Source organism: Desmodus rotundus, chromosome 7, assembly GCF_022682495.2.
Source record: "Desmodus rotundus isolate HL8 chromosome 7, HLdesRot8A.1, whole genome shotgun sequence".
In the NCBI taxonomy this organism is placed as follows: Eukaryota; Metazoa; Chordata; class Mammalia; order Chiroptera; family Phyllostomidae; genus Desmodus; species Desmodus rotundus.
In genome coordinates, this window is record NC_071393.1 from 3,301,988 (window position 1) to 3,440,425 (window position 138,438).

The 138,438-nt window shown below is 54.0% G+C and overlaps 6 protein-coding genes and 1 long non-coding RNA gene across 11 annotated transcripts; 4 read left to right on the forward strand and 3 right to left on the reverse strand.

Moving 5' to 3' along the window:
- The first annotated feature begins 9,858 nt into the window (after positions 1-9,858).
- VPS37B (VPS37B subunit of ESCRT-I) lies at positions 9,859-31,506 on the forward strand. The gene is made up of 4 exons (XM_024566875.3): positions 9,859-10,040; positions 27,689-27,860; positions 28,874-28,956; positions 29,531-31,506. The coding sequence occupies exons 1-4, from the start codon at positions 9,930-9,932 to the stop codon at positions 30,011-30,013; spliced, it is 849 nt and encodes a 282-aa protein (XP_024422643.2). The 5' UTR covers positions 9,859-9,929; the 3' UTR covers positions 30,014-31,506.
- Positions 31,507-35,655: 4,149 nt separating this feature from the next.
- HIP1R (huntingtin interacting protein 1 related) lies at positions 35,656-62,212 on the reverse strand. 2 transcript variants are annotated; one of them, XM_053928438.1, is made up of 32 exons: positions 62,031-62,212; positions 49,641-49,704; positions 49,051-49,193; positions 48,754-48,810; positions 47,562-47,642; positions 46,400-46,476; positions 46,065-46,126; positions 44,349-44,489; positions 43,673-43,730; positions 43,509-43,584; positions 43,229-43,369; positions 43,058-43,119; positions 42,728-42,800; positions 42,431-42,614; positions 42,247-42,335; positions 42,048-42,164; positions 41,865-41,966; positions 41,449-41,643; positions 40,371-40,518; positions 40,176-40,262; positions 39,770-39,877; positions 39,484-39,620; positions 39,107-39,217; positions 38,866-38,924; positions 38,509-38,539; positions 38,354-38,416; positions 37,958-38,058; positions 37,731-37,836; positions 37,499-37,622; positions 37,364-37,425; positions 37,038-37,244; positions 35,656-36,758 (listed from the first exon to the last, which is right to left on the reverse strand). In XM_053928438.1, the coding sequence occupies exons 1-32, from the start codon at positions 62,121-62,123 to the stop codon at positions 36,711-36,713; spliced, it is 3,207 nt and encodes a 1,068-aa protein (XP_053784413.1). In that variant the 5' UTR covers positions 62,124-62,212; the 3' UTR covers positions 35,656-36,710. The 2 variants fall into 2 exon arrangements, 1 of the variants encoding a protein (XP_053784413.1); XR_008427342.2 differs by lacking the exons at positions 35,656-36,758; positions 37,038-37,244 and having other exon boundaries at positions 37,411-37,425; positions 37,944-38,058.
- A 4,956-nt stretch (positions 62,213-67,168) lies between these two features.
- On the reverse strand, positions 67,169-91,772 carry CCDC62 (coiled-coil domain containing 62). Of its 3 annotated transcripts, none has more exons than XM_045200545.2 (13): positions 91,584-91,772; positions 89,398-89,590; positions 87,382-87,548; positions 85,724-85,825; positions 84,079-84,250; positions 82,130-82,231; positions 80,151-80,239; positions 79,720-79,835; positions 76,754-77,479; positions 74,578-74,725; positions 72,131-72,256; positions 68,540-68,628; positions 67,169-67,737 (listed from the first exon to the last, which is right to left on the reverse strand). In XM_045200545.2, exons 1-12 carry the CDS (start codon positions 91,617-91,619, stop codon positions 68,581-68,583), a joined length of 2,025 nt encoding a protein of 674 aa, XP_045056480.2. In that variant the 5' UTR covers positions 91,620-91,772; the 3' UTR covers positions 67,169-67,737; positions 68,540-68,580. The 3 variants fall into 3 exon arrangements, 1 of the variants encoding a protein (XP_045056480.2); XR_008427416.1 differs by lacking the exons at positions 67,169-67,737; positions 68,540-68,628 and adding exons at positions 72,500-72,572; positions 73,306-73,661 and having other exon boundaries at positions 72,146-72,256; XR_008427417.1 differs by lacking the exons at positions 67,169-67,737; positions 74,578-74,725 and having other exon boundaries at positions 68,549-68,628.
- A 3,103-nt stretch (positions 91,773-94,875) lies between these two features.
- DENR (density regulated re-initiation and release factor) lies at positions 94,876-106,123 on the reverse strand. Of its 2 annotated transcripts, none has more exons than XM_024567130.3 (8): positions 105,967-106,123; positions 105,128-105,242; positions 101,332-101,351; positions 100,329-100,413; positions 98,514-98,597; positions 96,239-96,355; positions 95,277-95,416; positions 94,876-95,169 (listed from the first exon to the last, which is right to left on the reverse strand). In XM_024567130.3, the coding sequence occupies exons 2-8, from the start codon at positions 105,231-105,233 to the stop codon at positions 95,125-95,127; spliced, it is 597 nt and encodes a 198-aa protein (XP_024422898.1). In that variant the 5' UTR covers positions 105,234-105,242; positions 105,967-106,123; the 3' UTR covers positions 94,876-95,124. The 2 variants fall into 2 exon arrangements, with proteins under 2 accessions (XP_024422898.1, XP_024422900.1); XM_024567132.3 differs by having other exon boundaries at positions 105,953-106,092.
- LOC123480374 (uncharacterized) lies at positions 105,249-109,267 on the forward strand. Its single transcript, XR_006656353.2, has 3 exons — positions 105,249-105,605; positions 106,623-106,700; positions 108,029-109,267. It is a non-coding gene; the product is annotated as an uncharacterized lncRNA (long non-coding RNA).
- Positions 109,268-119,507: 10,240 nt separating this feature from the next.
- On the forward strand, positions 119,508-121,066 carry HCAR1 (hydroxycarboxylic acid receptor 1). Its single transcript, XM_024567181.3, has one exon. It carries the CDS (start codon positions 119,875-119,877, stop codon positions 120,901-120,903), a length of 1,029 nt encoding a protein of 342 aa, XP_024422949.2. The 5' UTR covers positions 119,508-119,874; the 3' UTR covers positions 120,904-121,066.
- Positions 121,067-131,002: 9,936 nt separating this feature from the next.
- On the forward strand, positions 131,003-133,170 carry HCAR2 (hydroxycarboxylic acid receptor 2). Its single transcript, XM_024566670.3, is given in 2 exon segments — positions 131,003-132,175; positions 132,178-133,170. Coding segments are annotated over 2 exon segments (1,221 nt in total). The 5' UTR covers positions 131,003-131,098; the 3' UTR covers positions 132,322-133,170.
- The last annotated feature ends 5,268 nt before the right edge of the window (positions 133,171-138,438 follow it).

The window sequence follows — 138,438 nt, forward strand, 5'->3', positions numbered from 1 at the left end:
ACAGCACTCCAGATTTAGTGCCCGATTAGCACCTTCTGCCGAGAAGAATCTTTATTTAAAAAAAATAACTGCATGGAATTAAAAAGAAAAGCCCACTCAAACTGTGTCCAGGGCTAGGAGAGGAAAGGTCGCCTTGTGCCTCTGGGAGTGTGCGGGGTCAGGGCACGTTGGGAAGAGCCGCATCAGGAAACAGGTGACTTGTCTTCTTTAGGGACTTGATGTCACAGCGACAGATTCTGGGCAAGTGGGACAGATCGCGTGTGCGGGGGAGGGTGCGGGGAGGGTGGACGGGAACACAGTCGCCTGACTGCGCTTTGAAAAGAATCCTGGGAAGGGGACGCGGGAGGCTGCTAAAGATGACTTTTCTTTTTCCCTTTCTTTGCTGTTTGAACTTGGTTTTATACCATTTTATGACCGTTTAAGTTGAATTTATTGGGGGTGACTTTGGTCAATAGAATTATGTAGGCTTCAGGGGTACGATTCTATACTATGTCGTCTGTGTGTTGACAGGCCCATGTCTGGGCCTTTCTAAAAACTAAAGTGCGAGGGGAGTAGAGCTCCCCCCTCCCCGGGAGGGGCCGTGCCTAGTGACCCCTCCCAAAGAGGACGGTAGGGAGTGTGGGGGGAGAGAGTCATCCCACAGCGGAGACACCTGGCAGACACATCTCAGGTGATCCAGGTCAGCGTTGATGGTGACAAATCATGACGATAGTGCATACCTCTGACAGGAGGGGACGAGAATGGCACTTTGCCTCGGTGGCCTCCCCCACCTCACACCCCCGCCCCAAACCCACAGCCCCGGTCTGGTCCTGAGAAAAACACCAGACAAATCCCAGTAGAGGACAACCTACAACGTCCCTGAGCGGGGTCCTCCTCAACTCCGTTGAAACCAAGGGAAGCCTGGGAAATGGCCACAGCCGAGAGGAGCCGAAGGAGACGTGACAACCGAAGGTGACGTGGTGTCCTGGACAGGATCCTGGGACAGAGAAAGGACATTAGGGGGGAAACGAAGGAAATCCAAACAAAGTATAAACTTCAGTTAATAAGGAAGTATCACATTGGCTCCTTCACTGTGGCAAATGTGCCTCTTGTAAGGCACACTGGATGGGGGGCGGTAAGTGGGAACTTTCTGAATGATCTTGTTGATTTTTCTGTAAATCTAAAATAGGCCTACAAAATAAAATTGATTAAAAATTAAAAAGTGGCTCAATTTTGAGAAAATTAGCCCACGTATATGCTCACAGAGGTACGCAAAGATGTGTACACAGATGGTTCATCGCTCCATTCCTTCTGGACAGCCGGAGACCTAACCCCCCCCCCCCCCGGGAACAGGCCCCTTGGAATACTACACAGCCGTGAAAAAGAATGCCTTGTGGCGGCAAGTACTGAACAGCCAGCCGGAGGCGGAATAGTAAGCCCCTACCTATGCTAAGTGGAAAGTCACATACATATGTGCGTGTTTATACAGACCTCAAAAAATTCTACACAGAAACAAAACTGTCCATTGTGGTTGCCTCTGGAATACGAGATCGATTGGATTCGTTTGTAACATTTCAGCTTACGTCTTTACCATTGGGACAGTTTTTTACGGCAAATATTTTTAAGTGTTTGTTCATTTGTGTATTGTGTCGTAAAAGAGGCAAGATTTTCCAAAAGGGATAGGGAATCATATCACCCAGTTAAGAAATGAGAGCTGCACCCTGGCTGGTGTGGTTCAGTGGATTGAGCTCCGGACTGTGAAGGAAAGGGTCGCCGGTTCGATTCCCAGTCAGGGTACATGCCTGGGTTGCAGGCCAGGTCCCCAATAGGGGGTGCATGAGAGGCAACCACACATTGACGTTTCTCTCCCTCTGTTTCTCCCTCCCTTCCCCTCTCTCAAAAATAAATAAATGTAATTTAAAAAAAAGAAATGAGAGATGCAAATTACTCCTAGAACTAAAAAAAAGAAAGAAAGAAAAAACGAAACCCTATGTGTCTTTTTAAAGTACCACCTTGAGGAAGTTTCGGTTTCTCCCTCGAGAGCTTGTAAGCGCGGTGCCTGGAACTCGCATCTCTAGTTTTGCCTACGAGCAAGTCGACTCAGATGTCACCGCTGCTGCGCCCCTGCGAGGTTTTTCAAACCGTGTCAGGGCTGGAGGTAAAGTTTAGAGCTGAATTTGTTTTGTGGTGCGTGAACTTCACGTCCTTGAAGTTGTCAGGCTTATTGCAAATGTGTGGCAGCACAGAGCAGACTGTTCTTGCTGCCGGGTCAGGGCACAGCAGGCCGACATATGGAAGGGTCACTTCCGGAAGCCTCTTCTGGCGGTGAAAACCAGGTTCTGGGATTCACACGCGTTCGGGGTCCTCTCGAGGGACCGTCTGTGAGAGTCCTCTTCAGGGACTCGGAAGTGAAGTGATCTTACAGATGATCGTCCCTGACCAACGGGAGACAAAAATAGCTTCCTTACCTCTTGTTTTCATTGGCCAATTTGGTGCAAAACAGAACTGGCTTGGGTGAGAGATAGGAAGAGCGAAGCAAACATTTAAGAAACTCTCTCTCTCTCTCTTTTTAAAGGTTTTATTTATTTTTCAACAGAGGGGAAGAGAGACAGAAAGAGAGGGAGAGAAACATTAATGTGCGGTTGCCTCTCGCACACCCCCTACGGGGGTCCTGGCCCACAACCCAGGCATGTGCCCTGAGTGGGAATCGAACCAGAGACCCTTTGGTTCACAGACTGGTGCTCAATCCACTGAGCCACACCAGCCAGGGCAGAAACTCTCTCCTTAAAATAATTCATGAGAGGAGAATTTTAGCGACATTGAGGTAGGGGGTTTGGAGGACACCAGGCCGTGACAACTTGTATTCCTCTGTGCCGTGGTATGTCAACCCACAAGCTTTTACTCACTGTGGGTTTACTCAGTACATAAACTTGGGGTTTAAGAAGTTTATTTTGGGGGGCGACCGTTTTGATCTTTGCACTAACATCCAATAAAATTTTTCCTGAGGTCACCAGCAGCTGCTAAAATGAATCTACATCAATTTTCTTTCTTTCATTTTCGTTCAAACAAATACAAAACCAAAAAGTCTTAATCCACAAGCGTTGTTGTAACCTTAACTCAAATCGCAAAAAAAAAAAAAAAAAAAAGTGTATTACGGTTCTGTCCACCAACAACGTGAAGATTTTGTCTCTCTGCCTTTTGTTGACGCACAAACCTGACTCGTCCATGGTTACAATCACAGTACAGACAGTATTTTGCCTTTGCACCTGAATAGGAACTCGGACAGGTGTTTGCATTCTGCTTCATGGTCTTTGTTTCTCATTGTAATTTATTGGAAAACATACTGGGGATCAGATTTGCCACAGTTTACTTAACCATTCCCCTAACCTTGGTACCTAAATAATAAAGGGTTCTCTGCAGGTGCTGCCTCAGTGGCGTTGCTGCTGACCGACCGAAACACACCCAGACTTAGCCACTTGACAACAAATACTCAGGATCTGGAGTAGTTGCTGAGAGTTGGGAGCCAGGAGCAGGCGAGCTGAGCCGTTGTGGCCCTGGGTCTTGTCAGAGGCTGACTGGGGACGGTGGCCCGAGGGGCGTGGCCCCTGACCCTGCACACTTCTTCGCAGGCTGCTTGGCAGTCCGCACCAGGAGACAGCTGGGTCCCCCCACAGCATGTCCTATGAGAGAGGGGACGTGAACAACTGAGCCTAACCCAGGGCGCGGGTGGGGCGCCATCACTTTCACCTGGGACAACGGGAGAGAGGGCCACTCCAGGGCGTGACTGCCCCGGCCGGGCCACCACGGACCCTTCTGCGTCCTAGTCCTTCCTCCATCGTTCTCAAATCCTTCATCTTTCATTTATTGCACGAAGACCTTTTCATTGCAGGAAAAATTGGCCACAACCTTTATAGACCAAGACATTCAAACTCTACTCATCCACCACTCCCTTCACATCTTACTTCCCGGGTTGTAGGGATGAAGAAAAGTTAGCTTTACAGGTAGAAATTGGTTTCTGGAGCTTCTCAGACATCCTGCGTTGGACTGTACTGACAGGGAAACGAGGTGCTGCACATCTTTCAAAGCTGACCTTTTTTTGGCACTAGGGACACTAATGAAAAGAAAGTAAGGACCAGGATGGCTATCGTTTAAAAAACTAAACAAAACAGAAAACAAGAAGTTCGGCGTGGACGTGGAGAAGCGAAAACGCTTGCACGCGGCCGGTGGGAATGTGAAATGGTGGGACCGCCGTGTGGGACAGCCCGGCAGTTCCTCGAAAAGTCAAAGATACCCGCCCTAGTCGGGTGGTTTGGGGGTTTGGAGCATTGTCCCCGGCGCCGAAAAGTTTCGGGGCACACACCTGGGTTGCAGGTTCATTCCCCAGTCTGGGTGCTTACAAGAGGCAACTGATTGATGTTCCTCTCTCACATTGATGTTTCTCTCTCTCAAATCAATAAACATATCCCCAGGTGAGGATTAAAAAATAAGTTAAAGGTATCATGTAACCCAGCAATTCCACCTCTGGATCTGTCTGCAGAAGAATGGAAAGCAGGGACGCAAACAGATGCTTGCAGACCGGTGTTCACAGCACTGCGGCTCACCGCGGCCAAAGGAAGGAGACAGGCCACCCGACCATCGGCAGATGAAGAGATGAATGGCCTGTGGGCCTTGCGAGGGACTCGCACTTGGCCTTGAAAGGGAGGAAATCCTGACACGGGCTCAGCGTGGATGAACCTTGAAGACAGTGAGGTGGAATGAGCCAGTCACAAAGGGACAGGTACCATAGGATCCCCTTTGTGTGAGGTCACCAGGGTAGTCAAGTTCATAGAGCCCGGAAGTAGCAAGGGGGTCACCAGGCCTGGGGGAGGGGACAGGGAAGTTACTGGTCACCTAGCGCAGAGTCTCAGTTCTGGAGGCGGCTGGTGGCAACAGCACGGGTTCGTCCTCGGTGCGGCCCAGCCGTGCCCTTACGACGGCTTCAATGCAAGCGTGACGTTATGTGTGTTTTATCACAACAACACCGCAACATCCACAACGATGGTACCGCTTCGGAGAGGGATTTGGCAATGTCCAGTCAGGCTGAAGACGTGAGCGCCTTGCCCGCCAGCTGCCGGAGAAAGGGTTGTGTATAAAACGGAATAGTGTGTGGTTATGGGAAGAGACTGTTTCCAACTACACGAACCAGCAAGGACGCGTTCCGGAAACATAATGTTGGCCCCAAAACGCAAATAGCAGAAAGATGTCTGTATGTATCATTTTTATGAGGTTTATAGATGTATTAAGTTTCTGGACCGGCGCAGCGACAGAAGGATGCATGGGGCTTCCACCGTGCTGTGATGGTTACTCCCTAACCCAGCAGAGTACTTGCTATATTCTCTCTCTCTCCTTTTTTCCTTTTCTTTGTATGACTGAAGTAATTTATTAACCCCCCCCCCAACGAGAATAAAACATTTACAAAAATCCAAAACAGCCAAACCTCAAACCAAAATAGCCAAGCTTCCCACACTTTCCACCTTTGTAACACACCAAAATCGTACCAACCTTAAAAATCATTTTTAAAATGCTGCTCTCTATTTTTATATCTTCTCTCACAAACCAAAGCAGGCGCTGCGTCTAAAATGATTTTTTTCCCCTTGTTGATGACTGGTGCTTAGGTAATGTGGGGCATTTAGACACTAGCAGATGACAGTGACAAGGCTGGTGACACCAGGCTGTGTGTCCGGCGAGGGGCAGGGCTGTTCCACCTGCCGCCCTGGGGAGCCGCCCCTCCCTGGCGCACCCGCAGTGGGTGCAGCCTGAGCCACAGAGACCTCGTCATCGGGTCGCACGTTTCCTCCCAGCTCCTCAGACTGGAAAGCATTTATGAATAATCCTAGTACCTTGCATCAGAAGGGAAGAATTCCAGTCTCAAGGCTAGCAGATCTGAAGGCTCAGCTGTGTGAAGGTTATGTCCTTTTTTTTTTTTTTTTTTTGAAGGGTACTTTCCAAATAGTTCCCGGGGTTGTGTAACAGGAGGCTCCTTACTGGGGTAACAAGGCCTCCATTGAGAGAGAGGCCCTGGCACGTACACATGGCGCGCTCCATTTACCAGGGCAAAGCCCGAGTTAGCCCCCAAATGTTCCAGGCAGCGGTAGGTGTGCAGAGAAACTCAAACACACGATCCGTCAACCAGAAAAAAGGGGGCAAATGTACACGTCTACCTGCGCATTAAACTGATAGGTTTGACACCAGTGCAAGGATTTTCTGTTTCTTTTCTATTTTCAACCACTTGTAAGAGCGACAAGAAGTTTGAGGGCGGCAGGAAAGAGGATTTTTTTCTGCGGTTTGCCCTGTTTGACTAAGGAAGTGGTGTGTGACTCGGATAGGTCGGCGGCAGAAAGCACATTTGAGAAGAGCCGTAAAAGAACTGGGCAGGGCTGAGCCGTGAAGGGCCTCGCTGGAACGCGGCAGTCGCACACAGGTGTGCCATCGAGAAGCCGGCTTGTTCTTGGTGGGTGTTCTCGGCTAAGTCGCCTGGCCCCTCTCCATTCTGGAGTGTTCCGACTCCTAACCTCATCCTCACCTTCTGTGGGGATTGTGAGGAATTTCTGGACATCCTCAGCCTCATAGGTGAGAATTTTCTGGAAACACAGCTACTATTTCCAAGTTGGCAGGTCCATTTTTTTCCTGGAGAGAAAAGAAAAAAAAAAGTAACTGAACTAGTATCTTGACCATAAATTTGACTTTCTACTCCCCCTTCCTCTTTTTTGCGGCCTTCCTTCTTCAAAACCACCTTTTTTTTTTTTTAATTGATTTTTAGAGAGACAGAGAGAGAAACATCAATTTGTTGTTCCACTCATCTATGCATTCACTGGTTGATTCTCGTAGGTGCCCTGACCAGGGATCAAACCCACAACCTTGGTGTCTCGCGATAACACTCTAACCCACTGAGCTATCCGGCCAGGCCTCAAAGCCACCTTTTGGGATCCCCTGTAACAAGGTCAAAGGAAGAAAACTATTGAATGCAACGGAAACTTTTACTTGCACATAGCACAGCATGCCTCGTCTAAACTTCCTCACTTTTCGACAAATGCATGCCCTTAGTCACGAGAGGCTAGGAGGAGAGAGCAGGGCAGGCCAGTCCGACGCGTGGATGGACAACGCGGACCTCGCGTCCCACAGACGGCGAAGCAGCAGCAGCAGCAGCAGCGCCCTCACACACATAGTGCCTCAGGCAGCCAATGAGAACGCCTGAAAGCCTGTACTGTGTTCGGCGCCGAGTTAGGCGACCAGCTCGCTGTGGCACAATGCCGGCATGGTGGGCGCCAGCCAGGGAGCCAGACCTGCCAGCTACTCGGTTTTGGAAACAAACAAACAAAAACAAACTTCCTCTCCCCAGGACCTCAGTTTCTTTCTGTGCAAAATTAGGGGGCTGTAGTGTTGGATCTCAGACTTAGGTTTCTTTCAACTAAGGTGGCAGATTCCAAAGCAGGATGAGTCCCCAGGCTCCTGGAGACTTCCAGAGAGAGGGGAAGACCGAGCCATCGCACCCTGTACGCGGTCACTTCTGAAAGGGCACAGGTTGGCCATCTGGATGTCCGGGCGCCTTCCTCTGCATGGGTGCAAAGGGACCGCGTGCATGGGTCCCTGCTCATGGCGACTTAGCCATCCTGGTCCCCTGCCCAGTCCTTGGATGTACCAAGCTTGTCCTTTGCTGCTCTGGCTGCCTCTGGCCTCCCACAGGAATGGTGGCTGTCTCCTCCGTGCTGGTCCATTAGCTCTGCTTAGAAGCCACCTTCTCTGAGAGGGCCATCTTTTACTCTCTGAAAGAAAGACTTCCCTCTTAGCCTCTTTTAAAAAAGAAAAATGTTATTTATTTATTTTTAGAGAGCGAGGACGGGAGGGAGAGAACACATGGAGGTCAGAGAGAAACATCAATAGGTTGCCCCTCACATGTCTCCAACGGGGACTGGCTGCAACCCAGGAATGTACCCTGCCCGGGAATCGAACCTGCTGAAGCAGGGTGCAGCCAAGAGGAGGGCCCCAAGAAGGGATTTGTAATGGGGTCCAGGACTCAGGGTATCCAGGAAATATTAGAAAAATGTATGTAGGATGTCTTCACCCCCACAGGCCTGAGCCAAGGGGGATGGGACACATGGAACAGGGCCATTCAGAGCTGTTTTGGGTAGCAAGAGCTTTGCAGCTAACCCCTGGCACAGTCATTTAACATATCTATAACCTTTAACTGGTTTCATGGATGTGTTAAGTAGCTGTGGCCATGCTTTGAGCCAGGGGGATGGGACCAAATTCCACCCAGGATGGGACTGGGAAGTAACTCCCCCTGGTTACAGGGCCTGCGTGAGAGCGTGGAGATGATTGGCTCCATGCCATGGGGCCACATCTGCCCAGACTTACTATGGCAGTCCAGTAAAGCTGGAAGAATACAGGGATGCTGGCAGGTGTAGCTGACTGTAGGAGGAGTCAGAGATGGGGCTGCAAAGGAAGATGGGCACTGGGATTTAAACCTAGGCCCGGCAGCCATAGAAGAAAGAGACCATGCGGCTCCAAAGTAGTAGGGAGGACCACAAGGTTTTGGGGGAGAAGGAAGAGACCACGCGGCTTAGGCAGCAGGAGAGACTTTGCAGCCATAGAAAAGGGGAGAGAGGACTCTTGCTGGTGGGCCATGAGAAGGTGCCGCATGGTTTTGGATTAACTGGAGATTGCAGCAGCCACACAGCTGATGGTGCCGGGAGCTTGAATCACGGACTTCTACTTCTTTCCCTGAGACACGGTACCCCGGACTGGGCACAGGGAGAGGGAAGGACTGTGCATCTGTGGGTATTCTAAAGGACTTTAGTATCTTATTGAAGACATTAGGCCATTACTCTAAGTTTGTGTAACTTTTAAATAAACAATTCCTTTCCTTTTGACCAGTCTCTGGCATTGAGAGACGTCTTTCCTCTGGCGGCGGGCATTGCGAACCTAGCAGGTGGGCGTGGGGGAAGGAACCTCCAGAGACAGAAAGGGGGATCCTTTCTGTAGTAATTTATCGTGAAGGAACCACCTCCTGCCTCCCTCTTGCTCTGTAACACTGCGACCTTTCGGCCTTTAGCTTTGAGGGATGACACTCAACCCACTGAACCCCACAGGTCAGGGCTTCCCTCTTGTCCTCTTATTTCAGCGTTCAGCTCCTTCCTTGGCCTCTCCCAACTTATAGCCATTTTACTTGTTTGCTTCCCGGTTGGACTGTTAGCTCCCAGAGCAGGCGTCCTTTCTCTCTGATGCGGAACCATGGACTCCAGGCGTGTCCAAGACACAGCCCGCCGGCCCGCCCACAGTCCGACGGCTGCACCCAGCCCAGGGTGGCCATGAATGTGGCCCAACACAAAATCGTAAACTTACTTAAAATATTATGAGTTTCTTTTTGTGATTACGGGTCGCAATGTATTTATTGTGTGACCCAGAGCCACCCCTGGAACCCAAACCTAGTCCACACATTGGTCTCCATGAACACTTGCTGAGCAAAAGCCTTGGCAGCCCCACGATTCCGAGAAGCCATGAGGTCCCCTCTGTGGGCTTCGATAGGCTGCAGTGGTAACTTCCTTCCCTCCGCCCCTTTCTCTGGATCTTTGAGTATCTTTTCCTTGAAGAAAAGGCTCCTATGACATCATGGCGTGCGCCCCGGGGGCAGTGACATCATCACCGCTGCTCGCTACGTCAAAGCTCGTCCCCCGGTCCCTTTCCCTTCCCTTACGAGCCCCCAACCTTCGCAGAGACAACCCAGAGACACCCACGTCCCCCCAGGTGGAGGGCCTGCTCCGCCCCCGCCCGGCCGGCGATGACGTCACGCCCCAGGGCTGGCGTCACGTGTCCCCCCTGCCGGGGGCGGGCTTTGAGGGCGGCTCTTCCGGTCGGCGGAGCCTGGCGGCTAGAGCAACGGTGGCGGCGGTGGCGGCGGCCGAGGCGCGGGGATGGCGGGCGCCGGAGGCGAAGCCCGGTTCGCGGGGCTGTCGCTGGTGCAGCTCAACGACCTGCTGGAGGACGAGGGGCAGCTGGCGGAGATGGTGCAGAAGATGGAGGAGGTGAGGCGGCGGGCCGCGCCGGGTGTGTGGGGCCGCGAGGGCGTCGGGGGTGAGGGACCCGGACGCGGGCCGAGCGGGGAGGAGCGCCCTTAGACGGAGCTGGGGGCCGAGGGGGACTGTGGTCGAGGATTAGGGGTGGCAGACCGGACTGCGGGCCCCGAAGGCTAGGTCTGGGCAGAGATTTGGGGGGCCGAGGGGGAAGGTGGAGGGATACATGGAGACTGGGGGGGATTTGGGGGTCTGAGATTAGGATTTGAGGGGCTGAGTGAACTAGCTGGACGTGAACTTCAGGAGAGCATTTTGAGGGTGCCTGGGTGGTTGGGGGGCCGAGTGTCTCTAGCTGAGGCTGGCATGCAGTTTTGAGATGGGCTTTGGGGTTGGGCGGGGGTCTCGGGGGTGGGGAGGCCTCGTTCAGACTCAGCCAGTGCGACACGGGAGGGGTCTGCGTAGCTGAGCGATCCTCGGGATCAGAGGCGCCCCCTGGGGTTGACTTCATTTGGAAATGGACCTAACAGAGTTATCCCAGGGGTGTGGGTGGGCTTAAGGGGGGTGGAAGGACCCCTTTCTCCGGAAGAGCTGCCTTCCGCTCCTTGAAAGAAGGGAATGCCAGTGCCTGGCAATGCTGGCAGAGGGTGGCTTTGCCTTAAGGTGTCTTACTCCACCCCCTACCCAGCAGATTTCCTGGAGCTGACAGCCCACCCCCACCTCTTTGACGGCAGAGGGTTCCTCCCTTCCCCGGGGGTTGCTCTCCTGGTGACGGACCTGACCCTGAGCTTCCTACTCCCCTCCTCCCAGCCTCTTGAACTCTTTCTCTGAACCACCGACCCTGTGGGTCTGGGACTTGGCCAAGCAGGTGGACCCAGGCTGACCCCTGCGCTCTGGCCCGTCCACCACTCCTCCTCCTTTGTCTCTGAAGTCTGAGACTTCCCACGCCTACCGGGCTGAGCCAGCCTCTCACCCAGAAGCCCGTGGCGGGGGGATGAGGGGGGCGTGAAAGGGGGGACTTTTGGCTTTCTTTCCGAAGAGGGATTGTTCAGCCTGAGCCAGCCCCCTTCAGAGGGGCTTGTCTGGAGGTTGCACATTCAAAATCCCTGGAAAACCCTCAACAGATCATTGTCCAGGGCTACAGAGAGGCCAGTGTAGTAAGATGGTATCAGTCTTTCCATTAATACACCCCTTGTATTCGCTGGCTTGTAACTTGGCGCATAGAACGTGGCTCCGAGATGCAGTTTACCCCATTATGGTCTCCATGTGGCACTTTGCATTTCGGAGAATAATACGTGACAAAATCCATCTTTCTCGACTGAATGAGAGTTCCATGTCGCCAAAGAAAGAAAATCTTTGCTTAGTTTCTCTGCCTGGCAGTTGCCAGGAGACCCTTTGTTGATTGTCGGCAGGCACGCTGCTGGTGTAATCATGAAATGCTGGGTGTACTTTTCCCTTGTGAGACACAGCACTGAGGTTCTGCCGGTGGAACATTAATAGAAATAAACTGCCTTTGGGTGGAAGGAAGACTGGAGTCGAGCAGTTCCGCCGACAGGCTGTGAGGGGCCTCCCTGATTCCTTCTGCCTACGGAACTGGAGATTACTATGTAAAGGGAAAGGCAAATTAATCTAGCAGGACTTCTGCTTACTGTGGTTTGGTTGTTTTTTTTTTTTTTTAATAAAGGTGACCTTCATACCAGAGTATCCTGTACAAATACTGGGGACTGGCTGAACTCCACTCGACCAGACCACAGAGTTCACGTCCATGCTCAGCAGTAGTTTGTTCTCCAGGGTGTAGTGCTTTTAAGTGAAACCAGGAAACAGCGCAAAGACCAGAATACCTTAGCCAGTCAGCTCGCCCAGCCACCATCACACTCCGCGAACCCTGTCGCCCTGGTCCCGTGCAGCGAACGGGTGTAGCGTGAATAACCGGCATTGCCGGCCACGGCCATTCGCTCAGCGGCTGACGTTAACTGTGCTGGTTTATTCGGGGGAGGTTGCGAGACAGAAGAAAATACTTTGTGAACCGGCCACACTCAGCCGCAGGGAACGATCATGTGTGGTGGGAAAGGACAGGCTGTGGAATCACGCTGTCCCTCCCCCCTGGCCTTGGCCGCGTCCCAGCTGTGTGATTGCGGGAGGTGCTGGGCCTCTCCAGTGGCTGCTGAAGGATAATGGGATCAGTCCCCCCACCCCCCCCCCACCCCCCACCCCCCCGCAGCTGATGTGTGGGTGGCGGCAGACGGTGCATGCACACGGCAGAGTCGGTGCTCGGCAGCACGGTCCTGTCGTTCTAGAGAGTGCTGACGCGCACACCAGATCTTCCTGACAGGCTGACAGGGTCTCATTTGCAGAAGTCTGAGGACATTTTTACATGCCACCGGCCTAAGGAACGTTTTCCCTTTCTGTGGTCAAAAGGGTCTGGTGTCCCAGTAGCTCTCAGACGAGAGGTGCACGGAACAGGCCTTTTGCAGCGCAGTCTCTTAGCCTGAACCGGAGGCTTTTCTTTTTAATTGGCAGAAGGCTGTGTTTCAAATTGCAGAGTAGGGCTTCTCCAGGCCTGAGGGGCTATTTTGTGGCGACTGGAAAGTGTGGCTGGGCTGCGAAGGCATTCACCGTGGGGTTTAAATGCAGCGGGCACTGTGCTGTGTTAATTGCAGCTCGCACGCTCCAGAGCTGCCCGGGCACCGAAGTCTCGGTGGGGCTGTGGCCACGCTCCTGCGCCCGGCCCGCGCCTTCGCCCCCTCTGCTCCTTCTGTCCGTCCTGCAGCGAGTCTCTGGGGTCTCAGGGCGGCTTTTCTTGTTGCCGTGGGCTGGTGTTTCATACGCACACGTTTTTATTTTTATTTAAAGTTATTTTTCCATGCCGGTGGAATGCGCCGGTCTCTCTCGGTCCACATGAACCCCGATGGACTTGCAGAGCGCTCCCTTAAAAGGAACTGTCGCTTAGGGGGTTGGGCAGCTACACAGCCCATGGGGTCACTTCCCCCCCTGTGCTTTTGGGGAGATGCTGATTGGTTGGTGCTAAGGATTCAAATTCAGGACCTCTGTTCCCATGGCAAGTGAGAACGCCCCCATGCCAGGACACCGAGGGCCTGAAACACAGACTGTGTTGTGGAAAATAAAGAGTCTGCTCTGGAAGGAGCTGTCCCCTCCCTTGGCGTGTTGTGGGGAGCGGGTAGGGGAGGGGGGGCAGCTGCCAGGCTGCCGTGGGACTGACTCAGCAAGGCTTACTGGGAAGGACCGGCCTTGCTGCGCTCGGGGTGCAGGAACTGAGATTCACACGCTGCCCGCGTGTGCGGCCGGCGTTTGTTCCTGCTCACGTCATGCGGCTCCAGCTGTTGTGTTCCCTCCTTCTCCTCTGTGAACCTGTTACTGTAACTCGAGAAAAAAATGCCTGTGCCTGGGATTTTTCTGGAATTTGATTTTTATCTGATTTTATTTAATTTTTTTTACTTTTAATCTGCACCTGAGGATATGTTTATTGATTTTAGAGAGAGAGGGGAAAACGGGGGGGGGGCATCAATGTATCGATGTGAGAGAGAAACACGGATCGGTTACCTTCCATAATCACCCTGACTGGGGATTGAACCCGCAACCTAGGTATGTGCCCTGACCCGGGATCGAACCCGCAACCCTTTGGTGTACAAGGCGATGCTTCAACCAACTGAGCCACCCAGACAGGCTGATTTTCTCTTTTTTTAAAGGAGGCATCACGAGTGTTGTGTAATCTTATTTCAGTTCTTTAAACTCTGTGCTTCAGTTCCTTCACTGTAAAGGGGGGATAGCAGCCCCGCTTGCCTCCTGGGGTTCTCGCGAGGCCAAATGGGGTCTCGGAGAAGACGGCCCCGGCACGGAGGAAGCCCTCAGTAGAGGCTAGCGCCCTTTCTTCAGTGAGAGTTTTCAGAATTGTGAGACCGGCATCGTACAAATGCGATCATTTGCACAATGGCTCTCTCCTTCCTTTGCACTGGTTACAAGTACGGGGTGGGCGGCAGAGGACAGAACTGACTTCTGACGCTAGCAGTGGGGCTAGTCAGTCTCTCCAGGGGCAACTTCCTCGTTGAAAATAAAGGGGGTAATAAGCAGTAACGGACGTCAGAGGGCTGTTGCGAGGATTCACTAAGTCCCTGGGATGCTTCACTCGGTTCTGCGGCACCGGGTGGGCCCTCAGCAGGTCTTTGTGTCCCGCTAGCGTTGCTAGGACAGAGAGGTGTGGTGTCTTTGCTGCTGTTTCAGGAAGGTTTCGTGTCCCTTCCATGGCTCCAAGGCGCTGGCTCTGCCAGGCTCGTAAGAGACAGAAAGTGGACCAGGCACAGCCCCGTGCTGCCGTGGGGAGGAAGCCCACCACAGAGACAGCTGCCACGGGAGAGTGAGCGCCGGGCCCCGTTTGGGAAGGTGCAGAGAGGTCTGGGCTGGATCCCCGTGCGGAGGGCCCAGCCCGGAGAACGAGCTCGCTTCAGCCTGCGCCCCCGCCCCCAGGACTGGGTGTTTCTTTCTCTGGGCACAACGGTGACCCACAAGAACGGAGGGTCCGGAGGAGGGGACACTGTGGGTGCAGGAATGGAACAGGAAAGCACAGGGCAGGGTTTATGACTGGTGAGCACCGTCTCCTTTTGCCAGATCAGATGTGCTTGGGGGGGGGTGACAGGAAGTGAGGCCGGCAGGGGCAGAGTGCCAGGCTGTGGGCTCGTGGCTGTGAAGCAGCAGAGCGCTTTAGGGGGATGAGCTGGGCAGCAGCGTGGGCTGGGCGAGCATGGGGAGGGTCAAGCAGGCCAGGCTGGAGGTGGGACGGACATGCAGGTGAGAAGGGAGGAGGAGTTGAACTCAGGTCTGGAGAGGAGATACAGGCCAGCTATGTGCTCCTGTCTCCATGTCCTTGTGGAGCTGTCCCCTCCCTGCCTACCGCAGGGACCTTGGTGGCTTCGCCTCCCTGGGCTCGCCCCACCTCCTCTGTCACTGACACATGACCCCTTAGCCTCTTTGCGTGACTCTTCCATGGCGCTCGGTACACACCGTGTAAGTCCTCTACTTCCCGAGGCCCCGCCTAGCCCCGGACAGGTTTATCTCTGTCCTCCACGCAGCCCGCAGCCTGGCCCACAGGATGTGCCCCGGAGTGCGTGCAGACAGCTGGGCTTCAAGTGGAAGTGTGTGAGAGAGGGGGCCAGAGGGGCGGGAGGCAGGAGAGAGGCTGAGACCATGCTGGCCCGACTGTGAGGGACAAGCAGGGCAGTTACGTGGCACCATCGGGTGGGCAGTTGGAATTGCGTTTCGGAGCTGAGGGTGCCGAATTTGGGGGCCAGCTTCCTTCAAGTGATCACTGCAGTCAGGGAGAAAGGTCACTGAGCATAATGATGGGTGGGGGGTGGGGAGAGGGGCCTCAAAGGCGGGAAACCAGTGCACTGACCTCGCGTGGACAGCGGGCGTCCTGGGTTCGCGCTCGTGCTGGATGTGGCTGTGCGGAGGAGGGACCTGGGGCAGTCTGTGCTGTGTGCCCCTCGGCCACCCTGCAGCGTGGCTGGGCACTCGGGCCAGCTCGGCTGCTGGTGGCGTGTCTGGCAGTGCTGGGTGCAGGATGGTTGTACAGGGGTGACGGCAGGCGTGCGGGCTGTTTGTAAGGGCCGTGTGTCGGACGCTGTTCACACGTGCCACGGGTGGCCCCTTTCCTTCCTCGGCTCTGCGGGTGTTTCGGATCCCGTCATCGTTCCGGAACACTGTCTCCCCTGACGGTACGAAGACAGTGAGGCTCTCTGGAGTTTCTTCATCGGCAAGAGTGACCGTGGCCGGGTAGAGGCAGCTTGGCTGTGACCGGGTCACGTCGCATTCCGTCCGTCAGAAGCAGCTCAGGAAAGCGTTTCTCACGGAATTGTGGGGAGCGCTCACTCCTGTGCCAGAGAGTTGATGGGAAAAGCAGATGCTGGCGTAGGCTGTGTGACTACCCACAGCGGCCTATAGTTAACTTTCCTATCGAGTCAGGTCTTCTCTCGTCACCCAGGTTGGTGAAGGGCACCTGGAGGTGGCATTCATGTCCATGGCCAGCGCTGGGTGGCGGAGGGACAGAGCCACCAGAAAGCACTTCCCGGAATGTGCCTGCTGGAGGCCGGGGCGCCTCTTCGCTCACTCAGCCTTCAGGCCTCACCTCGAGGATGTGGGATGTGAGACCACTGAGCCATGTAGTTTCCACTGACGGGGCAGGGACCCGGGACGGTGTCTGCGTGACACAGTGAGGCAGGTGCACCCTGGGGGGCAGGGAGACTGCAGGGCGTGCTTCCCAGAGGAGATGACTCAGGAGCTGGGATTCAGAGGGCGACCACGCAGGTGAGGAGGGAGAGGGCTTCGAGGGGAGTGCGCTGCAGGGGCCAGGGCAGGGCAGGGCATGGCGGGGGGACAGGCTGGAGAGGCAGGCAGGGAGCAGGTGGCCTCGTGCCTCCAGCAGGAGCCTGGGCTTGGTGGGCCGGTCAGGGGGTCACTGGAGGATTCTGAGCTAGGGGTGCAGTTTATGTAGACGGCTCGGGCAACCAGTGGGAGGATGAGCAGGGGGATGAGACCAGAAGGCCGGTGGGTTGGTTGCCAGGCTGAAACTATTGATGAGAAGAGCTGCGGGTTGCTGCCTTGAATGGCTCACGCTGGGCCCGGCGTACAGCCGGTCTTGCTTTGCCACTGTTCAGATAACACTCGGTCACGTGGCTTATCTGTCCGTGCAGGTTTTTAAAGGCTGTGGGAGGAACTAGCAGAGCAGGGCTGTCAAACTCATTTTCACCGGGGGGCCACGTCAGCCTCGCGGTTGCCTGCAAAGGGCTGAACGTAACTAGGACTGTACAAGCGTAACTGCTCCTTAACGGTGAAGCGAGAGCTCGGCGCTGCTGCCGGGTAGAAACAAGGTGGGGGGCCGGATTCGGCCCGCGGGCCTTGAGTTCGCCACCTGTGTAGTAGAGCCAGTAACACCACCAAGAAAGAAATGCCAGGACGAGGGGAGAGAAAAGTTATAAACAGCTGCACAGCCCTGGCTGGTGCGGCTCAGTGGATTGAGCACAGGCCTGTGAACCAAAAGGTTGCTGGTTTGATTCCCAGTCAGGGCACAGGCCTGGGTTGCGGGCCAGGTCCCCAGTAAGGAGTGCACAAGAGGCAACCACACGTTGATGTTTCTCTCTCTTTCTTTCTCCCTTCTCCTCTCTTTAAAAGTAAATAAATAAACGCTAAAAAAAAGGCTGCACAAAAAAATGGAAGGTCACCTAGTCAGACTCGTGGTCAGGATAGGACAGGGTTGCTGGGACACTGGACACAGCTGACCCTGCTGCGGTGCCAGCTTCCTCATCTTTAGAATGGGAGCGTTGCGGGCCCTGGCTGAGCGGCGCAATGGGTTACAGCGGCGTCCCAACACACCCGGGTCGCGGGTTCGATCCTTGGTCCTGGCACATACAAGAGTCAACCAATGAATGCGTAGATAAGTGGGACAACAGATCGATGTTTCTCTCTCTCCCCCGCTTCCCCCTCCCCTCTCTGTCTCTAAAATCAATAAATAAAAATTAAAAAATGAATGGGAGTATTGTGATAGCATCCTTGATTTGAGTTGTTGCGCAGATGAGATAGGAAATGTCTGTGAGCTGTCGGCCCGGTGCGCGGCTGTGTTGAGTGGTCGGGCTGCTGCGGGCGACCCCTCGGAGCCCTGACTCCGTGGGCGTGAGCGTGGTCACAGTAACAGGTCTGCATGAGATGAGTTTGGGAAACCAGCGGTGAGGTGAGAGGCTTTCATTTTCTCTTGTGTGGTATGGTTCGCGCTGCCAGGGTGTGTGGGGAAGGTCCCCAGAGGGGTGCGGGGCACGGTTGCCCCGGAACCCCTAGGACCAGGTCCCATGGGGCACCCTCTGTTCGACACGCGCCTCTTTGGGGGATACATGGGCCCACCTGCCCCCATAGCCCGAGGGAGCGGCGCTGTCGCCGCAGTTCCTGGATCTTCGCCGTGACACCTCTGATGAAGACGATGGACATGTACGCAGCATTTTCTCTTTCTGATCCCAGCTGATCAAACCTTTAAAAATAAGTTTTTTTACATTTATCATAGAAAAAATTTCAACGCAGAAAACCGTAGAGGAAAAGGAGTAACGTCCCATGCGGGACCACCACCCAGAGGTAGCTGTGAACACACACTTCGAGGGTCTCTTCCCGCCCCCGCCCGAGTCGCCCCATGCCTGCGCTCCCCGCTGGTTTCCCGGTGCTCTCGGGCGCGTGCTCCTCCCGAGTGTTCTTTCCTGGCGGCTTTCACGGTCACGTGGTACTTCGCCAGGTGGCCAGGTGATTCATCTGACCGTCCCCTTACAATTGGGTATTCAGCTGCTTTTTTTTTCTTTTATAAATTATATTGCAATTAACATTGTTGAATGTAAATCAGTTAAAGTATCAACATTTCATTTTTTTGAAAATGATTAAGTCTCAAGTGTCCAGCCACTTCTTTTAGTTAGAACATTTAGTTTCCTACATCAGATCGTGACTAGATGGGGTTTTCGTTTATGACATTTTAGTAGAGTAGCTGGTTTTATTTTGATTAATCCCTTTCTTTAGCCACAGACTTAAAACATTCCATGATCGAAATAGCATTTTCTCACATTGAATAGGAGATGAATCATCTTAGTCACGTGAGAGTGATTTTATCTGTAAAATGAATTCTTGAGTCAGGTGTTGGAAACTTCACACCATGGTGCATTTTAGATGTAAAAGCGAAATTGTCGGGAGATGCAGTCTTGAAGATTAACCCAGGCTCCGTCCGTTTGTCCGTCCGTCCGGCTAGGCGTCTTCTGTTTGCACCTGTGTAGGGCCTATCCCGGAACATTGCGGAGCGTTCCCTATAAACTGAAGTTAAAAGGCGGTGGAGAAAAGGGAGACACCCTAAGCTCTTGCTAACGAATCAACGCTTTGGGCGATGGTCCTGGCCAGAAACTACTACTAAGAAAAGCAGAGTTCTGAACTGCTGTCTCCACGAGGCGGCTCCCTTTGATGGGGGTGGGGGTGGGGGTGGGGGAGGGGGCGGGGTTTTAAATTGCAGCCGCAGCTGTGCCCTGGCTTCCCTGCACTTCCCTGACTCGGCAGGGCATCGGCCCTGCTGTCCCTTTCGTGGAACACAACATTGGCCCCTGCCCGTGACCGTGACCGGACCCGGGCATTTCTGCCCCCACGGGACAGCTGTCTCGCTGCCCAGAGGCAGATGTGTTTGCTCCCAGACCTGGTTGGTCTGGTTTTATTGCAACAGTAATGAGATGATTTCATTAAATATGGTGTGTGGCAACCACTGAACCCTGAATGCAGAGAGGGAAGAGCATGAGCCCCGGGCTCTGGAACAAGTCACTTGCCAGTGATTCGCCAGAAGACAACTTGCTAGTGTATTAGGGGTGGACTCGCTTGGGGGCGCTGGCGAGTCCCATGAGGATTCTGCTCCCCTTGCTTGTCCAGTGTCTCCCAGTTCTCCACGTGAAGGGATGGGGTCTGGGGACTTGGACTAGTGGGCGCTTTCTCCAAGGGAAGACCTTCGCCTCGATGAGAAAGCAGGCAGACTTGCTGCTTCAAGCGAACTGCTCTGCCAACTCACAGCTCTGGTAGCCTCGTGGGGGCGCTCGAGGGCTGCCCTGGCTCACCTGCCGAGACGGGGATTCTATAGGACGGGGGCCACGTCACGTGAGAGGAGCCCCTCACTTTTAGGAGGTTAGGGACAGAGGCAGTTCCCACTGCGATCAGCTTGGCCATCCCATCCGGCCTTCTGCTGCTCCTCCCCCCAGAGGCCCAGGTCTCAGGAGGCCAGTGCCTCTGTCCCCGTAGTGCCTGCAGCGCAGGAGTGATCAGAACCGTCCCGCCCGTTGCTTCTCTTCATTAGTGGCACCCCTGGCTGCATAATGGGCTGGCCCAAACGTTCGCTTGCCTTTTTCCACATGATGGCTCCAGGAGTGCTTAGTTGTCTTCAACTTCGTCGAAAACAGTTTTGTTAGACTGTATTGTGACAGCTGTCATATCAGTGTGCACTTAAAGAACTTACCAAAATTGGTGAATTTTTGTGCAGCCGTTTTAACATTAAAGGTGGGAGAGGATGTGCAGCATTTCCAGCATATTACGCTTTATTATTTCAAGAAAGGTAAAAATGCAACTGAAACACAAAGATCTGTGCGTTGCACGGAGAAGGAGCCGGGACTGACCGATCGAGTCAGAAGTGGTGCTCCCCGGGCAGCCAGTCCCGTCCCACCCGCATGGGGGTCTCTGTGTCCTCAGTGGAAGCCAGCAGTTCTCCGCAAGCTGACAGGCTCGCTCTGTGGAGCAGGCTGCTCTGGTGGGAGGCCGGCGGAGCAGCCGGTCAGTTTCCGTTCCCGGGATGGCCTCACGCAGCCCACGAGAAGGCGGTGTTGCGGGGCAGCTCCGTCCTGTTCTGCAGCGCCTTCACTGAGTGGTGTTTCCAGGCCTGTAATTTTGTTAACGTGTTAGCAGCCCAGCTCTGCAGCTGGGAAGGTTTTCTTCACTCAAGGAACACGTGGAGGGAAGTAAGCACGTCGGCTGTGCTTGCAGCTCCCGCGGCTGCGGCTCGTCTGGCCCCGGGCCCTCCTTGGAGACCACGGGGGACTGTGTGATCGCCGGAGGGGTCTGTCTGTTCACTGAGCGGAGCGTGAACACTAAAGGCCAAACTCTGGTTGCACATGACCTCGGAGAACTCAACCCTGCAATCGTGGGTGAGCTAGAGCGGGCTGAGGGTGACCTGCCAGGCTCTTTGTCACCTAATCCGTGCGCCTGCTGCGCTCACCCTCCTAATGCAGCCGAGTCACCCTGTCCCCCGGCAGGGAAGTGCAGAAGCCAAGGTTTGTTTCATCCTTCGTCCTTGTGTTTCAGGTCACTTCCCTTCAGTCTATTCTAGAGGTCAGCAGCGGCATCAGAAGGGCCCAGTGTTTCGAGAAGGGCCTGGTTGGGGACTGTCAGCCCGGGGTGTCTGCCGCTCACCGCTGGGGTCCCCTCTGGCCATGGACAACTTGAGCGTCAGAAAAATGAGTGGCTGCAACTGGTTGACACCCATGAAAAATAAAAACCCACTCCTAGTGATGCCCCGAAGCTCGCTGGCCTTTGCTGGAGGTTGCCTGAGCCTGGGTTAACGGGAGGGGGCGGGGTCACAGGGTTATCCTGCCCCTCCTGCGGGAGCGACTTCCGGGGCTCTTTATAGGAGGAGGGCTCCAGCCCACACGTGCGGAGGGTGGAGTGAAAGGGCTGTTTGTTTCAGCGAGTGTGATTGTGGCTTTGTAGTTGGAATGATAGTCCTCACCCACTAAAGATATGTGTTAGAGTTTTCAAGGCAGAAGCGGGATGGTCAGACATTTCCTTTAAAATACTCTTTGGAGTGGGCGGTGCAGACAGGCAGCCTGTGACCCCGGGGAGAAGGGGTCCGGGGACTCGTTCTCCCCCGTGTGCTTTGCTGTGGGTTTGAAATGCGCTCAGTTAAAAGGTGAGTAGTAGACAGAGGTGAAGTGCGAGTAGCCTGGGTTGCACGCAGTGGGGAGTGGCTTTTCTGGTGTGATCTTTGGCATAAGCCCTTAGGGACGCAGTGTCCTCGCATACCGTCGTGGCCCTGGAGACTCTCCCACTCTTGTGACTCGGGCGGTCTCCTGAGCCTCCCTAAGATTGCGCTTCCTTTTTCCTGAGTGAAGTGGGGAAAGCGTGTCCCACTCCCAGCGAGGATGAGAGGGAGGTAATGCGGGAGGAAAGGGGGGCAGAGCCGAGCATGCAGTAGGCGCTCAATAACCGCAGGCAGAGCCTGCCACGGTGGGGGCGTTTTCCCACCCCCAGGGCCTCGTCTTACCTCACTCTATTTTCACACCTGTTCTGATCTTCCCATTTTCTCTTCGGGGCCTTTTATTTGTAGGGCCGATGCAGTCTGTGGGGGGGGAGGGCTGCAGTGCCGAGTGGGCACCACCCGGGCAGGCGGCCCTGCAGGTCCTGGCGGCTGCCTCCCCAGGGCTGCGCACGTCGAGGCACATCCACGTGTTTCCTGGACGAACGAGCTGTGTTGCGTCTGTGAGGGGCTTTGGTCGAGGTTCTGCAGTCAGCGGTTCTGTGAACAGGTGTGCATTCCCATGGCTTCCAGGCCGCCCTCATCCATCTAGGTGCCCTCTCCCCTCCTGCTGTTCTGTCGGGGTTGGGGGTGGGGGGCGTCTGTTTGGAGCCAGCTCTTGTCCAGCGAGTCTCCACGTGTGTGCCACGCTCCCCCGCAGTCGTGGGGGGCTTGCTTTCCGGCAGTCACTGGCGTCATCTCAGTTTTCCCCTTTCCGGGTCACTTCCAAGCCACTGGGCGGAGTAGGAATGCAGATAGTGTCCGGCCAACGGCTGGGGTTCGCAGTAATGAGCGCTCGTCTTTGATGTTACCGTGTAACAGTTTAGGGTAAACATTTAAAGAAGATAACCTTCAGCCCTGACCTGTGTGGCTGGGTGGGTTGGGCGGCATCCTGCAAAGGGAAAGGTCGCAGGGTTGATTCCCGGTCAGGGCATGTGCCTGGGTTGCGAGCCAGGTCCCCTTTCTTTCGCACATCGATATTTGTCTCCCCCTTCCCCCCCGTAAGTAAGTAAATAAAATCTCTGAAAAGAAGACACCCTTCAGAGCAGTCTAGCAGAGCGTCAGCAGTGAACAGGCAGGGTCCCCATCCCTGCAGACCAAGACGGGCAGCATTCAGCGAGGCACCTGCATCGTCCGCGGCTCTGTGCTGGGTTCTGGGCCCTGGGAGTGAAGGAGCCCCAGCTCTTCCGAGGGGAGGGTGTGAGCTCACGTGGAGAGCCACTCTGGTCATGGCGCTCAGGCCCCGCGGGGACCAGAGGCGAGTCCCGAGGGCCTTCGTCCCAAGAAGATGCGGTGCAGACCCCCGGGGTGCAGGCCTGGCCTCTGCCTTGTGTTTCTGACCTCTGGACCTGAGGGATGGTTGAGCAGGGATGGCAGATCGAGAGAGGGAGAGGGGCCTGCTGGGTGGGGCAGTCTGGCCACCTTCAGCCACCCATAGGGAGGGCTCCCTGAGAGCCCCAGTCTCTGAGTCCAGCTGGAACCAGCAGGCCCGGCCTGTTGGAATGGTCGGCTCATTGCAGCCAGTTGGCCACGGACTCCTGGGGCTGCCACGCCAAACAGCCCCACATTTGGTGGCTGAAAACGAGACGCTTTTCTCTCACCCTTCTGGGGGTCAGAGGTCCGACACCAGGGCGTCCATGCTCCCTCCCAAGGCTCCCTGGGGAGCGTGCCCCTGCCTCTGGCGGCTGCGGGACCCTGGCCCCCTTGGCTCCGGGCCACATCACTGCAGCCTCTGCCTCCGTCTCCACGCGTTCCCCCTGCGTCTCCGTTCTTCCCTGGGCATCGCTAACGAGGACACTCGTTACCAACTCTGGGCCATCAGGGAATCCAGGAGGATCTCCTGACCTCCAGGCCCTCGACTGATCCCATCTGCAAAGACCCCATTTCTACACCCGGTCGCACTCCCAGGTTTCGGGGACACGACTGTGGACACATCTTTCCGGGGACCTCCACTCAGCCCACTGCAGGCACCCGTCGCCCCAGAGGTGAAACCCCACCGACAGGGTGTGGCCGACTCGCCGTGATGCTCTCTCCTTTGCCTCCGGCCACTTCTCTGTCTCCACTGCCTACCGTCCCCGAGATGGCATGCACGAGGCCTCTACACACTGCCCCCAGCTTTTAAATTTTATGTTTATTGATTTGAGAGAGAAACATCGATTTCTTGTTCCACGTATCGATGCATTCGTTGGTGGATTCTTGCATGTGCCCTGACTGGGGATTGAACCTGCAACCTTGGCCTGTCGGGACTGAGCTCCAGACAACAGAGCTGCCTGGCCAGGGCGGGGCCGTGTGGTGTGAGTTCTGCCTCAGGGATGCTGGGCCCCTCGTCGCAGGGCAAGGCTGTGGGCAGCGCCAGGTGGGGTTGTGGGGGTGGGGAGGCCCCTCCCTGTGCTGTCATTTCAGGCACCGCAGCCCAGCTTCCCAGGATGCAGTGGGTTCTGAGTGTCTAAAGGGTGAGTTTCCGTTTATTTATCGAAATCCACTGAGGCCTCAACAGTGTCGTTTACTGTGACAAGGATATTGCAGAGGGGGAGCGAGGCACCGCTCTGGGCACTTTTTCATAAAAAGGGTTCAGCTCGCACATGCGGCTGATCCGCCTGCCGGAGTGTCGAGGAAGGCACCACCCTAATTAGGGCTGAAGGGGCCCTCCAGGCTCCAGTCCCGGCCTCGGGCGTCTGGTTGGGAAAACCCCCTGCAGGCCTCCCTGTCCGGTCCCCAAGGGTCTCATCTGCAACCATTGCGTTTGTCACTCGGTGGGTGTATCTGTTTTCCATCTGAGCCCCTCTACTTTCCGCCTCACTCCCCCAACCCAGGCAAGTAACACAGACCTGGCTTGTGCGTTGAGGTGGAAAGAGCATTCTGCCTGACGTTGGTGAGCATCCCGAGTGAGGGGGGGCTCCCGACATTCCTGCCTGGAGGCGTCTGGGTAAAAGACCTGTTTTCTTTTCTGAAACAAAGGCAGCGTATTTCCCTGCAGCCTCTGCAGCCTCTGCCCTCTGGCACTACTAATACCTAACGGGTTGTTTTAATTAAAAAGGAGACTTTTTTTGTAAGTCTGTACGTGCTTGTTACAATGAATCAGGCAACTCTGCATGAGCAGGGAGAGGAAAGCGAGAAGGTCGCTCGTTCCGAGGTCTCGCTGCTGCCTTTGGGAGCTCCTCGGGCAGCCCTGGCCTGGGCAGAGGCGGCTCTCCGCGCCAGGGCTGCTGTGAGTGCTGCCTTCCCGCCTCTCGTTTTTCTTCCATCCGGAGCAGAAAGGGCAACAAGAGAAACTGCGCACATTGATAAAAACGTGTCCTCACCGCAGAGAGGTTATTTCCTGAGAAGATCGTCTCTGGTTAGGAAGGATCGTGAGAACATCAAACGCTGTTCGCAGTTTCAGATGCGTCTGTGGGCTCCTCGCCGTGGCTCCCGAGACAACAGCGGCCTTGTCACGCCGTCTCAGGCCCTCCCTGCCGGTCTGTCACAGACGTGGGGGCTGGAGTGGCCAGTCCGAGGGTGGTGGGGGTTGGACCATGCGTCTTCTGGAGCGGCTGCCACTCGGGCCTTGCTGAGCTCTGTGTGCACTGTGCAGATGCCGGGCCGGGCCGACGGTCCCCAGGTCAGCCCGGGCCTCAGAGGTCAGGACAGGACGAGCTCGAGTCCACTTGCGCTGCCTCTGAGCCTGCTTGAGGGCTGGAGTGCCCCGTCCCTCCCAGCCCCCCACCCCCCACAGGTGGTGGCCGCTCCGCACGTGCTCGCTGGACGAAGCTTGGCTGAGTCTGAGCAGGGGTTCGGGTGCCAGAGCCCGCGTCCTGATGGTGGCCTTGGCCGCCTGCCCCTGCCTGTCCCTCAGACGAGCCCAGAGGCTGGAAGGGGGCTCGTGGGCGGAGTGCTCGCTCAGAGCAGAGAGGCTGGGGCGGTGGTAGGCCCATGTGCAGCCATGAGCCGTCTCCGGGGAGGCCCTATGTGCTCTCCCCCGGGTCCCCGGAAGGTGGCCACGCTCACGGCCACAAGGTAGGCGCTCGGACGCTCAGGACGGGGGACAGCAGGATGTCCTGTCACTGCGAGCATCCTTCAGGTCGCCCTCTCAGAGCCCCGTCCCTGCCGCAGCCACCAGTCCACCTCCATCTCTGTTCTGTCACCTCCAGGCTGCGGGCCCAGGATGGCCTGTGGTCCGGCAGCAGGCTCTCCTTGCTCGGCTCTCCTTGCTCGGCTCCCTGCCCGTTGCCGCTGGTGCCCACAGTCTGCTCGTCGTCGTGGCTGAGTGGTGTTCGCCGTGTGGAGGTGGCACGCTTTGGCCCTGCATTCGCCTGCTGAGGACACTTCCCGTGTCTGCTCTGAGCTTTGGCGATGGTGGGCAAGGCTGCGGGAGTGCCGCGGTGCAGGCTGGGCGCACGCTGTTTCGTGGCCCTGGGTGGATGCCCCGGATGAGGTTTCTGGATCAGTGGCAGTTGCGTGTTTGAGTTATAGAAATCGCTGAGCTGTTTCCCGGAGCGGCTGCAGAGTGCGTTACTTATTTTTGCTTGTTTGGTCTTTGAAGCGCTCAGCCGAGGACGGGAAGGCCCCAGGACACCACACGTGGTGGTCCAGTGCTGCGGGGTTGGGGCAGAGAGCCCGCTGGGGCCCTGCTGAAACTCGTGCACAGGCCTGTCCAGCCCCAGTTCTCCTTGCGGCGGCAGCGAGCCATGAGAGCCTTTCTCCGGCATGATTCCAGGTGCTGAGCTGGAGGCTTCGTGCTCTCCCTGTGATGTGAACTTCGTTCCAGCCGAGCCCTCAGGGCCTGGGGCCTGTTCACCTGTGTGGACACGTGTGTGTCCGGGTCCACGGGCCTCACCTCTGTTCTCCTACCCCACTAAGCCGGCATGCGCATGTGCACACTCGGTGAGGGTGTGAGGGTGCCAGGAGCCAGGCAGGAGCCTCCGGTGGGCGAGGCTTGAGGTGGAGATAGAGGCAGTGCGGCCAGGGCTCCCCTCTGACTGTGGAGAGGGAGGAAGTAGCCGGGCAGTGGGCTGCGGGGCGTCAAGGGTCTGCAGGGGGGCACGCGATGACTGGCACGGTGTTGAAGAGGGGACCTGAAGGGAAACCCAGGCAAGAGTGGGGACCCTGAGCTGCTGAACTTCAGGCCCAGCAAACGAGGTTACAGTAGGCGGGCTGTCCCGGGGAAGGTGGTCAGCCACGAGTGGAGAGGGCGCGAGTAGCAGGGGACCATGGGCTTGCGTGCTGCTTTCTTGTTCCAGTGCCCTCCCGGCCCAGCGTGACCACCTTGCACCCCCCTCACCCCGAGGGCCAGGCAGGTGGGCCTCTCTGGCTCCCAAGTGACCCTCGCTGCTGGGAGGGCAGAATGAAACCCCTATGGGGCAGATAAGCCCCCTCCCCCAGCTTAGGGTTAGGCCCTGGGTGGACAGTGGCCACGGGAGAGGGCAGAGCAGGCTCACTGTGCCCTGATCGCCTCCGCTGGTCCCCAGGCTTCTCGCTGGTCTCTAGGCCTGAGGACCGTTAAGCCTGAATTGACGTCATGCCACCTAATCCCCTCTGGGACAGGTGACTTTTTAACTTCCCCTGGAGCAGCAGAAACTGGCTGTGAAAAAACAGCGTGAAATCCATACAGCTGTTTACTCTTGTGCGTGGTAAGGAATTCTGGTCCCAGTGTAGCCACTGAAGTGAACTTGTCACAAGACAAACTCACTGGAAAGGAAGTGGCTTTGCTCTTTAAGAACCAGAAGTACGCCCTGGCTGGTGTGGCTCAGTGGATTGAGCACAGGCTTGAGAACCAAAGGGTCTCTGGTTCAGTTCCCAGTCGGAGCACCTGCCTGTGTTGCCAGCTGGGTCCCCAGTGGGGGGCGCATGAGAGGCAATCACATACTGATGTTTCTCTCCCTCTCTTTCTCCCTCCCTTTTCTTCTCTCTCAAAATAAATAAAATATTTTAGAAAAAAATAAAGAACCGGAAGCAGTGTCCAAGCTGGAAATCAGAGGGGCCAGAGCCACTGGAGCACCGCTCGCCTGGGGTCCCAGCCCCGCGGAAGCGGATGCGTGGTTCGGGGGTGAGGACCTCTGGGGACCTCCCCGGGACCTAGCACACGGGGGTCTCATTGTCCTTGTGTTCCTTGCAGACCCAGAATGTTCAGCTGAGTAAAGAGATGACGCTGGCCAGCAACCGGAGTCTGGCGGAGGGGAACCTCCTGTTCCAGCCCCGGCTGGATGCGCTGAAGGCCAGGCTGACCCAGAAGTACCAGGAGCTGCAGGCGCTCTTTGAAGGCTACCAGCTGAAGAAGACCCAATTAGGTAACTCCTCGGGGTGGCCTCTGGAGGGCAGAGCTGAGGGAGGCCCACGTGTGTAGGCTTTTGCGGGCCGGGAAAGCAGCGTTCTTATGGGAAACAGCAGAGTGGCCGTGATTGCCACCTCGAAGAAACAGTTTGCACGTGGGGCGGTGATCGGTGTCCGCCTCCTGCTCACGGCCCGGGAAAGGCATTTCTGAGTGTTCTGTCCCGTGCAGGGAGGCCCTCGGAGCCTCGGAGGCCCCCGGGGCTGGCTTATTTCAGTCTCACACCTTGGGGCTCAGCCTGTGGGGAGAGGTGGGAATGGCATGTTGGGGCTGCATGCTGTGGGCGCCTCGTAGTCCCCGTGCTGCCTCTGCGAGACAGCAGAAACACGAACTGGTGAGGCCTCCTTGGAACAAGCGCACAGCAGCACCCGCAGCACAGGAGACGCACGCTCTGACTCTGCCCCCCAGCCCCCGCATGACCCCCACGGATACGGGCGTTGGTGTCCGTCTGAAGATTCACACTGCTGTGCCCACAGGGCTTTGTGAGAGCGGCAGGACATGGGGACAACCCGGGTGGCCTCTGTGGAGCGTGGGCTCCACCGTGGTGACAGACAGGAGGTACGGCTCACACAGCACACAGCGACCTGAGAGATGAGGTGTCAGTGAGCCGAGCCTGTGGTCCAGGAGCAGCAGGACCCTGGTGGTGGCAGCAGCGCAAGGCCACCTGGAGTGGGGTGTGGGAGTGTGCCCCGAGGTCCTGCGGTTCGGACGTGCGTGCCGTGGGGGAGTTAGTGCTGGGGTTCCAGGGCCCTGGGGACAGGGTGGCTGTCGCATGCGCAGTGACCGCCCTCTGACCCTGGGTGGGCACTCTGGTTCAGGACGCACTTCCCCGGGGAGTCACTGCCAGTGGCGGGGGGGGCCCTGTGGTCCTGTGGCCCAGGGCTCTTTGTGGAGGGGAAGCGGGAGGAGGGCAGGCACTGTTATTCAGGGGCCAGGCGGTGCCCCCCTCACGCTGCCCCTGCTCTTTTCCAGACAGCCAGCCCAGCAGCGCTTCCCTGGAGACCCTGCTCGCACTTCTTCAGGCGGAAGGAGCCAAGATTGAGGAGGACACCGAGGTACAACCAGCCAGCGTCCCTGGCTCAGTCCTGCTGGGGCGGTGAGCCAGACAGCCTGGCCTGTGGGCCGAGGAAGGGCCAGCGGGGTCTGGGGGAGCTGCAGAGCACCTGGTCCTCAAGTGGGGGGCACACACTGCACTGACTCAGCGAGGGTCCTGTGGGCGCTGGTGGCTGAGGCGCCATCTGCTCTGAGTAGTGGGCGGGCAGCGCGGGGGCCGTGGCCAGCTGAGCACTCAGGCCTGAGCCTGGCTGAGCCGGGCTGAGCAGGGGGGGACAGGTGTAGCCATGGCCACATCGTGCAGCGCAGTCTGAGTGATCGGCCTGGTGGACAGGAGCCAGCTTCTGTCCCGCTGACCCCATGTATGGCTGGCTGCAGCCCACAGAAGGGGGCAGGCAGATGTGGCAGATGGGCTGCAGCCTACATCAGAAGAAAGGGCAGGAACTGGGCATGGTGGGGGCCCGTGGGAAGAGGGGCCGGAGCCGGAAGGAGGCTATGCTGTCCCTCCCCAAAGTGGGGACTTCCCTCCCCGAGGGCTGGACTGTCCTATAACCCGGCGTCTCCTGCTTCTTTCAGAACATGGCGGAGAAGTTTCTTGATGGAGAGCTTCCTTTGGACGCCTTCATCGACGTCTATCAGAGCCAGCGGAAACTGGCCCACGTGCGGAGAGTCAAGATCGAGAAGCTCCAGGAGATGGTGCTGAAGGGGCAGAGACTGCCGCAGGCCCCGGCCCCGCTGCTGCCGCCCCGGGTGCTCGAGCCCGTGCCCGCCGCCCCCCTGCCCTACCCCGCCCCGGAGGCCAGCGGGGCCCCCTCCGTGTTGCCCCGGCGCATCCCGCCCCCGGTGCCTGCAGGACGCTTAGCCACGCCGTTCACTGCTGCCATGGGCTTGGCACAGGCCTCCCCACACCCTGGACCACTGTGCCCTCCTGTCCCCCCCCGCGTGGGCCTCCCCCCCCAGCAAGGATTCTCTGCACAGTTTGTGTCGCCATTCCCGCCACCGCTCCCCCAGAGACCCCCCCCTCGGCTGCCTCACCAGCCAGGCTTCATCCTGCAGTGAGGGGCTGCGTCTGGCTGGGAGACGCCCCCCCCCCTGCTGGCCTGCAGGCCGGGCTGCGCTCGGGAGGCTGCGAGGCCTGGCAGCGTCTGCTCCAGCGGCGCTGTAGGACGGTAGTGAGGGCCCCAGGCCCTGGTTCGTACCCCAGCCTCCGCCTGGACCGACCTCGAGCCGGTTTGCAACCTCTGTGTGGTTTGAGTCTTGTGTTAGTGAACGCGTGAACCTGGGGGAGGCCCCCCACCCCCTTCAGAGTCGCCCTCCTGTTGCCGCTTCACTTAGAGGCACGGTTCCCCGTTTCTGCTTTATTTTCAAGATGGTTGGTGCCCCAGCCTGTCGTAGCCTGGAAGGTGCTCACGGAGTCTTTGGGGCTCCCCCCAACCCAGACCGGGACCCCTCAAAGCCACACACAGGGTTTGCGCTTGGCCCACTGCCACATCCAGGGCCGGCCCACAGGCAGGGGGGCTGGACCTTTCTCAGCAGCTGAGTCCCAGCCCCTCCTGTCTCACCCGCCTCCGCCAGCCCCAGGGTTTCTATGAAGAAGTACTCCGATATTTTTACTACGTGGGTGATTTTCCTGTTTTATATTGGGAAAGAAAACTTTTTTGACACAAGACCATTCAGGGAAACTTTATAAAAACGTACATGTTGTGTTGAGCAGCTCTGAATGCAATTTCCTGTCTCGCAAGCAGCGTGTGGTCTCACCTGCGACCCGCAGGCCCGTGGCGTGTGCCTTAGCTTCACCTGGTGCCAGGGAGGGGCTGCCCACCGCCCCCCACAGGCCCCCAGGCTGCAGGGGGCGTCACCAGCTGCTGTCCCCCCAGCAGCTCCGGCTCTGTGTTCGGGAAGGGCTTGTCACCCAGTGCAGCTGGAGCAACAGTCCAGCGCCCCGGGCGCAGGGCATGGGTGGGGGCAGGGACCTCGGCAGGAGGGAGCTTGCCCCACGGAATAGAGAGGGTGCCAACAAACTATGCCACTCTTCCCGCCTCTCTGGGTTCCTGCCTAGAGGTGCCATATGTGCTCAATTCAGCCTGGTGGGGGGTGGTCACCACCTCCTGTTGACAGGCTGGTGCTCAGCTGTGGAACGCCTGGCCTGGCTGGTGACTACCCACCCCACTGGCTGCTGTCGAGGCCACAGAATAAAGGCAGAGTTCAAACAGCCTGTCCCTTTGGGCCATGGGCGGGCCGCCAGCCTCCGTACCCCATTTCCACCCAGTTCTGCTCCTGGACTTGAACTCTACCGTGTTGTGACGGTTTTGAAAGAAAACGAAGCTGGAAAGAACGACGTGCTACCACGCCAATCGGGGGCCCTCTGCGTCCCGTGGGCTTGGAGGGCAGCGCCGCTCGCCCCGATACCTCCACCACCCGCACGGGGCACGGTCCGCCACGGCGCTCGGTGCCAGCGTGGGGAAGGGCCGCCCAGCCCCCCTCGCCGTCTCTCCAGGGCCACAGCTGTAACGCATAGGACTCTTTTTAATAAATAGAGAATTATTAATGAATCCTGTCATTTATCTACCTGTTTGTGATGGGCTTGTTCTCAAGTATCAGTGACACGGACCGTTGTGTCCGCTGAAGGTGAAAGAGGCCACCCAGCTGGGCGCACTGCCCGCTGGCCCAGGGTCCCGGCCCCAACAGCGGAGCCTCTACCCTGTTTTAAGTCAGGAGGCTGCAGTTGGGTCGAGGGGAGCTTGTTCCTCATGTGAATTCGGGATCAAGGCTGCCCTGTCAGGGCCTCGGTCCCCCTTTCTGTTCACAGGGTCACCCTCAGTGCTACATAGCTGACGGGAACTAAGACATTCTTGTTCCAAATGATAGAATTCAATGGCTGTCATGTTTTGCTCGGCCCCCCAGCTGAGGTGTGTCCCTCTGGAGGAGGAGGTGCCCGCAGTGCCCCACACCAGGCACCCTTGCTGCCCACTGTCCCGGAGCTGCCCTGGGAGGTACTTCCCTTGGGAACACAAGGGGCACCCAGAGCGAGCTCGCCTGCCACCACTCCCTGCCTGGCATTGTGCCACTGGACACGCCGGGGAGACAGGTGCGTTTCCTGTGAGAACGAGGGAGGCGTTTGCTGAGAAAGCAGTTGGCTTTTTTTTTTAAGAGAATTTGTAGCTGATAGTTTCTCTTTTCCCGGTGGCTGCCAGGAAGCTCACAGCCAGATTCACAGTCCCGCCCCCACTGCAGGCGCTGGCCTGGACCAGGGTTCAGTGCCTCATTCAGCCTTGTCTGACCCTCTCCTGCCTTCTGGATCCTTTGCTCACAAGAAGGTCCAGGGAGGGACAGAACCTGACCTGATGCTTCTCATTCGGGGTCTCCAGGTAAAGGTTTGCTCACTGAGGAACAAACGTCAGCTCAGTTGGAGTCAGTCTAAGTCAAGTTTCACTGGTGTGTGTTGGGTGGAGAGAATCATCCACTTCAAAGTCCCTTCTGAGGCTGTTTTCCCCTACGAGTGAGAACAGGCATCTGCCGTAGAAAAGGAGATCTTACCCTTTGCAGCAGCGTGGACGGCCCTGGAGAACATGCAGAGTGAAGGGAGACAGGTGCCATGTGATTTCAGTTTTATGGCGTCTAACGAGCAAAGTAAACAGCCAAAACAGACTCACAGAGAACAGACTGACAGCTGTCAGAGGGCAGGGTATTGGGCGGTTGGGTGAAAAAGGTGAAGGGATTAGGCAAAAAAAAAACCCAAAAAACAAACCCTCAGACACAACAGCATGGTGATCACTAGAGGGAAGGGGGTGGGTGGGAGGGGGAGAAATAGTGGTGGGAGGAGGAGACTTGGGGTGGCGAACACAATAGGTTATACATTCTAGCCTATATAATTAACCAATGTCACCCCAATAAATCCAGTAAAAATACCCATCAAATGCTAGGTGCTTGTCAAGGTACTGGGCATGTTAAAAATAACACATCACCTTCACGGACTTCATGTTCTTGCAGGGTAAACAGATAAGCACTGTGTCAATGAACAAATCGATAATCTGCTTTCTAGAGCGTGCTCATGTTATGCCGTGAAGAAAGTAAAGTTTGACACGCCCTGGCTGGGGTGGCTCAGTGGTTTGAGTGCCAGCCTGAGAGCCAAAAGGTCATTCATTGGTTCGATTCCCAGTCAGGGCACCTGCTTGGGTTGTCAGCCAGGTCCCCAGTAGGGGGCGCATGAGAGGCAACCACTCATTGATCTTTCCCTTTCTCCTTCCCTTCTCTCCAAAAAAGGAATAAAATGTTTTTAGAAAACTAATAAAATAACATTTCATTTGAAAACTTATCACTTGTCTTGCTAACGTTTATTGAGTGTGATTTGTGGTAGGCAGTCCGCTAAGCAGTTCTACAGGGGTGGGCAAAAGTAGGTTTGCGTGGAAAGACACGCAGGTTGTGATGACAGGATCCTCGGTTCTCAAACTTAATTAGTTCCAGAAGGCTGTCCGAGAGGTGACTTGTTCAAAAACCGAATCATGTTTTCCCCATTAGAAACAGTATCAGCCCCGGGTCAGTGGCTTGAGTGCCAGCCTGTGAACCAAGGGGTCGCTGGTTCAATTCCCATGGGTTGCGGGCCAGGTCCCCAGTAGGGGGCGTGCAAGAGGCAACTACACTGATGTTTCTCTCCCTCTCTCCCTTCCCCTCTCTCTATAAACACATAAATAAAACCTTTAAATAAAACCCTGGACGCTTGTCGGAGGCCCAAGCTGTCCCCTACCCCGCACCTGCACTTAAAAGAAAAAAAAAAAAAGATTTTGCCCTGGTTGGCTGGCTCAGTGGATTGAGCAGAGGAAACTGCGAACTGAAGGGCTCCAGTTTCTAGTCCCAGTCAGCGCACGTGCCTGGGTTGAGGCCCGGGTCTGCCGGTAGGCGGCGCGCGAGAGGCAACTATCTCACACATCCATGTTTCCCTCCCTCTCTTCCCCACTTCCCCTCTAAAAACGAATCAATACAAATCTTAAAAAACATAGAAAACACGGTATTAGTACGAAAGGCTTGTCGAGTCGAGAACCAAAGTTTTGTTTGATAACCAAGTCATTTTTCCCATGAACAGCTCCGTTGAGAACTGAACTGTCCCACTTGCGAGGCGCGGCAGGACCGAGGTTCGCCTGTCACAGTGGATGCAGCAACGCAAGAGAACGTCCCAGAGCACCTGCAAGCCCGCTTTGCCAAGCGCCGCACTCGTCGTCATCGCGTGTAGCTCTCCGCCCTGCCCAGGCGGCGCCCTCCGTGCCTGCTGTGACTACCGGCCTATCGTCTTCCTCCAGCGCAGGATTGGAAGAGGCACAGCTGCGATTCAAATACGAGTCAGCGTGACTCCAGGGCGGTGCTGGCCAATGGGGGAGCCCGATTTCTGTGGACTTCGCACCCTCAGAAATGTTTAGTCCTGACTGTGAGGCTCAATGGGTTGGGCGTCGTCTTGCAAAGCGAAAGGTTGCCGGTTCGATTATGGGGTCAGGGCACCTGTCTGGGTTGTGGGTTCAGTCCTCAGTCAGGACTCGTGTGAGAGGCAACTGATGGATGTCTCCCTTTCACACTGATATATCTTTCCCTCTCTACCCCGCTCTCTAAAAATAAAAAAAAAATAAAGACTTATTTTTAGACAGAAGGGGAGAAACATCAATGTGCGGTTGCCGCTCGCGCGCCCCCTACTGGGGACTGGCCCACAACACAGGCACGTGCCCTGACAGAATCAAACTGGCGACCCTTTGGTTCGTGGGCGGGCACTCAATCCACTGAGCCACGCCAGCCAGGGCAATACTTTTTTAAAAAAAAAAATCATTGTTTATTCACCAGTGCATTATCTATTTCCTCCTTGTAAGAGAAGCCCCATGACACCGATGTCCCTGTTTTGTTTGTGGCTGTACCCCCGTGCCTAGCACGGTATTTGGCATAGCCAAGGTGCTCAATAAATTTTTGCTAAAAAATAAAAACAAAAATACAGGGCACCTTCCCCATTTACGATTAGTTTCCAAGGCACTTTCACACCTGACCCACCTGTACCTTAGTCCCCCTGTGGGGGGACAGGGCCCCACTCCATCCTCTAGGAAACAGAGACAGGCAAGTGGACACTTGTCTGAGGCCTCACAGTGGGAGTCCTGCCAGCTGGGCAGGAGCCACCCAAGTTGACCCCCCCCACACCCTCACTGTCCTTCTGTTCCAAATGCTTGACCTGGGGTGGGGGCATCTGAGGGTGGTCGGCGAAGGCAGGAGCGGCCCCTCCCCAGGGGTGCACTGCTGGGGATGGGCGCCTGGAGGCCAGCTGTGCTCCAGGGAGCCTGGGCCCCTGTGAAGGTCTCTCAGGTGGACAGGCTGTGGGGGCCGACATCTCTGTCCAGACTGGCCAGGAGCCAGTCACCCCTTCCTTTCCCAAGAGGCCTGGTTTACCACAGAGCTGGGGGGGGGGCATGATCGAGAACCAGGGGGGCTGGGAACACAGGCCTGGAGATTGCCGGGGGTGGCAGAGAAAGGCCTGAGGGTCCGGGGCCTCCAGCCACAAACCTCCCGGGGAAAATGCCTGGGCGACTCTTGGCAGAACCAGAGCAGCACTGGACAGGGTCGCTGCAGCTCCCAGCACTCTTGTCACCTGCAGTGTGACTAAGCGGGTCCCAACCCATGTCCCGACCGGAGAAATGAACAGCCCAGGCGCAGCCCCTCACTGGGGCCGTGGCAACAACAGTCAAAGTGCATTTTATTGCCAACCGGATGCTAATACAAGGAAACGCTAAACTCCAAAGGTGTGGACCCTTGTGCCCGCCCCCAGACAGCAGGGGGTGGGGCAGGCGGCCCAGCTGCTGGTCCTCTTCTCTCAGCCCAGCCACCGCAGGACCCTGCCACTCCCCCGCCACTCCCCAAGGGGGCTCTCAAGGAACACAAGTTCATTCACAGCCTCCTGTGACTGGGCGGGGCAGGCCGTGCTGGGCCTCAGCTCAGGCAGGGTGGAGCCGCCCTCTTCCTGTGCAGCAGCACAAGGCTCCCTTGATCCAGAGGTCCAAGGGCGGGAGGGCGGAGGTGGAGGTGGGAGACCGGAGCCGGGAGTGGCCAGCACTGGGCCTCCAGGGCAAGGGCAGCCAGTCGGAATGAACAAACAGGAAGCGGGCGGTCACCAGGTTTCGGCAGGAGCAGATCCAGGCGTGAGGGCAGCACCTGTGGCTGGCAGCAGCACCCAGCCCGCCTCTCCCCCAGACTCCGCCCGTCCTCCTCAGCACCCCACCACAGGTGCCCTAGAGCAAGGCCCGAGGAGGAAGGGGGACCCCAGGCCACCCCAAGCACCCTGCTCTGCCCAAGGCCCTGTTCCCATGGATCCCCGTGCCAGGGTCTGTGTTCTTTCTGCTCACCTCAGACCCCAAGTCCAAAGGCAGGGTGGCCCAGCCTCCCCACCCCCAAGGCCCTGCTCTTTGAAGCCCACGAAGAACAGCTCCAACTGGAAAGAGTGCAACTGCCTGAGCGTTTCCTGCACTGTGGCTCGGACCTGCTGGGTCCGGGCTGCTCACAGTCGGTCCTGCCGCAGGTAAATACTCACACCCAAGAGAGCTGCCCCATCAGTCCCGCTAGGCCCAGGTCCCACCGGATCAGTAAGGGCTGGGGGGCTTGGGGACACTGATGCAGGCCGTGGGGCAGGCCAGGACACCTGGTACACGAACCGTGTCCCTTAAAGGCTCTTAGCCAAGTCAGGGCAGCCATGTGGGGATCAGGCCCGCCCGCCAGTCCCGCTGGACCCCTCGGAAGCCTAGGAGTTCACGAGCTGAGCCGGGCCGATGCCATCCTTTTTGTTCAGCTGCAAGAGTCAAAGGTGAGGGCCTCACAGGGTGCAGCCAGGGGCGTATGGCCTAGCCCAGGCCAGGCCCCACACCACCTGTCCCCTTAGCCCCCTGCATCTTCCCCTCGAGGGCTGCTGAGCCCCAGGTGTTGTTGGGGCAGCGTTTTTGCTCCCGCTGGTCCGTGTTCTCTGACTTGCCCGAGGCCCTGTGCCCCACAGCCCTGGGAGCAGAGGCCGGTGGCAGCTCCAGGGCCCCTGCCCATCCTAGCACGGACACTTGGCACCTGGCAGTCCTACCTGGTGGTCCTGCTTGGGGACCACACTGGGCTTCTGGGCCAGGGGTGGCTTCTTGGAGGTCCCACTGCGGGGGGTGGCACTGGGCTGGCTGGGCTCCTCCTCGCTGGGCGTCCCCACCCCGCCGGCCAGCACATAGTGCTGCTTCCGAAGCTCCCCGAGCCGCACACGCTCTGCCTCCAGTGTCTTCTCCAGCTCCAGGACCCGGACCTGCAGGCCACATGCCACTCAGCACACCCCCAGGCCTCTCCCAGGGAGCCCGCCACCCTCGCGGAGCTAGGCTGTGAACCCGGGAGGCCAGTGGCTGTGGGGTGCGTGTGGACACCCACCTGGGTCTCCATCTCCTGTTTCTTTAGCTTGATGAGGGACAGGCCCGAGAAGTCCATGGTGTCTGTGGCCAGAGAAGGGGGCTGAGTGTCTGGCCCCCCTCCACCCCCAGCTGCCCCCAGGCCACCGACACTCACCTCTGTCTTCGATCTGCTCTTGGCCTGACTTGGTGGAGGCCACCACGTTAGCAGCCATCACGTTGACCGTGCGGGAACACTCCTGCAGGCGGCTCAGGTGGGGGCTGTCCTTGTTGGCCTTCACCTGGGGGAGTGTGGGGGTGGGTCAGGCGCAGGCCACCTGTGGGGCGTCCACCATGGCCAGGAGCTGAGGGCCCCGAGCAGAGAGGCCGGGCCAGGCATGGCGCCTCACCTTGGAGGCGGCCACCAGCTGGGCTGTGCTGGCTGCGATCTCGTGGGAGCAGACGATGAGCTCTTCATACTTGCCCGTGTGAAGCACCACTTTGTCCGCTGACTCCCTGGGGGCAGAGCCAGGCAGGGCCTGGGTCTCCAACCCCACGGAGAGCTGGGCCACCCCACACTCCCTCTCCAGATCCTGGGCACCACACTCCCTGCTGCCCCCCACCTGGGGCGACATACACCAGCTGTGTGGCTCCCCAGCCCACGGCCTTGGAAGCAGAGATGAGACCTTCAGTCCACCGGGAGTTCTTGGCATAAAATTCCTGCTGCGTGGCTGCCCCCTAGTGGCATCAGGAGGGAAGGGAAGGGCAGACTAGTCAAAGACATCACAGTGGCCGCTGGAAGCTCCGGGAGCCCTTCTCCCTCTACGGGCCTCAAGGGCGACAACTCTGATTCCCAGGCACAAACACATATACCCTGGGGCGGGGGGCCTCATGCCCAAAGGAGCCCTGCGGTGGGCTCAGGCCCAGGCTGGAGTGGAGTGGGATGAAGAGGGGATCGGGGTCACGGCCTCTTTGGGAGCCCGTGCCTTGCCAGCCCAGCTGTGGGACCCGCCCGCTCGGAAGCCCAGCTCACCCTGCCACTCTCCACAATCTCCTTCTGTAGGCTGGTGGATGTTGTCACCAGGAGCCGGATGGCCTGCCAAGACCAAGACCTGTGTCACTCTTGGGGCGGCCCCCTCTGTGACAGAGCCCACCTACCCGCCTCGGGAGTCCCAGCTGGCCACTCACCTTCATGAGGTCTGTGCAGGAGTTGAGGATCCTGTGGGAGGGAGGAGGTGGGGGGGTGCGGGGAGAGGGGGAGAGAGAGAGAGAGAGAGATCTGAAGTGTGGCCCTGGGACCCCCAGGAGGGAGAGGGGGACAGGGAGCCAGCCAGGCCTCCAGCCTCTTGTATGGACAAGCTCGGGCCTGAGGCTGGTGCGCCGCAGCAGGGGCCCATAAGGCAGGGCCGCCCTACTCCCTCCTTGTGCTTCTGGAGCCGAGCAGTCAGGAGGGCGGACCTACCCCATAACCCCCCACCCAGCTCTGGCTCTGGGGCACCTCTGGGAACCTGCCCTGTCCTAGGCCTGGGGCCAGCAGGGGCTCACCTCTCGTTCACCTCCAGTTTCACCCCGGAGCTGGCGTGGCGGGCCTGGTTCATCATGTCCTGCACCAGGGACAGAGCCGTGAGGGGGCTGGGAGGGCAGCGTGGGCGCAGGGGACCTCTGGTGCTGCACCAGCCCCCACAAGCAGGGGAGGGGAGGGCTCAACACCAGGGCTGCCTCCCGGTCCTGCCCTGCAGGGCCGTCTGTCCTTCACAGGATGGGTGCAGCCCACCCAGCTCCTCACCTCAATCCTCCGCACTGCCTCCTCGATGGCTGCAGATGTGGCTGCCATCTCCTTGTCCACCATGGCCCCAAGCTCCTCCTGACGCACGTCCAGGCTCTTGGGCTTCAGCTCCTGAGGGAGGAGAGCATCCAGCGGTCAGACGGGGTACCTTTGACCCCCAGCCATCCCACAGGGAGCTTGGGAGAGGCTGGGGCAGCAGGACCCTGGGGGTGGGTGCTCTGTCCGGCCCCGGGCCCCGCAGCTACAGGCCCTGCGCATGAGCCCCCATCTGGCCCAGACTGGAGGAAGCTGCTGAAGTTGGGACCTGAGCCCTGCCCCAGCCCCACTGTCCCCGAACAGAGACCGGCCCACACTCGGAGCCTCGGCTGCACACTCACCTGGCCCAGCTGAAGGATGCCCTGCAGGGGGGTCCGCACCTGGCCGGGCTGGGCCTGCTGCACAGCCTGAGGCTCCTGCAGCTGCCCCATGAGTTCCAGTGCTCGGGCCCCGCACTCCCTGCAGGCGTCCACCAGGCCTGCAGGGAGAGGGCTGTGAGGGGCGCCAGCACCTGAGGAGCCTGGGAGAAGCCCCTGCATGGGCCCCAGCCCAGGGTCTGATGCCAGGACCTATCCCTCCCCTGGGCCATCACAAGGACCCTTGTGACACAAGCCCAGGCCCACTTACGGTCGGCAGGGTCGGTGGGCGCCAGGTGGGAGGTGGCACCGCCATTGACGATGGTGTCAGCAGCCAGGTGAGAGAACTGGGTCAGGGCGGCCACCAGGGCAGAGGCGTCTGTGGGCGAGAAGAGGAGTGAGACCTGATGCCTCCGGAGCCTCGCAGCCACCCTGGCCCCAGGCCCGGCCCCCGGCCCCGGTTCATGGATGGAAAGCAGCAGAGTGGGAACCAAACCCTGGTCTGTGACCCCAGGCCTGCAGGACAGGGCTCCCAGGTGGGCACGGATGCAGGGAGCCCTTGCTCAGCGTCTCCCGTTGTGGGAAACCTCGCCAAGGGCAGGGGCCAGCCAGGGCCTGTGGGACCAGCACCCGCCTGCTGACGGCCTCTGCCTGCCCGTCCAGTCCCCTGCACTCACCAGACCTGTGGGTCAGGTACTGGGCGTGGCCCGTCTCCAGGGCACTCACAGCAGCCAGGGCTGCCTGGGCCCTGCTCACCAGGTAGTCTGTAACACAGGGAGGAGGGGTGAGGGGCAGAGCCTCTAGGGGGCAGCGCACCGCCCTGCCCACTGGCTGGGAAAGCAGGTGTTGCAGTGTCAGACTGGCAGCCCTACCAGGGGAGCAGGTGCAACGCAGGTGCAGGGGGTCGTCCAGCTTGCCCACGGCGTCCTGCAGGATGCACTGGGCCTCGGCGGCAGTGCGCCGCAGCACCTCGAACTGCTCGTCCAGGAGCCTCTGCCGCAGCCCCTGCTCCTGCGACTCCTGCGGGGACATGAGCAGCAGCTCAGAGACCCTGCCCCAGGGGCAGCTGGCTGAGGCCCTGCCTGGGGAGGCGAGAGGTCAGAGGGCAGGCCCTGCCCTACCCCCAGGGGCTGGGGACCCCTGAGAGCGGGGCAGACAGCTCAGTAGTGGAAAGAGGAACAAGCCAGTTAAAAAAGTAAGCAAAGCATCTGGACATTTCTCCCAAAACATACAAATGGCAACGAACACACAAGGATGCTCAATATCATTAGCCATCGAGGAAATACACGTCGAAACCATGGCGAGGCATGCCTGGGATGGCCAGACAGACAGACAGACAGGAGCAAGTGCTGGCAAGGGTGCAGGGAAACCGGAAACCACACACACTCCCAGTGGCATTAGAACGTGGTGCAGCTCCTTCAGAAGACACCGGTAGTTCCTCAAAGGTGCAACGCAGAGCTACCACGTGACCCAGCCAATCCCCGAGTTACATATCCAAGAGAAATGGACCCACGCCCACACAAAGCTGTGTACACAGATGTTCACAGCGGCATCATTCACAGTAACTAGAAAGTGGAAACAACCGAAGTGCCCATCAACTGGCGATGGGTAAACACCGTGCGGTCCAGCCACAGGGCGCAGTATCTTTGGGCCCTGAAGAGGAAGGAAGTTCTGAAACGCAGGTGAACCCGCACACGTGTGCTGAGTGAAGGGAGCCGGCCCTGCCGTACGATCCCGTCTGTGAAATGCCCACGACAGGATGGTCCGAGACAGAAAGCAGGGCAGAGGGTGGCGGTGGGGGTGCGGATGAACTGCTTATCAAGGGGGGCTCTCTCTGCAGTGGTGAAAATGTCCCAGGAGTGCAAGATGGACCCAGAACCCCCGGACTTGTCCACTCACAACGGGTGGGCCATGACTCTCAAGCCAGTTGTCACACAGTGGGGGCCCTACCTTGTCCGCCAGCCGCCCCTGCAGCTCGTCCCTCTCCTGGGAGTGATGCTGCCGCTCCCGGCTCAGCACCGCCTCCTTCTCCTGCACCAGGCTCTGTGCTGCCTGCAGGTCGGCCTCCCGCTGCCGCACAGCACTGCTCAGCGCCTCCTTCTCTGCGCTCAGCGCGTCCAGCTGCAAGCTCAGCTCTGACCCACTCTGTGAACACCAGGTGAGTGAGCAGGGCTTCTGGGGCCCCCATGTCCATTATCCCCCCAGACTGTGAGCTTCCTGAAGGCCAGGACTTGTTTTCTGCACATGTCCCGGGGGCTGCTGAGGGTCCTCTGAACCAACCCAGTGGCATCGAGGTGCGGCACAGCTCAGGGGACAGAGGGCCTGAACCTCCGTCCCGCTCGATACCGGGGCCGCCAGCACCACACCTGCTCCGTGCGGCTCAGGGACTCCTGCACGCGCACCAGCTCTCCAGCCTTGGCCTCCAGCTCCCTCTTAAGCTTCTCTACCTGGTCACTCTGCTCCTCCAACTGGAATCGGAAGAACAGTGTGTCACAGGGACAGTGGTGCTGGGGGATGCCAGAGCCGGCTCTCGCACTCAGGGGACGCACCTTCATCTCGGACTCCCGCTTCGCCTGCTCCATCTGGAAAGCCAGCTGCTCCTTCACCCGCACCACCTCCTCCTGGCTCTGCTGCTTCTCCGTCAGCTGCTTGGCCGTGTCTGCATTCTGCACGGGCAGGGCCGGCTCATGCTCTGCCTCCACTGGGGGCTCCTCCGTCCCACCCACTGCCCACAGGGCTGGGACCCACCTTCCTGAGCAGTTCGGCGTGCGTGGCGACCAGCTTGCTGTGCTGCTCCTTCAGCTTGGCGTAACGCGCCTCCGTGGCGCTGGCCTTCTCTGTGGGGGAGAGGTGAGACGGTGACCCCAGCTCAGCAGCGGCCCCCACTGGGGACCAGGCCCTGCCACGGCTCAGCATCCCAGCCACCACGCACTCTCGGCCTCCTCGCGCAGGCTCAGGTTCCGCTCGCCCTCCAGCTGGGTGGCCCGCAGCTGGGCCAGCTCGTGGCGGAGCTGCTCATTGTCCACCAGCGCCTTCTGCTTCTGCTTCCGCTGCTCCTCCAGCTCGGTCTCCAGCGTATTTACCTGGCCCTTCAGCTGGGCGATGTACCGTTGGGCCTGTGGCACCGGGAAGGATATGGATGTAAACGTGGAGGCCCTGCCGGGCCTGCATGCAGGTGGTGGGTGCAGCGGTATAGCCCCAGGCCCCGCCTATGCCCGCATCCCCTCACCTCCAGCCTCATCTTCTCCAGCTCTGCACGGAGGGTCTCCACCTCCCTCTTCAAAGTCTCCATCTGGAGGTCTCTGGGGACAGAGGTCAGGCAGGCAGGGTTACAGAGGCCCGCACAGGCCTGGCATTCAAGTTCAGTCAACCAGGAAAATCAGAAGATCCCTGCACAGAAGCTGGCGGTCTCACCAGCCATCCCTTGGGATCTGGGTGTCTCGGGCTCCTGTCCCCTGCCCATGGCCCCTCCCGACTGCAGCCCCCAACTGCAGCCCCCTGACTGCAGCCCCCCAAAGGCCATTCGGCCCCACCCACCGCAGTCACACTGGGCCCTTACCGGTCGTCCTTCAAGGTGCCATTGGGGGGTCCGAACGTCTGATCGAAGAGGTCAGCCACCACCTGCCACAGCAAAGCACAGTGACTCCCAGTCTTCAGGCCAGGGGAAAGAGGGAGCAGAGGGAGGCACAGTCACCCCCAAACCCCCATGCAGGAGGAGGGGGCTGCTCACCGCCGGCTCCCCAGCGGGGGGACCCGTGCTGATCTCAACGAGGGTCTCTGGCTCCTCATCCTCGGGGGCCTCCTCGGGGATGACCACCACTGGCTTGATGTGCTCCGCCAGCGCTGAGGCCCGTAGGAAGTTGGGGGGGCCCTGCCAGGGCCACAGGTAGGAGCAGCTTAGCGTCCCCCCACCCCACCCGGGAGCCTTCCCTCGCCATCCCCAGAGCCCACCTGGGGCCCTGCCCGGCCCCCTGGGCAGCAGCCGGCAGGCAGGTCCCTCGGGCCGGTACCTCGGGCAGCCGGGGGATCTGGATAAGGCGCTTGAAGTACAGCATGTCGGCCGCTCTGCGGAAGAAGTTCCTGAGGCTGCGGGAGTGTGGGCGGTCAGGGTGGAGCTGCCCTGTGGGCCACCCCAGCCCACGCAGCCATGCCCACGGCCTTGTCCCACCAGTACCTGTGGAATTGCTCGTGGAACCGGTCCCTGTGGCCTTGTAGGGTGTCTGCCGGGAGACCTGGGGGCACAGGCTTGATGAACTTTGTCTGTGCTCGCTGCTCTGTGGCTGCCAAGGCTTCATGTTCCCTCCCTCCCCTTCCCCCCGCCTGTTCCTCCACGTTCTAGAAACCATCACTGATTAGGGAGATGGCCACTACCCGGCCGGGTCCCACCGTGGAGGGAAGAAATGGAGAGTGGGAAGGGCAGTCCCAAGACCAGGGAAACCCGCTGGGGCCTGGCTTTGGGGGGCACTGTGACCTCACTTTAGACTCCCGTTCGCCCTGGGCTAATATCTGGAAGGCCCACGTGCCCTCGGCCAGCAGTGCTCAGAGTGACTCCTGGGGACAAGGCCCCGTGGCGGAGACGTGACGCACCGGCTGCACATAGGGCCGCGAGGCTCCCCGCCGAGGCCACGCAAGCAAGAAGGAGGCAGAACTACACCCTGCTCTCACTAAGCGTTTGTTTTGGAACATGGTTATTTTTCATAATGAGTATGGGATTTATCTTAATAGGCAACGAGCTCATCGCCGCTACTTTTAGTGGATCTCTCTACTTTCCCTTTCTGATACAGGACACTGGTCAACAGAAGCCCCTCGGGGGCTTGGGCTGGGCCTCAGGGCCCGCCCCCGGGACTCACAGGAGTGCAGCTTGAACATGAGCTTTACGGTGTAGTGGTAGAGGTGGCTGCAATCCTGGATGACCTGGATGAGGGGGGCCAGGCGGCACTGGCCAGAGGACATCTGGGACACGGCGATGGCGGTGTTGAGCTGCCGGAAAACTGTGAGAGGCAGGCGGGGCAGCGTGAGCACCGGGGCTGGGAGGTGAGGGCGGTGCTCCAGCCCAGGCCCCAGCTGAGGTCTCCTGACGTTGTCACAGAAGCCCTGGGAGGTGACAGCCTGGATGGCCTGGCCTTACCACCCCCAGTCGGGCACTGGGACTCTGTCCTGGGCCCTGGACACCAGTGGGCTCTTTACTCCCAGGTGGGGTGCCCACGTGCTGTGGGCCCGAGACGCGTAGCCACAGGAGAGTCAGGACTCAGCTTCACAAACCTCAAGTGACCCCCAAACCTCAGGTGCGCCTGGGTCAACCCCCTTAACCCTGAGCTGTTCATCAGATCACCCAAGTAGGAGGGAAAGGGACGAGCAAGAGGCTGCCTCCCCCGCCGGCCTCTTCTCTGGGCAGAGAAGACAACAGGCGGGAAGGAGGCCAGGGCGGGAGAGCCGCCAGGACGCCCATGCGGGACACAGACGCCAGCGACACTGTTCCTTGCCTGGGCTGGGACTGTTGCAAACCTCCATGGGGACACGAGAATGCCCAGGAGGGATGGGATGAGAAGGAAGGAGCTAAGTGCTGTCCTTTACCTGTTTCAAACCTAACTGTTAATTACATGTCAAGTGCACCTTCCTTGGAAAAAATGAAAACACATGTGGTCTATTTTGGAGATTTTTCGAGACGAGGCCTCCCTCCACTGAGGGGCGCCCAGGGCGTTCCCACCCTGGCTGTTATTGCACAAACCGAGCAGCCTCGAGGCAGGGGACACGCCGTGCACCTTTCTCCAGGGAGACGCTGGCAGCAGCAGCACTAAGGGGGTGTCCCTTTGCTCTTCAATAAGACCTCAGTGTCCCTGGCACGGTGGGGCGGGGGGCTGCCTGTGGGCTTTCTGCACCTTCCCTCCTGGGGACCCCTGCCATGCCCACATTCCGCCCCCCGCCCAAGCCAAAGCAGCACAGGGGTGGGGACTGCAGGACACAGGCTGGCAGCCATGGCCCTGGACACCTGCCCGTTGCTGCCCGGCTGCGTCCTGGGCAGGGCCTCCCTCCCAGCCATAGAGGCTCAGCTCCAAGCTGCCCACTGGACCGCCTGGCCTTGGGATCCTGACCCACCTCTTCCTGACTCCTGATTTTCCCTTAAAAAGGCATTTGCTTCTCGTCCTCCCCTGAAAACCGTGAGTCACCCACACGTTATTCTGAAGTTGTCACCCAAAACAACCACCTCTGCGGCCCCGGGAGGGGGAGCCCTGAGACTTCCTGTCAGTGGCTGCCAGCTCCCTGGGCTGGGAAGCCCGACATGACTCAGAGCGCTTTACAGCTGGAAACAGGCAGCACGGCCCAGAAGAACTCTGCCAGGAGGGGACTTAGTCAGGACCCTGAAGACGCAGCTCCTGCTGGGCCCCTGTCCCTTGCTCTTCCTATGCTGGGACAGGAGGAGGGGTTCACTTGGTGGAAGGGACGGCAGACACCATACCCACCAGGGGCTGGGCATCCCCTCCTCCGCGCCGGGGGCACCTGCGCGCCCCCCCGCAGGGCAGGCGAATTTGGGAATGGTGAGTCTGGCTCCCAGAGGCGCGGCTCACCTGACTCGGAAAGCTTCAGCTCGCAGTCCATGTAATCAAACATCTCCACGGTGAGCTGGAAGCTACAGGGGTCAGGGAGAGAGAGCTGAGTGGGGACCGGAGTCCTGCCCCTGTGCGAGCCACCCGTTCGTCAACTCGCCTCTGCATAGGACAGCAGCCCTTCAGCCAAAAATGCCTGATTCCAAACAATTCCCATCCCTTCCACTCCAGCCTCATCTCCTGGGAACATGACCTTTGGCCCCCGAGAGCCACTGACAGACCCGTGGGAGGCTGGGCACAGAAGACCATAGGAACGAACAGGGAAACAGGCCAGCCCACCTTCCTGTGGGACTCACATGTCATTGATGTCAGTCCCCGCTGCCTTCTCCAACACCTCGTCTGTCACCTCAAGGCCTGCAGGAAACTGGGGGTGCTGTGGAGAGGGCGCCCCCGTTCAACAGTAGCCCATGGAGGCTCGGCCCGAACTGCCTCTAACTTTGAAGGGAGGGTGAGAGGCTGCGGAAGCCTCCAGCCTGTGGAGCCTCCATCTGCCCTGGGCACTGCCCGAGGTGGGGCTGCGAGTGACCAGACCCGAGGATGGAGGACGGGAAGTCCAGCCAGGGCAGAGCGGCTGCCTGGGGCCAAGGGCAAGGCCAGGTCCACCTCCATTGTCCCCGGGAAGTGCCTCAAGGTGCACTGACCTCCATGAAGTGCTAGGACCCCTCGTTTCCCCTGGGACAGCAGTCCCGACCTTTTTGGCACCAGGGACCGGTTTCGTGGAAGACAATTTTTCCATGGACCGGGGGCAGGGGGATGGTTTGGGGTGATTCAAGTGCATTACATTTGTTGTGTCCTTTACTTCCACTATTACATTATAACATAAAGCAGAACAATTGCACGACCCACCACATGCCAGGGTTAGCATGTGGGCTTACCAGAACTGTGACTGAGATGAGTGCGCAGCACGGGGAAGAGGTGCAGACGGGGTGGTAAATAAAATAATGGGCAGGCCGCCCACGGACTAAAATAAGCGTCGGATTCTGACTTACAGCCTGCCACCAGATGGGGCCTAATCGTCACTCGCCACGCTGACGGGGGTTTCATAGGACTCTGCAAGTAACTGACTGACTACGGCCTCTGTGCAGTCCAAGCTCCCTGCTCACGATGGTCTACGTTTGCAGCCGCTCCCCCGTGCCCGCGCCCCCGCCTCAGCTCCGCCTCGGCTCTCATAAACAGCGTGCAACCCAGACTCCTGGCAGGCGCAGCGCACAGTAGGGCTCGCACCCCTCTGAGAGCCAGTGCCCCGCTGATCTGATCAGAGGCAGAGCTCAGGTGTGGATGCAAGCGATGGGGAGCAGCTGTGCGCCCGGTTCCTAATCCGTGGCCCAGGGGTTGGGGACCCCTGCCCTAGGGTCAAGGTCAGGACAGAAGAGAACCTGGCCTCCTCTAAGCCCCAGGTCACCCTGGAGGGAAGAGCCCGGCATCCCTCCAGCCCCACGGCCCTCCCTAGGAGACTACCTTGAGGTGGAAGGAGATCTTGGTCAGCAAGAGTTTGGTGTAGACATTTACCAGTTGTCCATAGCGATCATGCAAATGCCCCTGCGGAGAAAGCGGTGGGGTCAGGGTCCACTGTCCTGGGAACGTGCCCGGGAATCCCGCAGGACCTGGCATCCCGCAGGGCAGGCCAGGAGGCTGAGGTGACAAGCCGACAGTCATTCCTTCACCCACCCCCCAGTCACTTACTCAGCAAATGGGGCGCAACCCGCCAGAGGCGGCCGACTCTTCCTGAGTGCTTCCGCCAGGCCCCTGGGCCTCAGCCCCCTCCCCTCCCCTTTTGTTACCATCTCCCTCCCGGCCAGTCTTGCCAGAGAAACTCTTGGGACAAGGGAGCTCCTTGTCCAGGGCAGCAGCCAGTTCTGAGCGGGGCGCTTCATTAAAATGCTGGCGGCAGCCGGGAAGGCACATACCGACAGGCATGTGTCCCATCCTCCCAGCTGCCTGCTCCGTCACCTCCCAACTCCATGTCCCCAGGGGCCACGCCAGCTGGGCCTGCGCCTGCAAATGGCACCCTGGCTGCTGCTGTCCTCCCTACCTCAGGGGCATCGGTAAATCACAGCAGCCCGGGGCTCCCACGGCCCCAGCAGGGAGGAAAAACAAGGCTGAGGCCGACCCTCCGCCCGGGGCTGCCCCAAACCCCGAAGGACTGGCATGGACCTAGACCACAGGCTCCCGGGCTTTCAGCCTTGACCGTGGATGAGCATCTTCTGGGGAGCTTCCAGAAAACACAGATTTCCGATCCCGAGATTCTAAAGCAGTGGTCTCGGGGGCCCAGGAGGCTGCACCCCTCACACGGCTCTCATCGCCGCTGTGACATGCCAGGACACGGGACGGCCACGTCTCCCAGCTCACAGAGACCGAAGGGCCGATGCTCCTGGAGCTGGAGGCCCTGGCCCTGCACTGGGAACCTCCTGTCCCGGACCTTCTGAAGCAAGGCCGCAGCCCTGTGTAGGGGCTCACCGCCCCGCTGTCGCCCCCTAACGCATCGCTCTCACTTCCGCTGAGAGAGCAGGAAGGGGAAAGACACCCGTCACGGGTGCTGCTGCCACTCAGCCCCAGTGCTGGGGGCTCGGACCCCAGGCAGGGCCACGGCTGGGCTGTGTGGGGGCACCGTCTTCGAGGCTGGGAGGCCACCGCGCTCGCCTGCACCTACCCACAGCTCTCCGATCTCCCGAATGCTGCTCCGGTGCCGCTGGCAGTCGTGCAGGACCTGCGCGCACACAGGACGAGGTGTCCACACAGGGCACACGGACCCCCACGCTGGCTGCCACGGGGGGCCCAGTGTAGGCGGGGCCAGGTGGGGGGCAGCGGGCAAGGTGGGGTGAATTCCGTTTCACAGGGACCCCGTCCCAGGATGCCAGTCTGCTCAGGCCCCCAGCTTCCAGCCGCCCTGAGAGCAAGTGGCTGGAACAGGAGACCCTCTAGGGGCCCATGGACAGCGGCTACTCACATTGGGGTGCCCATCTCGCAGGACCTTGTGGAGGACGTGACAGAACTTCCAGCTGAGGATGGAGCTGCTGGGAAGTGGCAGACCGATGGCATAGGACCAGAAAGTGAAGGCCCCCTTTTCGTGGTGAGTGCCCAGAATGATGCCTACCGGCGTCAAGGCCAAGTGCAGGAAACCGACACCCATGTGGAAAGCCAACCTCTCACCCCACAGCCCTCCCGCTCCACACCTGCAGCAGGTCACCAAGAGCTGCTGCTCTCAGCCAAGGGCAAGAAAAAGGGTAAGGTCAAGCCCTCAAATTTAACTGGAGCCAACGGTCTAGGGCAGCAGGTGGTGTTCCCAAGACGGGACTCAGAGTCTGATGGGAGCTGAGCGAGGCAGGAGGGCCAGCCGGCCCAGGGCCACAGGCGCCTCATGGGGCCTCCTGTCTGGGCAAGGGTGGACTTCAGAAAGCCCCAGTGGCCACCGGCAGCACCACCCTGCTCCCCTAAACCACTCCTCTTGTATCCTGGTCAGAGACCAGGGAGGGCAGCCCCACGACCTCCCTGCACCCTCCCTGCCTCCCCCAGGGACCCGGGGGCAGGGAAGGATACGCCGGGCATGCTTCTCCTTCACGGGGGCCTCCTGGGTGTTGATGGCTTTGCTGATACTGATGGCCTAGAGGGAACAGAGGGGCAGAGCTCAGAAACCACCCGGGCAGGGAACAGGGCACAGCTGCCGGTGAAAGGTGAGCATAGAAATGGATAATCGGACACTTTCTCAACTTAAGCAAACCGAACCTCTGAAGGCTTGATGCGCACAGCTCAAGCAACAGCTGACACCTGAAGCCCAAAGCCACCAGGAGCTTTCAGGGGTCTGGATGACAAGGACGAATGCTGGCTGTGGCCGCAGGAGCCCACCTCTCCTCAGAAACCTTCGTGCGTTCCACCCTCCCAGGAAGCAAGGTCGTCTGGCCGCTGGGAGAAGCTGAGCCCCCACGACACCCCGTGAACAGACGTGGGTCATCCTGACTTTGCTGCGGCAGGACCCGGAGAAATGACGCGAGGTGACGAGGCCCACACAGCCACAACACGGAAAACCAGGGTGCGCCCAGCTCCAGCTCCCTCCCACACAGACGGCCTCTGACTCAGCTCCCACCCACCGAGGCAGATGGTGACCGTGGCCCCGGTGGGGGTGGCAGGAAGGGGACTGCGCTCTGCACACCTGCTGCTGCCACTTGGCTGAGCAAGAGACTGAGCAAGAGACTGAGCAAGCCGCAGCCCCGTCCTCCCGGCCCCGCCCTCTGGGCTCGTCCCGCGCTTAGCTCAGTGCCTCCTCTTCCAAGAAGGCTTCCTGGACAGGGCTGCTCCCTCACCAGCGGCTCGGGGCACCTGTCAGTCACCCCCTTCCCACTTCACACAGGAGCCACCATGGGCCCTGGCTGACCTGTGGATGTTTTATCTCTCCACCTGGCAGCAGGTCTCACGAGCCTCTGCACACCGACCCAGCGCTGGGCTGCGGACGCCCGGGTTTGTGGACTGAGAAGAGCTGCCTGAGTGGCGGGGTGGGGCGCTGACCGAGGCAGACACCCCTCCGGGCCAGCCGGTCCTCCCAGGTCTCCCCAATGCCTCAGCCAGGACCGCTGCACACTCGCCCTGAAGCCTGAGCCGGGCCCCGGGTCACCGCCTTGTCAACAGGAAGCCCGGGCACTTGGGCAGGAGGGAGGGGAGAGGGCAGAGGGAGCCCAAGGGACAGTGCTGGCGCTTTCTGTTCACAGCAGCAGCCCCTGCCCTCCCCACTGCTGGCACCGGAACAATAGGAACTGCCCCTGCCTGGTGTGGAGACGCCTTGCGCAGTTTTGGCGGACTGTGAACCGACTTGGAGCCTGCACAGAGATTTCCTCTGTAAGAAAAGCAGCCCGTGGGGATGAAGGCGGCCTTTCTGATCAGACGCAGGGACCTAGGAGCTGATGTCACTGGGGCCTGTGAGGGGCAGCTCCTGGACCCACCCCGGTGGTGAGGCAGTCTGGCCTTTCACACACAGTGCCCACCGTGGCCCGGCTCACGGGCCTGTGGCCACACACACCTGGCCCCTCAGGGCCGCTCCGCATGAAGGGCAGGCCGGGGCAGCAGCTCCTGCCTGGCGGTGCCAGGGTCCTGGCAGGAGCTCGGCAGGCTCTGGCTTCTCTGTCCGTCAAAGCCTCAGCAGGCACATGGGGGAGGCTGCCCTGCCCCGTGGTGCCTGCCCTTGGGCAGCGAGCCCCACTGAGCAGCTGCTGAGAGAGACGCTGCGCCCCACACAGAAAGGACACTCCACCCAGGCAGGCGCAACAGGGGCAGTGATGTGCCAGGCACGGGCAACACGCCTCCTGGCAACGACTCTCAGAAGGGGTCACGAGCCCATTTCCCTGATGGGGAAACCAAGGCACGGAGGTTAGGTTTCTCGTCCGTACAACCAATGAGGGCGGAGGCAGGTCTGGCTGATTCCATGTCCTGTGTCCTCAGTAAGGCTGCCCCTAGGCCCTCCTTCCTGTGTGGGGCGGGCACAGAGCTGGGGGGAGGGCCTGGGGCAGTGCCCGGGTGGGGGTGGGGCTGCGCCTTCTGGGCAGCAAGCCGCTGCCAGCTCAGAAGCCAGGAGTGTCTGGTCTCTGGGAGCATGTAACCCCATCCTCCAGCTGCCCTGACACCTGAGCTGGCTCCTCTGACAATTGCCACCTGGTCCAGAGATTCCAGGCAAGTGTGGAGCCGAAAGCCATGCCTGCAGAGCAGAGCAGGCCGCCCGGGACAGGGAGGTGGGGGGTTGCTGAGGACCAAAGGTGAAACAGCACTGGGAGCAGGCACCTGCCCCTTACCAGGTCCCCAGAGCACCCCAGGGATGGCTGGGCCTCCTGCAGGCCACCCCTTCCTCCTCCAGGCCAGCAGCTAGCGAGCCCCGCCTACTGGCACGGGGGGGGGGGGGGTTGGGGGGGGTGTGGGCCCGCCTTTCCTGGGGCAGGGAGGCGTGAGGGGCTGCACTGGGCCCAAGGTTAAGGGAGGCACCCCCACCTCCCAGTCTTCCCTGAGGTCACTACATCACCTCTCATTGCTGGACCCGCCCCCACCCCCGTGGGGCCTCTGCTCACCTGTCACCCTCCTGATGCCACCCTACCCAAATCTCCTGAGTGACACTTCTCCACGTGCTCTGCACCCACTGACAACAATGGTTCCCTTATCCGACGCTCTGCACCCTGCTCTCGGCACCACCAGGGGGCGGTTCCACCAGGCGGGTGGCTGTGGCACCCCCAGCCCGTCATGGTGCCTGGCACACAGAAGGTTTTCAAAAGCATGGCGGAGTGCGTCAGGCCTCCCCCGCCCTCCAGCCCTGCCCGCCCAGCGCTGGCCGCAGGCACAGGGCCCCGCCCAGCAGGAACACGGCCCGTTGTGTGCGGGGGCAGATGGGCGCTCGGGAGGCTCACAAGGCAGCTCAGAGCGCCCACAGAGGGAGTCTGTGGGCCCTCGCAGGGCCCAGATTTTCCTACGGAAGCAGGAGCCAAGCCCCATCCCAGGAGGGACCTGAAGCCCAGGGACACCGGTCCTGCGGGACGTCCCTCTGCAGGGGCCGCAGGTGCGGGCTGCGCATCGGGCTATCCTGCAGTTGGTCCCACACAGCTCAGCCCCGGGTGCACAGCCTCATCCAAGCAGCTCCACCGCCTGCGTCTGCCTACACAGCACGGCAGCCCCGTGCCAGCCCCAGGACCACCGTGTGGGTTCTCTCAAGCTCTATACCCAAAAAACACTGCCTTCCTGGCGCCTGAGGGCAGCCACCGGCCAGCAACACCTCAGCAGCTCTGACAACAGCCAGGTTAATACCTCCCAGCTGCGGCCAGACCCACTGCCACGGCAGAGCTATCGTCCAGGGAGACACAGGCTAAGTGGGACGGACTGACCAGGGCCCATGTCAGGATGGAAACCCCAGCACTGGAGGGAGGGGTCCTGGGTGGGGGGGGAGGGCAGGCAGCCACTTCCCTAGGGATCTGCCAGCCTCTCCGGGTCCCAGGGAGGAAGAGAGCAGCTTCCACTCCACCTCTGAGTGGTGGGGAAAGGGGGCAGGGACCGGCCCCCTCCCCACCCCCATCCCCACCCTGAACACAGGCAGGACAGCAGGACGAGCAGGTCAGGGGGCTTTGGGGGGAAGCTGGAGAGTCTGCAAAGACAGAGAGGGCGGCTTCTGTAACAGTTTCCTGGGCATTCAGACAGCACGGCTCCTTCTGTGCTGGGAAAATCGGCTGGGGCATGCCCTGCAGATGCGGCCAGAGTGGCCGGTGCCTCGCAGCCTGCGAAGGTGAGCTCCCGCCTCAGCCCCGGAAACCTAGTAACAAAGTGATGGCGCTTTGCTGGCGCTCAGCCTCGTGCCAGGCGCCCCGTTGGGTGAGGACAGATGAGGAATCCGAGGCTTAAGGAAGTCAGTCGCTTGCCCAAGATCAAGGTAACGAACTGCTGACCCTGCCTGGCGCTACTCTGAGGACTTCACAGACTGACGGACCCTCACACATCCTCCCCCGTCCAGTCTGACCAGGGAACGGCAGCCCAGGCCACCTGCCTCTGGTCACTGTCCTCTCAGCCCCCACCCCATCCCGGCTGCCTCTCTGGGGGATGAGTGAGGGGCAGACATCCTTCCTTGTCCCCCCACAGGAGGCCGGCTCCCTGAGGACCTGGCCTGGCCCCAGTTGGACACAGAGTCTGGGTCGGGATTTGTTCAAACCAGGGCAGTGCCCGGAGGCTCCCCATTCCTGCGGCCAGGGGGTTGGACCCTGGGCCCTGGGCTTTGCCTCAGTTCCCGCCAGCTCCCTCCCAGGTGGCCGCTGCCCTGCGGCCAAGGCAGGGACACCCCGCAAGGCCTCTCATAAGGGTCCCATTGAGCCACACCTGCCCCTGCTTCCGGGAACAATCTTGTCCTTGTTTGTCTAATAAAAACCCAATCTGGGGCCAGCAGAGGCCCCAGGAGTCAGGCCCGAGGAGACAATCCAGGACCAGGCTGGACAGACCCACGATGGCATTTGTCTGCGGACAGACACACACAGAGACACACACCAAGGGCATCTCAGCAAGTGCTGACTTGGGAGACAGGAGACCCAGTGAGGCAGCTGGAATCATGGCCGTGGCCATTCCCCGAAGGTGGGCCTGATATGGACTCCAGGTGTGGACCGTTGGAGAAGCCAGAGGACCCGGCAGGAAGCTCTGGCCAAGGGCGGCTTGCAGCAGCCCAGTCCCCATCAGCTGTGGGGCTTCACGCCGGGCACAGGGCCCAGGACCTTTGGGCACAGCCGCACAAGTCAGGGGGCCAGCGGGGAGGGGACAATCCCTGATCAGGGAGCTGGAACATCTCATAGCTCCCCAGCCCATTCCGCACCAGAACTGTTCTGGGAACCCACAGTCCTCGCCAAGGTGGCCAAGCCGCATGACCAGGGGCTGCAGCCCTGGCTGTTCGCAGGGACATCTGGCATCCTCTAGCCGTGGGGCCTATTCACAGCAGGGAACTCAGACTCGGGGGACCCCCACCCCAGGGGCTCATGTGTCTGCGGACAAATTCAGGTCTCCTCACCCAGCTCCCCAGCCTTCAGGCCCGTCCCACCCACCTGCCTCTGTGGGGAGCCCTCGCTTTAGAAACCCCCCTTGCCAGACCACTTCCCCATCCGGGAGCAGGAATAGAAACGTCCCCGGTTACCCAGATTGCAAGCGCACAGCCAGCTTGGCTAGAACACCTACTGTGCTCCAGCCACCCCTGCCTTCCTTCTGCCACTCTGGTGAAGCCAGCAGGTGCCCCTGCGAGCGGGCTGTGCTGCTCAGTCACCAGGCTCTGGGTGGAAATGCCCCCTCGGGGAGGGCCTGTCCCACCCACCCCCACGTGCAGAGGACCCTCCTGCTGGCCTTCACTCAGGGCATCTATTCTTTGAGACTGCCTTGTTCCCCCCGCACTCTCTGTCCACCCCGGGCCTGAGCAGACAGACACGGCCTGGGGAGCCCTGTCGGTCTGGACCCCGGCTGCACCTCCAGTCCCCAAGCCCTGTCCCTGGCTGCCGATAAACCTTCACTGGACGAGAGAAAGGGTACACGTGAATGAACAAAGCTCTTTCAAATACAAGCGCTGGTGAAGTTCAAGGCAGCGAGCATGTCCCTCCAGCTACTGACCGGACCAGGAGAGTGAAATGTGAAGGCAGCTGTAAAATGACTCCTACTTTAAAAGTAAGCCCTGCGACGAGTCAGACTTAAGCCCCCTTGTGCTGTTTATCAGGACCCACTCGGCGGGGACAAAACCGTCCTTCAAAGAGCCAGGGCCGGGGACTGGCAGAGAGGTGGGACACTCCGCCTCAGTGTTGCCAGGGCTGTGCGAAGGACAGAGAGGCCTCATTCAAACGCCTTTGCCACCTCAAAGGCCATTGATGAAAGCAGACACAGGATTTCTGTAGCTGAGGAGGCGGCTCGGATGTGGTAACATGCAAAGCAGCGGGGCGCGCCAGGCTTGAGGGGCCTGAGGCCGGCAGCTCTGCGATCTCTACAACCGGGGAGGTGGTGGAGTGACGCCGGTCCCAAGGCTTGAACGGCCGTTTCTCTCTGCCACACCCGTGGGATCAGCCCCAGCCTCTTGTTGCAAAACCAAGGGCCAAGCTGGGGTCACCTGCCCTCCTGGCGGAGAGGCATGAGACAGGAAGGATCCTCCCACTCCTGGGAGGGCCCCGCCCACTGCCACCTCTCCCCCCAGCTCCGCAGGTGACACAGGAGGAGGAGGAGAGCGCCCAGCCCAGAGTCCTACCTCTGGAATGGACTTGGAGCCAGCCGTTCCCTAGGCCCTGGTGACATCACTCACTCCACAGACCTGTCTGTCCCACAAGCCAGGGGCCTGAGTCACTCCCCGGTAAGGCGGAGCTTCCGCAGTTTGAGGACTGTGTTCCGTTCAGCAGGAGAAGGGACCATCCCGCCGCACCTAAACTTTTCTCCGCAGACTCAGCCCTTCCCTGCAGTGGGAACTATGGCCTGAAGAAGGGAGACGTGAATCCGTGCCTACTGAGTGTGTCCCCTGGGCCATGTGCTCCTGGGCGCTGAGACACAAGAGGAGGCCACGCCTCCCTGCCTGAGGATCTGGCAGTGAGCGGGTGGGACTGAGGAGGCCCAGAGGGGAAGCAGTGCAGTCTTGCCCAACCTCCCCCGTGTCCACTTCCACAGTTCTGCTGCAGTGTGGTGAGAAGCAGCAGCCGGTGGCCTCACGGACAAGGTGGTATCTGAGTTCCGCCTGAGATCAAGTGCACGACGGGAAGGCCTAGCCGACAGCACAGCCGGGCTGGCAAAGGCAGCTCGGTTCTCTGGCCGGCAGGCATCTCAGGTTAGCCGGCTGGGTTTCCCTGTCCCCCAGCCAAGCAGCCCTAGACACGGCTCCAGAGTTTCCACTCCGAGCCGCTGCACCGAGTGCCCAGCGGGTTTCATTCACAAACGGGCAGCCCTGTCTGCCCAGGAGGGGCACTGGCCTGGGACAAGGTCAGGAAGGCAGCATTTCTGCCAAGGGAGTCACAACGCGGCTGCTGCCCCAACTCCCCAGGGCCTTCTCTGGAGCATCTTCCAGGAGGACAGGGTCCCCGGAAGCAGGCGCTCTGTCCTGGGGAAGGGGACCTTGGGCACTCGCTGGGGTCCACCCAGCCAGGCTGTAGATCGACTCCTACTCGGGCCCTGCCAAACCAGGGCTCAGGAACAGGACCCAAGAGGGACACCATTTCTACTTCCTTTGGTCCAACCTGCCCTTCGGGACACTATGGAACGGGCGAGGCAGACAGAAGCCCCCCCAGTCCTCGTGGCCGGCAGCGTGCCCACTCTGCAGACCAGGGGACTGAGACAGAATCTCGCTCCTAACTGCTCTGCCGCAGCACACCCGCCCGTCTCCTGCCTCCTTCACTGACACGCAGACTCTTAGGGAGGCAAGATCTACCTCTTCCCACAGCACACCCCAAGGCTCCCCAAGGAACAAGCAACAGACACACAGTAAATAGTCCTCGTGAACGTGTCACTGGACAAATGAGCGTCAGAGATGGGAGGCGGGAGGGGAAGGACTGGCAGCCCCCTCCCCACCCCCATCTGCACCCAGAGGTCACCTGACCCCTGGGGGCTGAGAGGGGGTTCTGACAGCCCCAGCATCAGGAAGTCAGCTGCCCGCCTGAGCATCACCAAGAGGGTAGAACCAGGTGGCAGGGCACAGCTCGCCGCCCATGACCCACCCCAGCTGGAGGACCTGGTGGTGGGGGTGGGGTGTCAGTGTGCAGGGAGCAGCTCACATCCGGCTTTGGGGGCAGTGTCCCAGGGTAGCTGTGGGCCGGGGTCTCTCCCTCCTTTGCAGAAAGGGGCTTTGCCTTGCCTTCGCTTAGCCAGGCTGTGGCAGGTGGCAGGCGCCAGGCCTGAGCATGGGGACGCGGCAGGGAGCAGACAGGCCTTCCCCTCCCCCGTGACAGTGGTGGGACGGCTGTCCGCCACGTGGTTTAGATTTCTTCTCACACTCGGGTACTTTTTGGGTAAACAGGGAAAGGAGGCCGGAAAGGGGTCAGTGAGTTAGAGCGCTACGGCCCCAGGTGTTGATGAAGGACAGTGAAGACACAGGTGGGCGTGCATCTGGCTCCTGCCCACCCAAGGAGACCCCTGCAGAGAGAGGCCAGGGCGGAGGGCGCAGCATCTGGAAAGGGTGCTGCGTGTCTGGGACAGCTTGCAAACCAGAAGCTTGAGGCGAGGGACCAAACCCTTGTCTGCGTCCTGTGATCTGCCTTTAATAGTGAGATTCTACCAAATTCCTGGCCGGAAACTAAAAACAAAACCACCAAACCATGCCCAGGGCTCCAGCCAGACCAAACACCTCCAACTCCCAGGCACGCAGGCCCCGGTAGTTTTCAAAGCCCCCTCCCCCCACCCCGTGGTCCTCACTCCTCACCCGCACCAGCCCCTGAGTGCCAGACACACCCAGGCCCGGAGGACTTAGCAGGGGAAGAGGGCGAGCTATCCCACTCATCATTTTTATAGTGATCACAGGTCGGAACGGTTACCTCTGGAGACCCCGGGCTAAGGGAAAAGACACGGTTAGAAGGGCTGTGTTGCTGTTTACTTCTTACTATGGCCACTGGCCGTGGGCAGGCGGACCGTGGTGCGTACCCTGTTCCTAGTGGACAGTCCTGCTCTAGCAGGAGCCGCAGCTGGGCAGCCCTGAGAGTCACTAAGTGCTCGTCTTTACGAGATTACAGTTCCTCGGTGGCTGCTGCGGGGACGTGTCACTGGCCGGGGGTGTGGGACCAATGACCTGGCTTCCACAGGCTCCCCTCTTTGCACCTCCTTTCCCGCCCCGACCACCAGGGTCCCTCACCCCTCTGCACCGGGCCTGGCTCACTCAGATGTGGCCCCTCTCTCACACTGGCCTGGGAGGGAGCTTTGGGGCTCTATTTCCATGTGCTGCAGGGGGAACTGAGGCTCAGAGAAGCAAAGGGGCCCAGAGCTAAGGAAGAAGCAAGGCCGGATCTGGCGTCTGCAGGACTCCTCTCTGCTGAGTCCCCATCCATGACAGGCCTCCAAGGTGAGCCTCCTCGCGGTGGAAGGTCTGAAATCGTTCTGGAACTTTAAAGCTTTTTTGGGACGGGAAGGAAGGGAGAAGATGGCTAGCAGGCAGTCGCACAGCACTGCACGCCCGTTTTGCACTCACTGTGTGTTAGTGAGAGCGCACTGACACACAGTTGACTGCTACAACAACTCGCCACCAACTCAGGGCCTTAAAACAAGGCAGACCGCCCCACAGCTCTGGTGGTCAGAAGTCCAAGGCGGGTCTCACGGAGGGAACGTCAAGGTGACGGCCGGGCTGCCTTTCTTCCTAGAGTTTCTGCGGGAGAATCCAGTCCCTGCCCTTTCCACCTTCTAAAGGACGTCACATTCGTCTGCCGGGAGCCCCTTCCTCCACCTTCACGGCCGGCCGCTGAATCTCTCTGCCGGCCTGGCCTGCCTCCCTCTGTCACATTTCAAGGCCCGGGACTGCATTGGGCCCACCTGGCTACTGAGCTGATGAGCATTTTCTTAGCAAGGACTAACATCTTTGGAGGTTCCCGCAATCAGGGTGTGCACATCCTTGAGGGGCTGATATTCAGCTGACCCCCGTATCTCCCTATACCTTAGAACAGCCCTAGGAGGTGGCTAGAATTATCTCCATTGTTACAGACAAGCAGCCAGAATCAGGAGTTAAGCACCTGGCCCCGGACACGGACTAGCCCCAGGTCTACCTGCCTACCGGAGCCTTCCGTGCGACCACACCATCTTTTCAACCGTAGGGCAGCCTGCCGGTTCCCAGGGCAGGCACGCCGTATCCTGTGGCATTCGAGATTCGGCACACCGCGGCAACAACAAACAGCCAACGCTGTTTTCTCACATCCACTTTGCAAAGGGTTTTATCACTAAAGGGACTAAAGTCACGGGAAGAAGAGGCCAGCTTTCTGCCCACTCCCCCTAGGATTACACACACTCACACCACACAATAAACGCTGGTACCAGGCGCCCTCCCTGAACACTCTGGCTGTTAAGCAGGGTGTGTGGCCTGTCAAGAAAGCTAACACATAAGCATGTCTCCTGTTCCTGACCCAGGAGCCCACGAGCGAAGGCGTGTAAGTTCTAAGAAGGCCAAGTTGGTCCTTTGCAGCACAGGGCGCTGTGGTCACCGCAAAGACACAGGCAGCATGTTCCACAGGGAAGGAGCATCCGTGGATGGGAGGTGCTATTCTGTGTCCACAGGAGACATGTAAGTCAACCTCAGCTCTCTGGGTCCTTTCCGTTTATGGAGCCTGGCTGGCAGCTCGCTAGATATTTCTGGGAAAGATCTGATTAAATATTAACCGTGCACAAAACCTTATTCCTACAGCTCTCAGGAAGTCACTCTGACGACAAGCAGAGCCAGACTCGGAACCCAAACTGTCTTTTGAGAAGAAGAAAAAAAAAGAGCCCTGGAATGAGTAAATGGGTAAATGCTATTTTCACCCGTTAGAAAGTTACTTATTATAAGTAATGCTCTCAGCCCAAGGAAAAAACCAACAAGCAAAAACAAACAAAACACCTTGTTTACAGAACCAACCACCAAAATGTATGGACCTATATTACAGATTCCTTCTCTTCGACATTAAAGGTTGCCCTTTATTTATAACTCATGCGGTAGATCAATGAGCTTAGCCTTTCCAATCCCACCTTCTCTATGTAGCAATCAGGCCTCTTTATACCTCCTCAAAAGCCAGAAAAATGAAGTCAGGGAATGAATAAAGCTTCTGACAACATCCTGATTCTCTCTGCCAATTAAATTCCTCCCCATCCTTCCGCAAGCTCCTGGCACGATCGATTATGTATTCATGACTTTAAATGCCACATTTGTTTTTATGATGGGCTATCTGGGTTAAAAAAACACCTTCGGCCAAAGGACGTGATCACAAGGGTATTAATCTGTGGCTAGGTGAACTCTAGCCCTAGACTTTCCACAAGGCCCGGGTGCCCCAAGGGACTTTATCACCCTTTTCACTGTCAATCACAAGCATAAAAGCTGTAGATCCCCAAGTTTTTCTTATTGCGAAACGACAGCTGTTGTAGACTGTACCTTGTTTTGAAAGCACCCGTAGAAGTCACTGCTCTCTGCAGGGACAGGTGGGAAGGAACCTGCTCATGGCAGCCACAAATGTCACCACCCAGCTTCAGACAGGGTGGGAGGGGTCCTTTCGGCTTCCTTTATTTCAAAAGTAAGGTTTTTTGCTCTGGCTGGCCAGCCTGTGAATCCAAGGGTTGCCAGTTCGATTCCCAGTCTAGGGCACATGCCTGGGTTGCTGGCCAGGTCCCCCCCCCCACCCCCGTCCACCCCTGCCGTAGGGGACACACAAGAGGCAACCACACGTTGTTTCTCTCCCTCTCTTTCCCTCTCTCTAAAAATAAATAAAATCTTTTCTTTAAATCTCAAAAGTAAGTTTTTTATGGCTACTTTAGCCTTGGTTGACTTTTTAAATTTTTATTTACTGATTTTAGAAAGAAAGAGAGAGAGACAATCGATTTGTTGTTCCTATTACTTTTGCATTCACTCTCTGATTCTTCCATGTGCCCTGACCTGGGATGGAACCGCAACCCTGGCCTCTCCGGGATGATGCTCTAACCAGGCTACCTACCTGGCCAGGGCTTCGGCTGACTTTTTTGGGAAATAACCAGGTATGCTCTACCCAAGGCCTAAGAACACCAAGTGTTTGCAAAATGAAAAAGAACAGAAAAACCAGATATACAGCGTCGTGTGCTCCCGCAGGAACACATGTCCAAATATACACCCGCGCCATTGTTTCATGATTAAAATAACCTTCCCAGGATGGAGATGCAGGCGCGTGGGAAGTGCAGGAAGGGGGCAGAGGAAGTTTCCGTCTGTCAGGCGCCGGTATTTAATAAGGGGGTGTGAACCTATTTCTGTGTGAGCCAGTGCTCGGGCAAACAAGTCTGGCTGCATACGTGAAACTTTTCGCCCAGCAGGTAATAAGATATTGCGCGGCCCTGGAAAACAGCTCAGGGGAAAAGGAAACAGGGTGTTTCCTTCAAGGAATTGCATTGCTTCCCTGAGGTGGGGGCATTTTTTATAAGGCGCGGAAGAAGGGGACAGGAGCTGGTCCGCAGGAGCCGGGGAGGAGGCACGGCCCGGGCAGAGAAATCAAGGCGAGCCGCGCCGGCGCGCACCTGGGCCCCGAGCTCACCTTGACCCCATCTGGCCCACCGCCGCATCTCGGCTTCCGGCCACCTTGGCCCCCGGCCACCTCCGTCCCCAGCCGCACCTCCGCCCCGACGCCGGCGCGCGCCTCCGGTTCACCTGCTCGCGTAGTGGCTCTGGCGGCCGAGGTCGGGGAGCGGCCCCGGCGCTCCGGATGCGGTTGCAGGCTAGGCCTTAAGGGACACGAGTGAGGGGACAGGGGAGAGGGCGCCGCCCACCCACCCGCCCGCCGCGGCCCCCCTGCTCGCCTGGGTCTTGTCGAACTGCTCGCGCTCGGCCTCCAGGCTGTGGCCCGGCCTGCGGCTCAGCACCCGCGCCGGCACGTTCTTGATGCTGTTCATCCTGCCGCAGCCCGCGATCCCCGGCCGGCTCCGCGCGAATGTGCGCGCCTCCGCCGGCCGCCCGAGCCTAGGCACCGCGAGGCCGCCGCGCCCCGCCCCTCCCCGCCCCGCCCAGTCCGCCCGTCCGCCCGCCCCCGGCTCGGGCTCCGGCTCCTGACCCTGGCCCCGCCCCTGCACTCCTCCCGCCTCTCCCCGCCCAGCTCGCCCGCCCGCAGCCCCGGCTCCTGGCCCCGCCCCCGCGCTCGCCCCGCCCCGCCCCCCACAGTCATGCGCTCGCCCCGCCCCGCGCCCCGCCCCCAAGCTCCTCGGACTCCGGCGGAAGCCCCCAGTTGCTCCTCGCTCACTCCACTCGCTCCTTGGGCGGTCCGTCCTCCCTCCTCCCGATGGGGCTCAGGACAATTTCCTTCCCACATCCCCCCGAACCATCCCGGCCTCACTAAGTCCTGTCTATACCAGCCGGAGGTCTGGTTCATTGGAGAAAACTTGGCCTCAATAAATCTGACCAATGGCATTGTTTTCCGTTTCGTTGTCATAATAATTTGTGTCTGAATGCAGACAATTAAGCAGCCCCCTGTTTGTGCATGTCTAACGTGACAGCAGCTGTTCCCCAAGCGGGGCTGTGTGGTGGGTGTTTAGAGACTGCGGTCTCTGCCTGAGGACACCTTGCTAGGCCGAGGAACAATGAGCAGACAGGAGAGGCAGGGCAGGGTCAGCCAACACACAGTGCTGGGCCATCTAAGTGCACCGAGGAGATCCCTGGTCGGTGGCGTGGGACTTTTGAAAACATTGTTTTCATTGGTTTTGCTTTTTAAATTCTTGTTCACGAGACTGAAGTTTTTTTTTTTTTATAAAGCAGTTCTCCCAAGCATAAGTGTGAAGTCACCCAATACAGCTACTAAGGACTTCCCAGAAGAGGACTAGTGATGCCTTCATAACCTTGACCGTGGTCTCCCTACCTCTCTGAAAGCCAGCTGAGCACCGCTGCCCAGCTCTAGAGCAGACATCCAGGACCTGAAAAGAGTATTTGACAGGCTCTCCTCTCACTCCACAGGCAAGAAACTGACTGCACTTGGTCTCATTCCAACCACTGGAAGGCTTCTTTACCAGAATAGCCACAAACGACCGTAGGTAGGAGTTACTGAGTGCGTATTATTTGCTAAGGTGCTGGGCTATGCCCTCTGCCTCTGTTATCTTGTTTTTGACCCTCCGTACAGCAGTCAATAGCTGGGCTGAAATAAAGACCATGACCAGGGGGGCTGCTGGCTTCACACCCACTGTTTCTCAGACTCCTGTTCTCCAGTGAACTTCACACTTAACACAGCATCTTCTTTCACACCAGGCAACAACCCCTCTGGGTTGAGACCATCTGCCATAGTGACTTGACGTTAACAACCAACTGCCACTCTTTTTAATAATAAAGAGTTTATTGCCATGCTAGGCACTGTGCTGAAGATTTGTTGGAATCCCAGAGCCCTGGGCTACAGTGTCTCTAATGAATCCTAATTTATCTACATGTAGGTAAGATTTTGAACTACCACAGGGCGAGGACCACTGTCTTACTCAGTTTTATACCCTCAGTGCCTAGCAGAGTGCCTGGTGCATAGCAATAGTCAAAAATGCGCATGAGCCCTGACTGGTGTGGCTCAGTGGGTTGGGCATCACCCCACAAAGAGAAAGGTCACCAGTTCAATTCCCTGTCTGGGCACATCCCTGGGTTGTGGGCCAGGTCCCCAGTCGGGGAGCATCCAAGAGGTGGCTGATGAGTGTTTCTCATATCAAATGTTTCTCTCCCTCTCTTTCTCCCTCCTCTCCCCTCTCTCTAAAAGTAAATTTTTAAAAATTATTTTAAAATGCCTGTGAAATGAAGGGTTGAAAAGTGAGTAAATAACCCCCATAGCTTGCCACACTTCGACATTTGGCTCGGTGTTACGACAGAGCGTTCCTGTGAACGCAAGGACACAGCTTCCTCACTCTCGGTTGCTCAAGGTGCATCTCACGCAGCATTTTTCAGGGAGTGCTGCTCTGGGACCGAAGGGCCGAGCTCTCCGCACCAGCAGAATCAGGTGCCACTTTGGTGTATCTCCAGGACTGTTTTGTGCCTCCCCCAGAGCATTACAAACGCAAAGCATTTGGGGGCATGAATTAGATCTTGTCTCCAGGAAAACCCAAAAAGATGAGAAGTAGAGTTGACATCGCTGATTAAAATGACGGTGCTGCAACCCCCACACAGCCTCATTGACATGTGAGGCCCCCGCCTCTTCGCCCAGGTTCAGCTTGCGCCATCCTGGTCCATCAGGCCTGAAAATATGTCCCGCTCCTCCACCCCAGGGCCCTTGAGCAGACTGTCTGGAATGCTCTTCCTCCTCTGTTGGCTACTCATCTTTGTCTCCTGCTTCAGGCGGCACGTTTCCCGAGAAGCCTTCCCCAAGATCTCCTCCCCGGCTGCGTGCCGCCGTAGTGCTGAGCAGTATCTCACAGCACTCACCAGCGTTTCGCGGCGCACTCGGGATGATCTGACCAAGGCCTGTGCCCCGCGCTGGACCGTAAACAAGCACTGGGTCTGCGTCGCTCACCTCTGTGGGCCTCCTCCAGTGGCCAGCGAAGCAGTGCTTCCTGCGCGCACTCAAACGATTTTCTTTTTTTTGTTGGACCTCCTAAGTGTGTATTGGGTGGAGAACCCAGAAATCCTCACACGACAGATGAGTGTGCCCTCTTCACATGATGATACACTCCTCCCGAGGACCATCTGGTTTTTAGCCTACCTTGTCTGGTTTCTTAACCCGATCTTATTGTTCTGTTCTCTCTCTCTTACGAAGTAGTTGCTAAGATTCTTCTTCTTTTTTTTTAAGATTTTAGTTATTTATTTTTAGAGAGAGGGGAAGGGAGGGAGAAAGAGAGGCAGAGAAACATTGCTCAGTTGTGCCTCACAGGTCCCCCAACTAGGGACCTGGCCCTGCAACCCAGGCATGTGCCCTGACTGGGGATCGAACCAGCGACCTTCGCAGGCTGGTGCTCAATCCACTGAATCACATCAGCCAGGGCTAAGATTATTCTGTTTAAGGCCTAGAAGGATGAACCTTTCTGAAGTGGATGCTAGCAAAATCATCCACAAATGGCTCAAGAGAAACTACGGCGCACTACCTCAAAACCACCACTTAGACACCGGTAACTCAATAGAGGGGAAAAATCTCAGGCCAAGGCCCCCAAGGCCACTCCAGGAGCAAGTAGCCACAGCACGCGTAAGGTTCCAAACCCTAGCCATGTTCCTGGAGTGAACCCACCTTTCCCCACCGAGCCCCTCAATCCCATGCGTCCTATTAGCACGTTTTAGGTAGGTAAAACTGTTTCTACTGTTTACATATTACTTTTTAAATAAGCTTTAAAAAAAGATTTTATTCATTTATTTTTAGAGAGAGGGGAAGGGAAGGAGAAAGAGGGAGAGAAACATCCATGTGTGGCTGCCTCTCACACGCCCCCTACTGGGGACCTGGTCCATAACCCAGGCATGTGCCCTGACTGGGAAACGGATCGGCGACCCTTTGGTTCGCAGGCCGGCACTCGATCCACTGAGCCACACCAGCCAGGGCTATGTATTATTTTGATTCAGAATTTCTTTCTTTTAGGGTATTTCTATTTGTTGAAAATATTGGCTCACACAAATTCTAAAAATACCCTTTTATTATCAGTCTCTTCTGATGGCTGAGGTAATTTCTGGCAGGCAAATTATAGTACAATTTAGTTGCTTCCTCTTAACATAAAGAATATAAGTTATACAAAATATAAATGCTAACATCTAGGGGTTTTTTAAAAAAGATTTTATTTACCCATTTTTAGAGAGAGAGGAAGAGAAGGAGAAAGAGAGAAATGTCAATGTGTGGTTGCCTCTCGTGCGCCCCGTACCGGACCTGGCCTGCAACCCAGGCATGTGCCCTGACTGGGAATTGAACTGGTGACCCTTTGGTTCACAGCCCACACTCAATCCAGAGCTACACCAGCCAGGGTGCTAACATCTAGTTTTATCTTGCAACTATTTCAAACATACTGAGGCTGCTTCTCTTTAACCTAAGTTGCTCATGTATTTAAATAACTTTAGCCGCAAAGAAAAGGAAAAAAAAGAGTGTCTTTGCTTTCTTTCTACTAAGCCCTAAAGATTCCCAGACTCGACACCAGGGGAGCAGCGGGCAGGGGCAGTTTGCCCGGGGTCACCTCTGAGCCCTGTCTCCCAGGCCCTCCCTCCGCCTCTGTAGCCTGCTTGCTGAGTCTGCACAGCCCAGCTGGCGCCTCTGCCTGTGACCATCTTTCCACAGGACCAAGGCTCACTCCTGTTGTTGTGCTCTTGCCTCTTCTATCTTAAGTCCTTCCTTTGTTTCCCTGCCCCTGGCTTTAATAAATGTACACTCAAAATAAAAATAATAATAACAACAACTTCACAGCCATAAAGTAATTTTTGACTTTTCAAGTCCTTTAGTTCCTGAAATTCTCCTCCTTAGCAACTAATCAGTGTTCTCCGTTCACTAGGCAAGTTGAGAAGAGGCATGAAGAGAAAGATAAATTTTATCATACCACAAAGAGGAGAAATTAGAATATTTTGATTCTCAGATGGAAGTCGGCCTCTGCAGGGGCATTTGAGGTTTCTCACTTGGAGGCGACAGTTCAGGATCAAAGATACGATGTGTTTCTCAGACTCGCTCAGTACCCAGCAGCCTAGCCAGAGGAAAGAAGCAAGCCTTTATAAAGAACGTGGCAAAACCTCAGCCAATTCCTCTTTCAGCACCCTAATTAAAAAGGCTAAGTGAGGTGGCTCCCCCACACTCCTGAAAATCGTCTCTGAAGCAGCACTGAAACCTCTGACAAAGGGGCATTTACGCAGCACAAGAGAACTCTGACACCCCAAATGCTGACAAAAACCCACCCCCATGCCTGCGGAAATGCACTTGCGGGTTCAGTTTCAAGGCACCGACCTTCCTCACTTTACTCCTGTATAAGAAGAAGAAACCAAACAGATTTATTATTAAAAATATTTTTTTATTAACTGAAGCTGATCAACTCTCTTAGAAGGACAGAGACACATATTATATTCTTTAAAAAATTAAATTACAAGTTAAAATGGAAGTGTTTTAGACTTTAATAATTTTTTAAAATGTACAGAAAACGTGATCCTTCAGCAAGCTGCATGTGTACAGTAGATGGTCGACCAGAGACCCGGACGGGATGGGGCTCTGCTCAGCTGCGGGGCGGGAGGAGCTTGGAGGTCAGGAACAGGGGAGGCGCCTTCCAGTTCAAAATATCATGTCACTTTGTGTCCATTTACACAGCCAAGTCCAGAGCCAAAACCACAGGAGAAGAGACTACTACTCGTCATGCATTCTGATCAGCTCCCGGTTATCATTTAAACGTATGCACAGGGTTAAAAAATCAGGTAGTGAAAATAGCATTTCAGCCACGGGGTTCTCGAGTTCACACTGTAAAGAGCTTCTCTAGCATTTAACCGTGGTCGGCGTCTCGACAGGGAAGTCTCTCCCTCGGCACAGAGTGGAGGTGGCGAACGTACAGCAGAGAGTAAGGTCTCCTTCCTCACACGTGAAAAGTACGTCCGACATATGCAAACGGTTACCTTGAAAACAAACAAAATATAGATGTTTACATTAACTTTCCATAGCTGCTCCCCTTGGGTATGAAATGGCGCCCAGGAAGGGGGACAAGCCCCGTTTTGTTTTCCAGGTTGCGAATGAAGTTTAGGTGGCTGCTTCCTGCCTCCCACAGAGAGGAGAAGCCAGCTTCTGTGGGAAGGAAACGCCAAGTTAATACGATCGGCGCTGGGCTGAGCTCCCGGTCTCTGAAGAACTAACCTTCTCCGACGTTCCTCAACATAAGGTCATGCAAAGTTTTATAAATACAGAAACTTCTCAGCAAAGAGAGAGGGAATGGGGGGCGGGGAGTAAGCTTTCTGCTCTCACCGTGTTTCTTTAATGTTCTAGGCTCGCTGGAAACCCACTAAAACGATGAATGCCTTTTAACTTAAACTGGACTCCAAAGAAAATGCGTGTGGAAGGAAGATTTGAGAGCAGGAAACACAACTCAAGAAAGTGCTTCCTGGGTCAGTGCACCTTGTGCTGTAACTTGAAGCCCCGTGAAGAGACTTTTCCCGACCGTCAGATGAAACGGGCTTGGAAAGCTCTGTGCAGCCGCTTCCTTGGACTGAAGAGGCCAGGGCTGAGAACAGGGACTTTTCCGAGCTCCATGTGTCTCACAAGCCCGTGACATTTTACCCAGAGTACGCATGCGTAAGTAGGTCACACAAAGAGAAAGGAGTGCAGGTCAAACACACGTGCAGCCCGTCCCCTGCCTTATCAGTGCCCCAGTTACTCATTAAGTGCCCACTGAGACAGGAGGCGAGAAAAGCAAAGGTGACTTACCCACGAATGCTGAACATGACGCTGACTTTTGTTTTTTCCAGTTACTGAGAGGCGTTTTTTTGAGCTGACTCTTCTGAGACTTCCAAGTTCTACAAAACAAGTCCCAAATTAGTAACCAGGATACAAAAATTAGAAAATACTCAAGAAGCCTATATGCAAATACGGCAGAAGTGCCTTTAAGAGACCTCAGGGAATTAGTGAAGTACAACGAAGGAATTTCGTACAGCCGCCACCCACCCACACAGACAAAGACTCGATGCTCTCCTCCCCGCGAGTGGGGCCCTCAGTCTCTCGCCATGGGGCGGGGACGCTGTTGGCTTCGCCGTGCGTGTTGTGGCTGCGCTCTGGATGACGCCGAAACACGCCTGCGTCCGCGTCAGCTGTGACCCAGGCTCAGTGGTGGGTACGGGTCACCGGTAACAGTGACAACCCGAAGGGCTCTAATCATTCAGGTGCCCACTGAGGGCTTGGTTGGCACTGTTGGGTGTTCGGGGAGATACTTTTTTAAAAAGACAAGAAAAAAGAAGAAGAAGGGAAGAGGAGGAGGATGCCTAGAAAGACACAGGTAGACGCAGGTGGTAAACTTCAGCTTGTAGGGTAAGGCCCCTGCTGATCTGCTTCCTCCTCCCCGTGGGGCCCGGTCCCTCCAGGCCCCGCCGGGGTTCCCCTGGGGGCTTCCAGACCCCTGGGCTTTCCACATGCTGCCCTCTCTCTACTCAAACAGCCTTCCCACGCATCTCACAGTCTGGTGGGCTTTATCTGATTCACTGAAAAACGTGATTCTAAAAGGGATCCACAGGCTTTACCAGCTGCCACAGAAAAACCGCAGCAGCCCCAGACCCCCGCGCCAGTTAGCTCCCGCCCGGTTTCAGGCTGCACCCCTCCCCGCCACCCACCTCGAGCCAGGAGGAAGCTGCCGTGGGGGAAGGTGGTGGGGTCAGCTATGCTGTGTTCTACTTTCTCTTTTCTCCTCTGTTTTTGAATTATTGGTGTTTTTAAAAAGTAGTTAATACATTGACATCATTTGAAAATAAAGATCATATACTCGTACATCCTTATTCCCACCCCCTTTTGTACACACGGGGAATGGCAGGTGAAGCTTTCAGTACCTTGCGTTCCACTTAATGAGATACCCCGGAAATACTCCACACCCCAGACCGTCCTCGGCCTGTGGCACGGCGAGGCGACATTCCTGCGGCAGGCGGACTGTGGCCAGGCAGGGGCTGTTCCCTGACTTGGCTGCTATAAAGCTTTGCTACAGTGAAGGACCCAGAACATCTGACCCACACGCAGGTGTGTCTGCAGGAGAGGTTCCCCAGGTGATGCTGCTGCGTCAAAGGATCAGTTCTGCGATTTGTCGGCCGGCCACAGCGCCACCGTCCCTGCCAGGAGGGTTCGATCACTTCGTGCCCCGCCCCTGCCCCGCCAGCCATGGTCAGAGTGTTTCGGAGAAAGGCTTGAAGTAAGACCTTCGTCTGTAGCAACAGATGGCAAAGCCCTGGAGAGGCAGACAGGCTGCTCGCAACTCTCCCTGCTTCCTTATCCCAAAACTGACCAGAGGGGAGGAGCTTGTGAAGTTCACCATCCAGTGGATTTTTACTCATTGTTTTCCCAGCGTGCCCCGAATTATTTAACAACCCACCGGGAAACACTACATCCAGAGCCAGTATTTTTCCCACCTAACCGAGGGTCTGATTCTAGCTGGGGGACGCTGAGCAAGGGGTCGAGTCACTTTCCCCTCCCTGTAAAACGAAAGGTGGAGGCCCAATCTCTGCTGGGTCTTTCTGGCTCGAATCTCTGAGGCGAGTCTTCCCCGACCTCCAGCAGCTCCGTGACTTTCCGGTCTCTACCCGAGGCCACCGTTCTGCCTTCTCCTTCACTCTTCCTGCCAGCTGCACTCGGGGCCTTTACAGGGCACCAATGAGGCAAAACGGTGGGTGCCACACCTGGGGGTGCCTGCTGAGAAAGAGGGGCTCCTCAGCGGGTTCAGGGACGAGTAGGGGGATGTGCCATCAGCTGCCCCGTGCCGTGACTGTGCTCCGATGGAGCGGCACCCACAAACCCACAGAGCGCGCTCCAAGGACAAGGGTGGGAGCTACTGATGACACCCTGGAGAGGAGTCGAAGGCACACTGAGTACGTCCATTCCACTGTCGCCCTTGCTGGAAAATGACAATTTGTTCCAACCCATCTGATGTGTTAGGGAACAATTTGAGCGGATGCGAAGCCTGCGTTTGTTTACATGGGATTCTGTGCATGAGAAACACTGGGTGACCTGCACCCAGACGGGCAGAGCCATGCTGTGTAGGAACACACGTGTATGTGCACACACACACACACACACACATGTCCCCCAGCCACCCCGGTGCGTCGACACCCCTTCTTCCCTACTTCCCGGTCAGCCACTGCTGCGACCTCTCCCGCAGGCAGACTTCGGGCCTTTCGGTGTGCAGGAAACTGTCCTGCCATTTTGATTACATTCCTGTCCTTTAAAAAAATGTGTCTCGGACAAAGTTTCTGAGGTGAGTTATGCTCCTGACCCCGTTTTCCCTGTACGCTGGAATGCTGAAATCAGTAAGTGACCTTTAGGGGAACTTGATAATACAAAAGCTCAAGCTGACCAACTTCTGAACTCCCAGTGGAGCTGAACACCCACAGCGGGAGGACCGGCCACCAGGGCCCGCCCGGCCAGCGCCGTAGGGAGCGGGCAGCTCGGCCCACTCGGAGGTCCGGCCAAAACAAACAAAAACCCAAACCGATCCCAAGTCTGATCAAGCAGCTCGATCTAAATACCAGTTTACAGGAACTGCTGGGGGCGGGGGTGGTTAGATCACAGCGAGGACAGAGTCAGCACGGCCCTAAAGCGGGAAATCCTACGGGACAAATAACCCAGTGTTTCTTCCATGACTAAATGGCATCAGGAAAAAAATGGAGAAGGACCAGAAGGAAGGAAAAGAAGAACACGGAGGAAGAAGAGGGAAAAGGGAGGGAGAAAAAGTGCTCGTGGTTGGGAGAGACTTTCAGTGGCAAAGACAAACCAAAGTGTAAGCCCTGGCTGAACAGCAGTCAGAACACAGTAAAAAGCCGTGTCTGACTGGGGAAACCTTAACGTGAACTAGTCACTAGAGAATATTTAAGAATAATATTAGTTTGGTTGGGCGTCCCTATCTGCTGGGGATAATGAGTGAACTGGCGTGCTGTCCAGGACTTGCTTCCGAGGCTTCAGAAGAAGCCCCGCGTGGATGGGGAGACGAAACAGAAGTGGCAGAAAGCTGAAGGGCTGTGACGGCCGTGTTCGTTCTGCTTCTGTGTGTACCTGAAATTTTCTGTAATGAAACTGTTCTTTAATCCCCAAGAATTTATATTCCTATGCCCAGGTAATTAGAAAGAGGAAGTTTGGGTGCAGTGACATTTGCAGATGACTTCTTCTTCCTCAAAACCAGTGTGCTAAAAGCAAAACCCAAAACCAGCGTGCTACCTGAGTCCCCCAGAGACATAAAGAAGCTTCCCCTCACTGCCCGACCAGCGACGGACACCCACGCGGGAGCACGCGGACGCCACACTCGGGGGCAAGGGAGGAGCCAGCACGCACCTTTCTGGCCGCGCTGCTGAGGCTCTCGGAGCTGATGGGGAGCAGAGTGCTCAGCTCCAGGTCTGTGACCATCTGCCGAGACTCCGCCAGCAGGCGCTGCAGCTTACTCGTGGGAGAAAAATCCTCCTGGAAGAGAACACGGCGAAAGCACCCATGAACTCAGGAAGCGTCTTTAAATGTTTATGCGCATGGATACGATGTAACAAACACACATGCTAACTATTCGTTATTATTTCTTTGACTGTAGGTTATTACAATAACCTACAATAACATACAATACTTCTTTGACTGTGGGTTAATAAATACTAGAATAACAATTCCATTTATTTCACAGAAGCTACGTGGCTAAATAATCGGATTTAAACAGACCTTACTACAAGTAATTAAGCAACATCCACATGATTAAAGAACCCCAGGCACTGCTGCGTCCTCCTAAGTCAACCTGCCAAAGCCAAAGTAGAACGTCAGAATACTCGCCAAACGCAAAACCCCGCAGGCTCGCAAGCTTTTGCAAACGTGTAGAAATGTGCCTTAGTTCGCTCTTGTTCAGTTTCCCACCTCGGGACCTGGACTTTCAGCACGCCAACTGCTCTCCAGAGCACCGAGGCTGATTTTTTCGTTAAGAAAGGCTCATTTCTAATTTTCCATAAACGATGATTACTACTGACCTAGACCTAAAAGATGCTTAATGGACCCCTGCGAATGCACGCGCACACACGCGCACACACACACACGGGCAGTGTGGGCGTGCAGTGTCACCCACTGCCTCAGGAGAGCAGGTGCAAATGGTGTCTCTCAGACGCTGACAGAGGTGGCAGGTGGCACGTCCCGCCATGTTTATGGCTCTAAGAAATTAACCGTTCCCAGGAAGAACCGACGTGCAGTTGACAGTGTAACTACAGCGCGAAGCCTCAGGAGTCCTGACCCACGCCCACCACGAAATCACCCCCACGTGAGCGGGGGTTGTGTGCCCCTCTGGGAAGCCTGCCCCTGGGAGTCCTACCCCCGTTCCCAGTCAAGGACCAGTCTGCCTGCTCTGCACTCGCACGCGAACACGTCACATGTCTGGCGGCTTTCACTCGCAGTCACTCTGCGGCCCCCCAGGCGGAGTGTGTGCCCGGTCACCCCTTCTCCCGCTGAGACGAACTCCGTTACATAGTCGCGCCACAGCTCACCCGTCTGTTCAGGTTTACTTGGGCTGCTCCCAGGTGTTGAGCCAGTACAAATACCGCCCAAACACCCATGCAAGTCTTCGTGTGGACACGTTTCCACTTCCGTGGGAGTGAAACAGCTGGGTCACATGGCAGGCGCCTACTTAGCTTTTGAAGAAACGACCAAAGCGTTTTCCACAGTGGGGGCACCACTCACACCCCCACCGTCAGTGAATGACAGTCCCAGCTGCTCCAGAGTCCAGGCAGCACCTGGACTGTCACTCTCTGACAGAGAGCTGACGCTCATCATGTTCCCACCGGGAGCCAGGCCGGACGCCCGCTCGTGGAGACCAAGCTGCTGTGACGTTCTTTTTGCGCATCTGTAGTGGAAGAAACCGAGGCTCTAAGAACCAAGAAACTGAAGGTCACGGGGCTGAGAGCGAGCAAAAAGGGAGATGTGAACCCAGACCGGTTGGATCTCAAAGCCAGACAGCTTTCCGCCACACCACCGAAGCGGTGAAGTTGACTTGAACTCACTTTCTTTGGTGATAGAGCCTCGATGAAGACCTTGTTTATGAGGACGACGTGGGCTCACCCACAGCAGTGACGGTGGGGCACAGCCCCTCGTCCTCGGGGTGCGGGCAAGCAAACTGGCCTACTCAATCAACGGTCTACACCCAACTCAATGACCAACACAGAAAGACTAGGTCCACAGGTGTCGGCACGATGGACGGCATGAAACAGTGACAAAGTCGGAAAAGCCACATTGCAAAAGAACACACAGTATCTTCCCATCTGTGTACATTTTAAACACACACAAGACAACACTAGGCCATGTTTAAGTATGGACTTTCACGGGACAGAAGTGTCCCATGGGACAAGCAAGCAGGGCAGCAACTTCAGACAGTGGTTAGCGGGTGAGGGGCGTGGGGAGGATGGGGAGTCACACCTTATCTGTGACACTTTCTTTCTTTGACAAGAGACACAAAGCAACTTTGGCAAAATGGAAACATGTTAAATCTGAATGTTATACAACTGCTTGTAGTAATCTCCATTTTTTGTATGTTTAAGATGTTTATTCGTTAAAAACCAATACATGAATCCTCCACAGAGCCTGAGGGGCATCCTGCCTAAAGCTGATCTACAGGGTATTTGTAACCTAAAGTCCTATAATTTAAAGAAAACTGAGGCATGGCCAAAACTCGGCACATTACCAACGGTGCTAGAGAAGAACGAACAGGGTGTGGGGAGAAGTCTTGCGGGGAGGAGCCGGGCATTTCTAGGTAAAACACAAACCTTTTCACTGGGCGACGCTGCATCTTTGTTCACTAACAAAATCATAGGCGAGTCCCTTTCGTCAGCAGAGGACCCCGTCTGCATCACCTTCTCGTCCTCCCGCAGGGCAGAACCCGAACAGTGGGCATGCGGGGCGGCCGGGAGCTCGCTGTGAGTGACGGAACCAGACAGAAACAGACAAATCAGCCCCACACAGGCAGCACCGATACTCTTCCACTGAACAGGTCTCATCGGGGCAAAAAGAAGTTATTTCTCTTTTTTAATGAGGAAGCTCAAGTTTGAGTAGAACATTATAGATCTGAATAGAACATTTGGGTGAAATATTATAAGCTAATGCATACCCTTTGCAATAATTAAAATTCTTAAAGGGTAACGATAGAATAGAGAAATTTCCCTCCTCCCCTGTCCCCCCAAAAAGAAAAGACTGGGAGACAGAATCAACAAAAGGGAGGGGAAAAGTTAACATAGTATGATCTGTAAAACTCAAGTTTTTTGGTCTATGAGACAACTTCTGTCAATGGTGGCCGACAGACTCCCTGTGAGCGAGAGTGGCGCTTCTGTGGTTCGCCAGTTCTGAGGTTTCTCCCCACTGGAGAGCAAACACAAAGCTAAGTGCCTGGGTCTGTTCTCAGGGGCTGGGCCCCGGCACAGACGGGGGCCAAGGGCCCTCTCCCTCCCATGTGACCAGTAGCTGACTCAGCCCAGCTTCCCGCTCCACAGGGCCCTTATCTGTCAGGTGGAAGTTGGAATGGTGCACAGACGTGAACGCTCGGCCAGAGAGGAAAAGCAGGAAAGCGGCATTATCTCCCCCCTCAATCACACGTCTGTCACTCGAGGCCTTGGCACGCGCTTCTGGCCGGCAGGACCAGAAGTCACTTCGGTTACTTGGAGCCGGGGAGTCACAACGGTCTTGAAAGGAAACTCTGAATTTAAATTTGGAGCTCTCTTGTACATTACACTTAACATGTGTCCACTGTGCCCCCAAGACGACCCGACACAGACGTCCCCTTCACCTGTGGGTGCCCGCGCCCAGCGCTGAGGTCCACGCGGTGGCACCCTGCTCAGAGTTACGGTTCTCGAGGGGTCACCATTGAAAACCAAACCTGCTTAATGAGTGTGACAACCGATTTTTAACAAGTTTTTCAACTGACAGATTTCACGTATGGTTTCCAAATGACTCAGGCTTCTAAAAGAGCCAAAGGTCAATCCAAATAATGTAACCATTAGCGAGGACATTCAGTCATTGAGTCCTGGAAAAGTCAAAGTGATGATGACCACAAGGCCCTCAATATAGAAACTTCGACTGTCCTGTAGTTCAAGATTGAAGAGCCAGGTTGTATGTGAAAACAGCCGCCAGCACCACAGCGCCACTGGAGCACACATCCGGCCCCCCGCGCAGTAAGATGGACCCGGGTGATGCGCCAATGCAGCAGCGCACGCGTAGCGTGCTAGTAACTACCCATTTTTAAAACAGACTTTTTATTTATTTTTAGAGAGGGGAAGGGAGGGAGAGAAACATCCCTGCGTGGTTGCCTTGCACACGCCCCCTACTGGGGACCTGGCCGGCAACCCAGGCACGTGCCCTGCCTGGGAATCAAACCAGTGACCCTTCGGTTTGCAGTCCATGGCTCAGTCCACTGCGCCACCCAGCCAGGGCTCCATGTTCTTTTCTTAAATAATGTTACCAGCCTGGTAAATGTAAGTACTCATCCTCCTGCATGGTTTTAAGCAAGTGCGGGAAATATACAGGGACCACAAAGGTGGGGGCACTTGGATCTCTAAGAGGGGGCAGGGGCGACCGTGGGTCAGGATGACGAGAAACTCTTATCTGGGGTCTCCGAAAGCATTCAGTCTGGGCACACAGACACAGCCTATCAATCCCAAGGATCCGGGGTGAGGAATGCCCCCGCGCAGCAAGAAGTGACCCACCTGTTTGCTTTTAAATAAAACATATTTGCCCAACTCTCATGACATCTGGCTTTGTTTTTAAGCAACATCTTTGCCCCAGAGGCGGGCGGTCCCGGGGACAGACTTTCCACTGGAATCCAGCTCGGTCTGTAGAGCCAGAAACTCAGCTGCCTCCCAGGGGACAGGCCGCCTCAAATACTGCCCGTCTGCAAAGGCAGACGGCCGTGCCCCGGCCGCGGGCTCCCGGGGTGTTTGCGAGCGCACTCACCTCGCGGAGGAGCGGCGGTCCGGTCCGCTGGCGCCCTCTGCGCAGGTGCACACCGACTTGTGACACACAACTCGCTGCAGCTTGGCAGGCTTGAAAATGCTCATCCACTCCCTGTCAGACATCTGGCCTGGGGCCTCGATGACAAACTTACTCGGGTGGCAGCACCTGAACCCACACACGTCCCTGTCACCCAGACAGCCTTCACTTTTGTGGCAACACGAGGCTCCTGGTCCCTCCATGTGGCCTTGGCATTCGGCACCCAGCCGTTCCGGTCGTTTTGGCCCGGGGCAGTCGGCCAGGCCCAGGTAGACACTGACCTCATGCCGGGGCTTCTCGTCAGACGGCGCCGAGGCTGCTGAGACCTGCTGCTCTTCAGGCGGAACCCCGGCCCCACTGCCTTTGGAGGGTTTCCCGTGGATCTTGCACAATGTGCTTTTGCTTTCGGGTTCAGTCAGAAGTTTTCCTCCCAGAGACCACGACTTTTGTTTCTCCATCAGGTCTTTTGTGACTAGAGATGAGAGGGCAATGACACTTTTCCCCCCAAATGAAGCGTTAACCTGAAGCTGCTTCTCTCTGCACCCCTCGCAGGCGCTCTTGTCTGACCTGTGCTGCTGAATCAACGTGGTCTCAAATGTTTGGTCCGTAACCAGTGACTTCTGATTCTTCTCCCTCTTCATATCGACTTTTGGGTGGTTACTTTCAAGATCAGATAAATACATGTCTCTGCTACGGTGACATCACAAAAAACGGAAGTTATAAGATACACTTGATACTATCATTCCAAATATTTCACCCAACCCTCATTGGTTGACCTGAACCCTAATGAGACCCATGGTCGGAAATTAAATATAAGGAAGAATATCTGTTCTTTCTCCGGAGCCCAGGTGCCACCTGCGCCCCCAGGAAGTCTCTCTGACCCCCAGGCCCACACTGGTGCCTCCTCCCCCCACCCCCACTCCCACCGCACTACTGAGTCCCATGTCTCCCATCTCCTGCACAGACTGTTGCCGTGGAGAGGCCCCTTTAACCCTCCTGGGCCCTGCGACAGACTTGGACCCATACCAAGTGCTCTGCACGTACTCGCTGACTGGCCCGGTCTGCCCCTCCCGCCCTCTGCCAGGGTCACGGCAAACAGGCAAAGCCGGCACTGCGGGGCGATGGAGACCAGGGAACGGAGACCGAGTGGACGATGACCAGTGCGCCTGCCGTGCTCGTGGCCGCGCCGCTGACCTGCTGGCACGTGCGCAGCTGTGTGCTGAAAGCTGGCCTTCGAGCACCAGTGACACGTGTGTGTACAGTAAAAGTGAAGGGCACAGCGTGTGTGTGACAAACCTTGTAATAAAGGTCCTTTAAAGTTTCCCATGTCACGTGGACCCAGGGATTCTGACCTGTCTGGGTCTGACCGCCAGAAAACCCGACAGCATCCTCCCTCTAGGACAGCGTCAGCCCCTGTACGCTCCCAGAGTCCCCTGGCCAGTAAGCCCGGGTACCTCCCAGTGGCGATGAAGAACAAGGTGGTGTGGATGGCAAGGGCCATGTCATCAGCCTCACAAGCTCTGTGACCAGAAGTAACCACAGAGGACGGTCTGACTGCAAATTCCTAACTGGGCAGGTCGGGGCAGGTGGCCATGCCCCGGCCCACAGCTTCCTTAGCAAGGGACGATGTCTGCCTAAGTGGGCCTGTCCACTGTCCTCACGCCTCCTTCCTGCCCCTCCCAGGCAGCCCCAGCCCCAGAGCCCCAGGCCCCAGGGCCCTCACTGTTACCCAGTGCCTGCAGACCTGCTCTGTGCTGCAAATGTATGAACCAGCCTGGACCCACCAGTGTGCAAGAAGGATGTCTCGGTTTTCCTTCTACCCAACCCCAGGGAGTGCCCTGCTCTGCTTTCTCCCACCCCCTTAACCGACCACCAGTGGCTTTTGCGCCCCTGCCTTAAGTCTAAAATAAGCTGCAAAACTGCCGGTTGTTGGGACCATTTGTGATCTTGCTCCCTGGCACATGTCATCAGTTTGGCTCAAATAAACACATAAAAATTCTCTACAGGTCTGGAAGTTTCTTCCGTCAACAAAGGAAAAAGAGCCAGTGTGCTAGGGCCTCTGCCGACACGGGGGGCGCTGGGTTGGCCGGGCGCTTAGCAGCAGGCGCCCAGCTGGGACACGGCCCATAAGGATGCCCAGCAGAGGCCTCGGGAGGGAAGTGTGGGGTCGCACTGTCCACGCCAAGCCCTTGCAGCCCATTTCTGCAACCCCCACCCGGGGGCAAGGAGCTGCCGTCACCCCAGAGCAGCCTTGGGGCCACGGGCAGTGGAGGGGAACGTCCCTAAGCCCTGCTCCTTTCCGTGATCCCTTCGCAAAGGAGACTCAAGTGAGCCACGGGACAGTTCTGTGCCCGTCCGATCAAACCACAGCTCACACATTCCCATTTTAATTTTGCAGAGACCCAGCGAACTCACATGCTGCTCACTGCAGGTGAGGGACATGACTGCACTGACAAGGGGACAGGGAAATCGAGGGAGAGCAGAGCTGCCCCCAGCCAGCCGGGCCCCTGCTGCAGCTGCGCACCCCACTGCCCGCTTTCCCTCCCCTAGGCGCGGACCAGTGCTGTGCATCTTTACTTGCTCCCTCCGGCCGGCCCGGTGCGTACAACACCGTGAGCACTGAACGAACGAACCCTGGCTGATCCCTGTCCTTTCTACTTTACTTCGAAGCCTCCTACTCAGCAGACAGACAAATAACGACGACTTAATTCACCCTTAATCAAGTGGCTGAATTAGGATCGTGCCTCAAATTCTAAGCTCCGGTCTCAGTACAACCCGGGATTGCAATGATCATTACCAGCTCCCAATATTTATTCCCTACCACCTAGGGGACAGCAGCAGGTGCTGGCCCACGGCAGGGGCCTAACAAGTACTGGCTGAACGACGGAATGAAACACGAGACCAGAGCGACAGCATCGTCCCAAGGTTACCTGGACTCCAGGGCCTTTGCTTCCTCCACCTTTGAGCTATAGATCTGTATGAGTTCCTGAGAATTCTCCACATTGAAATTGAGAAACTGCAGGTCGCTCTGTTGTTTCACGTAAATCTGCAGTAGAGATTGATAAACCAACATAAAGCGTAACGATAAAACTAAACTGAGCCAACAGCTCGGTGCTTTCGAACGCTGAGACAGATCAAACAGCGACGAGAGAAACACGGCGCAGGTTCCTGCTCTTCTCCCCCTGCGTGAGCACTGGGACAGGTGGGTGCCGCTGGCCCCGCACCTCCCATGGTGGCAAACTAGACCGTCTGCTGCTCTAAGCGTGAAGCCACTTCTCGTGGTCGGGATTCCAAAGGCTCCATAAACCCAATCAGCAGACACACCCTTTTCCTAATCTGACGTTCGAGTCCGGGGACAGACCTGTCGCAGGCTGTGCAGCTCCGCGTCCGTGCGGCCTTGCTTTGACTTCGCAATGTCCAGTAACTCGTCTTTCCTCTTCTCTCTCTCTGCTGTTGAAGAAAAACGTACCATTAAGATATTTCTCATCAGTCGTATCAACACAGACCTCTTCATTTCCAAAAAGTATTCTGAGACAGTAGTACAAGTAGAAAAGATGTTCAAGAAATCCACTTAGCAAATAATTTAAAAAATTATTTCACACACTGGGCTTATTAGAGCGCTAGCAAGTTTTAAATATTTTACTTAGTAAATAATAATAGGCTGGAAGAGTAAAACTTGGAGAGTCAAAAAGAAAGAGACTGCTGGAATAGCCTGCCCACGGTTTCCCTCCCCTGACCGCCACTGCGTCTCACCCACAGCATTTGCAGGCACGGGGCTCTCTGGGCCTGTGAGCTTCCTAGCAGACAGCAGAGTGCCTGGCACTCGAATGCTGACCCAGAGATTGTCTGCATATATATGTACATACATGCATGCATACATATATATAGACATAGATATATATAGCTAATAAGTATATAGTAAGATATACATATCTCTTTTACTTATCTCTAGCAATATGACATTACTTTGCAACAGCAGCAATCCTAATAGTGGAAATAGTGACCTCTAGTGGTAAAAAGGCATGTTCCCACATGACATTCAAATCATTTGAAACATTTTTAAATAAAATACAGCATTTGGCCCTTTTAACTATAGAAATGTATCCTTCCTAGAAGGCAGGGTATTGAGTGTAGGTGTGAGTAGACCAAACATATGTTTATTGAATTTCTATTGGAATTTTACCTCCAAATCTATGATTTTCCTAATACAATGCACCAAAATGAAAGCTTAATGGAAGCCCGCTGGCAGGGACAGAGACAAGACCTACACATCAGTGATTCTCGGGCAGGACCAGAGAAAGGAGAGGCTCCCACCAGTGGGTACTGAGACGCCCAGCTGGGCAGGGAGTGGCCCAGTGTGGGAGGAGGTAGGGGAGGGAATTCAACTTTGCTTATCCGAAGGGGGCCAAAGCCAAACCTTACCGATACACTTGCTTTTAAATCATGAAAACTTCATCCCCAACATTCTTATTTTAGGGTCTCAGTAATGTAACAAAACATGTGAATATTCTTGCAACCACAGTAATTACAGGCAATCTATTTGCAAAACTGGAAAAATGTTGAACTGCTAATTTTTATATAGCCTTTGAAAAAGTATAAACAATCTTCTTTCTTTAATTCATTAGGTCCTTTCATTTTTTTTTAATTTCTTTATTTTTTAGAGAGAAGAGAAGGGAGGGAGAAAGAGAGAGAGAGAGAAACATTGATGTGTGGTTGTCTCTCACGTGTCCCCACCTGGGGACCCGGCCTGCGACCCAGGCACGTGCCCTGACTGGGAATCCAACCAGTGACCTTTGGTTCCCCAGCTGGCACTCCATCCATTGGGCCACGCCAGCCAGAGCCATAAGGTTCTTTCTTAATGAACATTTACTGAGAAGTAAAGTCATGGGCTCAAGCTGGAAGGAAGGACAGCTCCTTTTACAGAGGAGGAAACAATGAACCAGGAGGCAAGTTAACAACTTTAGACGCCCCTGCCTGGTCCCTCCCCATTCCTCAAAGGCTGTTTAAAAAAAAAGAGCCTGGCTGGTGTGGCTCATTGAGCACTGGCCTGTGAACCAAGGGATCACTGGTTGGATTCCCAGTCGGGGCACGTGCCTGGGTTGTAGGCCAGGTCCCCAGTGGGAGGCGTGCAGGAGGCAGCCACGCACTGATGTTTCTCTCCCTTTCTCCTTCCCTTCCCCTTTATCTAAAAATAAATAAATAGTATCTTTTTTAAAAAAAGAAAGAAAAAACTATTTTGAGAGAAGGATAATTCCTTTAGCCTACCAGAATAGTATCATGGGAAGTTCAGGATACAAATATATGTGTAAATAGTCCCTTAAACTAATTATTTATTTTTACCAGTAAACACCAGTTCATCGTGCAGGCAACTATTCTCTTGCTTGAGTCGAATGATCTCTTCTCGTTGTTCATTATTTTCTGTTGTCTTTTCATTTAGATCCTCTTCACAAATAGAAGAAAAAGAAAGTCCTCAAATAAACACTAGTTCCTAGAAGGATACACACAGTGTGACTACCTCTCACGCCCTCAGCACCCCCTCCCAATTAACAGGAGGTCCTGTGGCATCCACAGCCAGAACACGCCCCCACCCAGCAGCTCACTGCACCTGGCAATGACCCCAGCCACGGCATCGCTCTCTGTCCTCCGCCTGGTCCCTGCTGGAACCTTGCCTGCTGTCCGTGGAGCAAGCAGGCTCTCTTTCCAAAATAAAAACCTCCTGTTTAGGAGCCGTCCTACCACACTTAGGGAGAAACCCCAACCTGTGACCGCAAGCCCTCCTGGCCTGGCCCTGACTGTCACACTTCCTCCTCTTTCCTTCTGTCCCTAACCCACCAGGGCTTCGGCCTCTGCTGTTCCTTCCACCTGGAAGGCTCCTGGCTCCAACCTTCATGTGGCTAGTCCTTCCCATCACCCAAATTTTCACTTAAATGTTCTCTTCAGACGCCTTCCCAGGCCACCCAAGCAAGTGAGTCTACTTCCCTCATTCTCTAGTCCACTATCCATTGCCCCATTTTTCTTTTAAAAAGAAGTTTTTAATAAATATTCAATTAATCTCACCTAGAGCATTTAATTAATTATTAATCAAACGCCCACACTGTCCCCCAGGGGCTGTGCTGTTCTCTGCAGACCCCCGCTGCCAGGGGCTCACCACGTGGTTCAGGTTACAGCTGAAGCCACGGTGGAGACCGAGCCAGGATTTGCCACCAGTCAGAGCATCAGAGAGCCAGGCTGAGGCTCTCAAGGTAAAGCAGCCACAATGAACTCACGCCATTTCCCAGCGCCTCTGAGGCTCTCCCTGGGACAGAGGCGGGGCTCTCCCACCACACCATGGCGCTGTCACTCTAAGGGGCCGGTTCCACAGTGGGGAGAGGCCAGAGGAACGCGGGCCCCGCCTCCATAGCCTCCTTAGCCTCCATAGCCTCTGTGGGCAGATTCAGCTTTTGACCCTATCGCCTGTATCCATGCTCGAGCACAGAGCACTACCTACTCGGTACACCTCCCCTTCACTGCATATGAGACTTCAGGCGACATTACTCAGAAAGAACTGTTCACGGAGCCACTGTGAGAGTGAAAATGGAAAAGGAGAATGCAAAAGGACTTACATGGACCACCCCTGGACATGAACTAAGGGGGAGGGATGCTGGAGGGAAGGATGGTGCAGGGCAGCGGGGCATAAAGGGGAGAAAAAGTGGGACAACTGTAATAGCATAATCAATAAAATATATTTTTTTTAAAAGGAAAATGCAAAGGAATTTTACAGAACAAAACATGCACCAAAAGCCACCAGTGCCGATTGCGTCCTTGGTGGCCATTCCTCCTCGCTCCTGCGTTCCTCCTCCTCATCCAGGCAAGAAATGTGCGAGAGAAACATCCATTGGTTGCCTCTCACAGGCCCCCAGCTGGGGACCTGACCTGCAACCCAGGCATGTGCCCTGGCTGGGAATCGAACCGGCGACCTTTCAGTTCGCAGGCTGGCACTCAGCCACTCAGCCACACCAGCTGGGGTGCCAGCGAGATGTTGTCAGTTGTCACGGAGCGTGTGCCAGCAGTAGGTAACGGTGTGGCACGGCAGGGTTATTTAACAGAGACAGTGCATTATGCCGTTTCCCCCGCTCTGCAACTTACCTCGGAAGACGAAGACGGCAGCGTGAGGCCGTGCACAGGAAATGAACATTTCATGGCAGGCCCTGAAGCCGGCCAGAGGCCTATTTGCAACCACAAGATTAAGTGGACCCAAATGAAGGACCACGCTCCCAGGATAAATGCCTAAATTTAGATCTCTTCCTTACCCCTCAGTTTATTGATTTCAACCTTAAGGGTCTTCAATTTCTGCTTGTAGTCTTGCTTTTCTTTCACGATACAGGTCTCCACCATCTTAGCGTCACGTAAGGCATGCTCTAACAGCTTAAATTTTCCCGAGCAGTCCGCGATGTGGTTGACTGCCTCAATGATGTCTTTGTCCTAAACACCAAGTTTGAAAGCCGTTACGTAAGACGTTAAAGTCCCGAGTTATCAATACGAAAAGGTCTTATTCACTAAGATGTCCCTGTGTGCTGGGTTCCGTCCTAAGCACTTCCACACACTCAACCTGCACAGTAACTCTCTGAGGCGGGCACTGCTGTTAGCCCAGCGACAGCCGGGTCAGCAGTGAACGGCTGCGGCCACTCGACTGGTCAGTGAGAGAACTCCCATCCGAACCTGGCCTGCTGGCCCAGCCCCAGGCGCGGCCCGCCAGAGCCTACTGTCCGAGAAAGCTTAGGACCAGATGCCACAACGCCCAGGGAAACTGCAGTAACAGGAGGGCGTGCAGCCCGTGAGGGGCTCGGGCTCTGGTGACGGAGAGACCCCACGCTTGGCCCGCTCTCCCTTCCCTTCTTTTCAGTAAACCGGAGACCCCAGGCCTGATCCCAGACTGACCCCGATCAGAGCATCTTACTGTTGAGGTAGGGTTTTAATTACTAAAAAAGGTGTCTGCTGGTCGAAAAGCAATTCAAACAATACCTCAAAGTACACGATATCAGCCGTAGGTGCACGCTCTCTCCCTCCCCCGCTCCCGTGGAACGCGGGGCAGCCATGGCCAGCAGCCTCTCCTCCTGCTGGAGGACAGGCTTTCTGGCCCGCACACTGGCGCGCTCTGCAGACGCCTCCCAGTCTGCACATGTCCGTGGGGAGCAGCAATGGTGAAGAACAGGGCTGGGCGGCCCACTCAGAAGCTGAGGGCACTGTGTGATCAGACCAGCAGCAGAACACCCGGCAGTCCTCCCAAGTCCACGGACACAAATGCCATCAGGCAGCTGACCCCTGTCAGCATCGTCATCGGGACCACAGCCTTGCCAGGGAGTTTGCTGTGATGGCAGCCACAGCGGTCATCGGAGCCACTCCGCTGGCCACCCCTTCACTGGAGACAACTCCGTAGCTTTGAAAACCTTCTCTTTCAGAAGGCTTGCCCCCGATCACTTCAAAACACTAATGTGCTGGGAAAATCACGTGTGAATGACCACGAGTGCCCCACTCCACCATCAGCCCCCATTTGCCAGCTGTCAAACACGTGAGTTACAGCAAAAGAGACTGTTTAGGGCATGTTAGCGACCGCACATAAACCTGCTTGATTGGTAACGGTTTTTCTCTCCATTAAAAGAAACAAAACATTAACCAGCGTTCTGACGGCCAGGGCCTGACAAAGGGACACTTGGGAGAGCGCGTCAGACCACGGGCTGCGTGGGAGCTGGACACAGGGCCCGAAGGTGGACTCCTGCCTCTCCTCCCAGCGCCTGGGGCACCATCTTCAACTTGTCTCCCTCGTTTCTAAAATGAGAATTAAGAAAAGAGCGCCACACCAGCAGCTCTACCCAGCCGCGCGGCCGCGGAATTTAAGTGAGCCCCTGAGCGTGACTAGGCCCCCCGGCGAATGGAGGCAGCCCCACCCCAAGTCACCTTCAGCTTTATCATCGTGGTGAGAGCCTGTTCGCGAGCCTGCAGTTGTCCCACCTGAGCAGACAGCTCCACCAGCGTGTTGCTGAGGTTTTCGTTTCTAGCCTGCAAGGAAGCAACACACGCACGCTTGTGTGAGCCACACAAGACTCTGGGCACTATCAGTAGCCTCGCTCTGGGCTCATTCTTCTGTTTCCTTTTTTCTTTAACTTTTTTTTAGTAACAAAGTGGGCTAAGGAAGCAATCATCAAAAGGAATACTAAGCTCCAGGCACTGTGGCCGAGCGGGCCGGGCAGCTTCCTGCAAATCGAAAGGTCACCAGTCTGATTCCTGGTCAGGACACACGCCTGGGTTGTGGATTTGGTCTCCCGTCAGGGCACGGAAGGAAGGCAGCCAGCCGATGCTTCTCTCTCACCTCGGTGTTTCTCTCCCTCTCCTCCTCCCTCCCCTTCCTTCTCTCTAAAAATAAATAAATAAAATATTTTTAGAAACAATAAAAAGTAAAAATCAATAAAGAAAAATAAAATAAAATAAAGAAAACACCAGAGAGCCTTCGCACCCTCTCCGTCCCAAGCACAGCAGGAAGGTGGCTGTCTGCCAGCCAAGAAGAGAGACCTCGCCGGGCGCCGACCACGCTGGGACCCTGACCTGGGCTCCCACCCTCCGGACTGTGAGAAAAGAAACCTCTAGTGTTCAAGCCTCCCAGTCCTGGTATTTTGCTACGGCAGCCTGAGCTGACTGAAACACTTCCATTTTCAACAGAACATATCAATAGATTCTAGAATAGTTTTTATTTAGCTTATAGCTGGAAACTCTCTAGTAATCTAAAAATAAATAAATAAAGGCATAAAGTAAAAGCTATGCTATTATGAATTATTAAGACTCATTGTATTACTAAGATCTATACTGAATATCACTATGAAACAGGGCATGAAGGCTAGAACAAAAGTGGCTTTCTCTCTGGGTCTCTCATCTCTGATGACTGAGCAGTTACGGCTGAAAACTGAAAAGCCAGCCTTACAGGTTTTATTCCTGATACGCCACTGACATGGGGGAGACATCTGTTCATTGTATCAGATAAGACACAGTTCTTTCGAAAGCATAACTGAAGTGACCAGAACTGAGGGTATGATCTCAGGCTCTGAGAAAGGCTTCTAATACAGCACGTCGCTGGTAAGTGATAGATGCTGCTGAACCAGATGGGCTACCAGCTAGAGAAGCTGTGATGGAGCCTCGTCTCCACGCCAGACAGCTAAGCAGAGCAGTACGACGAGTACGAGACTGTGATGATGGATGGGCATACTTGCTTTCTTTCTTTATTTAATTTTAGAGAGAGGGGAAGGGAGGGGAAAAGAGAGGGGGAGAGAAACACTGAAGTGAGAGAGAAACCTCAGTCGGGGTTGCCTCTCGAACACGCCCCAACCAGGGACCAAACCCACAGCCCAGGCACGTGCCCTGACAGGGAACCAAACCTGTGACCTTTCCATTTATAGGATGATGCTCCAACTGACTGCGGCATACAGGTCAGGGCTGGGGGATATCCTTTGTTACACACATATATGCATTTTTAATTACTGAAGATTTAATTGAATGTAAATCTTCAGTAACTGGAACACAAACAGAATTTGGGCTAGTGAAGCTTGGCACAAAACAAAACCAACCTCGAGGTCTTCGGAGAGGAGAGAGGAGTGCGTGGCCTTCTGGGCCATTTCCTGAAGCTGGAGCTGGGTCTTCTGAAGGGTTGTTTGGCACTCCACTTGATTAGCTTCAAGGGTCTTGACCTTCTTTGTGAGTGACCTGATTATCTCCGTCCTTTTATGCAGTTCACCTGAGGGGAAGTTCATCGGTTACTTGGCCCTGGTCAGATCTGACCAAGCTCAAAATGCATTCTCTTCCAACACACGGTTAAAAAGTAAGTGTGCCAAAGATTCTTTACAAGATACTTCTTTTAAAAGTTTTTATTATGAATGCGTGATCCTGTACCCGAGTGCGTTTCTTTCCCAACCACCATCCTGACCTTAATCATTTCCTTGCTTTTTGTTATAGTTTTACCTCCTATAACCACATCCCTAAAACTGAATTTCCTCTCACAGCATCGCTATTCACTACTGCGTCCGAAAGTGGATACACTGTAAACCCATTTTGCCCCGCCCTGCATGGTTTGATGCGGACCACAAATAAACAAATTATACTCTATGAACTCCCCCGTTTGCTTGTCTCACTTAAGACCATGCTCCTGGGACTTACCCATGCTGTCTGTAACCTGTGTTTGTCCCCTGTTATTGCTACGTAATATCCCACTGTAGGACTATACCTAAATTATTTATCTATTCTGCTACTGGGGTCACTCGGGTTGTTTCCACTTTGCAGCCATCCCGAGCAACACGGCTCCAAGGGGTCATATACGTGCATCTCGGTGCATTTTTGCGAGAGTTTCTCTAGGGCCTTGTCCCTCATATGTGGTCCTCGGACCAGCAGCATGGACACCACATGGCAACTTGTTAGAAATGCAGACTCCTAGGCCCCATTCTACTGGAGCAGAATCTACACACAAACAAGGTCCTTCCGTAACTGGCGCGCACGCCGAGGTGGGAGCGCCGGGCTGTGTGCTGTGTGCACCTTTACCAGAGCCTGTGGAGCGACTTCCCAAGCAGGAGCACCACCCGGCACTCCCAGCAGCAGCGACTGAGCTGTCCCTTGGCTTCACACTCATCGGTAACTGATAACTTTTTGCCATTTGGTGAGTATAAAATGGCATCTCGTTAGGGTTTTAATTTTTATTTCCCTAGTTACTAATGAGAGTGAGAACCTTTTTATATATTTATTGGCCATTCAGTTTTCCATGAAATACCTACTGAGGTTTCTTACTCACTTTAAAAATCAGATACTAATGACTACACATAATCTGTTATCTTTGTTCTTGAATACGCTTACATAAAAGACTGAATACGCTGTGTCACGTCTAACGTGAACCACGGTAAACAGTGTGTTTATGTGGAACTGTGCACGTGGGTGGGGCAGTCAGAGGAAGGTCAGGCAGCCCTAGAGACAGGGGAAAGTCGTGCATGTTTGCACTGCCGTGCTCACGGGACCCTCTGTGAAACATGAGAAAAAGAGGGTGCTGTAAGCTCTCTTTCTCCTAAACAGACCCCGGGTTCTCTCCTCTGACACCCTGCTATTTCCTTAGAGTCGACAGAGTGCCGACTGTAGGGCGGCACTAGAGGATGACGAGTAGACCAGGGGCACACGGACGTGTTTGCGAGCCATTTCTGCGGCTGCTACCATCATGAAAGAGGACCACTTCGGGCACTTCAGATCAAATTCCATACCAAAAGTTCAAAATCTTTGAGTCAGGGCAAGAAAAATGGCTAGTCCTATGGCATCTTTATTCACATTCCAGCTCAAAACTGAGCTCCTCAAGATTCACTCTTCACGCTCCAAGTGAGCTGGAGCTCTACCCTCCCCACACTGAACTACTGCGTCCCTCCTGCTGTCGCTCGCGCTGCGTCTGTCTGTTCCACTGTGGGCGTGCATCGTGCAGTCTGCCCGCCGTCTGTGAACTAGACCCCAGCACAGCAGGCACGGCCTGGCACAGGCTGCCCCGTCGGCCCCGAGAGCCCTTTCGGTAGGTGTCAGCCCGGCACGCGCCCAACGGCGCTGCTGCCTGCGTTTCTGACCTTCTAACTTACTGCACCGCTCTTCCAAAGTCAACACTTTCTGCCGATCCTCCTCCCACGAAAGGAGCTGTCTCTGGTGGACCGCGACCATGTCATTGAGCTCTCTGTCGCGATCTTTCAGTTCTCCGACGAGCAGCTGCAGCTCTTTCCGCTGTTTCTCGATCGTGGAAATCTCAACCTCTGACCCGGTGTTCTAGTCACAGAAAGTGGTTTTGCATCAAAATAAAACGAATCGACAGCATAAATCAGACTAGTTAGATCTTCTTTTGCTGCCAATTCAAGGTAGTTTAAATTAACTTTTCTTCACTGGTGATAACGCGGCACCAGAATTATGTATATTTAATATGCATAAGTAAGCTCACACCTGCCGTGAGCTGCTTCTATCATTTTGTCACACCACGCGCACCCCTCGAAAAGTGGGACCATTTGTGAAACCTCCATTGGCTAATCACAAATGCACCCGTCCCTGCATTTCGTTTCTCTGCAGTCAGCTCTCTCCTTGTATTGGTCAGCAACAGTATCCCCCGCCTGGCCTCAGCAGTTCTGAAGCCAGCAGAGAAACATGCAATAATTACGGTTAACTGTAAACAATTCTCATTACCTCCAACACATCCACATACACTCCATCTACCAAGAACAATTTAATATCAGCACTGGTCCAAACTCAACATACCTACTAAAAAGAAATTTTGTAAAGGAAAATCTGCAAACTTACACAGACACAGAACAGCACAATACACTCCCATACACTCAGAACCAAGGTTGTGCCATAAAGATTTTGCCATCTGTTTCAATGTTTTTTTTTTTCTTATTGTTGATTAAAAAAAAAAACAAAAACATTTCGCCCTGGCTGGTGTAGCTCAGTGGACTGAGCGCTGGCCGGCCTGCGAACCAAAGGGTCGCTGGTTCAATTCCCAGTCAGGGCACATGCCTGGGTTGTGGGCTGGGCCCCTGGCAGGGGTCACGCAAGAGGCAACCACACATTGATGTTTCTCTCCCTCTCTTTCTCTCACCTCCCCTCTCTCTAAAATTGAAAAAAAAAATTTTAATAAAAAAATACATTTCACTCATACACACTTCAGTTCACATTTCTAAAAGTGAACATTTTCATATAGCCACGATGCCATTTTCACATCTACCAAAATTATCTACAGTATATTCCCTTTTAAGCACACGTTAAAGTCTAGTGCAGGAAAGTTGGTCTGACCACATGGAGCGTCCAGAAACAGCCACGTGGGGCTCTAACAACCTTGGGCAAGTTACTTAACCGTAAGCCTTAGTTTCCTCACCTGTAAAATGGTAACAATAGCACTGTGACTTCTTAAGAGTCATGTGGATTATGCCAGGCAAGCTCTGTGAAGCACTTCACACTACTTACCAAATCGCAGGCACTCAACAAACATTAGCTATTATTAAGACTGTAAGTTACATTTCAAAAGATGGTGCTGTCCCCCTGGATGAAATAAGGAACTAAACGTGTTACTTTAAGAATTCTATCTTAAAGACGGAAGTAAAAAGTTCACCAGAAGCCCAAGCATATCACATCCTTCCGGTTTTCTGAAAAATACGATGTGTATATAACAACAACGAGTGAATCAGTTACTAGAAACTAAACAGAAAATGGAATTTGGAGTCAGGGGATTCCAAATCACAAGACTTGAATTCCAGTCTTTGGTAGGCTATTCATTCATTCACTCACTCACTCGTTCGTTCAACAAACATTTACTGGGGATACAGCAAGGAGCGCGCCACAAGTAGTATATATTCAATATATTCTAGGATCGGAAAAGACGCAATAGGCCAAGTATACAGAAAAGTTCATCTCATCGTATACCGATTAATGCAACCTGGGACAAGTTCCCTTTCAGGGCTCTTTTGGTAAAACGGGGCTCCTGTGGAGTAAATTAGGGGCCGAAGCGCAGCGGCGTGGAGAGCACCAGTTTAACCAAAGCCCGCCGTGTGTCGTTAAGAAGCCAGCACCTGGTCCCGCCACTGCTCTCGGCGTCTAGACCGGTACCGAGTTTCTTTTAGGACAAAGAAACGGACGTGACGCTCCGTTTCTCCTCGACGACCCGGGTACTGTTTTAAATTTGAAGCAGGAACCGTGCCTTCAAAACCGCCCAAGGTCGCCAAACATGCACGCAGCGCCCCGAGGTCGCACCCTGGACGCGCCGGCGGCCGCTCACCTGGCGCCCGACGAAGAAGGTCGCCGAGGGGTTCATAGGTGTTTCCTCCGCGCCCGGAGAAAGGCGCTGTGCGCAGCGTCACCTTAGAAACGCCATAGGCGCGCCTGCCCGGAGCGGCGGGGGAGCCCCGAGCCCTCGAGCCCCGCGCCTTCCGCCAGCCGATGCGAGCGCCCCCAAACGGCCCGCCCAGCAGCGCGCGCGGGCCCCAGCAGGCGGCGGCGTCCGGGGAGAGCCGACCCCACTCTCGCGAGACCGCGGCGGCGCGCGACCCCTTGCGGGAAGCCGGCTCCCCGCGGCCGTCGTGCGGCTCGGCGGGCGCAGTTTTCCCGACGTTTGGTGCTTCCAGTTCTGGGCCCAGGGCTCGCGATTGGTTCAAGTGAGAACGTGCAATCCATTATTCAGCAAAACCCGGCTCTTCTACAATCTCCTAGTAAATGATGGAGCAGGTGAAGGGCGTTTCCGTCCCCATCGCCCTGGGTTATGACCACGGGGTTGCTCACCTGTTTCTCTCCTGCCCTGCCGAACGGTGCGCTCGGTCCGTCCAGCTGCTGTGCATTCCCGGCGCTGAGAACGGCCATTCAAACGAATGAACGGATGGAGGCAGACACCAGCCCTGCTATAGTTAGAGTTGCTGGTCAGCCTAGCAGACAGCTCTAAACGAAGAATCGCAGATAAAAAGGAAAAAAAAAATTTTTTTTTTTTTGGTTTGGACTCTTTGATGTAGCTCTTGAATAGCAACGAGAATTTTGCAACTTTATCTGACAAAATTTACTACATTCTGGGCTGAACCTAAGCTTTTTCACGTGTTGTTTTATAGTCCCTCTTTCTCCCCCCTTCTACTCTTCATGTCATCTAGGAGCTGAACTGTGAAAAAATACTACTTACCACATTTAAACCCTGGTCACCCACCCCCTACTCCTTAACCGTCAGGATGGCATTGCTGGCAAGACAGGCTCGCAAATACAGTCTTACAGTATTTCAGTTTACTTTCTGATTGTGAATTAGCAGCACATGCCCTTGTGCTTTTAAAATCTGAAAATGGGAAACCAAAATTACAATTTCTTGCTCTCAAGTTTTACCAATTTGGGTGACACTTGCCTCCTTAGGATAGGCTCCTGTTTAAGAGAACCGAGTGCATGTCTTCAAATTTAAAATCAAGAAAGAAAATTCTGACTAGTTGTTCCAAACAGCCTGTCAGTAGCTGACTTAGTGGTACATACAGCTTCACGGTGGAATGAGATGCCAAAAGGTATGTGGCTGAATGTCAATTCTCCATTTGCGGAGCATTTTAATCCAAATGCTTTTCCAATTTCACCACTGTAAGCTTTATTTTTGTTTGTTTTTAGGAAGCCCGAGATGCCATTGTTCACCAGGCAACGACGCGCCACTCGCTGGAGTACAGGCAGGAAGAAATGAGGTTCATCTCACACCATTATGGCTGGTAAATGTTAATCGAATGAGGCGAGAGTATTATTATGACATTGCAAATCAAAAACCTCAATATTTTAAGTTCATTCCCAAGGTTTTCTTTAAAACAAAATCTCTAGAGAAGATATAACTTCTAAATGATATAAAGTGTCTTCTGACAGCTCTAAGAATTATACTGCATCTGATTTTACACTCAGTCTATTTCAAACTGATGGGGTCAATGGACTTTTCCCAGTCTCCCTATTTCTTAAGTAATCTAGTAAATAGCAAAGATCGCCATCTAAAAGGTAGAATTATCTTTAAAATAGTCATTTTTAATTGAGAAAGCTACCATGGATTCCATCTTCAGCAATAGCTGATTTACTGAAGCTTCTATGTGATAACTAAAGAGAAATTTAAAATTACTATCAGCATCTATTTCTTTCATGAATAAAAACTACATACCAAAACTGTATTTGCATCTGAGGCTGCCAACTTAATCACGGCACATCTCTTACACATATGATGAGATAAGGCTGTTCAAGAACTAGGGTTATGTTTGCTAAAAATACTAGACTGCGAAAACGCTCCCTAAAACACACGTGAGGAGGACGTATGAATTAAAGCCGATCCTGTCCTATCAGCAGAACCAGCCCTGCTCTATTTTAATCAGACTGAACGTTGCTGCACGGTTAACTCGGGTCGAAGAAAGAGACGCACACGTGGTGTACGCAAGGACGATTTTAATCCCGCATCTTCCTGCAGTGACATCCGCTGCTGCCTGTGCAGGGACTGAAACTGCACTCGGCAGGAACTGTGAACATTAAGAATCTTTACATGAAGTCACATGTGTTGATACAGGCACACAGACATCTTCCAGCACCAACAGAATACATACGTAACACGTGCCAAATGGTCTCGATGGGTAAATTTGTTCCACCACACAATATTTAGGAAGGTTCACAGTTAATGCAGAATTTTTCTTTAACTTACATCTTTACTACACATTCTAAGATTTTAATTATTAAAAAAAGAAAACATTCATTCAAGATTGTAATTTGCATGGCAATCAACAGTAGGTTTCAAATTTCTTAAAGGTGTCTAGAGCAATTAAAATACCATGAGTCTTCTTTTCAATTTGTAGCACCTGACTTAAGACCTTTATAAAAACAAAGTTTAAATTCATTTAGTGCATTCATGAAAATTGTCAGTTTCTCTTGTGAGAAAAACATGTTTCAACTGCTATTTCCCAGACGATATATTGAACACGGGTTTACAGTTATCTGCAACGGGCCAGCAGAACGTGACACCGTCCTGCAGAGCCGGAACGGGGACTCTCGGCCTCTGTGAACGGCCTCCCACGCACAGCGATGCGTGACACTCTACCACACGATGCACCATCACTTCTCTCACCGCCTCCCCGAGGTTCATTTGTACCATTTGCGATCTCTGATATCATGAGTAATGTCATGATGAACACAAGACTCACATCTTTAGGATAATGTCAGAGTGGCTTACTGGTCCAACGGTGCAGATGGTGTTAAGGCTTTTAATATACGTCACCAAATAACGTCCGGAACAGCTTGAACAACTCCTACCAGCAGGATGCAGAGGGGCCCACAAAGTGGGCTTGGTAACAATGAAGCTGATTCAACCACAGATCTATCAGGGGCTCAGGCGTCTGAACACTAGCGCACCGAAGCAGCAAGGGGATAGTTATCACTGGCGGGGAAGCCAAATAAAATTCTGTAAAACATTATTCAGCTTGAAATCACGATTTGAGTAAATCATGACCATTTAAAAAAATAACAGATAACTTCCCACAAAAAGTCTACAGTGTTTTTCCAAAAATAAAAAGTTTAAAAGAGAGAAAGAGAAACGTCAGTACCAAGTGATCAAAAATTTTTATTTGACTAAATTCTATTTCATGCATAAGCATGACAGCCTCCCCTGTTTATTAGACTTTGGCAATAAAAAAAACAAGCAGCCTTGTACAGAACAGTGAAAATGCCAAGGGCGAGGGTAGTCTACAGTTTTACTGTAGGATAAATATATCTTTTTTTCAAAAGGCCTCTCCCCCTTTGGCTATATCAACTCTCAGTTCAGACCATTAAATACAGACACATTTTCGAAATCACTTCTTCACTTCTCCAAGATCCTCAATGCTATCGTCATCCACCTGTAAAACACGGATAATCACAGGCCGTGAGTTGGAATCTCAAATAACACAGAAGCAACTTGCTTTCAAAGCTTCTCTCCGTAGATGGATGTGGTCCATATACGCACCTCTGGCCATTTCTCCTGAATGACATCGATGATGTCATCTGTAAAGTCTCCCTGAATGATGATCTCATCCTCCCCTGTCACTGAGGCACCACAGGAGAATTTTTGAGCAAAAAATCTTTGTGCTTCTTTAAGATCAATTTCTGTTATTTTAAGAAAAGAGAGAGCAAGACTATAATGAGAGTTATGTCAAAGATAGTTTTCCATTTTGAAATTTGATCGGCATTTTAAATTCATAAAACAGATCACGTTAATGGGTTTCATGTTCCTTTCACAGCAGTAGTTACTATTACAGTGGTCTTAAAAATTCAAAGACTCAAGATCAAATAAAACCTCAATCTATAAAAATAGCATCACCCATAGCATTCACTACTTATCAGTGAGACCAAAATAAATCCAGTAACACAATTCCATTACACATGCACTTCTGGATACAATGAAGATCTTTTGTTTATCCCTCCTAGAAAGAAACAACTGACAGCAGAGAAACAAACCTAGTATTTACAACGTGGCCCGGCGAGTGCTTTGCAGTCTGTGTTGTCACAGAAGGGACTGTGGGTTGCGATTTCACCCAGTCCCACTATGCATTCTAGGCCTCCAGGAGTTGACGGGGCTCTGAAGCAAGTCCCTCTGCGCCTATCGCCTTCCCTCCCCCTCTGCCGACATTCCCAGGGGGACGAGCCAGACCTCAACCCTCTGCCACCAAGCCTGCAGGACCAGGGAAGCGGCACTGGTAGGCTTCAAAGGGAGCCTATCTCACCCTCCTTATTCTGCATAAAATGTGTCCAAGCAGAAATTCTGGAAAAGGAAAAAGTTATACCAGTTCCCTCTGCCAAAGATAACATTTCCTCAAAATTTGATTTTGAAGCTAAAAATGACACCTGTGAAATTTTCATGATACCAGATTTTTAAAAAATATATATATACAGTTCACATGTTTTAAACATACTTAAGGGTAAACTCACCAAAAGTTGCAAGGCCACACACTCTTGTCACGTATTTCTTCTTTGCTCTGGGAATTTTGGCTATTGTAACCTTTTGTGGTGCGGTCTTCTTTTTTTGTTTTATTTGACCCCTTCCACCTTGATATATTAAGAAAGAGCTCAGCATTACTTGTTCCACTTTTAACATAGAGAATACCGTCTTTAAATCTGTTATTTTGAAAAGGTACCAATTATTAATTTCTAAAGTGTCTTTTTCTAATACAAAATTAGTGAACACATGTGTGAATAGTCTTTCAATAAATATTTAAGTGAGCCCTGGCTGGTGTGGCTCAGTGGATTGAGCACCAGCCTGCAAACCAGAGGGTCACTGGTTCAATCCCAGTCAGGACACATGCCTGGGCTGCAGGCCAGGTCCCCTGTAGGGGGCGCATGAAAGGCAACCACACATTGATGTTTCTCTCCCTCTGTTTCTCCCTCCCTTCCCCTCTCTAAAAATAAAAAAAATCTTTAAAGAAAAGAATATTTAAATAAATAAATAAATACTTAAGTAATACATGCCAATACTGAGCTAAGGACATAAAACGAACAGAACACAGTCCCTGCCCCTCCAAGGATTCTCGTTTAGTGAAGACAAAAAAAGTTAAATGAGTACAGCAACCTACCATCTACGAAAACAGGATCCTTGAATATAGCATGTCGAAGAGGAATGGCTTACTCTGCTGCTGAAGGACAGAACAGTTTCCTAGTGGAAGCGGCATCTAAGCTCTTGCAGAATAAGGAACTGTCCAGGCTGGAGAAGTTTAAGAAAGGACGTTCCAGGAAAATGGAGCAAGCTCAGAGGTAAGAACGGGCATTGTGTTTGAGAACTATACCTATCTTGATGAAGGACCCTTACCCGTATGTAGCAGATGAGGCCAGAAAAGCACAAGATCACATACCAGTCGTTAAAGGGATAACACATCAAGCTCTGCTACTTGATTTTACATTGAGGCAGAAGATAAGCCACTGAATGACCATGCGGAATGAAATAACCAGATTTGTGTTTTATCAGGACCACCCTCCAGTGTGGAGGGTGGGTCTGTGAGGAGTAAAGCTTACAGGCCACTGAGGAGGCGCCTGCATTAGTTCAGGCAGAAATGAATCAAAATATAAACCAAAGCAATGGCTCAGAACAGAGAGCGTAAGAAAGAAAAGTAGCAGAAATTAGAGCTAAGAGGGACAAGAGAGAACCTGTGACAGGTCTCTGATCTCTGGCTCAGATGACTGGATAACTGTGCAACAGTTTATCCCGCCCGGGGGAACTGAAGGCGCAGACCTGGGGGCTGAGTGTATTTCAGAGGCACTGCACTTGAGGTGCCGGCGAGACCACGCACACTTCCCGTCTGGAGACGAGCGCCGGGACTAGCGATACAGACTGGGGAACCTGAGTGTCAAGTGGGGGCAGAAGTTACGAGCGTGGAAGAATCACCCGAGGAGAACATGCAGAATGGACAGTCAGAGGGCAGAGTCCTGGGAGACACAACTTCTGAGAGACAGAAGGGAGACGAGAAGTCTGTGGGGAAGACCGGGGAGAAGTCTTCACTACAGGATGAGAAAGACTGTCACAGAAACCAAGCAGGTGTACCACTTCCCGAGGGGTGTGCGCCAACGCCCTTGTTATTTAGCAATTTCCGAGCCCTTGGTGGCCCTTATCAGAGGGGCTCCAGTGGTGTGAAAGTCAGCTCAGGACAGACTGAGCAGCAAGCAGCGAGTGACAGAACAGTGAGTCTCTTCTTATTAAAGAAGCCTGGCTAGGAAGGGAAGCAGAGGGATAAGGCAAAGAGAGACGTGGGCTCTTGGACCTTTTCTTAAAAGATGCAAAGTCATGAAAATACTCAATTAGCTGATTTTAGTCAGAGGGGAGAATGAAGGAAGAAACAGGCAAGGACAAGGTCCGGAGTGGAAGGACTCAGTCCCAGGCCAGACGGGCATGTGCACCCCCAGTAGGAAAAAAATTCAACTGAGGGGTCAGAAGTAATGAGAAATATTTTATAGTTTCCAAATCATCAGCAAGTTGGCTGGTTGCTTTTTATGTGTACATGGCAAATAAAGCCTGTTTTCTTAGATCTAATTTACTGGTGAAAAGCCCAAGCCCTGCCACGTGCTACCCCCCGACGGTGCGATTTGCACCCCGAGCGGACCACAGTGGACCTGCAGGAACAGGCAGTGGTCGCTCGCTCTGGAAACGCTTCCCTGAAGGACTTCTCCTGGCAGAGGGGCAGGTTCCTGCACGTGAAATCGCGGGTTCAGGTCTCACCTCTCTTTTGTTTTTTCTTCTCTTCCTCTTCCCCCGCTGTTCCTTGACCTTCAGTAATTCCAGCTTCTTGTTTGGGTGAGTTTTCTACATGTTTGTTTTTGGAAAAACAAAATCCAAAAGCGTGAACATCACTTCCTACTAATGTTTAAAAAAAAATCACCTTTGAGCAACCCCGTACACAAACAATTTCATCAACAATGGAGTGTGCCATTTATAAAGCAAATGACTATATTGCTAGAGTCCTTCCAATGTAATTCTTTTAAGTGTCTGGTGACAGAAGACAAAACAAAGTCTTTGCTATGTGACAACAATTTTTTTCAGCCACGTGAAAGGAGCGTAACACACTCAAGACTGCAGGAGTGGACGGCACCTGAACGTGCTGACCTTGTTAACAGGAAGCCCGCTCTCAACTAAGAAGAGGTCCCCCCGCTCCTCAAGTCACATCCTGCCCTGGGCAGTGCACGCCCCGGGCCAACCGTGCAGACTGACCGCACCACCAGGCTTGCAGGAGGTCACCCAGCCACTGGCAGTGGCCGTGCAGCTCATCTCCACAAGGGCCTTACGCAGTTTCAAGGGCGTGCGTCACGGAAACAAGGGAAATCAAAGCAGCGACCAGGGAGGCTCCACGGGTGCGCCTGACAGGCCTTTCCCCGCCCAGGCTCCCCCTCCGCCCGCGCCTGCCTTCATTTCTACCAGCCCCCACAGACCGGGTCTGCTCCTCCACACGCTCCCTCACCTCTGCCAACAGCAACTCCAGTCTCGTTGCTTTGGCCAAAACCCCAGATGGCCCTCTACTCACTCCCCACAGGCAAGGCGCCAGAAAACGTTGTCAGCTCTACCTTCAAAATGTACCCAGAGCTTGACCACCCCCCACCCCTCCACTGCTACCATTCTGCTCCGGCTGCCACTGAATCTTGAACGGCTCCTGCAGGAGCCTCCTAGCTGGTGTCCCTGCTTTGCTGCCTGTGCTCCTCTTCTGCCTATTCTGACAACAGCCACAGGGATGCTGCTGAATCAGTCAGACCTTCTCTCCTCCATTTGAACCCCTCCAACAGTGCCTGGTGTCACTCAAACGCTCAGCCATTGGGATGTGGTCCTCCGTTGCTTCGCTGACCTCCTCTCCCACCCTTCTGCCCTCCTCCAATAAACTCAAGACACGAAGGCCGCCCTCCTGCTCCCTGAGCATGCTGGTAAGCTCCCACCCCGGGTTCTGTGCCCGGCAGTGTCCCCTGTCCGGGGTGGTCTCCGCCCATGTTCTAAAGTCTCACTCCCACACTTTCTTCAGGTCTTGCTCAAATGCCATCTTTTCAGCAAAATCTTTCTTGGCCACTACCTAGTATTTCAAATTCCCTCCCCAGTAATTCTCATCTCCTCATTCTTTGCTTATCACTATGTAACATAATTACACTGTTTGTCTTATTTTGTCTCCCCTTCTAGAAAGTAACTTTCAAACACACCTTCGGTACACTGCTTTACCCTCGGCGTTCGGAACAGCGTACAGCATATGACATGTTCACAAGAGATGACTGGTTAGATGAATGAGTGAAAATACATTTGCCCATAGATCACTTACTCTTCTTTACATAAAAAAGGTGGTATTTTGACATACCCTGTCTCAGAGAGAAGACACATGCAGCAGTGTGTGATTTCAGATAACGAATTTTAGCCTAATAACTTACAATCGTTTTAAAGTTCATAGAAAGAGATTATAATTCTGTAATTATCCTACTAAAGACTTCCATATCTTTAAAATACTGTCATATGTGCATTTGTTTCAGACATGTAAGCATTAATGAAAGAAAAAAAAGTTCATACCTACAGTGAGTTTTGCAAACTCATTCGGAAAATTCTTCTCTAACCACTGTCTACACTTAGCAACATCGGGCATATATTCACAGTACTGGGGGAAAAAAGAACAAACTGAGTTACGACAAAATATTTTCAATCATCCAACATATTTTAACTCCCAATCATTCCCTGCACTTGCTACATAAAGAATAAAACTAACTATTCCACCTGCTGCCTCATCCACAGGACGTCCACGTTCAACCAGGAAACGCCCGTAAGAGCTTAGACATGGGAAGGAACGAGGCCCTGCCGCACTGCAGTGACTGATTTCCTCTCCACCAAACAGCAGCGCCGTGAGAAAAGGGGCCGACAGGCAAAACGAGCGCCTACTTCTTGCTCTGGGCACGCAGGGCCTCGCTGTTTTCATGACTTGCCCAGAGAGCATGACCGAGAAGCTTGTTACACAAGTCTTACACAGAATTCACGCTTTCCTCTGCTTGCACTTCAAATTCTGGCTTCACGATTACTCATTTTATTGGCTGACTGACTACTCGTGAGTTCCATGTAAAAATCCAAACTGGATAGCCAAGTCTAAAAGGTGTACACGACTCAAAATGTAAAAACAATTTGTCAGACCATAAAAATACTCTAAACCAAATTTCTCTATAAAAAGATTGAAAATCTACTATCAAATGATAGAAAATAAGAAGTCAGTCCTGGCTGGTGTGGCTCAGTGGATTGTGTGCCAGCCGCAAACCAAAAAGCTGCTGGTTTGATTCCCGGTCAGGGCACATGCCTGGGTTGCAAGGCCAGGTCCCCAGTTGGGGGCGCGCGAGAGGCAACTGGTCAATCAATGTTCGCCTCACACGTGACATTTCTCTCCTTCTCTTTCTCCCTCCCTCCCCTCTCTCTGAAAATAAGCAAATCTTTAAAAAAAAAAAATGAAAAAATGAAAAATAAGAAGTTCTCAAGCTAGCCATAAAATCAAAGACCTCAAATGCAGAGGTTTAAGAATTTTAAAAGAACTTACCTCTGTTGGTAACGAACACACTGTGGAAATGGAGAGAAAACAAGATTTAAAAATGTAAATATATATGTATATGCATAGTTACACAGCACTCATCATAACTTTTATTTTCAACTTGATAAAATGCCTCATTTCTGCTTTTTTCTGTATTATTTCTGTACTACTTTTCAAATGCTACCCATCATGCCCCACCTTTTTTAAGGTAAAAGTCACACAGCTAATGGAAACATTACCCAGATCATTTCGATCTAAAGAAGACCGCCCCCTCGAGCTGACGCAACTACGCGGTCCCGCACACATTAGGGTTTCAGCACCACCACTTCGGTGGGTCGGCACTGGCCAAGACGGGAGCGCCCCCGACACAGCACTTGCCGCTGTCAGAAGGGCCGCTGCTTTACTCACACTAACACGGCTATGAGCTTCCGCAGCACTCTGCTTCCACTTCCTCGCAGAGCGCTTTCCCTTCCTTCCTCATGTCATGCTACATGAGATCAAGAAACTGTGAAGCTAGGAGGAACGCCAGTTTAATCTTGTCACTGCGTAGCTGACATGGGCCAAAGGACCAGAGAACTCACACGGTTTCCCAGTTGTAACTATAATCCTGTTCCTGGGTCAATTGCTGTGTTTGTTGTTACTGTTACGGTGAAGATGGCGCAGGTGAGTGGGCCCGGGATCCTGAGCTGGGGGAGGGCAAGGAGTGGCAGCCATCACTGAGAGCGGCAGTGCCCATGTGCTGGGCGCCTGTTACGTCAGGCACTTTGCTGTGCTTTTTATCCATGATTATGTTTAATTGTCACTACCCTACAAGCTAAGAATGCCCATCACTGTCAGATACAGGTGAAAAAATGAGACTTAGAGTAAACAAGCCACTTGCTCCCGTTAGCAGAGCAGGATCCGAACCCTGGTCTGTTCCTGAAGCTCATGCCCTTCCCCACTGATGGAGATCACACAACACACACGGGCAGCAGCCGCGTGCCAGCCAGACGACAGCGACCTGCTTCGTGTGTTGTAGATGAAGCCCCGTAGAAAAGGCGGAACACTCATCCGATGGCATAGGCTACCACCTACATGACCACAGGCGTGTGGCCGGAGAACACTGGAATCTAGTATCTCTTTACCTCAAGTTTACTAAAGCTCTTCCCTAGTTAAGCAGAGCTCTGTAACCCTCACAGTTCAAGTTCAAATACTAATAGGTACAGGTATTCAGACATACTTACAGTATAAATTATGGGTTAAATATCATTACAGCAAATACTAAAGTTGTAAAACTTGATACACCATTTCAAATAACACTTGGTTCAGGAAATTCTAACACAGTGAAAAAATCTGGACAATCCTTCTGAGTTCACCGTTATTTGCGTTTAAAATTAACTTCCCTCTGCGGACTGCTCACTATCTGTAAACCTGCGTTTCAAGACTAAGCTCGTGCAGCCACCTGCCGACTTCCCATCACTCAGCGGAGCACCTGACATTATGTCCCTGCCGACGTGATCCAGTACGAACAGAGTTCCGTCACCCACGAAACTTTCTGCTCTAGTGTGAACATTTGTGTCCCTCAAGGGTTCCTTGTGTCCCTTGAGATCCTTTGCCTAGAATGATGGTATCAGGAGGTGGAGCCTTTGGGAGCATTATGCTTCATTTATTCTTCACAACAGCCCTCTGAAGTAGTCTCTGTTGTTACCCATTTTATAAATGTGGGAACTGGCCAAGGTCACACAAGGAGTAAATGGCTAAGCCAGGAATCCAACTCAGACTGACCTCAGAGTCTGAAGTCTCAAAACTAATGTCAACTGTCTTCCCAGAAATGACCCGTGCCCCGCCACCCTTGTTTCTCACCGTACCCCTGCCAGCCCTTGCACTCCCCTCTCCCTGAGGACACCACACTACGCCTCCCACCATCCCGTTCTCATGAGTTCCTTCACCCTTCCCTACGAAGTCCACCTATTCCCCAAGGTTTCCCACTTCTTTGGAAATTCCCTACTCCCCTCTGCACAAAGACCCATCCCTTTCCTGAACTCCTAATTCATAGTTACAGTCAGTTTACCAATTAGTCGAACATTTAACATTCCCTAAATGCTTTGCCAGAACTGGACCGTAAAGCCCTCGCGGAAAAATTAACACGGTCTCCATCCTAGTGTCTGGAATATCAAAACAAACTAGGGAGTGAAACGAAAACAAATTTTTCTTAAAACGCGTAGGAACCTCTGGTCGACAGAAAGCACCGCACGGGGCGGGGGATGGCATCTTTGCTGCTGTTGTTCAAAAGCCACCTGGGGAGAGACACCGGCCACTGCACAGGATGGCTTTCGTACACTGCATTTCACCAATTCGAAGGGGCTTGTCTCCCTTTTGTAAGGATAATCTCAGAATCATGCTATGTCAATCTGACCATGTTTTTCTTTGTTGTTGGAACCTAAGATAATGGTATACCTTACAAAATATGGAGTCTCAGATTTGATCAAACAGGACACGAAGAACAGCTCTTGACTACACTAGTACACTTTTCTAACAACGATGATGATGATGATGATGATGATGCTAATGATAATAACAATAACAACAGCGCTTACTGCACTATGTTCTTGTGCTGGTTGCTGTACCAGAAGCTTTACTTTGCACAAACCATCTGACTTGAGAGGCCATCATCATCTTCATTTCACAGACCCCGAGAAACACACTCTAGCCCTTGGCGAAGCTAGGTCACTTGCCCAAGGTCGTGTGGCTGGTAATGCTGGCCCGTGACCCCAAAGGCAAACGATATAACCAAATAAAATGAATACTGTAACAAGGCTCAACCCACCCTATGAAAGGTTCCCCTGCCTACTCTCTTACTGAGGTTATTTGACACTAATTTTATTTTACTATCAAAGATACTGGATGAAGGACGTGTTGGTACAATTCTTGAACTCAGTGACATCGCCTCTCCCTGCACAGCACCTGGTCTCCAGTGAGGTCTCTACTCCACTCACAGCATGTTCGGTCCACGAGAACAAGGGCTTTCCCTGACTTACGTCCTACAGAGTCCCCAGCACCTACAAACATTGCTAGGCACGCAAGGAGTCTAAAATACTTACTTAAAAACATCAATATTTCTTTGCCCAATTACTGTCTTGTACCTTCAAAGTTCTCTGAAACTTCCAAAACACTAATAAAATGAGAGCATCACAATTCACAAATAGGTCTGTCCTGAAAATGAGGAAAAATCCTCAAAGGGGATAAAAAAACTGATTCAAACTAATATATATGCATATATGTATTTTTAAAATCAAACCAAGAACACTTCCCCAGGACTGTCCTACTACCCACCACTGAAACCCCATCAACTTCCGGTCCTGACCGCCTCCCTGTCCGGAGGAAAATCTAATCCGATGTGTGAACATAAATGTGGGAATTGGCCAATAATTAAATACATTAACACAAAACTGCTGGCGTCTCCAGACGCACTGCAAGCTTTTCTTCCCCACCTCCTTGCCATCCCTTAGGACCCAGCATCTGTTCTAAGAAGCCCCCCTCTGGCAGCCAAACTGGCCAGGGGCGCCAGGCTGAAACAACTCTTTCCCGGCCTCTGCTCCCGCGGGACCCTTAGCTTCCCCAGGACAAGTAGCAACAACTAGCCACACAGGTGGGGAAATGGGTGAACGCCCGCGCCTCCTCTTCGCCCACTGCCCCCTCCCCAGCTACGGACCCACCCAATGACAAAGGCGGCTGGAAAAGGCTCACAAGGGCCAAGTGTGGGTCTATTATCACAAGGCAAAGGAACAGTCAGGGAAAAGGCCACTCCCCGCCCTGCAACACTTGCCTCCACAGTAAAGGACTCGCAGCGGGTAATCTGCGTCTGACTTGGTATTGCCCCTGGAGTCGCCTCTGCAGTCCTGCCCCCCGGCCTCAGAAATGTCAGCAGCCATCTCACGCACCTGTGGGCAGGGAAAAGAACACATCTTCACAGTTCTGGACCAAGACGCCAGAGAAGCAGTGGTCGGGGCTGCTCTCGCCTCCTCCCACCAAGGGTCCCCACCCCAAACCGGCTACATCTCCGTGGCCAAGTGAGGGATACCAGCCGCCAGGAGGATCCACCCAACAGGAGCAATTCCGGCCACGCCCTGCTGTATCAGGTCTACAGGGAAGCAAGTGAACCGGGGCCAGGGGCGGGGGACGCTGTAAAAGAGGAACTAATGGGGGGAAAGGATGCGGACGACACTTCGGCGGACACAGGGAAGAGGTCTGAGGTGGTATGGAAGGGGTGCACACTGCAGCAAGAGAGACAAGCCACACCGCAGGTGGGAGAAAAGAACCTACGAAGAAGGGGCGGGCCGCCGGAGATGCCTAGAGGGCAGGGTCAGGAAAGAGGATGGGAGCGAGAGGGGGTGGGGAGCCACTCCGGAGGGAAACGGGCAGGAGAGCCGGGAAGGGGCAGGAAGTCACGGCACTGGTGTGGCAAGGGAGGCCCCGGTGTGAGAGAGCAGATCTGAAGCGAAGGGGCAATCCCGGGGGCACCTGCGGGGCCCATGTGGGCGGGGATGTGGAGACGCCCGGCCCGGCCCCCTTCCGCCGAGCTACACCTCGGCTTTCCCCACATTCTCTACACGAATTTCTCCGAAGTGAGATAAGCCCGAGGGGTCGTTACCCAGGGGGTCTTACAGCCGCCGACGCCTCCGCTCCCGCCACTACCGCCAGCTGAAGCGACACATGCAGCTCCTCTTCTCCGGCAAGGGCCACCCGAGAGCCCGTCTGCCGGCGTGGTCCCGCGAGACAATAAGCCTTTATCGCGAGACACACGCCACCTCTGGGTGGCTGTCGCGAGAAGCTAGGAAGGCGATGAGGAATTGGGGCGCATGCGCGTTTCGTTCAGGGGCGGGGCCAAGCGGCAGTGAGTCTGACCGCCAGTAGGCGGTGCTCATTAACCGCGGGAGACGTCTAGTGGTGGGTGGTCTGACTGCGCCGGGGGCGGGGCGGGGCGGGGCGGGGCGGGGGTGGAGGGGGACGTTGCTCGTTGGAGCCGCAGGAACGTGTAGCTGAATCGGCTGGGACCCCGGTTAATGAGCCAGGAACTTTGCCCCGGAGTCTGGGATGCATCCCGGAGTCCTGACTGATCTCGAACCCGGTGGATAAGTCAGTGCTCCGCCGGGAGATCGCGGCTGGAAAAAGCGTTTGGTTTCGTTCAGTCCTGTTCCTATGTTGGCAGAATTATTCTTTAAAAAATAATGTCAGCGCTATTTAGACTTTCCTGGTCGCCCACAATCTCACCACCCTCGCGACATTTTCATCGCCTTCTCCGTGTTTACCTGTCCTTGCAGGTGTTGTACGTCCGCCTGGATCTCATCCCGGGGCTTCCACGCAGGAAGCTGAAGCCTGGGAGACGTGCCCACGCTCGGGTGTGTTGGTTTTGCTTCTGGGTCCCATTCGTAATACAGGAGCAGCACTACAACACTTGCAGGGCTGTGGCGATTAGGGAAAGATCAGGACAAAAATGCGTTGGGGGGAAGCGTTCTTTTTTGGTTTTGCTTTATCCTCCACCCCATGCCCCTGCTTCCCTGCCAACTTCATTTGCCGCAGCCACCGCCACCACCATCCTTAAATTTTCTGTTCGGAACTTACTTTGTCTGCCCAAGACGCCATCTGGTATAATCTCTTCTTCCAGACTGGCCTCCACGCGGACATCTTTCTTTAGTAAAAGAGCCTTTTCCCTCCTCACTTGAGAGTCCCTAGTAGATGACATCAGTGAAAGAAGATCTTGTTCCCCAGCACTTTTTTTTTTCCAATAATAATAGCTTCCAACTCCAATAATAAAAGCTTCCATTTATTTTTTAAAATATATTTATTTATTTGTAGAGAGAGGGAAAGAGAGGGAGAAGGAAAGGGAGAGAAACATCGATCGCACACTCCCAATGGGGGACCTGGCTGGCAACCCAAGCATGTGTTGTAACTGGGAATCCAAGGGCGACCCCCCCCTTCACAGGCCTGAACCCCGGAACCACCCCAGCCAGGGCGTAGCTTCCATTCATTGGCACCCACCTCCCCCCGTTTGTCAAGAACCTGGTCTTTGGGGGATACAGAGGCCAGGGGAACTCATTCCACAGACCTTGCTTGGTTCCCCCTGTGCTCCCGCACTGTGCTAGGCACCAGGCGCCCAGGGAACAAGAGACAAAGGACCTACTGTCACTAAACAGCCTGACACCTGGTAGCTGACATAACCTAGACATTGCTGTCTCTAATTTCCAGATGGTCAAATCAAAGCCTGTTGCTGGGGGGAGGGGCTTATTATAAGGGGACTAAATGGTAATGGAAGTTACCATTTTTATAAATTTTATATATATATAAAATGTAATACTTTTCACATAAAAAGGTAAGGCATCACATTTAAAAAAAAAGAAAAGAAAAAGAGCCTTGACCTGCCTCCCTTCTTTCCAACTGGACATGAACGCAGCCAGGGAGCAGCCCGGCTGAGGTAGCGCCACAGCCATCTTGCAGCAGGAGTGGCCTAGCCTGAGAACAAAGGTACATAAGCTCAGGATTAGGGACAGGAAAGTATAAATAGCCTGTGTCCCTGACAGCATTGTTGAGTCACCATATCAGCTCCTACTTCTCTCGCTTCTGGGCCTCCTATTGTGAAAAATCAAACACACTACGTATACCCCCTCCCAGCCCTCCGCCCCGCCATCTGGTTTAATTAACTGCAGTAGCATTTTCTATTATACTGCAGGATGCATTCTAAATGATACTACCAGAAAATCCGATGTTTCCTTTAAGACCAGAGGAAACCTGTGGTCCAGCAAAGCAGGCCTGAAGCAAGGGGTCAAGAGCGACAAGGGGCCGAAGGACGATGGGGAAGTAGTGTTGTAAGACCTGCCATTCAGAGGAAGCAGCGCTGTGTCACTCACTTTCTGAGAAGTCTTCTACCGAAGAAAAATCTGTTTCCCTGGCTCCTTGAAGTAGAAGTGTCTCCTCACCACATGTGACATATCATAACATCATCTATTTTCTCGAGAATCATGGGGTTGTTTTTTCCCACTCTCGGGGATGGATTGGCTCTTGGCCACACATTCTCTTTCACCTGGTCCTTTCTGGGCATTCTCAAGGTGGGCACTTGGGGCAGAGTAGACACTTGTGGACTGCCTTTCTAGCATCCCGTCTTTGTCACAGGTCCGCTTGCATTTAGAAGGGTTCGTCTCTCCCCCCGTCCATTACCCCTGTGTTCTGACTGGGCCTTCCCAACCCCAGACCAGAGGTGAACCACGTGACTCAGGCCTAACAATCAGCACGTGGAGTCCTGCCGGTCACAGCGATCGATTGATTCAAGTGCAGATTCATGAGCGTGAATCCCAGCACACTTTGAGGGAGCTTCTGGAAAAGAGGTTCTTTGCCATTGGACTTGAGTCTCCGAGGATGCTGGCAGCCACCCTGCCACCATGCAGCCTCAGAAGAAAGTCAATAGGAGGGAGAGCAGAGCTGGGAGATGGGGACTTGGACCCCTGATCCTAGCACATCTGAGGTCAGCTCGAACCCTGGACCTTTCAGTTATAAAAGTTGACAACTTCCCATTGTTGTTTAAGCCAGTTTTGATGGGAGTGTCACTTTCCGATGAGTTCCAATGAGTGCGTGCAGGGGTTAGGGGTCGGGCAGCCCTTACAGAGGGTTAGGAAGCCCTGTGCAAGCCCAGATTTTCCCAACAGATTTCCCCGTGACGACACAGGCAATGGATAGCATGATCTTGCTAAACAAATCTACAGCTTGATGAAACCCCCAAATGACTGCAAGGCTGAAAACCATGCCCTGGCTGGGGTGGCTAGGTGGATTGAGCTCTGGCCTGAGAACCAAAGGATCGCTGATTCCGTTCCCTGTCAGGGCACATGTCTGGGATATGGGCCAGATGCCCAGTAGGAGGCACACGAGAGGCAACCACACACTGATGTTTCTCGACCTCTCTTTCTCCCTCCCTTCCCTCTCCAAAAAATAAATAAAAATCTTTAAAAAAAAAAGAAATAAATAAAATCTTTAAACAAAAATAAATAAATAAATAAATAAATGGGCTGTCACTTCTTTCTTTTCTCTCCTACACAAGAAGGCATTTTAAAGTTCTTAGAAAAAGGCCTGGCCCGAAGAGAAACATCATAGAGCTAACCGTCTGTCTCAGCTGTGTATGTAACTGACATTTCAAACTCTAATACTTCCACATTAGCAATCAATTACCAGGCACATGCCATTCACAAGGCTGAAATCAACAGGCCAGGGGACGGAGACACCCATGGGTGAGAACCACTAAGTGAATGGGGCTCAATTTATCCCAAGTTGTATGAGCAGCCTTCAAAATCGATACGTTCATTCATTAGCTCTGGTCTGAATGAAAAACATTCATTCTTTTTCTGAGAAGAGGGTTTTATCACTTTTCTCTCTTGAAAGGATGGCCGTCCTTCAAGAATTGCTTTCCAAAGAGCAAGATGACAGCTTTCTCTTGGATCTTGGATGTTCAAACTGGTTTATCAAAATTTTTTAATGAACTTTGTTAAATTAATGAAAATTTTACAATCCAGCAAATGTGAAAAGTCCCTATGCTTGGCAGTTCTGGGTGAACGTACTATTCTTTTCAACTTTTCTGTATGTTTGAGATTATTTCAAATTTAAAATTTCTTTGAAAGGAAACTATCTTTTTTCATCTCTTGGCTTCTTCCCTGTGCTTTCATCATAGTCTCAAAACATGTAGGTTATTTTTTACTGGTCGAGCAATCCCAGAGGAGAGATTATCTTTTCCAAGGGTCCTAGCACACATATCAGGTTAGTACCTGCCATAGACTGTTGCCCCAAACTTCATAGTGTAAAACCCTAACCCCCAATGTGATGGTTTTAGGAGGTGGGGACTGTGGGAGGTGATTAATAGAATTAGTACCCTTATTAAACATGCACCTGGGAGCTCCCTTCCCTTTATGCCGTGTGAGGACACAGTGAGCAGATGGCTGGCGGGCATCAGGGTCTCACCAGACAGTGAGTCCGCCGGCACCTTGATCTTGGACTCCCACCCTCCAGAGCTGTGAGAAATAAATTCCGGTTGCTTAGAAGCCATCGAGTCTACAGTATTTTGTTGGAGCTGCCCAGATGGACTAAGACAGTGGCTAAATCATTAGCCTTTTGAGTCCTGTGCCCATCCCTGGGCCGGTCACAGTGGCCTCAGGGCTGGGATGCTCGGATTTGCCAGGCCAGGTCACGTGCCCGTTCCTAGAGACAGGATGAAGCTAAAGTCTCTCAAACCTCAGAGTTCGTCAAACCTTAGGCAGCGATGAATCCCCAAAGGAAATCAGGGGGTTGGTTGGTGCAAGAGAAAGGCACGTGGGTGCTGGAAGGACAAAAAACAGCACAGAACTACCCCATCATCTGAGTTCTTCATCCCAGAAGCCCTGCCCACAGGGAGAGTGAGGGACAGAGATGATGGAGAAGGAGCAGGCGTGACCGGGGTTCGTGAAAACCAACCTGTTCTGCTTCTCCAGAAAGCAGATGTTTAGTAAGGTCGGCTGTTCTGGCGATGCAGGACCGACAGGGACACAACCAGTTTTGCGGCAAGAGGCCCATAAATATTCAGTAGAAAAGGGGGATTAATTTACAAAGATGACACAGTTTTATCCCGATGGGGCAGGTTCTTTGTTAATTTTGCAGTGAAATCCACCCATGCTGAGTCACACTCCCCAAAGCGCCCCTTCTGCAGGCCCTGGCCATGGCGCGTCTACTTCCTGTCTTATCTATGATTTTTATTCTGGACGTTTCACACAAATGAAATCACACAACAAGTTACCTTTCGTGTCTGGCTTCTCTCACTTAGAATGTTTTCGAGGTTCATCCATGTTGTAGCACGAATCAGTACTTCATCCCTTCTATGGCGGAATAATATTTCACCGTAAGTATGTACTTGTTTACCTATTCGCCGGTTGGTTAAACATTTGCGTTGTTTCCATTTGTGGTACTCAGGGATCTTCGGAGAAACAGAAACAAGAGAGATGTTAAGGATTTGGCTTATGTGAATGTAAATACAGGGAAGTCCAAAATCTGCTGGAGACCCAGGGAAGGCCCAGCGTTGCAGACGAGCCTGAGGCCGTCTGCTGGCAGGACTCCTTCTGGCTCAGGGGAGGTCGGTCTTCATTCCACGAAGGCCTTAAACTGATTGGACGAGGAGGCTCACCAATGCAGAGAGTGCAATCTGCTTTCTGCAAAGCCCACCTACTTAAATGCTGATCTCATCCAGAAGACACTCTCACAGAAACACCCAGAACAATGTTCAACCAAATATCTGGGCTCAGTGGCCCCGTCAAGTTCACACAAAAAATAAACCATCACACTGCCTACCTTTTGGCCATGGTGAGGGGTGCTGCTATGAGTCCTGTTTTCAGTTCTTTGGGGTGGACACCTAGGCGTGGAATTGGGGGGTCATATGGCAATTCTACGCTGAACTTTTTGAAGAACTACCAAAGAGCTTTTCATAGCAGCTGAGCCGTTTTACATTCCCACCAGCACGGAGGGCATATATATTATTTTTTAACTTCCAAAACTGGGAATGTGCCCTGCAAACTCCAGTGTGTGTGTGTTCATTTAACACGGCATCTTAGACATGTCTGGGGCGGCACACAGACCTCAGTCAGCCTACACGGTCAGCGGAGCTGCTCAGCACGGGGCCAGGCCCACCGAGGGCTACACAATGGGCGCTATTATCCTCTGTAAGACATACCTGGTATTTCACTGAATGGGGTCACCCTCAGTTATTTCTCTCACTCCCCGGCGGTGAAGATTCCAGGACTTTCAATTTTAATTAACTTTTTCTTATGGAAAGTATATAGAAGGAGGGAGGCTAGAACAATGAACTCCGTGTTCCCATAATGCAGCCATCACAATCAAAAACTCATAACCTCTCTTTTTGTATTTCTGCCCCCTCTCCTGTTGAACTCTGAATCACATGCCATATATCATATAATTACATGTACAACATTTCACTATTTTTCTTTTTTTTAAAAGATTTTATTTATAGAAAGGGGAAGGGGAGAGAAAGAGAAACATCAATGTATGATTGCCTTTTGAGCGCCCCCTACTGGGGACCTGGCCTGCAACCCAGGCATGTACCCTGACTGGGAATCAAACCAGCAACCCTTTGGTTCACAGTCTGGCACTCAATCCACTGAGCTACACCAGCCAGGGCTCACTATTTCTAAAAGAGAAGAGCTCTTTCTTTAAACAGAGCCAAAATGTCGTTATCACACCTACTATAATTCGCAATAATTCCTTAGTATCTTTACTTAGCCAATCAGTGTCCAGATTTCCCCAAATGTCACATTCTTTTTTTCTGTTTTTAAATCCTCACCTAAGGACATGTTTATTAATTTGAGAGAGAGAGAGGAAGGGAAGGAGGGAGGGAGGGAGAGAGGGAGACACATTATCAATGCCTCTCGTGTGTGCTCTGACCGGGGATTGAAGCTTCAACCCAGGTAGGTGCCCTGACTGAGATTTGCACCCACAACCTTTTGGCATGTGGGACGATGCTCAACCAACTGAGCCACCCAGCCAGGGCCCGCATTCTTTTTAACAGTCGGAGTTTGAGTCAAAGCACCAACAATTGGTTGATACAGCTCTTCAATCTTGTTGCATCTATAGTTGCCCCCTCTCTTTTTGATTGTTCTTGCACTTTATATGGGTCAAAAAAATGTTTTTCAATTTTTTAAGACTCATTTTGAAATGGCGAGGAGCTTCCTTGCCAGAGCCTGTGTGATCCCCTCTCACACTGTGAAGCGCGCCCCATCCTTCCCCTTCGGCTCTGGGCCCCTGGGCCTCTTCCTGACTGGCAGCCCTTCTGCACAGAAAGAAGCAGAAAATACGGTAAATCATTTACATCTTCCATGCAGTCGGTGCTCCTTGCTCCTTCCCAGGGCCAGCATGCCGAAACTCCCAGGCAGAGAAAGGAACTCGGGGACTCGCACACTGACGTTGCAAAGGCTGCTCCAGTGGGCTGAAGGGCTGCTGCCCCACGAGAGCTACGCCCACCTCCTTACCCCCCAAAATGGTGAGTGTGACCTTATGTGGGAAAAGAATTGTTGTGGAGGTAATTAAGACAATGAACCCGAGATGAGGTCATCCTGGACGACCCAGGCCCTCTGTCCGATGACAAGCATCCTTCTCAGAGGCACACGGGGAGAAGGTCATGGGACCACGGAGGCAGAGGCAGAGGCTGGGGCGATGCAGCCACCAGCCGAGGACTGCTGGCAGCCCCCAGACGCTGGAAGTGGCAGGAACAAGCCCTTCCTTAGGGCCTCTGGAGCGGGCACAGCCCTGCTGACCCCTTCATGGAAGACCTCTAGTTTCCCAAACTGTAAGAGAATAAACTCCTGTTGTTTCAAGGCATCAAGCTTCTGGTCATTTGTCACAGCGGCCACAATATAGTCATATACTCAGGCCCCTGGCGGGGGCCTTTGGAGGGGGAAGCAGACCCACTGGATTTCTACCAGTAAAATAATGAGAAATACATATAAATTGGTTTCTGTCCCCGACCCCTGACACAGAGCTCTTAACTCCTTTGGAGTTTCCTGGAGCATTTTGTGTCCTAATTGAGGTGATTCTTGGGGCTGGTCACCAGGTATACCAAGCTATGATAAGAAGCTTAGAATTTTCAGCCCTGGCTGTGTGGCTCAGTGGATTGAGCGCCAGCCTTCCATGGTTGGATTCCCAGTCAGGGCACATCCTGGGTTGCAGGCCAGGTCCTCAGTAGGGGGCATGTGAGATGCAACCACACATTGATGGTGGAGGAGCTGGGAGGGTGTCCACCCCACCTCCACGGGGACAGAAGTCCTGCACCTGGGACACTCCCAGAGGTCCCCGAGCATCCCTCTTCCTCTAGGTGTTCATCTGCACCCTTGGCCATGACCCCTGTCATGTGATAAACCGCCCGACATCAGGAGTGCTCCCTGGGCTCTGTGAGCTGTTCTAACACCTGGGGGGATCCGAGGAGGGAGGTCACGGGGACCTTGAACGGCAGCCAAGTTGGACAGAAGTCAAAGAGGGTGACTGGGGTCTCATGACTTGCAACTGGCATCTGAAATGACGGGGCAGTCTCCTGGGACTGAGCCCTTAAGCTGTGGGGTCTGCACTGACTCTGGTTAGTCCCAGGATGGAACTGGTTGCAGGACACTCATGTGGTGTCACACGGCATCGCCAGAGTGGGGAACACACCCCACACACCTGGCCTCAGCAGTGTGGGAAGTGGCAGCAGCGTGGGAGCCGAGGAGAAACGCTGGGGGAGTGTGGCTCCCAGCACACCGCCGCACACACTCCTCCTCCTGCACCTGCTGGGCGGCCCCCGCCAGCATGTCCGCTTCCTGTCCCTGTCACATATAAAGTGACAGGTTATCTTACAAGACATCAGGGAGATGGTGCCCCCCAGACCAGCCTGGAAGGTGTGGTCTCAGGTTTGGCCAACCCGCCCTTCCCATTCAGCGGTGTGTCCTCACAGCCAGGAGAAGCAGCGAACCTCAGCGGTCTGGAGTCTCTGGGCTTACTTCGTTCATCGAACCAGCACGTGGTTCCTGAGTGTCCCCTCGATGCCGGGCGCTGGGCTTCGTCTGCACACACGAAGCTAAATCAGACCCAGTGCCAGTGTTCACAGGGACGGGGGAGCGAGGGGGCAGGAGGAAGGCCAGCGAGGCCTGTGGGGGTGACAGAAACGTGCAGGGAGGAGGGTCTAACCCAGACCAGAGAGGGAGACTCCAGAAGGCTTGGGGGAGTAGAGGAAGTGGTGTTGGAGGCTTCCTAGATGTTGGCCACAAACCACGTGTGGCTTTTCAATGTTACATTAATTAGAATGAAATAAATGGAAAATTCTGTTTCTACTAGCCCCATTTCAAGGGCTGAAGAGCTACGTGGATGCTCCCCAACACTTCCATCACTGTGGAAGGTTCTATTGGAAGATGCTGGTTAGGCTTAGGCTGACCGAAGAGGAGTTATCCAGGCCCAGGGAGAGGGGCGTATGTCCCCAAGGTCCCTATAAGGCAGCCTTCCAATCCTAAAGGGAGCGAGGCTCACATGGGAGGAGGTGTGCTTCACCAGCTATCTTGAACTCCTTGCTAAGGAGAACAGGGAGCCATGCCCAGGTGAGCATCAGCCAGGTGAGCATCAACCAGGTAACTAGCATCAGAGGTGAGTTTGGGAGAATGGATTGGAGGAATGGCAAGACCGGAGGCAGGAGGACCAATCAGGAGGTGGCTGCATTCCTCCACAGGCTTGGACCAGCCGCAGAGGTAGTAACGTGGGTGGAGAGATGTCGGGGCGTGTGGGCGACAGACTGAGGGGCCCGGTGCGTGAGTTAGAAAAGGGAACCAAGCAAACAGGGCAAAGTCCCCTCTGTCTGATGTGGAAACCAAGGAGGAAGAGGATGAGAAACTTGTTTGTAAGTGTTGGTACTTAAAGGAGTGGGCTTCAGCTATCCGGATGCTCTCTCCGCATGCTCTCTCTGGTGTGGCTCAGCAGGGAAAGCACTAGAAAGGGGAGAAGTGGGCTGTGAGCCTGCAGAACTCCCAGGGGACAGAAGGGCAGGGCTGTGGCCCCAGGGCTTGCAGGAGGACGGGAGGGGGAAATCCCTTCCCTCCTTTTCAACTATTCCTCCACCCTCCCCAAAGCCATCCCCTCCCAGGTGACTCCCCACCGCCCCTGAATTCCAGGTCCCCTGCAGAACTGTCCTCTCAGCTTGGCCTGCTATTCCTCACGGTTGGGTGACAGAGACTCCAAATTCAAACTCCTTGAGTGATGGTCAGATGCCCCTCCAGGCTCTTCATTTTTTATGTCGGTTCCTTCCATTTCTGCCCCTAGAAATTTTAACTCTCTCATTCACAAACCTCCACTGTACCATTTGTATTTTTGGAACACATATTCAAATAAAGTCATAGCGATAAAGTCAAAACACATGTGTCTATTACTCTGTATCACCTAAAATAACCTCATTCATCATTTGTTGTATACCTGCCACAGTTTGAAAAAATATCGCCTAAACCACTTATTCTGTTTGCTCTTCTTCATTATTTTTATACAGGGTCTGGCACAAATAACGTTCCTTTTTTATTACAAAATCTTTTATTACAAAATCCTAAGCATGTCATTCTGTAACATAACAATACCACACTCAAGCACACTATACGACATTTTAGGTGAAATGTTGATATTAAAACTATAAATTATTACACCCATATTATTACCCTACCAACCACGCTCAAGCAGGTCTTACTTCTGCAGGGCCCTGTGTTTATCTTATTTCCCCTACGAAATACTCAGCTCCAGACATAAATCTTCCTCACTTGGGGGGATCCAGAAGCATCTAGCAAATACACCTCGGAGGTCCACTAAATAAACTTCTTTGTTTACTTTTCCTTTTTTAAATTTTAACTTAACTTCTAAAATTTAAGTGTAGTTGGTGTAGACTATTATATTACGGTCAATAAATCAATAAAGCCTGTATTCGGCAGCAGGCGCTGCAGTGAGGAGCTGGGAGTGCAGATAAGATCAGCAATGAAGCCTGGTACACATCTTTAAAGACGGTTTCTTCAGAGCCGTCTTAGGGTCACAGCAAAACAGATTTCCCACGCACCCCCTTCCCACATGTGGTCAACAACGGACTTTCAGAGCATGAGAACCCTTCCTTTTCTTCCTTAATCCCCTGCCTTCCAGCCAATTCTACAGAGGGCGAAGGGAAGGCGATTGGACGAGCCAGAAAGGATACGGAGAAGAAAGGCAGATGTAGGGTAGGTTGGTTGGAGGAGGGGCAAAAAGGGGGGGGAAAATTGAGACAACTGTATCAGAATAAACCACCAAAAAAAAATGTAGGGAAAAAAAAAAAGAAAGAAAGGCAGGTGTTAGCCGCACAGGAAAAGGGAAACTCTTATTTTTACAAGAATCTCAGCAGCATCTGCTAACGCAGAATGAAGACCATTTCCATTTGCTGAAAAATCCAGCCTGCCCTATTAAGGCATTCAGAGTTGCCAGCCGGCCTCATCTTGGGGTGTTACAGCCCGTTCTCGTCACCCTACAAGTTAACACACCTTCTCCCAGAATCGCCCAGGTTGCTGAGTGAACGCGGCTGCTGTGGGCTCTCGTGACAAGCGACCCTGAGTCTCTGCCTTTCCTGCCAAGGTCACGGTCTCCAAGGACCTCGTGGACGAGTGGCGGAGCTACGTGGAAATGTTTGATGGACACACTTTTTTATGAGAAGTTATGAGACTACCAGGACAAGGCGGTTTACAGAAGTACCTTGTGCACTAATCCAAGGAATGTGACCTTTCACTAGGGCAGAGGTGACAGACTCAAAATCCCACAGAGACCAGGCATGCGCATGAGGGAAGCTGAGCATGCACGAAGGGAGTGGTGGGGACTGCGGCAAAGTGGAGAATGCTTGGCCTCCCTGAGGGGGCAGCTGCTCTCTGAGGCAGCTGGTGGTTACTATGTGGGATGGTTGGCCCAGCGTAGCCAGAGCTCACCGTTTCCCAAGAGAGCTGGAAATACAGGTTTTAATAGGACTGTCCTAGGCTTTTCAACCGTGTGGGCCAAATCCAACTGGTTTTCGAACCAGGTATGGCTCACAAGCCATACAGAGATCACCGTGGCAGATCAAAGGGAGCTAATGCTGGCTTTTAAACAAAAGGAAAGAAATTTGTCAAGGATATGACCATAGCTGTATTTTAGAGAAATCATGTTGCACGTGGGAGAGGAACTACAGGAAACAGACTAGAGGAAAAGAAACCAGTCAGGAAAGGCAACAGCTTCGACAGCTGGCCGGTGGCAGGGGCTCTCGCTGGGGCAGGGCGGTGGAGAATGGAGTCTGCTGCAGCCCGGGACTCCGTGGAGAGAAGCTAATCTGTGTCTGGAAGGAAGCAGGCAGCCTCTGGCTCCCTCTCCTCACCCTCTCCCAAGCTGGGAGCTGAAAGGCACTGGGCAACAGATCGTATCTAAAACCAGAGGACTGGAAAATTTAGCAAAGACTCCAACTTCAGTGCAGTTTAATTTTACCTACGATTCATTATTTTTTTTAATCCTTACCCAAGGACATTTTTTTTAAAGACCTTATTTGTTTAGTTTTAGACAGAGGGGAAGGAAGGGAGAAAGAGAGGGAGAGAAATATCAGTGTGTGGTTGCCTCTTGCACGCCCCCTGCTGGGGACCTGGCCCACAACCCAGGCATGTGTCCTGAGTGGGAATTGAATAGGCAACCCTTTAGTTCACAGGCTGGCACTCAATCCACTGAGCCACACCAGCCAGGGCCTGAGGATATTTTTTTTTCATTGCTTTTAGAGACAGGAAGAGAGAGAGAGTCGCAACGATGCCTGGACCAGAGATCATTCGCACCCCAACTGGGAATCAAATCTGCAACCCAGTTATGTGCCCTGACAGGGAATCGCACCTACAGCCTTTTGGTCATGGGACTGCATGTCAACCAACAAGCCACACTGACCAGGGCGACCTGTGATAATTTTAGAGATAGACTCCCTAACCAACTGGCCCAACCCTCACTTGCCTGCACCAGTGGGCTCAGCACATAATGACAATAAAAACAGCCCCCCCCCCGCCCCATCACAGTGTTTGGCTGTTCGCACAGCCAGTGGGAAGCTCCGAGCCAAACCCTCTCTTGCTACCCGCAGAGGGAGGCATGGGCTCGCCCGAGAGGTTGCCCGAGGGAGACAGACCTCTGGGCGGCGGCTTCAGGTCTAGGCTGTGGTCTTGCGGGTTGTGCAACCGGCCAGTTGGGTCCAGGGAAGGAGGCAAAGGGTAAGGAGGTGGGGAATGTGGGGAGGAAAGGCCAAACCGACTTCACAAAATGGTTTCTAACTCCCAACAAGTGCAGTGTCTGAACTTCTTTCCTCTGCAGACCCTTCTGATTTTTGAGGTCTGTGCCTCTGGTTGTGGGCACAGGAAGTGGCTCCTTGCCTCTCTGGCAGCGCCTGGGAGGGCCCCAGGGGATAAGAGCGAGGGGAGCCCACAGCCAGTCAGGCAAAGGTTAGGGAGGGAAGCAAAGGCCAGGCCAGGACGGCTCCCCTCCCTCCGGGGAAATGTTTGTATTTCTCCTCCCGGGGGGAGGAAGGACAAACAAGCTCTTTTCGTGCCTTCTGGGCAGCTTTTCGCTCTCCAGCACAGTCAGCGGAGCAAGCGTGAGGCTAGAGGGAAAAAAAGCCATCCTGGGGCCGGACCTCTCCACTCCTCTCCAGCATGAACCTCACTGGGCCTGCCAGCCGCTTCCCGGAGTGACCACTTGCGAGAAACTGCCTGCATTTCAAAGCCTTGAGGGACTACCTGCCTGGGGCACAGGCAGCTTGTGACCCTGACCCGGGCTCCCGAGAAAGGACATCCCGGGACTGTGATTTCCCAGCTGCAGTTTCTGTTTGCCTGTGGCTGTGTCCACCCACATGTGTGGTCGGCGTCAGTACCTGCATCCCAGGAAGAACTCAGAAAAGCAGCCGCAGGGTGAGTGGCAGCCTTCAGATAAGCGTCTGTGTCTCTGTGGGGACTCCTCGGGCCGCCCGGCATACGGAGCGCTCGCCCTGCATCCACCATGGACAACGGGTCGTGCTGCCTCCTCCAGGGGGACCCCATCGCTCAGGTGATGCCCCCGATGCTGATTCTGTTCTTCGTGCTGGGTGCCCTGGGCAACGGCATCGCCCTGTGCGGCTTCTGCTTTCACATGAAGACCTGGAAGCCGAGCACGATTTACCTTTTCAACTTGGCCGTGGCTGACTTCCTCCTCATGATCTGCCTGCCCCTGCGGACAGACTACTACCGCCGGGGCAGACGGTGGGCCTTCGAGGACATTCCCTGCCGGGTGGCGCTGTTCATGCTGGCCATGAACAGGGCCGGGAGCATCGTCTTCCTGACGGTGGTGGCCGTGGACAGGTACTTCAAAGTGGTCCACCCCCACCACGCAGTGAACGCCATCTCCAACCGGACGGCGGCCGCCATCGCCTGCGCCCTTTGGGCCGTGGTCATCCTGGGGACGCTGTATCTTTTGATGGAGAGCCACCTGTGTGTGCAAGAGACGACCGTGTCTTGTGAGAGCTTCATCATGGAGTCGGCCAACGGCTGGCACGACATCATGTTCCAGCTGGAGTTCTTCCTGCCCCTTGGCATCATCCTGTTTTGCTCCTGCAGGGTCGTCTGGAGCCTGCAGCAGAGGCAGCAGCTGGCCAGGCAGGCTCGCATGAGGAAGGCCACCCGCTTCATCATGGTGGTGGCGGCCGTGTTCATCACCTGCTACCTGCCCAGCGTGTCGGCCCGACTGTACTTCCTCTGCACGGTGCCCTCCAGCGTCTGCGACCCCTCCGTCCACATGGCCCTCCACGTGACCCTCAGCTTCACCTACATGAACAGCATGCTGGACCCCCTGGTGTATTATTTTTCGAGTCCCTCGTTCCCCAAATTCTACACCAAGCTCAAAATCCGCAGTCTGAGACCCAAGTGTGTGGGGCGCCCCAAGACACGGCAGCCGGAGGAGATGCCCATCTCAAACCTGTGTCGCAAGAGCTGCGCCAGCATGGCCAACAGCTTGCAGAGCCAGTCCAAGCTGCCGTGGGATCTTCAAATGTGAGCAGCCGGCCCTAAAACAGGCAGACGGAATTGAGCAGGACAGATTGGTGACTTAGAAACAAGTCACTCGAAGGGCCAGGGGGCTGGGCTGTAACCTCCTCACTCTGGTGGGAACAAACCTCAGGCTGCCCTGGCTTTTTGGAAGGTCCCAGTTGAGAAGTGAGTCGGTCAAATTTATGGGATCTGATTACAATGACAGTGGACAACGTTTGGGGGAGCGGGGAGAGGGGGGGCGAGGGGGTGGTGTCAGGAAGAGCTGGGCTCCAGTGGGATTTTCAACGGCTGAGGAAATAGGTACTAAACCTATCATGTCCTCTCTCTCCCGGGGAGTTAATGAACTTGATGACTTACCAGTATTTCCTCTCTTCTGACCTGAAACCATTCCTTGTCTTGGAAAACAGAAACAGGACTAAGTTGACATCTTTATGTGGGGCTGAGGGAGGCTCTGCAGATTGGAATGCCTTAGTCTGATGGTTTTCATCTTCACGGGGGTGGGGGTAGGGGTGGGGTGGGTTCTGCTCATTTCTTGACTGCTCAGGAGCCCAGGGAGAATGACAGCAAAAACAGTCTGCTCTGCCCTTCTCCGGGCTCCACATTTTTCTGCAAGCCTTCGCATTTCAAGGAACACGCTGAGGGGTATGTTTACCTGCCCTGATTTTTCCAGTGGGAGCTGGAAAAAAAGAACCACTGGCCTCTGGGAAGGGCCAGGTCCAGCAGAATTGCCTTTGCCTGCTTGTTCGGTGGCTATGAGTTGAAATGATTCCTCCATTTGTGCTGCGGTATTTACTGAATTCACAGGCTGTGCTGGGCTCTGTGCTATGTCCTTTTACCTGGAAGGTCGTTAGTCAACGCTTACATGATAGCAAAGGTATTTCGGGGGGCGGGGGCGGGGAGGTCAGTGGCCTTCACCTTTTCAGTGCAGCTTGTGGAGCAGTTTGGAGAGCAGCGTCTGTAAACATCAGTGTGGGATTCCGCACACACCACACAGGGAGGGCGGGCAGGGTGGGCTCCCGGCTGCCCGTGGGGTTCCCTCACGGAGCCCTCAGAGCCGATGATTCCTTGAGACCATGGGCTGTTCTGCCCTGGGTTCGGGGGAAGATGCCAGGTCAGCCTTAGCTCCATTCTCGGGCCGCAGAGTGGTGAGGGCCGTTCTCTGAGTCTTTATTTCCACTTTCTCCAGTCCCCAGGGTACTCGTGCACTCAAGGGCCGGAGCAGCTTTCTGTTTGTCTGTTTGTTTGGTGTTCGTTTGGTCCTCACCTGAGGACACTTTTTTCATTGCTTTTCTAGAGAGACGAAGGGAGAGAGAGGGGAAGGGAGGGAGAAAGAGAGGAAGAGAAACATTGATCATTTGCCTTTTGTACGTGTCCCGACCGGGGACCGAACCTGCAACCCAGGCATGTGCCCTGACCAGGGATCAAACCCAGACCTTTCAGTTTGTGGGGTGACGTCCAACCCACTGAGCCACATTGGTCAGGGCAGGACTATACCAGCTTTTAGTCCTGTGGCCTCCAAAGCCCCCGATAGGCTGCCCTTATCGCTTCCTTTTTCAGCAGCACCGCACAGCCTGGTGAAGAGCATGGGCCGGGCAAAGTCAGACAAATCAAAGTACGAACCCCACCCCAGCCAGCCCACTAGCTGTGTGGTCTGGGGGCAGACACCACGTAACCACTTCCAGCTGTAATTTCCACGTCAGTCAAGCGGGGGTAACAAGAATGCTGAGTTCAAAAGGTCATTGGGCAGATTCAACAAATATCAGACTCTGAAGCCTGGGGACTTGGGTCACTGTTATATCCCCAGCGCCTAGAAGAGTGGCCTGCACACAGTAGGTGTTCAGTAAATATTCGAGTGCCTGAATAAGTGCACGGGAAGCGTTAAGCCCAGGGACAGGCAGTCAGTACTCCATTTTATGGCTTTTTATGTTAGCCTACTTTTCACGTAAAGAAACTGAGGCACGGAAGTAATTTCCTTTGGGGTTCAGGGCCCCTACGTGGCCACTGCACTGTTGCTCCCTGAATTCTTCTGCTTCCCAGGTGCCTGGGGAGGAGGGAAAGCCAGGATTTTTTTTTTTTTTTTTTTTTTTTGAGAGAGAAAGAGAGAGAGGAAGGAGGGGGAGAGAGAGAGGTTTGTTGTCCCCATATTGATGCGTTCATTGGTTGATTCTCGTACGTGCCCTGACCGGGGATCAAACCCGCAGCCTTGGTGTATTGGAACAGCGCCCAAGGCAACTGAGCTTCCTGGCCAGGGTAGAATCCTTATCAGCATCAAGGAAACATGTATCTTCCTCATAGAAATCTGTGAAAACCACACTTCTGCTTTCACTTCTATTCTTAGTTCTAATTCTTCCCTGGGCTACTCCTTTGTTGCTTCATTTTAATAAAAATGGTTCCCAAAGCAAGTCCGTGCCAGTGTGTGTGGCCCTATGTATGTTAAATGACTCATAAGAATTTACCCTCTGTGGGAAAAAAATCCAAAAACTTTGCAGGCTGGTGGTGGGTAGAGGTTCGCACTGAGACACAGCAAGAGCAAATAAAAAGAAAGTCAAAAACCCCACCACAAACTTGACTCCAATTTTGCTTCCCTTTCTGGTTCATAGAATGTGATGAAAACCAGCTCTTAGCCAGAAGTGTTCTCAGAAATTGTAAGGAGGGGGAGGATAGCTTTGTTGACAAAAACTGTTTAAAACTACCTGGAATAGGAAAACGCAATCAATTTGGAAGAAAAGATCCGTTCCCCTTTCTCAGGGTCTTTCAGAAAAACTCACATAAAAGCTAGAATGAATGTTAGACCATGTATTCTATAGAAACTGTACCAAAAAAAGAGGTACCTTTACTGGTGCTGATAGTGTAAAAACTCCGGTTCTGATCTATTCTCAGAATGGGCTTCCTCACTGTTGATTACAGGTAAAGGGATTAAAAAATAGACTTTTACACAGGCTGTAACAAGAGACAAAGATGGACCCAGGGATTCCAGTTCTGGGTATTTATTCTAAGAAACCCAAAACACTAAATCAAAAAGACATGTACATCCATATGTTGATTGTGGCATTATTTAAAATAGCCAAGACACAGAAGCAGCCCGAGTGCCCATCAGTAGACGAGTGGAGGAAGGACAGGCGTAGATGCAGCAGAATATGTACGATTCGGCCACAGACTAGGATGAAGTCTTGCTTCTGCAAAAACACGGCGGCCTGGAGGGAACCGTGCTGAGGGAAAGAAGTCCGACAGAGGAAGGCAAGTGCCAGAGGATTTCACTTGTATGCGGCATCTAAAAAGCAAAGGAAAGGCACAAGCAGAACAGAAAAGAGCCGTAGATCCAGAAAGCAATTTGACAGCTGCCAGATGGGAGGGGGGTGGGGGGGATGGGCGAGAAGGTGAAGGGGTGACAAGTACAAACTGGCAGCCACAGAACAGTCACGGGGGACACGAAGTCCAGCACGGAGTGAAGAATATTGTGATGACTCCGTCTGGTGCCAGGTGGGTGCTAGGCTGACGAGGGTGATCGCTTTGTAAGTTATGTAAATATCTAACCCCAACGTTGTACAGCTGAAGCTAGTATAATATTGTGCATCAACTGTAATGGAAACATTAAAAAAATATTTTGCTGAAAAGTGAAAGGGTTAAGATGAAGTCACCAGACGCAGGGGCTGCTGAGAGGGGGGAGAGTTCTGCGCACCGGGGTTCAGCCAGCTGTTGGAGGTTCTACAACAAGGTGGGTGCCGTCTCACCTCGAGGGCTGTCTGGACCTTCTAGTCCCCAGAGGCTGCCCGCGGGAGTCGAGACGCCACCGTCCCCGGGACTGCATAAATGGCTTTGGGACCAGCCCCACAACTGGCCGGGCTCCGTGCAAAATGAAAACGCCAGGCCCCTTGTTCAAAAAAGTATGAAGAATTTCATGGTGGAGGCAGCAGAGCATTGCACTAAACCCAGGGCCCTTCTGAGAGCATCTGTGAACCGGAGGCCCTACATTTTAGACAGACAGACAGACAGACAGGCAGATGTTGAGATGAAGTAAACAGATGGCCTCACAGAGGGGCCTCATGTGAATTCAGCTTCCGGGGATGAGACAGTGGGAGTGGGAAGGGGTCGACATTTCACGCCTCGTGAAGATGCATCCGTTCATGCGGCCCCCCTTTCGGGGAATGTTGCTCGGGCACCAGCTCTGTAGCAGGCATAGCAGAAACACCACGGAGAACACAGCTCCCGAGCCCACGGGTTCTATGGTAGAAGCCAAGGAAAAAACAAAATTTCCCCTCGGGGGAGCTGCAGTAAACGTAGGAAACGGGGTTCTGCAGGAGAACCCACCCCTTCATCCTGGCTTAGGTGGGGGAAGGCTTCTCAGAGGAAGTGACTCATGAACTTCGGTCTCCAGGACAGAGAGGAAGCAAGCAGACGGCTCCGTGGGCAAAGGCGTTCCAGTTAGAGATGTGGGAGAGCAGAGTGGGAACTGCAGGGGGTCCGCCACCCACCAGGGATGAGAGGCCCAGGCTGGGCTGCGTGACATCCGCCCAGACAGGAGATTTCCTGAACAGCCTTTCCGATGCCATTATTATTATTTTTTTAAGAAAGAATTAAATTTCTCTGAGTACAGAAGGCACATATGTTTTTATTCAAAATGCAAATAATACACAAATCTACAGGGCCCTGCAGAAGTAACGCCTACCTGAGTGTGGTTGGTAGGGTGATAATATGAGTGCAATAATTTGTAATTTTTTAAAGATTTTACTTATTTATTGTTAGAGAGAGAGGAAGAGAGAGAGAAAGAGGGGGACAGAAACATCAGCGTGTGGTCGCCTCTGGTGTGCCCTGCACTGGGGGGGACCTGGCCTGCAACCCAGGCATGTGCCTTCACTAGGAATCGAACCAGTGACCCTTTGGTTCACAGGCCAGTGCTCAACCACCTGAGCCACACCAGCCAGGGCTGGAAGCTAGATCCTTAGACACGGAAGTGCTGGACCAGAGGACAGGCACGGTGGCTGAGAGCTGAGCCCCGGAGCCAGTCTGCCTGGAGTCAGATACTGTCTCCTTTACTTCCTGGCCGTGTGACCTCGGGCCAGTTACTCAGCCTGCCAATGCTTTACCGTCATTGTCCGCAAAATGGGGACAGGAACAGCACCTGCCCCAAAGGTGTGCTGTGAGGACTGAATGAGTTTAAAGGCAACGGCACCTAGAACAGTGCTGGACACAGGGTAAGTGCTGCTTCTATCAGTTGTGTTCATTCTCTGGGATTAGCTCTTATTGTATCAGCTTCTGTTATCATCTTGATAGGAACCAACACACTGCCCAACAGCAAGGTTAAACCAACTTACACTTCCCGCCAGCTCTGGATGCAGGGCCTTCTCCAACACTCTTGCCAACAGGCTCTTACTCATTGTGTTTGCTTAATTTTTCTCCTTTTGTAAAAAAAAATTTACTCCTTTAAAGTGATGAAGTCCAATTGCTCTTCCGTTGTTGGCAGAGTTGGTGTTACGCCTAAGAAAGCTTTGCCTACACCGAGGTCATGAAGCCCCAAATCTCCATTTTCTTCTAAGAATTTCATGTCTTACATTAAGGTCTGTGATGCACTTTGTGTTCGGTTTTGTCTGCAGTGCGAGGAAGGGGCCCGACTTCATTCTTTTGTGTGTGGCTATCCAATTGTCCCAGCACCACTTATCAAAAAGACTAGTCTAAAAAAAAAAAAGGCTAGTCGGGCCCTGGCTGGTGTGGCTCAGTGGATTGAAGGCTGGCCTTCAGACCAAAGGGTTGCTGGTTCAATTCCCAGTCAGGGCACATGCCTGGGTTGCGGGCCAGGTCCCCAGGAGGGGGCTTGCTAGAGGCAACCACACATTAATGTATCTTTCCCTCTCTTTCTCCCTCCCTTCCCTTCTGTCTAAAAATAAAATAAATAAAATCTTTAAAAAGACTGGTCTGTCCCCCATTGATTTGTCCGAGCCCCCATTGATTTGTCCGAGCGTGCTTTTAAAGGTCAGCCAACCACAAGTGCCCGCGGGGGTTTCTGAGCCCTCAGTCTCTGTCCTCACGCCAGGACCACCTCGCCTTCATTACTGAAGCTTTGCAGCAAGTTTTAAAATCAGGAAGTGTGTGTTATTTAACTGTTCTTCTTTTTCAAGATCATTTGATTATTCTGGTTTGCCCTTAGGGGTTTTTTTTAATTGAATTTATTGGGGATGACATTAGTTAATAAAATTATATAGGTTTCAAGTGTACATGCCCTTAGGTGTTTAACATTAAATTCAGCACTGTGTTTCAAAACCCTGACTGCCCTCCTTCTTTCTTTTTATTGTTATTTTTGAATTTTTATAAGGTTTTATGGGAGCCACGCCAATGGCCAGGAAGCGAGATCTCTGACACTCTTCTTCTTTCTTTTTATGTCCCCCTGCCAGTCAGCATCACCAGCTTCCTCTCCACCTCCTCTCACCCCCAGTTCCTCCTTCCTCCTTGTCTTCACCAGCGGTCCAGAAGTCTCTTATTTCCCACTAGGCAAGTGTCCCAACTCAGTGTCGTTTGCCATCTGCGAAGCAGGTCTGCCACAATGTCCCCTGCGTTCTGCACTCCCCTGCTCCAGGGCCCCCTTGTAGTGGAATGGGAAAGGGCTCAGTGACCTGCTTTAATCCACAGAGTGTGGCGGAGGTGACATGCTGGGATTTCTGAGCCCAGGCATGAAAAAGGGCAGCTTCTGTGGCTTTAGAAGCCCCAAGCAGTCTGATAAGACATCTAGCCTGCCCCGTGGAAAGAACGTGGGAAGGGGCTATATGTAGATGCTACCCAGAGATGCCACATAGAGACACAAGACTACGTGGAGAGGGACAGGAGGCCTAGTGTTCTGCCTGGATCTAGGCGTCCCCTGAAGGACCCCAACAGAGAGCTGCCCGGCTTGGCCCAGCCAACCCTTAGACTCATGAGAGCAAAGACAGGGTTCAAGGACAGGCAGTGAGGGACTTCCCCCTCTAAGCCTCGGTTTTCTGATCTGCAAAATGGGGATGAGGATAAGATCAGGACAGTACTTGTAGGGTTTTTGTGAGGACTAGAGCTCTGGCTGGTGTGGCTCAATGGATTAAGTGCCAGCCTGAGAACCAAAGGGTTGCTGGTTCGATTCCCAGTCAGGGCACATGCCTAGATTGCAGGCCAGGTGCCCAGTGCGGGTGCATGAGAAGCAACCACCCATTGATGTTTTATCTCCCCCTCTCTCTCTCCCTTCTTTCTCCTCTCTCCAAAGATAAATAAAATCTTTTAAAAAATGATGTTACATCTACAAGTGCCTGCCACAGAGCAAACTGTTGATAAATGGTCGCTATTACTAGCTTTCATTTTAAAAACTAGTTCCACCCAGTTCAGTGGCACACACTCCGGCCGGAATGCATAAGGCATAGAGATTCAAGTTAATGTGAAAGTCGTAGACTGTAAGTGAACTTGGCCCAAAACTCGGTGGAATCACTGCGATAGCTGATGACATGATTCATTATAACGAGTTTCTGTACAACTCATGCACTAGTAAGAAAAAAATACATAAACAAAGGACGCGCACAAGACCAAACATGCCCACCGTGGAGTGGGAAGACCGGAAATTCCATAGCGGGTGCCAGAGCCCGGGGAGGCCAGAACTTACATTCCGCCTGGGTGACAGGAAATTCTGGCTTAGAACAGTGGTTTCCAACCCTTTTCATCTCAGGGCACATGTGGACTAATTACTAAAAGTCTGCGGCACACCAAAAAATATATTTTTTTGCCAATCTTACAAAAAAATAGGTATAATTTTGATTCATTCACACCAGCTGGCTGCTGTCATTTTTTTATTTGACAGGCTAAGGGACAAGAGGTCAGCGCCCCTGACCGAAGAGCCAGGCAGTGCGTGTTTTAAACATTCCTGCGGCATGCCGGTGGAAAATTGCTGGTTTAGGATCCCAAGATGTGAGAACTGGAAGGAAGCGTGAAGGCGGCGCAGCCCCTGAATGAGCACACGAGGAAGCTGAGGGTCTAAGGGGTTCATCACCAGCCTCTCCAGGTTTTCTCTTTCTTCAAACTTAACAATATATCTGTTGCTCTTTTCTAATTTCGTCTATGATCATCATTGTTTAAAAAACACACACAAATATTATAAAATTACAAAATTTAGAAAGGGAGGATCCCTTGCCAGCTTTAGCTCTCAGAAATAACTGAATAGTCAGTTTGTCTGACTTTTAGTTAATGAAGACCCTTAGGGTTAGTCCGCGGATGTCAGGGATGGGTCTACATGCGTCCCAGAAGAGAGCGTGACAGTCACAGGCAGCAAGGCCGTGAAATAAATACCAGGCATTTCACTGGGGCCCTAGGACACCCACGGAGTGCGGCCTCAATGCTGCGCAGCCTGATGGGCAAGACGGCCGCGGGCGAGGCTGTGTGTGCGGCGGTCAGGGACACGGGCTCTGAGCCGGGGGCCAGGTCCACACCCAGGCTCCGCTCTGTCAGCTGGGCAGCCTTGCGTATATGTGCCAACCTCTCTGAGCTCCGCTTTCCTCATTTGGAAATCTGAATCAGCCACAGTCCCTGCCTTATGCGCTGCAGCCAGGGTAGGACAAGGGCATGGGTCTAAAGCACCGAGCATGCGGCCTGACACATTAGAAGCTCCCTGCAAGGTCGGTGCCGACTTTGCCTTTATCATCACCTCTGTCATCAAGGATGTCTGGTTCCTGCGAGAGTCTGAGGTTAGATCACCCTGACTCATGTGCAGTCCAGGGCGTGCAGACCTCTGCTCTCAGACCGGGGTGTGCGACTAAAGAAACAGATTTTCTGCCCTGACTGGTGGGGCTCAGTGGGAGTATATCGTCTCTAACCAAAAGGTTGTGGGCTTGATTCCTGGTTGGGGCGCATACCTGGGTTGTGGGTTCGATCCCCAGTCTGGGCGAAATGGGAGGCAATCAATCGATGCTTCTCTCTCACACTGATGCTTCTCTCCCTCCTTTCTTTTCTCCCTAAAAAAAAAAAAAAAAAAGAAAAGAAAAACAAGAAAACATTTCCTATTTCTAACTCAAAGTAGAAGAAATTTAGAAACTTCTAGCAAAGCAAGAATTCAACAGACCAAAATATCCCAGGGTAGAAATGTTCAGTCGGGTTGCACTCAATTATGCTGAAAAGCAAAGAAATGATGTGTGAACTGGTGACCTGCATTGAAGCAGAGTTAAAAGTCCTCTTCAGTCCCATCACTGTAAGTTTAATTATCCAAAAAGAATGGGGGCCTTTAAACTACCACATGCGTAGTGGGGGCGGCTGTGCTTGCGCGGGGGCAGGAGTTCCGTAGGAGCTCTCTGCACTTTCTGCTCAGTTTGGCTGAGAACCTCAGACTGCTCTGAAAAACAAAGCTGATTACTTTTTTAAAACATCACGTCCTTGATCTGAAAAATAAAGCTGATTACTATTTAAACATCACATACTTGAGCATAGATCACTTGAGCAGGAAAGCATATCAAAATCTAACACAAACAAAAACTTCCACTTATGGCAACGTACCCCTGGCATATTTTCCAGCATCTTAGGAAATTTTATGCTGCTCATAACTAGCTTTTTTTTTTTTTTCCTTCTGCTAAGTAGGAATCAATGGCAGAGTTCTGGTAGGGAAAAGCAGCCAGTCCGTGTTTGGACAGAGAAGATGGCACGGGAACATAACACCCTACACTTCTCTTCTCGTAAAATAGACAATTTCTGTCTTCTGGGCCTTATGGCTGTTGTTCCCTTAGTCATTTGCATGCTAAGATTTCATGCTCTTTGTGAAGGTTTCTGGAAACCTAGGCTGCTCCGCACAGGGCGTTATTATTGCCGTTGATGTTAATGCTGCGAACCAGCCACGCGACAGCGAACTAACCCTCCAACACGAAGCGCTCAGTAGACAGGCTTCCGAAGGGACGCCCCCCGCATTTCCACAATTCACACATGACAGCCTGCCCAAACCTATCCTTTACACTGAGAAAATTCTGTGGGTTCCTGTCTGCCCTGGGGATTTTTATTACTTATTTATGCAAAGAGCAGGTTGCATAAGAGCCTTGCCGGCTTTTTTTTTTTTTTTTAAGCGATTTCGTAGTTTCCTGGTAACCATTCAGTCATCTATTACAACACCCTGACATGACATAAAGGCAGGCGCCCAGCCACACGCCCGCCACACAGGCACACACCTCTTCCCTGGAGCACTGGCCAGGCGAGGCCCCCCGAGCACCTGCCCCGGCCCACCCATGCGCCTGCACCAGCAGCAGGATCACTTTCTGCAAATCCGCAACAAGAGCTGCTGTGTGTTCCGGGATGACTTCATTGCCCACGTCCTGCCGACGGTGTTGGGCCTGGAGTTCGTGTTCGGGCTCCTGGGCAATGGCCTTGCCCTGTGGATCTTCTGCTTCCACCTCAAGTCCTGGAAATCCAGCCGGATTTTCCTGTTCAACTTGGCCGTGGCGGACTTTCTCCTGATCATCTGCCTGCCGTTCCTGTTGGACAACTACGTGAGGAAGTGGGACTGGAAGTTCGGGGACATCCCGTGCCGGGTGATGCTCTTCATGCTGGCCATGAACCGCCAGGGCAGCATCATCTTCCTCACGGTGGTGGCCGTGGACAGGTATTTCCGGGTGGTCCACCCCCACCACGCTCTGAACAAGATGTCCAATCGGACAGCGGCCATCATCTCCTGCTTCCTGTGGGCCCTGACCATCGGCCTGACGGTTCACCTGCTGTACAAGAAGATGCTGATCAGGAACCGCGACGCCTATCTGTGCAGCAGCTTCAGCATCTGCTACACCTTCAGGTGGCACGACGCCATGTTCCTCCTGGAGTTCTTCCTGCCCCTGGGCATCATCCTGTTCTGCTCGGTCCAGATCATCTGGAGCCTGCGGCAGCGGCAGATGGACCGGCATGCCAAGATCAAGAGGGCCATCACCTTCGTCCTGGTGGTGGCCGTGGTCTTCGTCATCTGCTTCCTGCCCAGCGTGGCGGTGCGCATGCGCATTTTCTGGCTCCTGCACACCCGTGGGACGAAGAACTGCGACATCTACCGCTCGGTGGACCTGGCCTTCTTCATCACGCTCAGCTTCACCTACATGAACAGCATGCTGGACCCTTTGGTGTACTACTTTTCCAGCCCGTCTTTTCCCAACTTCTTCTCCACCTTGATCAACCGCTACATCCGGAAGAAGCCGGAGGAGCCGGAAAACAACCGCAGCACAAGCATGGAGCTCACGGGGGATGTGAGCGCGGCCAGAACCATCCCCAGCACGCTGATAACTGACTGCAACGAGTCGTGGAGCCCGCCCGATCCGACTGCAGGCTCTACTTAAATCACCCACCCAAGGAGGGAGATTTCCACCAAGAACCGAGCTCACTGGGGAAACAGTTGGGCTGGTGCACAGTAACGTCATTAGACTTGGCCTGGGGTTTCCTGGAACTTCCAGACTTGGAGAAGCTGATTTAGAGAAGCGGGGTGCGGGGTGGGCCACTTGGTTACAGAGAGCCACCCTGGAAATCCCGGCGGAGCCGGGGAACCAAGTGCCCAGACATTGGAACCTCCCGCTCCCTCTTGGACGCTTGCAGAACTGAGGGTGGCAACCCCGGCTGTGCTTCTGCCAAGTGGAGTTGGAGCCGCAGGGATGCACACCAGCACCTGTGATTCACCGGCGCCTTCCCTTCAGCTGCCTGAGACGTGTATGGGTCTCACCTCCTGGGGCCATACCCAGCCTGGTCGTGGCTCTGGCTGAGAAGCGGAGAGCTGAGTGATCGGAGAGGAGTTACTGCTTCTGGAAGGAACCCAGATACCATCTTATAAGCCAGCAGATCCGCTGCGATGAGTGGGGTCCATTCATCTTTGGCCTGAGCCTTAGCAGAACTGGACTAGACAAAGGGACTCGTGGATGCTGGTTAACGTCCGAGTCTCCAACGGTGGCAAGAGGGGGATTAGCCCCGAGGGGTGGTATGGAGCCAAGTTACTAAGGGAAAGAAAATGGCCTTTGTTGCACAGCCTGTGATTAATCCATCCCCTCCTGTTTACACTCATTTGAAGCTTGAGCAGTTAAAAAGGCTTCAGGGCAAAGAGCTGCTTCCCACCTCTGTTTGCTTTTATAATTAAGAGGGAAACGCAGCCTGATGCTTAAAGGGGAAGATGCCTCCGGGTTCATTTGCTTGTGTTTCTGTCCTTACAAGAATCTGCCACCTCAATAAATGCTGATGTGGGACTCACAGTCTGGTGTTGCATGTGCCTGGGTGAGAGTTCACAGAAATGGAACTTCTTTCTTAAGAGGAGAGCTTTAGGGGTTGGGACCTGCGTCCTGGTAGAAAAATACCGTCTCCTCTAACATGAGAAACACCACAGACACTGAAGGAAAATCTCCGTAGGCATTGGGACCAGGGTAGGGCAGGGCAAGGGATAACAAAAACCATTCCATTCAAAGGGGTAGTTACAGTCAGAGTTGCAAGAACGTTTTACATTCTATTAAAGCTTTGGTGACTGTGGCTATTATTGTTTGTGTACTTAAAAAGGAATCAGGCCAGACTGGGGTTTCTGCCTAGGAGGGGGAAGGCAGAACTTCCTGCGGAAGAGTTTCAGTTCGCAGTTCTGGGACCGAAAGGAGATGTCCCGGTGTGAGTCTGCCACCCGTCCCAGTTTCTGTTGCGCTTTCATTTCCAGCTTCCGTCCCTCCTGGATTCTTTAGCAAGACCAGGCCTGCTCTTGCGAAGCAGATGCAGATAAGAAGAGCAGACGCTCAGGCCCCCAGCCGCAGCTGCATGGCAGCCAATGAAAGGAGATAGGAGCCCTCCCTGAATTTCTTCGGAGTGTTTTCGGAGCACTTTGCCTATCTGGTTCTCCGACTCCTAGAGGTAGAAAGTCAGTAAAAGCAGAGATCACCCGAAGCGGAAGCGGGCAGAGGCGAGCAGAACAAGGCAGGGATTCCCTGGCCTCTGTGTGTGTGTGTTGGCGGTGGGGGAGCCTGGCAGCTCTGATCTCACCCTGTTCAGAACTTGAAACCCACGCTCTCCCTTTTGTTCCTTCCTTTCATTAGATTTGCAAATTAAGCAGCACCTGCTTTGGATGGTGGGTGGAAATAAAGCAAGAAACAAGGTGCCTCAGACCCTCTTCTCAAAGAACTCGCATTCAAGGCAGGGAGGCATACAGAAAAGAAGCCTGCAGTGAATGGAAAGGGGACTCACCCTTGAGTATTACGAAGACAGCAAAAGCGGGGAAGGGAACAGGCTAATGAGGGAGTGGGGCTGGGATGACTGGGACGATCTCTACTGAAAAGTGACCAGGGATGACCAGACAGAGCAAATGCTGCAAAAATCCAGGGGACAGGCATGCTAGGCAGAGGGGATGGTAAGTGCAAAGGCCCCGGGGTGAGAATGAGTCTGGTGTGTGTGAGCATATTCATTTCTTTTTTTAGAGATTTTATTTATTTATTTTTAAAGAGAGGAGAAGGGAGAGAGAAAGAGAGGGAGAGAAACATCAATATGTGGTTGTCTCTCCTGTGTCCCCAACTGGCGACCTAGCCCACAACCCACGCACCTGCCCTTACTGGGAATTGAACCAGCGACCCTTTGATTCGCAGGCTGGCGCTCAATCCACTGATCCACACCAGCCAGGGCAGAAGATGCCTTCTTATACTTGTTTCATTCAAGGTCCTCCTGGATGCAAATAACTGACACCAAGTTCAAATTAGCTTCAGCAAAATAATAATAATAATAATAATAGTAATAATAATAAATAAAAGAGAGGAAAATCCTGGAGAGATGGCAGCGCACTTCCTACCAACTAGAAGGATGTGAAGCCAGGTGTGGGCGGCGGCTGCAGACGACAAGCTCGTGGCCTGCAGCCCCTTGCTGAACTGTGACCGTGACTCGGTGCTCAATGCCTGTGTCTCTCAGGTCGGACTCTCCCAGGAGAGAATGTGATTGATCCCGGCCCCGCTTCCCAAAGGGGTCAAGGAGCAGTCCCGACGCCGCAGGGCGAAGGGCATTTCTGACTACTGTTTGTGTAAGAAGCTGCTCTCTGCCCTGCGCTCCTCTGATACCGGTTCAGGTCACCTTTTGTCTCAGCGAGTTGAACTGCCTGCTTGGGCTCTCAGCAGAGTCCACCTCAAGTCTCTTGCTCCCCAATTTCCGCCATGTGACAACATTCTCGTCCCAAGAGAACGGAGAGAGGTCGCCGACCTTCAGGAAGCGATGCAGTTGACACTGTCCCAAACCCGTTCAGACGTGGACCTCCGTTTCTGAGCTCTAGAGCCCTTTCGAAGGGCTTTCTGGAGAACGAAAGTCCTGTCACTGTTCATTTTGCTTAATCAACTTGGGCCAAAGAAATAATCTCGGGCTTGTCTGGTTGCGGTGAGTACCTGCCCATGTCGTTCTGTTCACTAAGTTTCGTGTCTTCAATGACAAAGGAAACGTGGCTGTGTTGCCACTAGTGCTGGGTTTTCTTCGGGCTCAGAGTGAACAGAGGGCCCCCCCGCCCCCCCACGGAGAGGGGGTGTGTGCAGGCGGCACTACAGTCATCAGGCCCGGCGCAGACTCCACCGTGCCATGGCCCTGTCAGGTGAGAGGCTGGTGCTTCTGGGCCCTGAATTCATGCTGACATACCCAGCACTCTGGCTGCACCCAGAGCAGAGAGATATATAGCCACCAATATGTGTTGGGACACCCCGGCTGGTGTGGCTCAGTGGATTGAGTGCGGGCTTGCGAACCAAAGGTTGCCGGTTTGATTCCCAGTCAGGGCACATGCCTGGGTTGTGGGCCAGGTCCCCAGTAGGGGGCGTGCAAGAGGCAACCACATATGGATGTTCCTCTCACACTTCTTCCTTCGCTTGCCCTCTCTAAAAATAAAATAAACAAAATGTTTTAAAAAATAGGTGTTAGGAGCAGAGGGTGACATTCCCAAAGCAACTGAAACAAGATGAGAAATTGAACGGACCTATGATGTGGTCAGGGGGAAAAATAGTGGGTTTCTTTACATACAGCATAGAGACAAATACCCCCCCCTTTGGAATGTGATGCTTTAGTGGGACAACGGTAGGGATGATCCAATTTGGTGTTGCTAAAGCAATACGATGCAGAGACAGGCTCACAATCGAAAGATGCCACGTTTGTCATCAGCGTTTGATCACCGCCTGTTACTGTAACAAAGATTTGCCCGGTGCTGACCCCGTGCTCAGCGTCCCACAGAGACGACCTCCTGTCATCCTGCCGGGACCTTCACGGGGTGTGAAAGGGGCCGTTCCCATTTCGCAGATAAGGAACTCTGAGGCCGAGAGGGTTCGCATAATTTTCCCAATGTCATCCAACCTTTAAGTGCTGGTGATACTGGCACCCAACAGGGACACTGTAGCCGTGAAGACACAGCACCTGTAGCAACAGGGCCCAATCTGGAGCATAACATCTAGCGCAAAAAGCAAGTCGCCAAAAGACACATGCAGTATGGTATCATTTATGTAAATGATTCCGACACGCTCCTCAAGTTATCGCGGTTTTGGGAAACGTCAGTATGCAATAAATCAGAAATCATGGCTGCGAAGGAGGCACAGTCACCGCAGGGTCACTTCTGGGGACGGGAGGAGGGAAAGGGATGGGAGCCGGGCTCCAACTCCAGGCGTGACGCTTCGCTTCCACTTGGAAAGACGATCAGCAGAGGCCCGCGGATCTCGTGCGCGCAGACGGTCACGCAAAGTGCGGTGTGCATCCGCCCCGCGGGACCTTCTCTTGCACTCTGGCCAGAACAGAGGTCTGTTGTCGGAGCCCCCGCTCTGCGGCCCTTCCTTATGGTGGCCCCAGAAGACAAGCCCAGCGTGTGATCATCTTCCTTGTGCGGGGGGTGGCGGTAGTAGGGTTCCGGTTGTGTGTGTGGAAAATAATGCAGTAATTCATAAACGACAAGAAGAGGATAAACGCTGTGTTTCACGCTCTCACAACCGCAAACCGCTCCCCGCCCCGCGCCGTGGGCCTCAGTCCGCCTGCGGTTTCACAGCTTGGCCGGATCATCAACTGTGTTTGTTTAGAACCGCTCAGAGGCTATACATCGGAGTGGAATTCTGCACCAGGCCCGCTGTGCTGCACAGCAGAGGAATGCAAATTTAGACAAAGTAGGAGCCTCGCCTTAAGGGCAGGTTGACTTTTCATAGGCAAACATTGCCCACCTGCTTTTGCTCTGCCCTCACCTACCTTTCGTTCTGTGATGGAAACCGAGCTCCAAATGCACTGGCCTGCATGGGGTTTTTGTTGTCGTTGTCGTTTCTGAAAAATTGAGAGAAAAAAATGACACTGCTCTCTAGGGTTCCCATAGAGGCTATTTCAGTCATGATTTAAAAAAAAAAAAACAACTTATAAAACTACTCAAATTATTATAGTCAACCAAGAAAAAAACCTCCCTCAATATTTTTATCTACTGTGATTAGTTCTAACAGAGAATTGTCATGTAAAGCTCCTAAGAATTATCTTTCTAAAATAAAAATTGAATTTATGCCCCTTCTCCTACCTCAAACACCTTTAATGCTCAACAGAATCCAGTTCAAACTCAATTTGAACTTGACGCTTGCTGGGTTACATGGTACCAACAGGGGATGGCAGAGGCAAGAGAGAAGGGCCTTTGAAATCAGATGTTCCTGGGGCAAAATTCCCACTTTACCACTCACTGGTGAGGTGCCAGGGACCAGAGAGCATGAAAGAGGCTGGGGACCCTCCCAGCTATGGAAGCTCCTGATATACTCTTTTATTGAGATATAATTTACATGCTACAAAATTCACTTTTTTAAAGATTGTTTGTAAAGATTTTTATTTATTTATTTTTTACAAAGAGGGGAAGGGAGGGAGAAAGAGAGGGAGACAAACAGTAATGTGTGGTTGCCTCTCACATTCTACCCCACTGGGGACCTGGCCAGGAACCCAGGCTTGTGCCCTGACTGGGAATCGAACTGGCGACCCTTTGGTTCACAGGCTGGTGCTCAATCCACTGAGCCGCACCATCCAGGGCCTCACTTTTTTTTTAGGCCAGTTATTTTTATCAGCTACCTTGTGCTGTATACTTTCTTACGACCAGGAGACTTTCCCTCTGACCCATTGTCCAGGTGCACGAGGTGCCCTGGAATTACAGCCCCACGAACAAGAGCACAGAAGGAGATCCAAGAGCGGCATGCGAAGGACTTTCAGAAGCTAAAACACGTGATTTGTGAACTTAAGAGACTCAGTTTATGAGTTAAAGGAGAGTAGGGTCTCAGCTGAGATCCAAATTAGATCCAGTGTGAGAAATGGCTCAAAACAAAGACTAAAATTATGGAGACATAAGTGAGGAAACTACTTAAGGCTAACCAACCACAACTAAACCTGAAAAAAAAAAAGAAAGAAACTGGAGAAGGGGGAGGAGAAAAGAGAAAGCAGAGGGAGGAACGCAGGCCTCTGACGTTTCACAGCTTAGTGGCTCAGGAGAGACGGGGCTGTGTGTCACAGAGAAGGACCCTGGTGAAAGGAAAGGACCCTTGAGACCCAATGGTCACCCTCTACGGGATGGTGACAAATACTGGGCTATCTCAGCCAACCTCGGTGATTGGAGGGAGGCGTG

Bases quoted from the DNA above. Each gene is read 5' to 3' on its own strand.
- DENR (XM_024567130.3), bottom strand. From the start codon at position 105,233: ATGGCTGCTGACATTTCTGAGGCCGGGGGGCAGGACTGCAGAGGCGAC. The intron at 100,414-101,331 runs GTAAGTTCTTTT...TTTTTCCCCCAG, and splicing joins TGTGTTCGTTACCAACAGAG to TACTGTGAATATATGCCCGA. The intron at 98,598-100,328 runs GTATGAACTTTT...ACAAACATGTAG, and splicing joins GTTTGCAAAACTCACTGTAG to AAAACTCACCCAAACAAGAA.
- HCAR1 (XM_024567181.3), top strand. From the start codon at position 119,875: ATGGACAACGGGTCGTGCTGCCTCCTCCAGGGGGACCCCATCGCTCAG.
- CCDC62 (XM_045200545.2), bottom strand. From the start codon at position 91,619: ATGAACCCCTCGGCGACCTTCTTCGTCGGGCGCCAG. The intron at 79,836-80,150 runs GTCTGTCCCCGG...TCTCTACTGCAG, and splicing joins AGCTGCACAGCCTGCGACAG to ATTTACGTGAAACAACAGAG. The intron at 68,629-72,130 runs GTGCGTGCTGGC...CTTGTTTTGTAG, and splicing joins TCAGCAGCGCGGCCAGAAAG to AACTTGGAAGTCTCAGAAGA.
- VPS37B (XM_024566875.3), top strand. From the start codon at position 9,930: ATGGCGGGCGCCGGAGGCGAAGCCCGGTTCGCGGGGCTGTCGCTGGTG. The intron at 10,041-27,688 runs GTGAGGCGGCGG...TGTTCCTTGCAG, and splicing joins TGGTGCAGAAGATGGAGGAG to ACCCAGAATGTTCAGCTGAG. The intron at 28,957-29,530 runs GTACAACCAGCC...TGCTTCTTTCAG, and splicing joins AGATTGAGGAGGACACCGAG to AACATGGCGGAGAAGTTTCT.
- HIP1R (XM_053928438.1), bottom strand. From the start codon at position 62,123: ATGAACAGCATCAAGAACGTGCCGGCGCGGGTGCTGAGCCGCAGGCCG. The intron at 39,621-39,769 runs GTAAGTGGGCCT...CTCTCCCTGCAG, and splicing joins GCCCACCGACCCTGCCGACC to GCCTGGTGGACGCCTGCAGG. The intron at 38,417-38,508 runs GTGAGTGGCCAG...TGGTCTTGGCAG, and splicing joins CCTGCACAGACCTCATGAAG to GCCATCCGGCTCCTGGTGAC.